At 39.3% G+C, this 121,896-nt stretch overlaps 2 protein-coding genes and 1 pseudogene across 3 annotated transcripts; 2 read left to right on the top strand and 1 right to left on the bottom strand.

Annotated features, from left to right (window-relative positions):
- Positions 1–854: 854 nt before the first annotated feature.
- On the top strand, positions 855–19,604 carry Znf345 (zinc finger protein 345). Of its 2 annotated transcripts, none has more exons than XM_074058371.1 (2): positions 855–1,475; positions 12,353–19,604. In XM_074058371.1, the coding sequence occupies exon 2, from the start codon at positions 12,416–12,418 to the stop codon at positions 13,727–13,729; it is 1,314 nt and encodes a 437-aa protein (XP_073914472.1). In that variant the 5' UTR covers positions 855–1,475; positions 12,353–12,415; the 3' UTR covers positions 13,730–19,604. The 2 variants fall into 2 exon arrangements, with proteins under 2 accessions (XP_073914472.1, XP_073914473.1); XM_074058372.1 differs by lacking the exon at positions 855–1,475 and adding an exon at positions 1,507–2,275.
- A 19,271-nt stretch (positions 19,605–38,875) lies between these two features.
- LOC109702945 (uncharacterized) lies at positions 38,876–62,445 on the bottom strand. Its single transcript, XM_074058288.1, has 5 exons — positions 62,314–62,445; positions 59,809–60,002; positions 43,357–43,483; positions 42,989–43,081; positions 38,876–41,739 (listed from the first exon to the last, which is right to left on the bottom strand). The coding sequence occupies exons 2-5, from the start codon at positions 59,911–59,913 to the stop codon at positions 39,419–39,421; spliced, it is 2,646 nt and encodes an 881-aa protein (XP_073914389.1). The 5' UTR covers positions 59,914–60,002; positions 62,314–62,445; the 3' UTR covers positions 38,876–39,418.
- A 100-nt stretch (positions 62,446–62,545) lies between these two features.
- LOC141418189 (outer mitochondrial transmembrane helix translocase pseudogene) lies at positions 62,546–66,534 on the top strand (annotated as a pseudogene).
- The last annotated feature ends 55,362 nt before the right edge of the window (positions 66,535–121,896 follow it).

The raw sequence follows: 121,896 nt of genomic DNA, 5'->3' as shown, positions 1-121,896 counted from the left end.
TTGTGGCTGACGATGCAGGTTGAATTGTCGTATCTCTGAAGGTCACCAATGTCTCTAAAGAACAGAGAAGAGAACATGACGTGCAGGCAGGGTCCTGGACATAACTGAAAGCAGGCACCGCTGTAACAAAACACACCGTGTTTAAAAAGTCATACTGATTTTGAATTCTATTCCAGAACAAATGTCTGAATGTTAAATGTTCATATAAAATGCTACAGATTGTTAATTACGTAGCTCCCCTACACACACACACACACACACACACACCTTACAGAAGGTGCTCCAGGAAGACAGACTCTCTAATTACAATTTGCAGAGGAAATGAGACTTAAAGGCGTCAGAGTTCTGCAGTCACACTCTTCTATCCACATTCAGGTGATCACAGAAGCACATCACGCACATGCAAAAGTGCATACACAATCACAATCACGCTTAAACACATAATCACTCTTACACACATTCTTACACAATCACTCACACACAATAACTCACACACGCACCCACCACCCTCCGCCCTCACAAAGCCAAGCGGAATCTTGACCCTCACACAGTGTCCCATTTACTCCCTGCACCATGGTCTCTCACACTGACTCCCGTAGCCCACTTTCACCTACAGCGCCAGGTTCTCCCTCTACCTCCGCCTCCATCAGCTTCAACAGCTTCTTTGCTCCCAGCTTGAAGCTGAAACCTGGGCGGCCCTAGTCAGGCTGATTAGAGGCGGGGCTTCCGCCTCAGAACCGGGATGACGCAACATACTATGACGTCCAGCTCATTGCTGGCCAAACCTACGACTACATTTCCCAGCAGGCCCTGCGGCCATGCCTGTTGCCAGGGGAGTGGCGGAAGCCTAGGGAGCCGCAACCGCTCTGAGGCTGGGCTGTGTCAAAGAAAAATTGCCCTAGAGCAGCTAAACAGACCAGGAAGATTTCGTTAAAGAGTATTGAAAAGAATAAGTCAACTTCGGATACAATAGTTGCTGGAGACTTAGAGCCAACGGGCAGGGCGAGGAGCCAGAGAATGGTAAACCGCCAGGGGAATTTAAGATCAAGGGAGTCTCGCTCACCTGGCTTGGCAGAATTGCTGCTGAAATGGGGTTCACAGGCCAAGAAGGAGGTCTAGCTAAAAAGAAGGCTCCGAGGGGGTCTGGTTAGAGTTTGGTCTAGGGAGTCCTTATCACCTGGGACATCCCTAAATCTCCCACTCATAGCTAGGCTGGAAGCACTTTTGTCCTGTCTGGCATCCGTTACCGCAGGCATCCGAGCGATGAGGCCGTTGCCTTACGCAGCCGGGAGCTCCCTGGACTACATTTCCCAGAAGCCTCTAGGCCCGTGCTCTCTCCCAGAATCCGACCCTCTTCTGAGGGGTGTGAGGGATGCTCCCAGAGGTTTAGCAAAGGACCTCTGGGCGCTGGGAGAGCTCGGTTCACGTTTTCGGACTAGAATGGAGCGGAGCTGACGCCACGTTAGGAGGCGCAGGTGAGGCGGCTCCGATCCTGGTGTCTCTAGAAACTCGGACTTGGGAGGAATGTGGCTGGGGGACGGTGACCGGGAGCCTGTGAGGAGTGCATGGTGTTTCTGTGTCTTTATGGTGGGCGTTTGTCTGTGTGACGTGTACGGAACTGTGAAGCCATAGAGAAGAGGACTTGATTTGCGGTTGTGATTGTTTGTGGCTGGCTGTGTTAGTGTGTTTAGAGTGCGAGATTCCTTGAGTGTGTCCCCATGGCGTGTTTTGTTACCATTTGCCCAGCTATGTTTGGGGAAGAGGGGTGAAGGACGTCGTACCTGTGAGATTTGTGTATTAATGCCATTTTTGGTGTAGGATGCTTGTGAATGTGTTGCTGTCACGGTGTTCCAAGGTGTGTCACTGGGCGTGTGAGAGGTGCCCATGGACCCTGTGGCTGTGACTGTTTAGGTCTGGGTGCCTGTGGGCTTGTGTCCCCTTGCTGTGAATGAGTTTGTGTGACTGTGTGACCCTACAGCCACTACACGCGTGGGGGCGTCCTTGTGCCTTTGTGACTCCAGGCACCTAGGACAGCTAGGGGCAGATCTGTGGAGAATCGCAGTGACCCTGCCCTTGTCTGGTGCCTGGACTGTAGGACTCCCTGGCTCCTCCGACCTCAATTCCATGATGGGGAAGGGGCTGCGCCAGTGACCTGAACCGCACCCAGAAGAACCTGGTGTTTCCTGACTCCCTTTTCCTTCCCCAGCTCTGCCCTCCTGGGGCTTCCAGAAGGGGGTAAAAAATGGCAGTTGAATATCTGCAAGGCATCTGCAAGGTAGCTTGGTATTTCTTATTTCCTGAAATCCCTTTATCTTTGTGAAGGCCTGCTTTCCTTCTCCAGACATTTCTTGTCAATCAGGTGACCTGATTCCTGAAGTTTCCGTTTGAGAAACTGTGGAAGCTCCAAACCCTACCCTCCACTTCTCTCCTACACTTGATTTTCCCTTACCCATTCGTCATGTGGTTTTAATTTTCCTTTTTGCAGTTTTTTTTAAATATGATTTCTCACTGGGCATGGTGGATCACACCAGTAATCCTAGCTACTTGGGAGGCTGAGATCCGGAGGATCACGGTTCAAGCTCAGCCTCGGCAAATAGTTCCAGACCTCCCCCCCCCCAATCTCCAAAATAACCAGAACAAAATGAACTGAAGGTGTGGCTCAAGTGGTAGTGTCTGCTTTACAAGTGAAAAGCCCTGAGTTCAAATTCCAGTCCCCCCCCAAAATGCACTTTCTCTCTGCATATTAAACATGATTATTTAAAATAATTTCGAAGGCACAGACATCCAGTGAAGAAAACTTAAATTCCCATTAAAACCAATGCTAACTTTTTGACATTTTCTTCCCAGTATATTTTATGTGCATATATAAAATAAAACTTTAAAAAATTGAATTCATGCAGTACTCATCATGCAGCATATCATACATTTCACAAAGAATTATATTTAAGTATTTTCCCACATGGTTTAATTTTGAGAGTATTTTTAGAGGTGCATATTTATTTGAAAGCCTGTGGTTTATTTTCTTCCATGTTAGATGCAGAAATAGTATAAAATTGAACCCATTTGGGCAATTTAACAAGTAAGTATAAAGACCCATGTAAGGAGTACCTGGATCAAGAAGTAGAATCAGTCCTCATTGAAGAAACTCCTGCACAAACAGCATTGTTTCCTTGCCTTTTTCAGAGCTTTACTGCTATACATAAAGTCCCAAGCTATATAGGGTTAATTTTTATCTATGTTCCAGCTTTGTGTGAATATTCTTTTCCGTCTTTTCAGAAAAACAACTACAGTTCATTTTTTCTCATTGATATAACGTATATACAATTACATTTACATTCATATTGTAATTATCTCTTCCACTGTTGATGGGCATATGACTTGCTTTTCTTATTTTTAGATATTCCAAGCAATGTGACTATGAACCTTTTAACACATATTTTGGTGCAAGTGTGCTTTCATTTTTTAGAGTGTATACCTAGGGGTTAAATTACTGGTATTGGATAGGACTTAAAGAACTTTAATTTTACTAGGCAATGCAAAACTCTTCTTTATTACTACTGTGCAAATATTTAGTTGTACCAGGGGTTTACAGGGTGTCCTTTTGCTCCATATTCATGACAGCTCTTGGCATTGTCCTATGTTTTAATTCTTGCCAATTTGTGGGGGTGTCTAATATCACAATTAACTGATTTCTCTTTTACTAGTAGTGAAGTTGAGTATTAGGGGTATTTGAATATCCACTTTTCTAAAATGCTTGTTCAAATGTTTTACCAGTTTTTAATTGTGTTTTTCTCTGATTTATAGCACTTGGTATATATCTTCTGCATATTGGTGTTTTGTAGTTATATGTGTGACAGCTGTTTGCTCCTGCTCTGGTTCAGTTTTCACTCTTAATGTCTTTTGTTGAAAATCTGGGTTTCAGTGTAATGAAGTTTTTTCCTATGATTAGGGCTAATTTAAGAAATTTTTCTACCTTGAGATAATGATTTTTTTTTTTTGTTTTTGCTCCTAAAAGTTTAAACGTTTTGGTCTTTAAGATTTAGGTCTTATGAATAAATGAATAAAAAAAAGAAAAAAAAAGATTTAGGTCTTCATACTATCTGGAATTGACTTCTATAAGGAAGGATTCAATTTCATTTTTTCCTCCATATGGCCATCCAGTTGTTCCAGGACATTTATAGAAAAGTGCATCTTTTCTGCAGTGTTATTTGAGTAAGGAACCCATGTGATCAAACTTATCTATGCCTATTTTCGATTTTGTATTCTGTCTCTTGGTCTATTTCTCTCTCCTTGCAGTAATACCTTATACCTTATTCACTATAACTTTATATTTGGAGCAAGAACTCTCACCTTTGATTTCTTCAAGCATGTCCTGGCTGTTTGTGATCCTTTGTATTTCCATGTAAATATTTTAGTTGGCTTGGTTCCACTCAAACATCTTGGGATTTTGATCAAATTGTATTATACCTATATGGGTAAAAATTTCGAGATTCTTCTAATATGAACCACTCAATTGATAGATATCTTCTTAATGTTTCTCAACAAGATTTTGCTTATCTTCTATAAATAGTTCTGGACAATGGGGCATTGTATAAATCACTGTGCAGCGTATCCTTTTTGCAATGATTGCCAGACATCCAAACACTTTGGATAATGATCAACTATAGTAATAATTTTAACCTGGGTTTTTGATATTAAGTAACTAGGAAGACTTTTTTTCTTCTCCTCTTTAAGACTAGCAGGGTTTTTTTTTTTTTGATAGGTTGAAATGACTGTATGCTAATTTGAACAGCTAGAGTGTTGCAGATTTCCCTTCTGCAAAGCATGAATTCCATCTACATGTACCGTGTTCTTTAGCCAGATCACTAAATTTACCCTGGACTTGAGCAGAAACAATGGATTTTCTCATCATTCTTGGGTTCCCGAGTATTGGGCCTTGGGCCAACAAATGGGTGCCCCATAACAGTAGGTGGGGCAAGACATAGTATCCTTGCACTCATGTCTTCTCCAGGACTTTAGGTAGGACTTTAAATTTTTCTTACATTCTCAGCCTCCTCAAAAACATTTTTGGAAGTAGAGGATATGAAAATTAGTTATAGATGCATAAGTAGATATGGACTAATATTTTTATTTTAATAATATTTGGTGCAATTAAGTGTTTTCTAACAAAAGTGTTGATACATAATCACAGTACAATTAATAAAATAAGAAACTTTTAATATATATGTGATACTGTTTATCTGATCCGTAGTTTATATTTGATTTTTTTTCTCTTATCCCAGTAATGTCCTTTACAGAAGTTCACCCAGTTGACTACCCTACATACTGTCCAGGATCTCTTCTAGGATCACACATTGAATTTAATTAATATGTTTCTCTAATCTTCTTTAATCTGAAAGAGTTGCTGTGTCTTTCCTTATCTTTCATGAACTTAACATTTTTTAAAAGGACAATCCAGTTATTTTGTAGAATGTCTCTTACTTTGGGTTTTTCTTATAATTCCTGTGCTTACATTCAGGTTATGAATTTTGTGGCAGGATTAACACAAAAGTGATTGTGTTCCAGAAGGTATGTGATATTGACTTGTCTCATTTTTAGAGATGCTAACTTTGATAAGTGGTTGAGGTGATATCTACCTTGTTTCTCCTCTGTAAAATTGGTCACTGTCTATTTGTAATTTGTAAATAATTTGTGGGTAGATGAAACTTTGCAACTATGTAAATAACTTGTCAGTTAACATCCATTGATAATTATGGTCTGGATCTACTATTATTATAATGTTTTCAAAATGATGGAGTCTTTTTAATAAAACCTCCATTATTTTATCTTTACTAGTTCATTGACATTATACTATAAGGAAGACTATTCTCTTCTCCCTGATTATTTGTTCATTTGCTTGTGTCAATTTGAATTCACAAATTTTTACTCTATGGGTTATAATCTGTTATTATTCATTTCGATACTCAGATTATCTCAGGCTTTGTCCATTGAGGCTCCCATGTCCTTTTAACTTGTTTCCATGATTCTTTGAGCATTCTTACTTTCTGGCATGACAAGACCTTCCAGGCTTATTTCTAAATACTACTCTGGAGTGAACCATTTCTCTGAAGACATCTGTTTCCTTGCAGTAAAGAATTTTCAGAAACTAAGGTCTAGATAATAGGACCACAGAATCCATTTTACTCTTAATCTCTTCTGTATTTGTCTCTCCCTTCTTGCCTTCTTGCCTAACTTGGTGGTACTCAGGAGGCAGAGCAGAAGGATAGCAATTTCCGGGACAGACTGGGCTACATAGCAAGTTCTAGGCCAGGCCAGCCTGGGGCTGCATAATAAAACCCTGTCTCAAGAAAGAAAAAAACCCACAAAGGCTGGAGGCATGGCTCAAGTGGTAGAGTTCTAAAACCCTGAGGTTAATCCCCAGTACTGCCAACAAAACAAAACAAAATAAAAAACCTCCAAAAAACTGATTCCTGTTATTTTCATTATCTTGGCTAATTTGTACAGTTCTAGAATTTACAAAAATATAATTTTATAATGCTAATGCATACTACAATTTTTAAAAACCAAACTAAGTGGATCCTGGTATTTGTATATGTCTTTAGATTGAAGGTACATAGCATAGCAGAAATACTGTGTTCAGATTTACTGAGATTTGTTCTCTACATTTGAAATACATTTAAGTTCCTTTTCTCTCATTCATATCCCATTTGACTTTATTTTTTATTTCCCCATTATTACTGATTTTGTTATGTAAGTATATAAAACATTAGCATGGCTCTAAAAGTTAAAACCATACAAAAAAGAACAGTTACAGCAGTTTCACTCTACTCCCACAAGCCTTGCTTTTGTGCTACGGAATTGTGTCTTGCAAAATTCAGTATTTTGGAGGTTAATCCCAGTATTTTAAAATGACTCTATTTGGAAATACAGCCTTTAGAGAGATGATTACATCAACACAAGGCCACTGGGGTGAACACTTATCCAGTCTGACTGGTATCCTTGTAAGAGATGAAATTTGAACACATGAAGAGACATCAGGTGGCTGGGCATAATGACTCATGAACTTGTACTCAGGAAGCTGTTGCCAGCCTGTGCTACTCAGCAAGACCCTATCTCAAAAAAAAGAAAAGAAAAAGAAAGACACTGGTATGCTCACTCACACATGGAGGAAAGACCATGTGGGCTCACTGCAAGAACGTAGTCATCTGCAAGCTAAGGAGAAAGGCCTGAGAATAAACCAATCCTGACAATACCTTGATCTTGAACTTCTAAACTCTAGAAAAAAGATGAAAACATTTTGTGTTATGTAGGCAACACAGTCTGCAATATGTTGTACGATAGCACTAACATAACAAACTAAGAGAGTAAGTTCTTTTCTCCTGCATCATAATATTTACCTGTCCCTTTGCCTTTTATGAAGCCCTTACTTTAGGGCTGGTAACAACAGAACAATGGTGGTCGGTCTTGAAAAGAATGAGTAAGGAACTACTCCAAGTAATGTTATCATCGGTTTTTCAATCCAAGAAAAACTAGTCTCTCAGCCACTGGATTACAAATTATTTCCGCTAATAAGACAGGCCCAAAGTGACTTTAGTGTTCAACAATGTCAGTTTATTCGGGTCCAAACCAGATATCCCAATTCCAATTTTAAGATCTCATTCTTTACTAAACAGACCCTTAAACTTTACATGAAAACTATGGCAAGACTATAAATTCATCTTGTCTTAATTCAGCAACATGAATTTTTCATTTGATTTTCAGCAATATCATCCCTGTGATGATAAGAAAAATGATTTTCCTGGACATGCTCTGTTTCTTAGACTGTGACTTGAGAATTAACAGAGCTGAGCTTATCAGTTTCCTTTGCTAAGTGCTCAAATCCATCTCACACTCAGGCCTCATACGTCATTAATGCCATAACTGTTGAGTGTAACACTATTTGGTTCATAAGGCACATACGTTTGTAGGTACTTCATCACAGTCAACCACAGCCTAATTCACTGTAATGTCATACATGGCATGGGTGTCTAGTATAATAAATCCATCGGGTGGAGCTCTGCACTGTAATCATCCCAAAGAATAGAGCAGCTCAATGCAACAAAGATTCGAGAGATATCTAAAAGCATGAACAAACTAATCCCTAAATCCCATGTTTACAAGCTTGTCTCCTAGGACCACTCCAGGTATCAGCTCTTCTGCAGCCTGTATCTAACTAAGAGACAGAAAACACATAGTAATTTGAAATGGGAAAGTTTAGTATAAAAATGGCTAATGATAATGGGACTGGAATAACAGGATTGGCCTTACTAAGAAAACTGTAAAGACTGTAGGAACAGCAGATGGAAAGGGCAGCCATTACTAATGACTGAGGTAGAGCACTGAGGAAAGTAGCCCTTCTTGCCAGAGTGTTTGTGGCACTGGGGGGATAATAAGCCTAAGATGCACTGCTCTTAGTGAGGGTCTTTACTGTGGAAAGTTCTGACTGACAGTAGCTCTGAGGACTGTATTTTAAAAAAGAAAAATCCTCCTTGCAGATGACAAAATTTTATTTTATTTAGCAATTTATTTCTTACTTTGTTTTTAATTTATAAAGCAAATATAAATATTGCTGTATAAATTTTATTACACTTAAAAATAATCTCTTAAAACATTCTTGTTTTGTATATATTCCTATTCATTAAACCATACAGTAATAATTTATAGAAATATTTCAATAAAATTATTGAAAGGAACAAATAAAAAAGAAAGAGGGCCAGGTGCTGGTGGCTCACGCCTATAATCCTAGCTACTCAAGAGGCAGAGATCAGGAGGATGGCAGGTCAAAGCCAGCCTGGGCAAATAGTTCTTGAGACCCTGTCTTGAAAAACCCCGCACAAAGGACTTGTGGTGTGGCTTAGGGTGTAGGCCCTGAGTTCAAACCCCAGTACTGTAAAAAAAGAATGAAAGGAAGAGAGGACAGGAGGGAGGGAGAAAGGAAGGAAGGAAGGAAAGGAGGGAGGGAGGGAAGGAGGGTCCATTCTAGGGTCATGATCCAGACTTTTTTGGAGTTTATAACTGTGGCTCACTGATAGCAGAGTAATTTCTTCGGTGAAGGGGTAGGACTTAGGAGAGACAAGACACCTAGTGTGCAAAACTTAAAGAAGCGCTTACTCTCAGATGTCAGCTCTATGCTTGTATAACCTTGAGAGTGAATTCCTCAAATTTTGCACCCTAGGTTATTCATTCTTAAGAAGGTTCTTGTGCCAGGCACTGGTGGCTCATGCCTGTAGTCCTAGCTACTCAGGAGGCAGAGATGAGGAGGATCACAGTTCAAAGCCATCCTTGAGCATATAGTTCACAAGACCCTATCTCAAAAAGTAGCCAACAGAAAATAGGGCTGGTAGAGTGGCTCAAGTAGTAGAGCACCTGCCTTGCAAGTGTGAAGCCCTGAGTTCAAACCCCATCACTGCCAAAAAACAATTAAGTGTTCACTCAGACTAGGTGTGGTGATGCATGCCTATAATCCCATCTACTTGGGAGGTGAAAGTAGAAGGATCACAGCTCAAGAACGTCTAAAGTATGGGACCCTAGCAAGAAAAAACTAAACCTAAAGGACTGGGAGCATGGCTCAAGTGATAGAACACTTGCCTAACAAGTGCCAGGCTTTGAGTTCAAGCCTCGTACTCTAAAAAAGAAGAAAAAGGACAAGGGAAGAGAAGGAGGCACTGATTCTTAAGGCCCTAGTGCAAGGTTAGCATCCGAGAGTAACAGTTGGTGCCTATATAAGTGCTGCATCCTAGGTGCCTCCCATGGCTCACCTAAGTCCTGTACCTGCTGAGGTGCTATACCAGTGGAACTTGATAGGAATATGCTTTCTAGAATCACCCAGAAATCCTCCGACTTAGGTAGAGACAGGTGTCTTACCAGAAGCATTTACTATAAAACCACCAGAAGAAGCTTCTAGGTGGGGTGCTGCTGTCATAGTGAACTTTTAAATAAAACATCATTGCAAGTGCCTCAAGGCCTCTGCCTGCTCACACCAGTTAACCTTCACTTCCTCTGAAGTAAACCGGGAAGAGGGCTTTTGTAAAAGTCAGTCATCAGATCTTACAAATTCCTTTGCATCAACTTTGTATGACCGCTTCCAAAAATGTTTTATAGTTTTGCCTGGTTTTAAACTTTACATAAATTTAATTGTATGGTATGTGTTCTTTTGTTACTTTTTGTTTGGTGTTGACTTTAAAATTCATGTTGACTAGATGAATAATGTTTATTTTCACTACTGTGTGCTATTTGGTTTCATAAACTATGTGATTATATCAGTGTATTTTATCCAGTGTATTTTATGAATAATTGGGTTTCTAGCTTTTTGCTTTTAATAAAAACTGTTGATGTGAATATTTTAGTACATTTTCCTCTTGCAGTGTAATTGCTGGGTCCGTACCTAGAAAATGCCAAACTTTTTCAAAATGGTTGTGAGAGTTTCTACTTCTAACAGTCCGTTGCTCTACACTTTTGCAAGTATTAGGAATCATCATACTTTTTACTTACCTTGTATACTTACTGATATTTTATCATGCTGCAGTTTACATGATTACAATTGCCAGTGAAGCTGAACATCTCTTCCTTTGAGTTTACCTTTTGGTTTCCCTTCTTGTTTTTCAAATTTGTTTTATTTAGGCGTGGTTCACATATGGTATAACTGACGAGTGGCGTGTAGTGTAGTCATGATGTGCGTCCCCCACTAGCTTTTTAGTTTTTCATCAGCCCCAAATAATATGTACCATTTGAAGCATAAAACTTTTAACCTTAATCAATCAATTCAAATGTTTATAGTTTTTCATTGTTTGTGCTTTGTTGTCAAATCTGAGAATTCATTGCCAAACACAAGGTTATGAAGATTTAGAAATCCTCCTATTTAGCTTTTCTGTTAGTTTAGGTTGCTATTCATTTTGAATTGTTTATATGGTAGTGTCCTGAAATTCAATTCTGGAACTAACCACCCAGAGGTAGTGTTAGATTTCACAGGTCTAAGAGTATACGTGGTTCCCATGAATGCCCTCAAGTTTAGTAATTTACTAGAGTGACTCATAGAACTTACTGGAAGTATGGCTCAAGTGGTAGAATGCTTGGCTAGCAAGCACAAGGCTCAAGTTCAAACCCTAATACCGCCAAAAAAAAAAAAACTCTAAAGAAAGCACTACATTTAAATTTATGATTTTATTATGACTTGTATAATGATACAAGTCAGGAACAGCTAAATGAACAGATATGTTGAACAAGGTCTAGAAATGACCCAAACACAGAGATTTCACACCCTTTCCTTGTGGCATTAGTGCATGTCACCCTTTAGCCAGGTCTGAACATTTTCATACTTTTGAAGAACTGAAAAGACCAGCATTATTATACCTTATTGCTGGGAGGAGAGAAATACTCAGGTTGCAGGAACAGGCAGGAAGCACATCACTGAGCCTTTCCAAAACCAAGTTGAGTATGGGTCTTATCTTAAGGATAGTTGGAAACGAACAAAACATTTTGAGCAGAACAGTGCCAGGCTAAATCTATGGCTGCTAAAAGCAGAAAAGTGGAAATGCAGCCAGCTATATAAAATGCTGCTTCGGTGTCCAAATAAAAGATGATTTGGGCTTGGATTAACCAGGGACAGTTGAGATTGAAAGAATAACTTTATGACGTATTTAGTCCTGGTCTTATTAAGTTCACAATATGAGTGTTGTAAGAAGAGACTGGAAGAGATCTTCGGAGCATAAGGTAGCTCAGTGTCCTAACTGATGTATTTAAATCTGTTCTCTTTCCTAGTCTTTATTTTTACGGCAAGTAAGTCTTCCAAAGTAATAATTGCCAAGCACTGCACAGCTGTACCTTAAAATCACTCCATAATTCTCATGAGTGTCCTGAGCTGGCGTTCAGAATATTTATCCTCACTGGAACTTTCCAATTGTAGCACATCGATTCTCATTCTCTTTGCCTCCTAACTTTAAAATTAGATTTTTAGTGATGAAAGTTCACTCTTGCTGTGTCATCTCTTTTGTTCTCCAAAGGTTAACTATCTGTGTAGTTAAATATAGGTATATTTGTCAAGCTCCCAAATCTGCAGGGAATTTTTATCTAAACCAGTATTTTGGAACAACTGACTTAATCTGTTTTCCTAAATACCTCCTTTACCTTCAGTTTGACTTCTTCTCATTCTCTCTGTTTATCTGTTTTTCAAATTGCCCAATCATATTTGAGGACTGTATAAGGTATTCGCTTTTGATAAAAGTTAATTTCAGTTAAGTCTTTAATATCTATTATAAAAGTTTCACTTCTTCCAGAACACAAAAAAGTGAATGTTTGCTTTTATATTTTCTTTCAGACTGTGAATCAAGGTTGAGACCAAGAAACTATTTATGGAATAGAATCATCCTGCTGGGAGATAATGGAAAGACTTACAAAACACAGCATTGGGTGTCCAAGTTTCAGAGGTGATTGGGAATATGAAAGCCAGTTTGAAAGAAATCAGGGATCTCGGGAAGGACTCTTCAGTCAAATGATATTTACCTCTGAAGACATGCCCACTTTTAATACACAGCATCAGACAATGCACACTACTGAGAAACTCCTTGAATGTCAGGAATGTGGGAAGGATTTTAGTTTTGTATCAGTCCTTGTACGACATCAGCGAATTCATTCTGGTGAGAAACCTTACGAGTGTAAAGAATGTGGCAAGGCCTTTGGCAGTGGTGCAAACCTTGCATACCATCAGAGAATTCACACTGGGGAGAAACCTTACGAGTGTAAGGAATGTGGAAAGGCCTTTGGCAGTGGCTCAAACCTCACCCACCATCAGAGAATTCACACTGGGGAGAAACCCTTTGAGTGTAAGGAGTGTGGGAAGGCCTTTAGTTTTGGCTCAGGCCTCATTCGACATCAGATAACTCACAGTGGTGAAAAGCCTTATGAGTGTAAGGAGTGTGGGAAGTCCTTCAGTTTTGAATCAGCCCTTACTCGCCATCACAGGGTTCACACAGGTGAGAAACCTTACGAGTGTAAGGATTGTGGAAAAGCCTTTGGCAGTGGTTCAAACCTCACTCAACATCGACGGACTCACACTGGTGAGAGACCTTATGGGTGTAAGACATGTGGAATGGCATTTAGTAGTGGGTCAGCCCTTACTCGGCATCAGAGGACTCACACAGGTGAGAAACCTTATATATGCAATGACTGTGGGAAGACCTTTGGTTTTGGATCAGCCCTTACTCGACATCAAAGAATCCACACTGGTGAGAAACCCTATGTGTGTGAGGAGTGTGGGAAAGCTTTTCACAGTGGCTCAGATCTCACCCAACATCAGAGAATTCACACAGGTGAGAAGCCCTATGAGTGTAAGGAGTGTGCAAAAGCCTTTAGAAGTGGTTCAAAACTTATTCAGCATCAAAGAGTGCACACTGGGGAGAAACCCTATGAGTGTAAGGCATGTGGAAAGGCCTTTAGCAGTGGTTCAGACCTCACCCAACATCAGCGAATTCACACTGGTGAAAAACCATATGAATGTAAGAAGTGTGGGAAGGCCTTTGGTAGTGGTTCAAAACTCATCCAACACCAGCTGATTCATACAGGTGAAAAGCCCTATGAATGTAAAAAATGTGGAAAGTCCTTTAGTAGTGGTTCAGCTCTTAATCGGCACCAGAGGATACACCGGGATGAGAAACCTTCTGAATGTCAGGCTTGTGGACAGGGTGCAGAGTTTTAGCAACATAAGAAAAGTCATAATAGTGGGAAGCTCTGTGAATTAGAAATTCTATGAATTGAACTTATGTGGTAAAGGAAGGACTTTTAATATGTGTTATAAGGAAATTCATACTGGTGAAAATCTCTACAAATGTAATTAAGGCACAAATGCCTTATTTATACTTCATGGGTTAGTCAGCTTAAGAAAATTCATCCAGGGGAAAAAATCACTCTGAATAAAATAAGTATTTGAAGATCTTCATATCACTCCTCTATTACTTTCAGAAACCCATACTTACAAATATTAAAAAAGAAAATTATATTGTATTTTGTCTTTATTTTAAATGTTGAAAAATTCATTTGGGTTAACTCTACTGCTTTTATTTTTAATTGTATTTTTTGTGTGTGCATTATACAGACTTACAGATCCATCTCAAAATTATTTTATTTATTGAGAGTCTAATTTTATACTTTTGTCCCTCTCTTGATTTTTATCTGAACACCATCTATTCAATAACTCTATATTCATATTGTTTTTGACTATTTGATGGTAAGTTATATTTTTATTGATATAAAGCATGGATATGAGGTCAGACTTTGTTCTTTAAAATTTTCACATATATGTGTGTGTCACTCTGTTTCTGTTATCTCAAAATCTGATGTGTTTGTACATTTTGTTTTGGAGGATTGTTTTTATTTTTCTCATAATGTTTATATCCTCATTTTGCAAAACAACTTTTCCTCATAAAAATGTAGATAAGAACAACAACAGCAACCAAATTAATGTGGTTATCTGTAATCTTACCAATCATAGAAAAGCACTATCAGACTTGGAATGAACCCTGTAAGATTCTATATTATAGTTTTTTTTAAAGATTATGCTATACTACAACCAGTCTTTAACATTCTGTCTGTAAGTATTTTGTTACTATTTTATTGGTTTTAGAAATAGGAATATGTCTTTATCAAGCTCTAATTTTGTCAAATTTTGAATTTTTTGCCTTTATAAACTGTTCCCTTGATAACCCCTCTTGAACATGTCTACGTTACTCTTTAGCATCCATTTCCAAAATGTGTGGATCTCTTCTGCTTGTAATAGAATTATTCCTGAAGACAAAGCTGTGCTTCCTCTGACCTTTATCCCTGACCTCAGTTCATTCCTAGTGTTCAGCAGCGCACTCTTGAAGATCTTTGCTGTGCATATATAATACACACATGGTCATGCAGACATGATCAGAGCACTTCAGAGGCTTGTGTGGGTTCTCTAGTTGTGCCCAGTATGCTATAAACGCTTGGCTAATATTAGTCATTGTAAGTTTTAGCTCCTGAAGCTTCATTCTTACTATTTATGGAAAAACTTTCTACTGTGATTCATGCCTTACTCAACAAATATCTCATGATGGAGATATGAGATATTACCACTTACTCCTCTTTGAATAAGAATAATTCACGCTAAGAAAAAAATACAAAAAGTGTAAAGAGGCAGATGCAACAAAAATTCACATGAGGGTGGAAAAAAGATGTAATTGGTAGACTCTCCAAAAGTACTTTAATACTAATTTAGTCCCCATTGGATCATTGTTTGTTTAAAAATGGAACCAAACCTAAATTATATTTTTGATTGATATAAATGTCAGTGAGTAGAATACACAACAAAATATGTGAGGGCTTGTATCATATGCTGAGGAAATTTTGTACCCCTACCTGGGTTAATACATTAAAATATGAAAGAGATTGTGAGTAAAGAAACTAATCATGTAATTCCAGAAGTAGGGAAAAGAATACAGCAGCAACAAAAAAAACCCTTAAAGATAATGAAAGGGAAAATGATTTAAATTGCTAGATTAATCATCACAACCTGCCTCTTTGGAAAAAAATCAAAATATGATTGTAATTCTAATAAAGATAAATTAACACGATGAATAAGAAAAGGATATTATTCCAGGTTTCAGAATAAATATTCCATTATATCTAACTTTCCTATTTTGAAAATTAAAATGCATATTATAGAAAAGGGTTTTAATCGCAATTGACTCAAAAGAGGCATTGGGATGGCTAAACTATAAGGAATGTGATAGAAAAATTCTCATTTCCAAGAAGTCTGGGAAAATATCCTCTGACCAAAGTAATCATAAGTTTCTTTTCTACCCAACCTCCCAGTCAAATCCCTTAAACAAATGTTCTGGCATCCAATCACATTTTCATACAAAAAGGAAACAAAAGATGAAAATATATTCATATATTTTATAATTGGAGAAAATTGGATCATTTTTTTCTAGATTTTTAAGAGGCACATACAGCTAGAATGGTTGAAACCAAGCTAGATTACCTTATAAGGTACACCATTTAAAATATGCTACTATTTTTTAAATTATGTAGATTACACTATAATAAATAATTGATTGTAATTTAATCCCAATGTCAGACATTAAAACCTTCCATAAAAAAGTGCATTTTACAACCAATAAACTTATTTTTTATTTTCTCTATATTTTCCAATTTGAGGATATAGGGAAATTAATTGTATTGGTTTTCAGACTCTGCATGTATTATTACCTTTAGTCATAATTCTATTTAAGCCATGATTCCCCTAAATTTATTTGGAGGATATATGTTCCTTTTAATTGCTGTTTCAAAAATTCTTTCTTGGTTTTCTTCATGCTTTCAATTATTTTTGCTAGTTCTTTTTCATTATTAATTACTTTTCATGTTTTTTTCTGTTTTCTTGAATGTGGGTGCTTAGAAGCAGTATTTTCAGTTTCTTAAATTGAACATACTTACAGGTCTTCAGGATTTCCTTTGAATATTGTTGTACCTGTGAACATAGGTTTTTATGAGCAGTTAGGTAATTTTCATTTTACTTTGAATGCCTTTTTGTTCACTAGTTACCAAGGGTTTTCACATGTGTGTGTGTTTGCACATGAAATTATAATGTGTGTGTGATCTGTAAAAACATCATTGAAAAGTTAGAACATGGTAAAGAATGTAGCTCAGTGGTACAGTGCTTGCCTAGCATACACAGGCCCTGGGTTTGATCCCCAGCACCACAAAAAGTTAAAACATTAATATATTCTTTGTGGCTAAATCCTAATTTGGTTTTTGTATATATTTCATAGACATGTGCTTTGAAATAACATATTCTCTGTAATACACAGTTTTATATAATTGCATTAAGCTTGTTAATATAATACTGCATATTCGCTGGCTAATTGATTTGATTCCAAAGAATATGTACAAACCACCCAATTATATTTTTCAGTGTTTCCTGTTAATAGAGGCACTTCTACTTTAATGTTTAGTTGCTATATTTTTCATTGCTTAAGCTTAACATACAGTAATTTTTTATCATGATATATAATGATGTTAAATTCTAGTTTTTCCAATAATTAAAACTGAAAATCCTGCTTAGGCTGATAGAGCTGTTCTGTGTCAGTTCTGTAATGGTATTATTTTAATCCTTTTACTTTGTGGTGTCTGCTAAAGATTTTTTGCTTTGTGGCTACAATGAGGCTTATGTAGAATGTCTTATAATAGTCTGTTTGACCAAGCTGCTAACAACTTAGATTGCCTACAACAACCTTGCATTTTACTGCCCTGCCCCACATTGTATGTTTTTAATGTTAAAATTTACGCCATTTTATAATCTGTATCCCTTGATAATTTATCCTAGTTATAATTATTAATAGCTTTTCATCCTTGCACCACAGACAAAATTTTATACACCATTTTACAATCCTAGAGTATTTTGAATATGAATCTGTTTTACTTCTACTGTAGTTTTTTCTTTCATATGTTACATGTTATTAATTAGTGACCTTTTGTTTCAATTGCTCCCTTAGCAATTCCTGCAAATGATCTATTGACAGTTTTTGTTTCCCTTGGAAAGTCCATGTTTTTCCATAATTTCTGAACGGTATTTTGCTGCTGTGTTTCATATTTAAACCATAGAAATTGGGTGCAGTATTTTTGGTCAGCAAGGTTGTTTTTTCCTTCAGTATTTTGAACATATCATCCTACTCTCTCCTACTCTATTGGGTTTTTACTGAGCAATCTATTGGTGCGTGTATTTCACATCTCTGTATATGATGTGATTTTTATATTGCTGCTCTGAGAATTTTTCCTTTTTCTTAATTTTTAATGGTTCAGGTATTATGTTTCTTGATAAGCAATTTGGGTTGAATTTGATTGGTAATCTCTACACTTCCTGTACATTGTTTACTTAAGTAAGCTTTATGACATTTTATCTCTTTGTTCTCCTTCTGTAAATTTCTATTATGCATAAATTTGATCCATTGATGTTGCCTTGTAATGCCCGTAATTTTTCTTCATTCCTTATCCTTTTGTCTTTTTGCTCCTCTGACAAATATCACATGGTCTGTCTTTGAGTTCACCGAGTCTTTCTTCTGCATGATTGAGTCTGCTATTGAAGTTTTATGAATTTTTGAATTTTTCATTTCTGTCACTATTCCTCATCTCTAGAATTTCTAGCTGGTTCATTTTTATTGCTTCTATTTTTCAAATTTTTTGCTTTTTTTCATGTATTGTTTTCCTAATATCATATAATTTTCCTATCTGTGTATTCTTATAGTTTAATGAACTTGTTAAAGAGGGTTATTCTAAGAGTTAGCTAAGTGGTGGAGGCTCAAGTGATAGAGTGCCTGCCTAGCAAGGATGAGGCCCTTAGTTCAAACCCCAGTATCACCAAAAAAGAGGGTTATTCTGAATTCTTTGTTAATCAGGTCAAAGATCTCCTCTTTGTTGGGGTTCATTGTTGGATCACTTAATTTCTCTCACAGGTGGCATGATTCCCCGATTCTTCCTAATCCTTATGGTCTTGCATTTTTTATGTGCAGTTGATGAGATAGCCCCCATCTTCTGACCTTTATGGGCCTTCTTTGATAGGGAGAGATGTTCACTATTTAGTCCAAAGTGTGGTTCTAGAAGGGCCAGCTAGTGACAACTATGGCAGGCAGAACTTCTTGGAGGTTTTCTAGTTAGGTATGCGACTACCATTGCTCTGGTGTCAGGTAGGTCTGCCAACTGGGCTCTATTGTCTGGATAGAGCCCACTTGGCTCTATTCTGGACCACTGAATAGACTTTGCTATTGGATGGTGCCGCTGGCTGGGTGCTGTGGTGGCTTCTGTTCAGGCTTATCACAGGATGTATTTCCTTTCTGGGCAGTTCTGCTATTGTAGTTTTTTGGGGCTTCAGGTTAGATGGAACTACTGCTCAGGAAGGGCAAGACCAGAGGCTATGCCATGTGCCACAGAAATGCATGACTGAGGATTGGCTCCACGTTGTGGTGGAAACCATAGGGCAAGTATTATCTGAGTTGTGCAGATGTTTGGCCTCCTTGGTCATGCACGTCTACCACCTTTGTTTCTCTGAAATTCAAAGAGATGGGAGTCTTCTTGCTTGTGTAGGGTTGTTGGGGAGGCTTTTTGGCCAAGTGGAGTCACTGTTGACTTCCTAGAACAAGCAAGTTCATCCCCCTACACTTTTCTAAAGTGGGTAGAGACAGGCATCTCCCTGCCTGTGCAGGGTCACTCGGGCAGGCTATGAGGCTATATGCAGACTAACCATTTAGGAGCTCAAGCTAGCTTAAATGTCCCACTGTGTTTCTAAAGACAACCAGCTCAGCTTTGCAGGTGGACATGAAGTTGGCTGGCATCTTCCAGAAGATACCTCAGCTGGCAGGAACACAAAGATATCACCAAGGTCTATGTGTTAGCCAGTATAACTTCTGCCACCTTTTGTTGTTTTGCTTGACCCCAGATGGTCTGACCATGCCATTATTTCCAGTGTTTCCTATGAGGTGAGACTGGAGTGGGCTTCCTGAGAAATGTCTCAGAATGCTAGGGAAGCTGCATGACTGCTTGTCATTCTTCTTCCTCTGTATAAATGATGATGATGCCTCCATCATCTCTCCCCTTCAACCTCCTCCCCACCTAAAAAAATCAAGAAGATCTCAGTTTGAGGACTGCCTATGCAGAAAGATGGCAAGACTCCCATCTCAACCAATAAGGCTGGGTGTAGTGGCAAGTGCCTGTCATCCCAGCTACATGGGAAGTGTACATAGGAGGATTGTGGTCCAGACTGGCTGGACTGAGAAAAACAAAAAACTTTTCCTCACTTGGATTTTGGGATCCACACTCATTTTTCTCCTTCCTCATTGCTACTTCTTAGTTTCTAGTGCTGGTTCCTTCCCATCTACCTCACTTCTAAATGTTGATGTGCCCTAAGACACAATCCACAAACTTCCTTTCCTTCTATATCTGAAGATACTCCCTGGGTGATCCATAACTTCAAATATCAACTGTTATTGATAACTCCCAAGTTTATACACCAGCCCAGGTATTCCCCAAGAATCACACGTATGTGTGTGTTTGTGTGTATTTAATGTTTATATTTTAAAGTGTATATTTTTATTTGTTTATTTTTGTATTAGGATATATTCATTATACTGGGGGGGACTCGTGACAATTCGTATTAGACTTACATTGTACATTATTTACATTGCCTCCATCATCTCTCCCCTTCAACCTCCTCCCCACCCTATTTAAAGCAATTCCATGTAGTTTTGCCTTTCCAAGAATGTCATATAAATGGAATGAAAATATGTAGCTTTTGGGGTCTGGCCCTTTTCACTTAGCAAAATATATTTAAGATTTATTATATTGTTTGTTACATGAATCAATAATTTATTTCTACTTCTGAATAGTGTTCCATTATATGCAAGTACCAATATTTGTTGATAATTCAACTTTTGAAAAACTTCTGAGATGTTTCCAGTTTGAGACAATTATGAATAAAAAAATCTACAGTGCTAGGTGTGGTGTACATAACTTTAACCCCAGTTACTTCAGAAACAGAGATAGAAGCATCACAAGTTCAATGCTATCCTGGGCAAAAGTTAGCTCCAGACCTTATCTGAAAAAGGGCTGAAGGCATAGTTCAGGTGGTACAGTACAAGCCCAAGTCCTTATACTGCAAAAAAAGGGCTAAAATTACAGTATTTCATGTACAGATATTTGTTTGAACATAAGTGTAAATACCTGTGACTGTGACTTCTGGATCATATGCTAAATATATGTTTTACTTTATGAGTAACTATCAAGCTATTTTTCACTATGGAAGTTCCATTTCACATCCCAGTGGGAGTTTATGAGACTTTTGGTACTCTATTTATTGATCTGTATTTCCATCATAATCTTTTCATAAATGACATTCCTGAAATCTCTGTCACTTCAGACTCCTTCCATCATTTCAGATAATTTCTTTTTTCCCTTTCTAAGATCTTCAACATTCCATCAATTAGAGAGTTCTTTCATTGTGTCTTAGCATGATGTGAGGTAAGTCACTGTGAATCTGTAATGTGCCTGGGAAATGATATTCTGGGATGAAAACATAAAGTTGGGCCTGGATAGATGAGTAAATGGGACAAGATATGAGACAAGGCATGAACAGTGAAATAAATGAAAGCAACTTAATGTCTTATTTGAAAAGAATAGGGAGAACTAAAGATTCCAGAATGGGAAGCAGTATCCAAGAGACAAGGTGATTGGAGAGGTATATGTGATGATAGGTTGACTACAGATGTGATTTGATTTCCATACATAAGGAAGTGATGGGGAAGTCACAGTTAGGTGTCCATCCCTAGGTGACGCATTTCAATATTATTCACTATCATTTTCGCTCTGTGTTCATCAAGGAAAATGGTCTACAGTTTTCTTTTTTTGTTGTGTCCTTACTGGATTTTGGTATCAGGGTGATATTGGCTTCATAGAATGTAGTGTTCCTTCCCTTTATATGTTATGGAATAGTTTGAGGAGCATTGATATTAGTTCTTCCATAAAGGTCAGGTAGAATTCAGTGTGAACTTATCCTATCATGGGCTCTTGTTATTCTTTTTTCTTCCTCTTTTTCCTTTTTAGTAAAAATAACAGTAAAGTTTATTAGGAGAGGAACAGTGGGGAGAAAAGAGAGAGAAAAGTATTTCCTGTTCCCCACACAGGAAATGGGAGCAAAGACTCAAAATGGTGGTCCCAAACTCCTAGTTTTATACTGAAGAGCTTGAGGGATACATGTGGTCAAAGATAATGGGTCTGGATGGCTGGGATGGCTGACAGGGAGGAGTCACCCTTCCACATCACACCCCATCAAGCCCTCATCCCACCCAAGTCACAGAGATAATAGGTTTACTTTAGAACTTCCCTTTCATTCCTCTCTATCCATCCAAGGATCCTGGCAGCTTGTTAACATCTCAAAGAGGAAAGCAGAAGCAAGTTGCTCCTTTTTGTCTCCATGTTCCTGTAACTTTAGATGCTAAAGAGCTAAAGAGCTCTGGCTCTCCTTGTTCCAATGTCAGACTCTGGCCCTTTAAACATTTATTAAAATAATATTAATTCCCTGTCTCCTTTTATGGCCACCTCTTATGTCTAACTGCTACCTATCATTCCTTACTCTAGGACTAGAGACCCTGAAATCTTTCAGGGAAAAGGGGAGTCATAATCTGTCCTTAGCTGATTCCTGCAGGCATGGGACCTGGTCATAAGTTGGGAGTCTCTGGTCCATGCTCTCTTTGGGTGGCCAGGGAGGACAAGTTGCCTTTCAGTATTCAGGACTGTTCAGCAGTCTGTGATGGTGGGAGCTGCAGTCACAGGGCACAGTAACTAGTGGGAATTGCCCATTAGAGTGTGGTCATAGATAGAAACATTTTCTGGGAACTTGATTGTAAATGCCTTAGAGAAGAATACAAATTCTAGATGACAAAAACTTAAAACAGTTAGTTAGAATGTTTTAAATGTTCAGCCATTGACAAAGCAATTTTTGTTGCATATAACATTTTAGGAAAATAATTATGATGGACAGCATTAATTTATACCATTACGCTCTTTTTATCTCTTAAATATATTTTTTAAACTCCTATTTTAGTGTTAAAATGACATACACCTTACTAATACAATAAGTCCCCCTTTTAATTTTGCCTTTAGAGTACATGAATTTTCAATAAGTTACAAAATGGTTTTTATTACAGAAGTACTTTGAGTGACCAATGTCCACTCCTTAGTTAAATGGCACGGATTTCAATTCTAGAAAACCAATAGAGATGAAAACAGATCAAGATTACTATCCGTAAAATGCCTGTATTTTAGTTAGGCCTAGTGGACATAAATACTTGAAAAACTGGTTTTTCTGAGAAAATAGTAGCTAAAGAGTTGGGGAAGAGAAAGAGAACAGAAGTTGCAATTCCTTTACATTAATTCTATAAGCATGCATAGATTTAAGAGCTCAAGAACATGCAAAAATTAAGTAGGTGGGCACAAGTACATTGGTCAGTTGTTTCTGCAATTCAAGAGGCAAAAGACATTTTTGCTCAATGCTTGATAGACTAATGTACACATTTATATAGTTATATTAACTTTAGAATGCCCTTAGATTGTTTAGCCAGATTACAATCCTCCCTAGGGCATACCAAGATAGTGCAGGCTATACATTTCTGCGGGAATAGATAACATGTTTCCCATCTGGAAGAAATGAAGAGAGAGCTAACTGTCATCCTGGCAGGGCTGTAAGAAAAACGATCTTTTCTATCAAAGTATATGTCACCCTCTTAGATTACTTAAAATTCCTCAGGTCGCCAAATTAGGTGACTTGCATTGTTTAAAGGGTTCCTGTTTCTTCTGGATTCTTGTACAGTCCCATTGCCCATGAAAATTGCCCACCAAATTATGTGCCCTAATCCATCCCTTAAGCCTTTTAGCCAATCAAGAAAGACCTGGACAAATCCCAGGTAAGGGGCAGGTACAACTGCATCAGTTATATAAGGAAGAGCCACTGTCTGACATTTTGTGCTCACATGCTTGCTCCCTTTTGATCAAAAGAAATTGCCTTGTCAAGATTTTCTGTCTCTTGTGTGTGTGTTTTCAGCACTGGAGGGTCTTTAATTCCAACAGGGCATCCCTTCCTGGAGTGACAGCCTTGTGACTAGGTCAAAGCCTTGAGCCTAGGTTGAACCCCTGAGCCTGGGAGAAGCATCCTCCATCCCATGATCTAGGTAAACCTGTGTGGTCACTTTCAAAGCATCCTTCTAGTGGCTAGGAAATAAGAGTGGCCTGCGTACCTAATTTTCTCCCATTGGCACCTCTTTTCCTTCCAGTGCCTTTATTTTTAAATTGAGCTTCTTGGAGCAGCCAGCATTTGAGGTCAAAGGAATCCCAGTTTTTTCATTTGGAGCATAGACTAGGAAAATACAAAGTATCCAAGTGCCATTTTCCTACCACCTGGACCCCAAATACCTAGATTTTGGAAATGATGCTCAAAATCTGGCTCGGGTCTGCAGGAGAAGGAATAGTCCTGATTTACTATTTCTCATGGCCTACGCCATTCTTGATAGCACAAAAAATTGGAGAATACCCTAACAACAAGGAAATGCCTTCATAACCATAGAAAAACCATACTTGGAATAAGTTTCTGTCAGGTGGTGGTCTAAAAGGAAGAAGCCCAGACCCAGAGAAGGAAGGGAAAATAAAGGCTGAAGCTCTGGAAAAGGAGGCTAGAGATCTACGTAAGCACTCAGTAGAAAAAAGAAGCTGTTGGCAGTTAGTGACTAGGTAAGAAGGCAGAGGCAGCACGGAGAGGATAGCCATGTCCTCAACTGGAGAGAGACAGGGAGGTTGGTTCTTACCTCTCAAACAAACAGAGGTGAGATCTGGTATCTGAGTCACAGCACCAAGTATGTTGTGAGAAAAAATTATCCTGAAAATTACCTTGGTTCTTGCCTCCAGCAAGAGAAGAACTCAAGCAAGCAAGACATAAAGGTTTAGTAAAAGTAACAGTAAAGTTTGTTAGGAGAGGAATAAGGGGGGAGAAAAGAGAAAGAAGCATTTCCTTTTCCCAATGCAGGAAATGGTAGCAGAGACTCCCCATGCTGGGCTCTTCTTGTTGGGAGACTATTGTTTCTTCAATTTTATTACTTGTTAAGTGATTTATATCCCCTTGGATCAATTTAGATAGGTCAAATATATCTAGATTTAATCATTTCTTCTAAATCTTCTAGCTTATTAGAATTTTATAAGTATTCAGAGTATTCCATACTGATTTTCTGAATTTCATTAGTATTTTTTTGTGATTCCTCCATTTTCATCTTTAAATTTATTAATTTGAATCTTCTTCTTTTGGATAGTCTGCCTAAGTATTTATCAAAACCTCTCTATCTTTTCAATGAACCAATTTTTTTTATTGATTCTTTATATTATTTTTTAGTCTCTATTAATTTCTGCCCTAATTATTATTATTTCCACCTACTACTTTTGCGTTTGTTTTATTCTTGCTTTTCTAGAAGCTTAAGGTATATTGTTAGGTTATTTATTTGCCATCTCCTTTTCTCTTTGATGTAGGCACTCACAAACTTTTCTTATTACTTTTGATGTATCTCCAACTTCTAAGTTCATTTTCATTAGATTCTAACATTTAAAAAAAAATCCCCTTATTTTTTTGATGATTGTTCAACACTGTATTGTTCAGTCTTTATGTACTTGAATATTTTCTGTAGTTTCTTTTGCTGTTTATTTCTAGTTTTATCACATTGTGATCTGATAGGACACAGAATTATTTCAATTTTCTTGTATTTGTTAAGACTTACTTTATATCCCAAAACATGATATACTTTGGAGAAAATTCTGTGGGCTGCCGAGAAGAATGTGTATTGAGCAGCTACTGGGTGAAATATTCTGTAGATGTCTGTTAAGTCCATTTGTCTATAGGGTCATTTTAAATCTGAAGTTCTTTATTGATTTTTTTTTTGGTCTGGATGACTTCACTTTTCTATTGTTGAGAGTGGAGTATTGAAGTCTCCTACTATTATTGTGTTGGCAACTATCATACATGCTTGTAAGTAGCATTTGTTTTTTGAAGTTGGATGTGACAACATTTGGTATGTGTATGTTAGCAAATGATACCTCCACTTGATGGACTTTTCCCTTCATTAAAATTAATTGACCTCTTTTTCTCCTCTAATTTTGGTTTAAAGTCTGTTTTATCTAAGTACCCCTGCCTATTTTCAAAAAAGTCCATTCACTATTTTAAAAAAAATTTCTTTTATTCATATGTGCAGACAATGTTTGGGTCATTTCTCCCCCTTTCCCCCTGCCTCCTCCTGATCCCCCTGCCCTCTCCCTCTCCCCCCTCCCACTCCCTCGCTACCAGGCAGAAACTATTTTGCCCTTATCTCTAATTTTGTTGAAGAGAGAGTATAAGCAATAATAGGAAGGCCCAATGTTTTTGCTAGTTGAGATAAGGAGAGCTATACAGGAAGTTTACTCACATTGCTTTCCTGTACATATGTGTTATATCCTAAATTAATTCTTCTCAAACTAACCTTTTCTCTAGCTCCTGGCCCCCTTCTCCTATTGGCCTCTGTCACTTTAAATGTTCTGCATTAGTTTCCCTGCATTTAGGGCAACAAATGCTGTCTAGTTTTTTGGGTGTCTTACCTATCCTCATACCTCCCTTGTGTGCTCTCACTTTATCATGTGATCAAAGTCCAATCTCCTTGATGTCTTTACCCTTGATCTAATGTCTGCATATGAGGGAGAACATATGATTTTTGGTTTTTGGGCCAGGCTAACCTCGCTCAGAATGATGTTCTACAGTTCCATCCATTTACTTGTGAATAATAAGATTTCATTCTTCTTCATGGCTGCATAAAATTCCATTGTGTATAAATACCACATTTTCTTAACCATTTGTCAGCAGTGGAGCATCTTGACTGTTTCCATAACTTAGCTATTGTGAATAGTGCTGCAATAAACATGGGTGTGCAAGTGCCTCTGGAGTAACCTGTATCACATACTTTTGGGTATATCCCCAAGAGTGGTATTTCTGGATCATATGGCAGATCAATGTTTAGATTTTTAAGAAGCCACCAGATTTTTTTCCAGAGTGGTTGTACTAGTTTGCATTCCCACCAGCAGTGTAAAAGGGTTCCTTTTTCCCTGCATCCTCACCAACAACTGTTGTTAGTGGTGTTGCTAATGATGGTTATTCTAAAAGGGGTGAGATGGAACCTTAGTGTGGTTTTAATTTGCATTTCCTTTATGAATAGAGATGGTGAGCATTTTTTCATGTGGTTTTTGGCCATCCGAATTTCTTCTTTTCAAAAAGTTCTCTTTAGTTCACTTGCCCATTTCTTTATTGGTTCATTAATTTTGGGAGAGTTTAGTTTTTTGAGTTTCCTATATCTTCTGGTTATTGGTCCTTTGTCTGATGTGTAGCTGGCAAATATTTTCTCCCGCTTTGTGGGTGGTCTCTTTAGTTTAGAGACCATTTCTTTTGTTGAGCAGAAGCTTTTTAGTTTTATGAAGTCCCATTTGTCTATGCTATCTCTTAGTTGCTGAGCTGCTGGGGTTCCATTGAGAAAGTCCTTGCCTATACCTATTAATTCCAAAGTATTTCCTACTCTTTCCTGTTCCAACTTTAGAGTTTCAGGTCTGATATTAAGATCCTTGATCCATTTTGAGTTAATATTGTTATAGGGTGATAAACATGGATCTAGTTTCAGTTTTTTTGCAGACTGCTAACCAGTTTTCCCAGCAGTTTTTGTTAAAGAGGCTGTCTTTTCTCCATTGTACATTTTTAGTGCCTTTGTCAAAGACAAGTTGGTTGTAGTTGTGTGGCTTCATATCCGGGTCCTCTATTCTGTTCCACTGGTATTCATGTCAGTTTTTGTGCCAGTACCATGCTGTTTTTATTGCTATTGCTTTGTAATATAGTTTGAAGTCAGGTATTGTGATACCTCCAGAATTGTTCTTTTTGCTGAGTGTTGCCTTGGCTATTCATGGTCTCTTGTGTTTCCAAATAAATTTAACGATAGATGTTTCAATCTCTTTGATGAATGTCATTGGGATTTTGATGGGAATTGCATTAAACATGTAGATTGCTTTTCAGAGTATAGACATTTTTACTATGTTGATTCTACCAATCCATGAAGATGGGAGATCTCTCCAATTTCTAAGGTCCTCCTCAATCTCTTTCTTCAGGAGTTTACAGTCTTCCTTGTAGAGGTCATTCACATCCATTGTTAAGTTTACTCCTAGGTATTTGATTTTTTTTGAGGCCATTGTAAATGGGATTGTTTTCATATATTCTTTCTTAGTTTGCTCATTATATTTCTACATGGTATAGAAATGCTAATGATTTTTCTATGTTGATTTTATATCCTGCTACCTTGCTATAGCTGTTGATGGTGTCTAGGAGCTTTTGAGTAGAGTTTTTTGGATCTTTAAGGTATTGGATCATATCACCTGCAAATAGGGATATTTTGACAGTTTCTTTACCTATTTGTATTCCTTTTATTCCTTCTTCTTCCCTAATTGCTCTGGCTAGGAATTCCAGTACTATGTTGAATAGAGGTGGGGATAGTGGGCATCTTTGTCTGGTTCCTGATTTTAGAAGGAATGGTTTCAGTTTTTCTCCATTAAGTATAATGCTGGCTGTAAGTTTGTCATATATAGCTTTTATAATGTTGAGGTACTTTCCTTCTATTCCTACTTTTCTTAGAGCTTTTATCATGAAATGGTTTTGGATCTTATTAAAGGCTTTTTCTGCATCTATTGAGATGATCAAGTGGTTTTTGTCTTTGCTTCTGTTAATGTGGTTTATTACATTTATTGATTTTCATATGTTGAACCACCCCTGCATTCCTGGGATGAAGACTATTTGGTCATGGTGATCTTTTTGATGTGTTATTGAATTCAGTTTGCCATTATTTTGTTGAGGATTTTTGCATTAATGTTCATTAAGGAGATTGGCCTATAGTTCTCCTTTTGGAGGTGTCTTTGCCTGGTTTTGGGATAAGTGTAACACTGGCTTCATAAAATGTGTTAGGCAGTTTTCCTTCCCTTTCTATTTTGTGGAACAGTTTAAGGAGGGTTGGTATTAGTTCTTCTTTAAAGGTCTGATAGAAGTCAGCTGAGAATCCATCAGGTCCTGGACTTTTCTTTTTGGGAAGACTCTTGATTGCTGCTTCAATTTCATTTTGTGTTATAGATCTATTCTGGTGACTAATGTCCTCTTGGTTCAGTTTTGGATGATCATAAGTATCTAGTAATCTGTCCATTTCTTCAAGATTTTCAAATTTATTTGAATTCAGGTTCTCAAAGTAGTCTCTGATGATTTCCTGGACTTCCATGGTGTTTGTTGTTCTCTCCTGTTTTGCATTCCTGATTTTACTCATTTGGGTTTTTTTCTCTCCTCATTTTAGTCAGGTTTGCCAGGGGTCTATCGATCTTGTTTATATTTTCAAAGGACCAACTTTTTGTTTCATTAATTCTTTGTATGGCTTTTTTTGTTTCCATTTCATTGATTTCAGCTCTTATTTTTATTATTTCTCTACTTCTATTTGTTTTGGGATTTGGTTCTTGTTTTTCTAGGAGTTTGAGATGTATCATTAGGTCATTGATTTAGGCTCTTTCAGTCTTTTTAATATATGCACTCATGGCTATAAACTTTCCTCTCAGGACTGCCTTTGCTGTGTCCAGTAGGCTCCAGTAGGTTGTGTTTTCATTTTAATTGACTTCCAGGAACGTTTTAATTTCCTCCTTTATTTCATCAATGATCCATTGTTCATTAAGCAATGAGTTTTTCAGTTTCCAGCTGTTTGCATGTTTTTTGTCTTTATTTTTGTTGTTGAGTTCTAGTTTTAATGCATTGTGATCAGATAGAATGCATGGTATAATTTCTATTTTTTTATATTTGCTGAGGCTTGCTTTGTGCCCTAGGATTTGATCTATTTTGGAGAAGGTTCCTTGGGCTGCTGAGAAGAATGTATATTGTGTAGAAGTTGGATGAAATGTTCTGTAGACATCAACTAGGTCCATTTGATCTATGGCATGTTTTGGATCTAGGATTTCTTTATTGATTTTTTGTTTGGATGAGCTATCTATTGATGTGGGGTGTTAAAGTCTTCCACGACCACTGTGTTGGAGTTAATATATGCTTTTAGGTCCTTCAGGGTATGTTTGATGAAATTAGGTGCATTGACATTGGGTGCATATAGGTTGATAATCATTATTTCCTTTTGGTCTATTTCCCCTTTTATTAGTATGGAATGTCCTTCTTTATCTCATTTGATCAATGTAGGTTTGAAGTCTACTTTGTCCAAGATAAGTATTGCTAGTCCTACCTGGTTTTGGGTAAATCTTCTTCCAGCCTTTCATCCTAGGCCTATGCTTATTTCTATCCATGAGATCCATCTCCTGTAAGCAACAAATTGTTGGATCTTCCTTTTTAATCCAGTTTGTCAAGCAGTGCCTTTTTATGGGGGAATTAAGTCTGTTAACCTTAAGTGTTAGTATTGATAGGTATGTGGTGATTCCTATCATTTAGTTGTCTTAGTTGCTTGAGGGTTTGATTGTGTGGAGCTAAACTGATGTTACTCTCTACTTTCTTGCCTTTTCTTCTACTGTGGTTTGGTACTGCCTCCCCTTTCATGGTTATTTTGGGTTTCACTTTCTGTGTGCAGAATCCCTCAAAGAATCTTTTGTAGTTGTGGCTTTGTGGTCATATATTGTTTTTGTTTCTGCTTATCATGGAAGACTTTTACTGCTTCATCTATTTTGAATGATAGTTTTGCTGGGTAGAGTATCCTAGGGTTGAAGATTTTTTCATTCAGTGCCCTGAAGACCTCACCCCAAGCTCTTGTTTTTAATGTTTCTGTTGAGAAGCCTGCTGTGATTTTGATGTGTTTACCTTTGTATGTTAATTTGTTTTTTCTCTCTTACAGCCTTCAATATTCTTTCTCTAGTTTCTATACTTGTTGTTTTAATGATGATATGTCATGGGGTTGTTCTATTTTGGTCAGGTCTGTTTGGTGTTCTGGAGCCTCCTGTACCTGTATGGGCATAGTTGTCTCTAGATTTGGGAAATTTCCTATTATTATTTTGTTGAATATATTACACATTCCCTTTGCTTGCACCTCTTCTCCTTCAATGCCCATGATTCTCAGGTTTGGTCTTTTGATGGAGTCAGTAAGTTCTTGCATTTTCTTTTCATAGGTCTTCAGTTGTTTAACTAATAGTTTTGTGGTTTTTCTTTTAACTACCATTTCATCTTCGAGTTCTGAGATTCTGTCTTCTCCTTGTTCTAGTCTGCTGGGTTGGTCTTCCATATTTTTTGCATTTCTGTTTCATTCTTTTTTCTGAGGTTTTCCATACCCTGAGTCACTTCCTCTTTAATATTATCTATTTTTGTCCTGAGTTCATTTATCTCTTTATCATGTTCTTTGTTTCACTTTGGTGTTTATACAGTGCTTCTATAGTTTCTTTTATTTGTTCTTGTGCTTTCTCAAATTCTCTATTTTTGTTGTCTTAGAACTTCTTGAGTGTCTCCTGTACATTTTGGTTTACCATATCCAGTATCATCTCTATAAAATTCTCATTGATTACTTGCAGGATTTCTTCTTTCCTATTGTTCTTGTGAGCTTCATTGTGTTCTTTGGCATAGTTTATGTTCGTTTTGTTGGAGTCTGGATCTGGGTATCTGTTTTCTTTGTTTCCCTCTGGTTCCTGTACTGTAGGTCTGCCAGGCAGGTTGGGAGCTGGTGTCTGGTGGTGCAGGAGCCCTCCTGGTTTCTCGGGTTAACATGGAGTGAGGAAGCTATGTGCGGGCTGGGGGTGTGGAGGTGTCAGAGTTTTGCCTCCTCTTGGTGGTTTTTCCTGCCAGGTGTATCTCCAGCATCTCTCCAAGATTTTACTTTAGGAAGCACACTTTCTGCTTCCTTCTTCTAGTTGCAATTTTCCATTCACTTTTTTGAAAAGTCTTTTTCCATCCTTTCACCATAAGCCACAATACTTACTTTGTCAATGAGATGCATTTCTCAACGGCAACAAATTAGGGTTTGAACTCAGGCTGTATGATGTGAGCCACTCCAACAGCCCTTTTGTGTTATTTTCAAGATAGGGTCTCATGTATTATTTTCCTGGGCTGGCTTTGAATCATGATCCTGATCTCTGCCTCCTGAGTAGGTAGGATTACAGATATGAATCAATGACACCTGGCCGGGTTGTGTTTTTTTAACCCAACTTTTGAGTGAAGTAAGACCATTATCATTCAGTGTTATTATTGAAGAGTATGTAGTATTTTCTGTCATTTTGTTGTTTTGTGATGTTTTCCTTTTTCTTGATCCTCATTTGCTAATCTACTGGTATAATGAGATCTATTCTTTCCTCTATTCTTCCTTAATTGCTTCTCTTACCTTTGCAGTTGAGTTTCATAGTTCTCTGAGTTCTCAGTTGCTCTTTTTACATTTCAATATATGAGATCATTCTAATTTAATATTTTCAAACTGTGTTGATATTATAACAACATCAATATATATCACTTTAGTGAATTTTGACTGTGATAGAAAAATAGAATAGAAATTTATAGAATAAAATAAAATATAAAACAATATTTTTATGAAGCTATATAAGTATGTAGCAGGCTTTGATGTAAAAGCTAGATATCATAATGAACAATAATTGAACATACTGATAGAAGCCTGTCATTTATTATGGGTGTGACTTTCCTATTTGCTTTTTCTGCTATATAACTTCTATTTCTTTTAAATTATCATATAATGTCATATCTTCCAGACTTTCAAGGCATGCAAATAAGGACTTATTTCCCCCAAAAAAGTACACTGATGAAAAAATTTTGAAAACTGTGAACTTGTGAAGACTAATTCCATAGAATATTTGGAAGTCAAAGGCAAATTGGAAACGTAACCAGAAAATCAGAAGAAATATTTCAGACAAAGGATGATCCCATGTGATAAAATGCCCAATTTTCAGCCAGCATACCTACTTATCTCAACATCCAAGGTGTCATTCTATTGACAACCCCTATAAATATAGGGGTTCAGATGAGCCTCACACCTAACTCAACACCAGAGTATTCATACTAGTGAGAAATATTATGCATACAAAAAAGGAATGTGGGAAGGCCTTTAGTCAAAGCTCACAACTTATTTTTCATCACAGAATTCATACTGGTGAAAGACTTTATTTGTAGCTCACAACTCACCTGACATCAGAACGTCCACACTGGTGAGCAGCCTTATGATTGTAAAGAATGCTGGAAGGCCTTTACCCAGAACTTCCAACTTCCTTTGCACCAGAGACTTCAAAATGGTGAGAAAGCCTTCATACTGGTTGAGTATACAGAAAGGTCTTCATTCGGGCTTCAAATCTTATGCAACATCAAATGATTCATAGTTATTAAAAAAATCTATAAATGTGACAAATGGTGGAAGCATTTATCCATGGTTTACAACTTACTCAACACCAGAGCATTCATACTAATGAAAAGTCCCACTTATGTAAGAAATGTGCAAAGACTTTTAGTCATCACTCATAACTTACTAGCATCAAAGAAGTTATACTGGTGAAAAACATTTACCAGGTGTGGCAGCTCATGCCTGTAATCCTAGCTACTAGAGAGGGTGGGGATCAAGGTTGGAGGAGAGCCTGAACAAAAATTTCACAAGACCCCCATCTCAACCAATAAAAAGCTGGGAATGGTGGTGTGTGCCTGTTATTCTAGCCACATGGGAAGCACAGATAGGGTCATGGTACAGGGGTTTCAGCCCCAGGCAAAAACTTAAGACCCTATTCAAAAAATAACTAAAGTGAAAAGAGGTGGGGGTGTGGCTCAAGTGGAAGAGTGCATGTCTAGCAAGCACAAGGCTCTGTTTACAAACTCAAACTCCAGTACTGAGAGGGGGGAAAGGGAGAGAGAGAGAGAGAGAAACCCTTGTTATAGTTTGGGTCTGAAATGACCCCTAAAGGTCTATGTGTTAGAGGATTGCTTCCCAGCCTGTGGTACTATTGGGATGTGGAGGAATCATTAAGGGGTGGAGCTTTTTTATTTGTGGTACCAGGGCTTGAATTCAGGGTCTACATCTTGAGCCATTCCACCAGCCCTTTTTTGTGATGGGTATTTTTGAGATAGGGTCTCGCAAATTATTTGCCAGGGATGGCTTTGAACCATGTTCCTCACAATCTCTGCCTCCTGAGTAGCTAGGATTATAAGCATGAGCCACCAGTGCCTGGCAGGTGTGGAACTTTACAGGAGAAAGTTGGGTCATTGGGGACATTCCTTTGAGGAAATGCCTTTCAGTGGCCTCCTTAGTTGCCTAGGGATGTTCCTGAGGACTTTGGGTGCAGGACCCGTTTTTGGCATCATAGAGGGTTTATGCTCAGCCTGTTATCTCTTGTGGGTCAATCCAAAGATCTGGATCACTGAGAAGCTGAGGAAGCCTGACAGGGCTGCAAAAGTTACACCAGAAGCCAGGGGTGCACAACCACTCCTGCATCAGGTATGTTTTGTGACTGTGCCTGTGATGAAGTCTTCCTTGAAGACATTTGTCAGAATCAAAGGGACTGTGGGGGTTTGTTGAAGCCAAGATAGGGTCTGCTAGGCCCAGTTCAAAGGAGGAAAATGGACTCAAAGGTCAGAGAGTTTTCCATTGCCCCTTCATTGGAAATTAGTGTCTTCTCCCCCAGCAGCCGATCCTTGACTCTCATCATTACATCACTTCCCTGACTGACCCATTCCTACCTAGGTGATATTTAGATATGAAGTGTCACCACTCCCCCCCCCCAAAAAAAAGTTCATTAGTTGAAGCCTTGTTCCCCAATGCCACATTCACCAATGTGGCATTGGGGAAGTAACTGGATCATGAGAAGGCTCTGACATAATCAAGGGTTAATCCCCTGATGGATTCATAATTGAATGGACTATTGGGAGATATGGAAACTGGAAGTTGGGGCCTGATGGGAGGAAGTGAGTTGCTGGGTTATATCTTGTCTTCAGCCTCTTTCTCTGTTTCTTTCTGCATCCTGGCTGCCATGAGGTAAGCAGTTTCCTCTGCCATGATGTTTCTGCCTTGCCACAGGATGAAAAGTAATGGAGCCAGCTGACCATGGTCTGAAACCATGAGCCAAAAATAAACATTTCCTCCCTTAAGTTCTTTTGTCAGGTATTTCTTATAGTGATGAAAAACTGACAACATAGTGATCCACAAAGGAATCTAATGGGCCCCTCCTCATACCATGAAATGGTTACCATGAGGGCATTGGAAGAGACCCATAGTTTTTATAAATTGGTTCCCAAGGGAAGAGTAGAAGCTGGTTCTCTGAACCTTGCTAACCCCCCTCCTCCCTCCTGTCACCATAGCTTGGCTTTCAAGAGTTTAGCCCTGAAAATGCACACACATGTGCCACAAGCCTGGAGTTCATGTCACAGTATATTAGTGCCCAAATATCTGATGTAACAGTTTGAGAGGAGGAAATTTTTATTTTGGTTTCAGAGATGTAAGTCCATCATGATAGGGTGTGTGTGGCACAACAAAGAAGTTCACATCATGGCAGCCAGGAAGCAGAGAAAAGGGAATACAAAGGGAGGCCATGGCAAGAGATAGCTCCAGGTACATGCCCCCATAACCTACTTCCTCCAACTAGGCCCCACTCCTGTCTTTCACTACTTCCCAATAATATCACATGTGTACGTCAAACACTTAATCCGTGATCTAATTGTCTCTGGAATTACCACCAATCTCTGAGGCATCTCTCAATCCAGTTATGTTGTCAACAAAGATTTACCATCATACACAATGACTTCCCCATATGATTGTCTAGGCTTCTGGCAGCAGGAAATCTCTCCAGTAGTGGAAAGAGATTGGGCTCTGGATTGTTCCTTCCGAAAGTTCAATGAGATGGTTTGGGGATCTAAGGATTTGCAGAGGGTTGTGTTAGCTTTCTGTCACTGTGACAAAATATCTGAAATATTCAACTTAGAAGGAGGAAAGAATTATTTTGGTTCACAGTGCTTAGGGATGCAAGTCTGTGGTCAGTTGATTCCATTACTTCTGCACCTTGGCAGGGCAGAATATAATAGAGTGTGATAGAGGAAAGCACTCAGCTCATGGCAGCTATGAGAGAAAAAAAAGGGGAAAAGGGCTGGGATCCCTTTCAGTGGAGGTGCATGAGCAGGCACATGCTCAGTTGAAGAGCTAATCTGAACTCCTGAAAGGCAGGCTGGGAAGTGAAATGAGGGGGCTGAAGTTCTCTGAAGGAGAGGACTAGGAAGGTCAGAAGAGGCAGATGAAACTAGCTGAGTGGGTGGTGAGGCAGAGTGAGTGAAGATCTCTGAGTCTTTTAAGTGGAGGTGTCAGGACTGAATCAAGCAGAACCTCCTTTGTCCTGTATTCAAAGTCAGCTGTGAGGGGTCAATCTGGTTTCAGGAGAAACTCATTGCATTCTCAACAAAACAGGCTCTATACCAAGGTCTTAACATTTCCTTCCGGGGAAGAAAATTCTTATAAATACAGAAAGCTGGGAAAGATCTGTCAAATGAATGTTCAAACCAGAGGGTGAGAAAGAAGTACTGTGCAGGGTCTTCCACTGTGCAAACCCATCCAAAACTGTCAGTGGTCATTGCTTTGCACAGCAAGGAGCAAAATGGAGTCTGCAAAACCAGAAGAAATGCACTCACTCTATGTCTCTCCTGTACCCTCTACTAGAAAAGCTTCACATTGCACCTGATGCCAAAAGAAATACAGGTGTAAGTATATTATTGGAATGGTGATGGATTTGAAGTCAAGAGATAGTAAATTCTCTATGCAAGCCTTTCTTCTCATAGGATCCAGATAAGGTTCCCTCATGGTTCTCTTTTTTCTAGTACCACTTGCCTTTTCTGCAAAGGAAAAAAAAAATCAAGTTGTACCTTTTAAAGTAAAATTTTTAGGTAGGGGATGTAGCTCAATGGTAGTGTGCTCATTTACCAGGTGCAAGGCCCTGGGTCTGATCCCCAGCACCACACACACACAAATCTCCTCTTCAGTACATTTTTGGTCCTTTAATTGATCAGTGTCCTCTGGTATTGAACTAATATAGTCTTTATCCACAGCACTAGCTCCATAGCATCTACTAGGTCTTGTTTGTATCAGTTCCACCAAATTTTCCCATCTCTGATACCATGTCCCTGACTCAAGTGTGAGCTCTCAACAAAGCAGTGATTGTGTCTATACCATCATGATTCTCCTATAGCAATGATGGCACAGGGTGATGACCCCACTCAGAAAGGACAGAGAACTATTACACGTGGTTCTATGGGAGTCCAATAGAGGACTTTGTACAAAGGATGACATGCATAGTACTGAAATAAGGTAAAATGAGAAAAATGGAGGATGTCAGGACATTACTTTGGGATAGGTTAAGATGGGGGAGAATGTGATCTTCACTCTTCTGAGGATCAGCAGACACTGTCCTAAGTTGGGGAAGTGATAAGTGGGTCACAAGACGTCCTGAATTGAGGGAGTAATGGTGAGTCCTTAAGATTCAGTGCTGGCAGAGGGAAAGGTTGGGGGAGGGGGACAACAGATCATCAGATACTGTGAAGACTGGGGAAGGACAGCTCAACATGGACCAGTAGATAGGGACTTAAGCTAGGATAATGGAATATGTCACTAAGCATGGCCCAATTAGGGGCTAGAGGGTTAAAGGGAAATCTCCATCCCTGCCCACTCAGCCAAGTTGTCCCTTGGCCTACAGCCTCACTTCTTCATGTCACAAAGACCATCTCTGCACAATCCATCTCGTTCCCATTCCCAGCATTGCCAAGACACAATCGTTCTGCTGCTCCTGTTGGGCATCCCAGAACCTGACATTCAACTGGAACATGCAATACCATCTCTGAGCATCACCACCTATGCTGGGTTGGTAAGCTAACTTTCAAGGAAGCTCCAGTCAGCTGCTCTTGGCCCTTCCATTCTACTGACTTCAGGCACACCTGTCAAGGAAGGATAAACAGGTCTGTAGTTCTAGTGGATAGGACCCTGTCCACATGCAGCTTTGGTGGGATAGAGATGTGCAAAGTAGTTTGTGGGCTTTTCTTCAATCACTTTGGGGCTGATACTTTGGGATTTCAGAATCACAGCAGAGAATCCTAGAATCATCCACATGGAATTTCCTATACCAGTTCCCCCTTTTCCAAAAGGGTTAGTAAGGGTCATTTTAAGGCCGGAAAGTGAAAAAGTAAAGACTGGAACTGAAAAAGCCTGGTGTGTTTCAGACATGTTGGCTCTTGCTATTGGAGGTTCATATCCTGCAATATAGAAGTGATGGGAGAGAACACATAGTATAAGAACTGACACTTCAGTGTGCACTTACGACACTCCTGAAGTACGAGAGGCATGGATCGAGCCTCACAGTGATGAACAAAACAGAGAAAAACATTCTAATTTGTGATCCATGGACAAATAAGTAAAATACACAAGGCATCATGACAGTCAATGCTATGGAGAATGAAAGAAAAAGGGAAAGGAGCTGGCATTTTAAACAAGCTAAGCAAGGAGAGGCAGAGAAGGGGTGAGGAAATGTCGGAGAAAATACATAAGGAGCAAGTTCCATAGATACAATGACAAGCTGGGCTCTTTGCAGAGGTACTGAAAATGCAAAGTCCCTGAGGAAGGAACTAATGTGTTTTGAGACACATGGGAGAGAAGATCCTTGTGGAGAGCATGTTGTAAAGATGGACACAGAGCAGACTGAACATATATTCTTTGTTTTAGTGATACTGATTTTATGAAAATCATTAAGAAGGCAAAATGAATGTGAAGAACTGTAACACAGGATGATTTTTTTTGGTGATATTGAAGTTTGAACTCAAGGGTTAGGGTCTATACCACTTGAGCGACACTCCTAACCCCCACGCCCTTTGTATTTTTTCTAATAGCGTCTCTCATTTTTGCATGGGCAGGCCTGAAATTCCTGCCATGTAGCTGGGATGACATGTTGGCACGTTACTGGTTGAGATGAGGGTCTCACTAACTTTTTCCCTAGACTGGTCTCCATGATCCTCCCAATCTCGGCTTCCTAAGTACTGGGTTTACAGAAATGAACCACAGCACCTAGCCCAAAGCGAGATTTAAATTGACACAGATGACGTGAAAATTCTTACTTCAAGAAACTTTCTTGAAGGCAATGGGAGCTCAAGAGACAGTATACTGGGGATCAGAAGACAATGTGCTGATGACTTGAGGCGTAAAGACACTGTTAGTGCTAATGAAGTGGGTTACAAGCCACATCATTAGCAGATGACAAATGGGGATTTCACATACACTGTATGTGTAAGTATACATTGGGAACATCTTTTATTGTGGTATCTCTTTCTTGATAGTACTCAATGAGATTGGATATGCACAAATGTGTTAGATTCCACTGAAGAGTGCAAACACACAATAGACAATGTATTCTGCAACAAATAAATTACATAATGAGGAACTATTGCTCATATAATGTAGTTCTACCATTCAGTTTGCTGGTACTGTATCTATTACACCAACAGGGTTCTCATTAACATGACTTAACCTTTCCTATGATGAATTTAGTAACAGCATTCCATCGTATTTTTCACAAAAAGCCTTCTTCTAATGCATCAAATTGACTCAGTTTCTTCTCAGCATGTATGCCCCCAGGGGTTATTGATGCTGATGACAATGTAAAAAGTCCCCACCCCACTTGTGTCTTTTCAGAGATCCTCTTCTGAACAGTAATGTGTGACATTCTGATGTGGGCATTTCTACTTACAAGACTATACATATTGTGCTGTTGTGTGGATTCAATAATTCACAATGAGACATGTCCTCAGTATTTCCTCACACTGTTGCTTTTAAGTGTGAATGCTCTGATGCACACTGAGCACTGATTTCTGAACAAAGCCTTTCCCACAGACTGCACACTTATAGGGTTTGTCTCCAGTGTGTGTTGTTTGGTGCTTATTCAAATTTGATCTGTCAGTGAAGGCCTTCCCACACTCAGCACACACATAAGGCTTCTCTCCTGTATGAATTCGCTGATGCACTTGGAGCTGTGATTTCTTCGTGAAAGATTTCCCACAATCCCTGCATTCATAAGGCTTCTCCCCAGTGTGAATTCTATGATGTGTTATCAACTCTGACTTTTGTCTGAAGGTCTTCCCACACTCAGAACAGATGTAAGGTTTCTCTCCAGTATGAGTCTTTTGGTGTTTACTGAGGTTTGACCTGCCACTGAAAGCCTTTCCACACTCTGCACACACATAGGGTTTCTCACCTGTGTGAATTGGCTGATGTACTAGGAGCTGAGACTTGGAGGTAAAGGATTTCCCACAATCACTGCATTCGTAAGGTTTCTCTCCAGTATGAATTCTTTGATGTGTAATGAAATTTGACTTTCGGATGAAGGCTCTTCCACAGTCAGTGCATACATAGGGTTTTTCTCCTGTATGAATTTTCTGATGTACAATGAGTATTGATTTCTGGTTGAAGGCTTTCCCACATTCATGACATTCATACTGTCTCTCTCCAGTATGAATTTTCTGGTGTATATTGAGGTGTGACTTCTGGGTGAAGGCTTTCCCACAGATACTGCATTTGTAAGGTTTCTCTCCAGTATGAATTCTCTGATGTGTAATCAAGTCTGACCTCTGAGTGAAGGCCTTTCCACATTTAGAGCATATATAGGATTTTTCTCCTGTATGAGTTTTCTGATGTGTGATGAGATTTGATCTGTTGGTAAATGCCTTCCCACATTTATTGCAAATATAGGGCTTTTCTCCTGTGTGAATTCGTTTATGCACATGGAGTTGTGACTTGGAGGTAAAAAATTTTCCACAGTGAGCACATTTATAAGGTTTCTCTCCAGTATGAATTATTTGATGTGCAATCAAGTGTGCCTTTTGGATGAAGGCTAGCCCACACTTTACACACACATATGATTTTTCTCCTGTATGGATCCTCTGGTGCACTGTGAGTGCTGACTTCTGAGTGAAGGCTTTTCCACAGTCACTGCACTCATAAGGTTTCTCTCCAGTGTGAATTCTCTGATGTATAATTAACTCTGACCTGTAGGTAAAGGCCTTCCCACATTCAGTACATATGGAAGATTTCTCTCTAATCTGAACTTTCTTGTGTGTACTGAGGTTGGAAGCATTACTGAATACCTTCCCATATTCAGTACATACATAGGGCCTCACTCTTGTATGAATTCGTTGATGTACCTGGAGTTGAGATTTGGAAATAAAGGATTTCCCACAGTTATTGCATTTGTATGGCTTTTCTCCAGTGTGAATTCTTCGGTGTGCTACCAAGTGTGTCTTCTGGATGAAGGCCTGTCCACATTCAATACATACGTAGGATCTCTCACCCGTATGAATTTTCTGGTGCATCTTGAGTGTGGACTTTTGTGTGAATGCTTTGCCACAGTCACTGCATTCATGGTGTCTCTCTCCCGTATGAATTTTCTGATGTATACTGAGATCAGAGTTATAGGAGAAACCTTTACCACATTCACTGCATTCATAGAGTTTTTCTCCAGTGTGAATTCGCTGATGTCTAAAAAGAGAAGATACTTGGAAAAAGGACTTTCCACAATCGTTGCATTTATAGGGCTTCTCTCTAGTGTGAGTTTTTTGATGTGTAATGAATTCTAGCTTCTGTACAAAAGCCTTCCCACATTCAACACATACATAGAGCTTTTCTCCTGTATGAATGTTCAGATGTACCTTGACCTGTGACTTCTGAGTGAAGATCTTTCCAAATTCAGCAAAGTCATAGGATTTCTCCCCAGTATGAATTTTCTGATATTGATAAGGTACTTGTTTATGGCTGAGGAATTTTCCACGTTGATTATGATCCCACAATTTCTCTCCTGTTAGACTGTAGGAAGAAATTTTACCACATTCAGCAATCTTTTTAATGCTCTCTGATGCATTATTCCTAATATGACTTTGTAAGTCTAAATTGTATTTCAAGCCATTCCCAAATGAATCACATTGGTGGGATCTTTGGGGAGGAGGAATAATCTTTGGGTACACAGGAATTATTTTTCTAATGTCTTTATACTCATAATGACTCCTTGTACTCAAGCTGTTCTTGATGAAAGCAATGTTACTTAATGGTTTATTTTCTGTGTGCTGGTAGATCTCTTTCTGGTAACCAATATGTCGCAACTCTAAAATGAGATACAAGAAAACATCACTTGTAAAATCTTCTTGTTCAATGTGGAAAGAAGCTTTTTCAGAGTTCTTTGCTAAGATCTGAAACCCAACCTCCCCTTCTCAAAGGAGAAAAAAGTGATAGCAGAGGCTAAGAGGGCAGGGTGAAAATGGCTCATTTAGGTTGAACACAGAAAAGGGTAAGGGTGAAAAGGGTGGTGAGAGGAAACATGTAGGTTTACAATTGTTAGTGGAAATAACTAGGTACACATATTACACTAGGGGTAGATGTGAAAAAAGTAAGGCAAAGAACAACATATACAGGGCAAAATGACATATAACAAATGACACACATCCCAAATTTACTTTAAATTTGATAACATGCATGAATTTGAAAATGTTTCCAACATATAAAACATTGACCTAAGGAAGGAAGGGAGAAGGATATGGGGAAAAGACAGAAACATGAATGAATCAAAAAATAGAAGGGAACACTTATTGAGACTCATGATGATCAGACTTAAATTAAGGGTTATGATTAAACTCAAACCTTATCAGAAATAAAGCAACAACAACAACAACAAAAAAAATCAACCAGGCAGAGACCCTCTAGTCGAGGTAGAATCACTCCAACAGCATTAGAAGGAAGCTTAAGGAAGGGTGATTAATAATGTCAAACACAGTACATAGGCACTCCCAAAGTTTAAGTGACAATGACCCCAGAGTTATCAGTTGAATGAAAGGCATGGGAAATTCAGAAGTGAAAAATCTCATGAAGTGCCCACGGAGAAAACAGGCAGTCAGCTGGGTTAGAGATAATGTTCTAAGGCATCTCAAAGTGAGGAAGAAAGGAGTAGAAGATGTTTGTGTCACATAGTAATTTTGAAAGAAAGAAGAGCTGTAAGTGCCCAGGATGTATAAAGAAACATACTAGGAACATAAACATAAAGGAAAGGTAGAAAAAAGAGCAAAAGAACAAAATCAAGACAGAATGATATTTAATGAAACAGATTAGCATATGATCTTAAATCTACAACTCCAAGGAAGAAGACAGATATTACAAAGATCATCTAGGTAGAAGGTATTTCATTATCTGAGTGGTCAATGTTAAGGGTAATCAAACAGTACAGAAAATTTAGAACCTTCCAGAAGAATCATCTTAACAGCATTTCAAAGATGGCAGGCTTTCTCCAGACAGATGAGAAATGTTCTCTTGCTTTGCTGAGATTCCCTTGTCTCCCATCTGCCAAGATCTTACTCACTCACCTGGACAGCTCTGACGTAGGCTCTCACCCTGCAATGCCCATGGCTCCTTTTCTTGTTCTGGCATGAAAACATCTGGCTTGGGAACTTGGTACCCTGTTCATGGGAAATAATAAAGGATGGGTCCAGCTAGTCATGTTGCAGGACCCAGTCAATAACATCTTATTGCTCAATGAGGGTTTGTTCTTTAGAAAGGTACCCCATATCTCCATGAACTAAGCATTACTAAGAGTACCCAAAGGAGATAAAGAATCCTGAACAAAGCAAGGACAAAACCATCACATACTGAAGGTGCCTCACAGCAGTCATCCACTTGAGAATGGAAACACTCAGCCAGGCCTCTTTTTAGATACCAAGGAGACAGTACTTACCTACTGAGAGTAGGTGGCTGTAGGTCTCTTGCATCACATCCCGGTAGAGGTTTCTCTGAGCAGGGTCCAGGTGCTGCCATTCCTCTCTGCTGAAATCTATAGTCACATCCCTGAATGACACTGATTCCTATACGGACAAATTTCTGTTTAATGTGAATTGTTAGCTTTGGGAGATAGAAAAACCATATATAGGAATATGGAACATGGGACTTGCTGTTTTTAACTTAACTCCTCTTTTTAAAGCTCACCCCTGGAGTGTGAGGCCAGCAAGATGGATGAATAGAAACCATAGCACTCATCCCACCAGCAAAGATAGTCAAAACAACTATATTTTGAAGACAATAACTAAAGAAGAGTCCTGGAGTACATCCTAGTAACAGGAACCCTACAGAGCACAAAAACGCATGATGGCCACATAAAGATCAAAGGCAATGCCTCACCTCTGCCCAGCCCATAGTAGCATTCAGCTCAGAACTCAAAGTGATATGTGGGGAGAAGGTAAGCAAGAGGACCCCAGTAACCATCTGCACCCTCAAACCTATAGTCCTCACTATTGGGGATGTTGCCATAGCTGCTAAATGTGGCTAACAGGGTTGATGAGAGTCTACACAGTTACACTCACCCCCAAAAAGGAGCTGACACTGTGACCTGCTCTCTATGGTCCACGTGGACACTGTACTACACCATGTCGCTCCAAGTATGAGCAGCCACAGCACCCTTCCATCTCTTAGGCCTAGCTGCCACTAAACTACTACATCTGCCTGGTGGCCCACCATCCCTGAAACAAGTTACTACTACCTCTCACCCTGTAGGACCAAACTATCATGGCATCATTCCAGCTGTTGTTGTGCCCTCCCCCCTCAAAGGCCTGAGCTGAAGTAATACCCAAGCTGCCTTCCAAGGGAAACAGTTTTTTGGCCACCAAGAACAGTCATACTTCTTGTGCCTGAGCTGAAGCGGGACATCACTTCCCAAGAAATTGGTTCCTTGGCAAGTACACAGGGATGCATCCAAGCTAAGCTGACATGGTATCCCATGTCCCAGGGAAGCAGCATCGGCTAGGCTGAGATACTGTCCTTCCCTGCTTCTCTGGAATTGGATGAGTCTGAGCTGGTGAGACACAACTATGACCAAAGAGTGCAGTCATCACTCTGCTTCTACAAGGCCCAAGCATTGTACCCTACCATTCCAGTGCTTGCTGCAGTTGCACTTGGCCCACCACCCCAGGGTCCAGTCACCACTATGCAATGGATCATCCCTGGGGGCCCAAGTTGTCTGTGCACTATTAGCTCTAGTTCCTAAATTGCAACTGTACCCTGCTCCTCAAGTCCAACCCTTGGGTAGGGCCAGTGCTGTGGCTTGCTCTAAGGTCACAGTCATAGCCATAACCCCAACCCTGGGCCCATACTGCTGGAGGTGCCTCACAGTTTCAGGCCCCAGCTTCATGAGCAAACTGCATCCAACTCTGCCTTGAAAGTGAACCTATACCTCCAAACTCAGGTATCCTGAGCCCAAGAGCCCCTGAGCCCAGGTACATACCTTGGGGACATACGTCATGGAACCCAGTGCTGTTTTAGATGCTTGTGGACTATGTTGGACCTGATGCAGATAGAACATCTCAGCTAAGATTCATCACTATGAGGATAATGAGAAAGGAAGATCCCCAAAGCCCTTGTTACTGAGGATCCTAACAACCTATGCTGCTGTCACCACTGAAACAAACTCCAACAGCCTAGGTCACTGAGGCACCCAAAGACATCGCGATGTTGATCAGAGCCTATACTACTGCATCTATTTGAACCAGAGCTGCCATACCTTTATCAACCAAAACACTAAGACTCATCTGTAGGCAAAAGTCACTCCCTAAAAGAGCCACTCTGTAAAGTGTAGAAGAGGTAATCTTTGTATCAGATATGCAGACATCAACACAGGGACATGAGAAAAATGAAAAGGCAAGAAAAAAGACACTATCGAAAAATTATATATTATCTGAACTCAGAAAGTGAAAATTGCCTGAAAAGGAATTAAATATAATTATCTGAAGGAACAGTAAGATATGAGAGAATACAGATAGAATATGCAATAAAATGAAGAAAACCATTTATGATCTGAATGAGAAATTCAATAAAGACATAGATATCATAAAAAGGAAACAAACAGAAAATTCATACCTGAATAATTCAATAAATGAAATTAAAAACACAATGGAAAGCTTCAAAACCAGAGTAGATCACAAGAAGAATTTTTGAACCTGAGGATAAAGTCTTTTGAAATTATCCAGAGAGGGGAAAAGAAAAGAGAACGAACAAGAGTGAAGACTGCCTATAGAACTTATGGGACACCATAAAGCAAGCAAATATTCATATTACCTGAGTGGCAGAAAGAGACAAAACATAGAGACAGTATGTTTATTTGATGAAATTGTTGCTAAAATTTCCCCAAGTCTTGGAATAGACAAGGACATCCAGATTCATGAAGCTCCCAAGTTTCCAAACAGACGCAACTCAAAAGAGGTCCTCTTTGAAGCACATGTGAAGTCAAAGGCAAAGAGAAAATTTTGAAAGCAGAAAGTGAAAAGCATTAATTACAAATATGGGAATCCCCATTAGATGATCAGAGAATTTCTCAGTAGAAACCTTGTAGGTTAGGAGAGAATAGGATGATACATTCAAAATGGCTGAAGAAAAAGCCATAAATTCTATACCCAGGAAAGATGTTCTTAAGAAATGAGGGGAAAATGAAGTCTTTCCATACAAGCAAAAGTTGAAAAACTCATCAGCACTAGACGCCCTACAAGAAATACTGCAGGGAGTTCTTGAAGTGGAAAGAAAGGATACTAATTACCAATAGGAAAATATACAATTCACCAGTAAACGTAAACACACAGTCAAGTATTCTAATACTGTTACAGTGCTGTGTAAGTGATATGTATCTGTAGTATGAAAATTAAAAGTAAAAGATGATCATTACTACTAGTTTGGTTTTTTTTTGGTGGAACTGGGTTTTGAACTCAGGGCTTCACACTTGCAAAGCAGGTGCTCTACCACTTGAGCCATGCCTTCAGTCCGATCATTACTGCTATGGCTTAGGTATAATTTGAGTGCCCTAAAGGGCCATACGTTAACAGCTTGGTTCCTAGGTGACAACTATTGGGAGGTGGTGGAACCTTTAAGGCCTTTTGATAGGTCCTTGGGTTATAGGGGACATGTCCTTAAAAGAGATTGTGGGACACCACCCTTTTTCTTTTAGTCCTTCCTATGATGTGACCATTTGTTCGGATACATGCTCCTGCCATTACCATCTCTGCCATGAGGTGATGCAGTAAAGGGATAGTCCACAACAAGCCTGTATACTTTGTTGTTTGGATTTTCAACTTCCAAAATTGTGCTAAATAATTACCCTTTTATCATTATAAAATTAATTGCTTTGGGCATTTCATTGTAGGAATGTGAAGCTAAATGATACAACTGCAGTACATTATTAAGAAATATATATTATAAAATAATGTAAATTAAGATACCAAAAATATTAAATTGTGGAAAGACAGGTAAAAGTCTAGAGTTTTTGTATGTTACTGAAGTTATCATTGTAAGATAGTCTATTATAAATATAGACTTTCTGCAGAGTGTTTGTCTAGCATGTACAAGGACTCATTTTGATCCTTAGCACTATAAAATAATTAAATAATGGGGAGTTGTATCCAAACTTCATGATAACCACAAAGCAAAAAGTCATAGCAGATATACAAACAACAGAAAGTAAGGAATCAAAACTTATACTATAGAAACTCACCAAACACAAAGATCAACAACAAAAGTTGTAAAAAGGAGCAAAAGATCTTTAAACAAGGGCCAGATGTGGTGGTGCATGCCTCTAATTCTAGCTACTCAAGAGGCAGAGACAAGAGAACAATGGTTTGAGGCTAACCTGGGCACTAGCATAAGACCTTATCTGAAAAAGAAACTGAAAGCAAACGGACTGGGGTCTGGCTCAAGTGGTAGAACACTGGCAAGCACAAGGCCCTGAGTTCAATACCCAGTGCTTCCCCCAAAAAAAGAAAACTAGAAAACAACAAAATGGTAATAGTCTTTATCAGTAATTACTTTTAATATAAACAGACTAAATTCCAATCAAAAGAGACCAAGGAGCTAAATGAAATTTTTAAAAGATCCAACTGAACACTGCCTATAAGAGACCAACTTTGCCCTTAAAGACACGCATCAGCTAAAAATGAAGAGATGAAAGAATATCCTATGCAAATGGTAAACAAAAGAAAGCAATACTTATATTAGTATAGATTTCAAGTTAAAAACACTTTCAAGAGACAAAGAAGTCAGTATTTTAAAAAGGACTTGATGCATCAAGAGGACATAAAAGTGTACATATATATGCACCCAACATCAGAGCACCAAAATAGATAAAGCAAAGGTAAATGGACATGATGAGAGAAACAGATTGTAACACTGTAACAGTAGTTATGACTTTAATGCCACATTTTCAATAATGGAAAAATCACTAGGCAGAAAACAAGAATACACTAGAATTGAACTTCAGAAAAAATGGGCCCGAAAGATACACAAAACTTTCTATCCAACACAGCAGAATACACGTTCTTTTCAATTATATATAGAATATTATCTATAAGGTAGGTCACAGAACAAGTCTTAATAAAGGTAAGACCGAAATCATACCAAGTACTGTTTTTGACCACAATGGTATGCAACTAGAAATCAGTAACAGGAGGAATTTGAGGAAAATTCACAAATATGTGGAAATTAAACAACACCTTCTGGAACAACCAAAAATTTAAAAAATCTAGAGACAAACAACAATGGAAACATGACATACCAAATCCTCTGGGATTCAGCTATAAACATAAAGTTTATAGCTATAAATGCTTACACTAAAAAAGAAAGATCCTAAATAAAGAGCCTAACATTGTGCCTTAAGAAATTGGGAAAAGATCTAACTAAACCCAAAGTTACCACAAGGAGAGAAATAGTAAAGATCAGAGCAAAAATTAAATCAAACACAGAAAGAATAATCATACAAAAGATAAATGAAACTGTTAAAACCTTAGCTACACTAAAAAAGGGAGAGAGAAAAGACTCAAATATATATAATCAGAAACGAAAGTAGAGACATTATAACAGACATCTAAGAAATAAAAAGGCTCTTAAGGGACTAGTATGAATAATTAAATGCCATCAAATTTGACAACATGGATAATAATGGACAAATTGCTACAAAAATACAACCTTCCAAGGCTGAATCAGAAGTAGCAAGTCTGAGCTGGGTATTGGTGGCTCATGCCTATAATCCTAGCTACTCAGGAGGCAGAAATCAGGAGAACTATAGTTCAAAGCTAGCCCTGGGCAAATAGTTCAAGAGACCCTATTTCAAAAAACTCCATCACAAAAAATGGGCTGCCAGAATGGTTCAATCTGTAAGAGCACTTGCCTAGCAAGCATGAAGCTGAGTTCAAATCCCAGTGCAGCAAAAAAAAAAAGTAGCAAGCCTGAACAGACCAATAACATAGAAACTGTATAAGCAAAAAAAGTATCCCTTCAAAGAAAAGCCCAAGCTGGTGAAGTGGCTCAAGTGGTACAGTGCTTACCTAGCAAGCATAAGGACCTGAGCTCAAACCCCAGTACTCACTCCCCCTACCCCCAAAAAAGAAAAGCCCAAGACTAGATGACATTATAATTGAATTCCACCTAGCTTTCAGAGAATAACAATACTTCTTAAACTCTTCCAAAATACAGAGCTGGAAGAAATATTTCCCAACATTTTATAAGACCAGCATCACCTTTATACCTAAGCCAGACAAAGATACCACAGGAAAAAGACCTACAGGCAATGGCTCTGATGAACATGATACAAAACTCCTCAATAAAATACTGAAAGGTCAAATTGAACACACATTAAAAATTACATAATGCTATCAAGTGAGATTTACATGTGGTATGCAAGGCTAGTTTAACAGCAAATCAATCAATGCAAAACATTACATTAACAGAGAAAAAAACCACAGGATCACATCAATTGACACAGAAAAAGCATTTCAATCTCCCTTCCTACTTCCTTTCCTTTCTTCCTTTTTCAAGAGAGGATATCACTATACAGCCCAGGCTACATAATGAAATTGAGATCCTCCTGAGTGCTGGGATAATATGCATGTAAATCACATCCAGCTCCAACATCTAAAAACTCTTTAAGAGTTTATATATAGAAGGAAAGTTCTTTGACATAACAAAGGCCATTTATTAAAAAACAAAAACGCACAGCTAACATAATCAATAGGAAGAAACTGAATGCTTTTCCTCTAAGATCTGGTATAAGGGAAGGATGCCCACTCTTACTGCTCTATTCAATATAGTACTGGAAGTACTATCAAGAGCAATTAGACAAGAAATGGAAATAAATAGTATTCAAATGGGAAAGGAAAAAAGTAAAATTATTTCTATTTGCAGATGACATAAGCTAATATATGGAAAACCCCAAAGACTACCAAAAATACCCTCATATCTATATTAATAAAGTTGCAGGATATACAGTATACAAAAATCCATGGAGGAACCAGGTGTGGTGGTGCACACCTGTAATCCCAGCACTCAGGAGGCTGAGGCAAGAGGATCATGAGCTTAAGGCCAGTTTGAACTACATAATGAGCTTCTGTCTCAAAAAAAAATCCATAGCATTTCTGTAAACAAACAATGACCTAAAAGAAATCATGAAAAGAATTTCATGGTAACATACACAATACTTAGGAATAACCTTAAGCAAGGAGGTAAGATTTGTGTCCTAAAATCTATAAAACATTGATGAAAGAAACTAAAGGGCTGAGTATGGTGGCTCAAGCCTGTAATCCCAGCTATTCAGGAGTCAGAAATAGGGAATACTGAGGTTCCAGCTAGCCCTGCAAAAAGTTCACAAGACCCCACCTGGTCTTGTGAATGGCTGGGCATGGTGGCACATGCCTGTAATCCCAGATATGTGGGAAAGCACAAATAGCAGGATTGTTTTCCATGCTAGACCAGGCATAAAGCAAGATCGTATCTCAAAAATTAACACAAAAAGGGCTGGCAGAGTGTTCTGCCTATTCAGCTCGAGGCCTTGAATTCAACTCCCCAGTACTGCCAAAACAAAAGAAGAAAGAAAGAAAGAAACTGAAGAGGACAAAAATAAGTGGAAAGAACTTCCATGTTCATGGATCAGAAGAATTATTACTGCCTAAAAGCAATATAGATTTAATACAATCCCTATCAAAATGTCAATCGTATTGTCACAGAAACAGAAAAACAAGCCTAAATTTCATATGGAACTACAAAACACACCAAATAGCTAAAGCAAATTCTGAGGAAAAAACAACAAAGTTGGAGGCATCCCACTTCTTGCTTTTAAAACTATATTACAAAGGTACAGTAATCAAAACAGAACGGCACTGCCATAAAAACAGTCACACAGACCAGAGGAACAGAATGGGGAGCACAGAAATGAATCCAAATATGAATGGTCAACTGTTGACAAAACCATCAAAAAAACAAAATGGGAAAAGTAAAAGTCTCTTCAATTCACACCTTTGGAAGGAATACCTGTAGTTCCCAGAGGACACATTAGTTCCCACAAGGGGGGTTTATTATAAAAGACAAAGACTGGCCCTTCCTCAGTTTCTGCCTTTTCTTTTGCTTTCATTATGACATATATTCCTGTCATGATGTAGCACAGCTAACAGGGCCCTCACCAAAGCCAGTACCATGCCATGTGGACTTTCAGTCTCCTCTAAAACTGTGAATTAAATAAACCTCTTTTCTTCATATATTACCTAGGCTCAGTCATTTTGTTATAGAAAAGACCTGAAAAATAACACCCGAAACCATAAAACTAGAAGAAAACAGTGCAAAGCTCATTGACATTGGCCTTGGTAATTATTTCACATCAAAAGGTCAAGGTATAAAAACAAAAATAAAATAATGGTACTACACAAACAAAAGGTCTTCTGCACAAGAAACAAGCAACAAAATATAAAGGCAAATATAAGTGGTTAATGTCCAAAGTTTATAAGTACCCATTCAACTCAAAAGCAAAAAGGCACATCCCCTGATTAAAAACTGGATAAAGACATTAATAGACATTTCTCCAAATCGTCAAATATAAGCAGGGCACCGATGGCTCACTCCTATAATCCTAGCTAGTTAGAAGGCTGAGGTTGGGAGGATAGCAGCTGAAGGATAGCCCATGCAAATAGTTCATAAGACCCCCATTTCCAAAATATAACCAGAGCAAGGGCTGGTGGAGTGGTTCATGTGGTAGAGTGCCTGCCTAGCAAATGTGAGATCCTGAATTCAAATCCCAGTCCCACCAAAAATTAACCAGAGCAAAATGGACTGGAGGTGTGGATCAAGCTGCAGAGCACCTGCTTTGCAAGTATGAAGCCCTGAGTTCAACCCCAGTCCCACAAAAAAGGCCAAATATAAAAGAAAAGATGCTAAACGTTTCTAGTCAGGCAACTGTCAGTCAAAACCATCTCACCCTTGCTAAGATTTTATAAAAAAGATAAGACAGTAAGTGTTGGCAAGGGTATGGGGGGAAAAAAGAACCTTTGTGCACATTTGTACACAGGTGCACTCCTTATGGAAAACAGTGTGGAAGTTCCTTAAGAAATTCAAATAGAGGGCTGGGGATGCAGTTCAGTGGTAGAGTACCTGCCTACCATGTGCAAAGCTCTGGGTTCAATTTCTAGCACCACATATAAAGAAACTCAATTAGAACTACTGTATTGACCCAGCAACCCCTCTTGTATATAGCCAAAGGAAAAGAAATCACCACCTCACCACCACATAAAGATATCTGCACTCCTATGTTCAGTGCAGTATTATTCACAATAACGAAGATACGAAAGCAACACAGGTGTCCACCAATGGATATTTGCCACAGTTTATATTTAACATATATAGCTCAGTTTCCCTTATGCATGGGAGTAGGGCTGGAATGGAGGCTAATGTGGTACAGCCCTGGCTTAGCAAGTATAATTTTAGCAGTAGAGCCTCCTTAACCCAAAACTCTATAAAGTCCAAATTTAAGGATGCTCAATCTGTACAACAGAGTATTAGTCAGTCTTAAAAACAGAGATCCTACCATTTTCCACAATGTGAATGGTATGGAGGATATTACACTAAATGAAATAAGCCAGATGCAGAAAGAAAAATATTGCATGAGCTCATTCAGGTAGAAGGTGGAATATATAGAGGAAAAAAACAGTGGTTACCATAGTTGGGAAGGAAGTGAGGAAATGGAAGAAGTAGGTCAAATGATACAAACCAGTAAATACACAGGATGAACAAGTCTAAATATCTAATGGGGGCGTGACTCAAGCATTATGAGAATCTGGGTTCTATGCCCAGTACAGAAAAAAAACCTAATGTATAACATAACTGTAATAGTGTATTGTATTTCTGCTAAATGAGGAAATTGTAACTGTAAAACATGAAACTAAGTGAGATGATGCACGTATTAATTTGTTCCAGTGTACCATCATACTATACATATGTATCTTATATTCTTGTTATATACCTCAAATATATAGAATAAAATTTAAAAGCAAAAACTAAAACTCATTATGATTTCCCTAATATTTTATTATGAAAGTTATCAGTTACACAAAAAATTTTAAACTGTACAATGAAAACTCATACACCCATCATCTAGGATCTGTCATGAACAGTTACTTTGCTTTACCAAATGTCTACCCATGCTTTTATCCACCGTCATTCTTTCTTACATTTTTGTGCAGTTCAAAGTAAAATGAAGACATCCGTACACTTCTTCCTGAACACTTTAGAATGCAAATGATTGACTAGAGTATATTTTAATACTTTTAGATAAGATTAACATTTTTAACCCAGCACTTGGGTTTGAATACAGGGCCCTGTACTTGCTAGGCAAGTGTTCTATCATGAGCCAACTCTCTCTCCCAATCCTTTTTGCTTTAGTTTATTTTTCAAATGGGGTCTTGTTTTTGTCAAAGACAGGCCTCAAACCATGATCTTCCTACTTCTGCATCCTATAGCTGGGATTATAAGCATGCACCACCACACCTTCTTAGGTTTTAAAGATAAGTTCTCACTATTTTCTGTCCCCCTGGGCTGGCCTGAAACTGAAAATTCTACCATTTCCACCTCCCATGTGGCTGTTCTGTCATCTATTCTACACTTCAGTCAATCAATTACCCATATTTCAAGGCTTTTAACTGAAATATGCTTTCTTATAGTGTCCTAGCAGTTGGTTGAACAACATGATATAGAGTTTTTGAGTAATTTAGGATGAATCCTGGCAACACAAAAATGAGTGATTTATGTTTCTAATCTCCTAGCAACTTAAAAGCTTAAAAATAAACAGGATTTAAGTTTGAAAAAAAAAAGTTTATTAAATAGCTGACAAATAGATGCTATGTGGGGCACACTGAGTGCACAAAAGAAAAAGTACATTCTACACAGGAATTAAGCTTACATTACAGAGGGAAAATTTTAAGTTGGAAGAGAAGTGATACAGGGATAGGAAAATGGGAACTGGGCATGGTGACACAAGCACTTAGAAGGCTGAGGCAGGAGGATTTTGAGTTCTTGGAAAACCTGGACTATCTATTGAGACCCTGACTAAAAAACACACAACAAGCAAAAGAAAAAAAAAACCCTATAGACCAATATCTCATAAACTTAGACGCAAACATCCTCAACAAAATAGCAAGTTGAATCCAGCAACGAGTAATAAGAATCATACACCTCAGTAAACTGGAAGAATTTATGGAGAATTTTCCATATTATGTTGTGCTAACTCCCTGGGAATCTATAGTAATTTCAAAATTCTCAAAACATAAAGACTATCTCAGAATTGGCAAGACTGGAAGATCAGTCACAAGAGGCACCACGTGAGTCAGGAGGACATGACTGACCTACCTGAAGAATGGCTGAAGCATTAACGGGAGCGGAAGGAACCTGGCAGTGGACACTAAGGCCATGAATGATGATGAGTGTGTCAGTGAGAAAAGGACTCAGAAATAATTCCTAGTTATGAGTTTTGTGTAACTGTGTAGACTCCGGGGCCACAGATGGATTTAAGGACATGAGGAGGGGGCTGGAGAAAGAAAACAAGAAAAAAAATAGATGTAAATTCTAACCACAGTGAGATTTGGGTAACAGAACACATACAAAGTGGAGCTAGAAAGTCAGAAATTATATGCACAGTCATTGCATCCAGAGTTCATAATGAACACACAGGAAGGATGTAGAGTGCGAAAGGATTAGTTAGTTGCTGTTTTAAATGCCTAAAATTATGATTTTTGGAAGCCGCCTTTTTTATTTCTTCACTTGAAACTACAATTTTCTTTGTTATGTGTGGATTCTGGTTATGGGGCTTAGAACACTCATTTCTTTGAAAATGTTCTCAGTATATCTGAAAATAAACATGCTGTAATTTTTCTTTTTATCAGAGACCTGTGTATTCACACCTTAGAAACACTGAATCCCCAGCTCCCAAACCCTATGTCATTAAGAATTTCCTGGGGAATCAAGATGTCAGGTGAATGTGGAGCATACCTTTGACACCTCACCAAAGAGCTTCTTACAGTTTGTTCAGGAAGAAATCTCCTCATTCAAAGATAACAATAAGCATATACTAATGTAAAATGATACTATAAGCAAAAGAGAATGAAAGAAAGTATGAGGAGATTATATGGAACATACCAGAAATAAATTGCCATAGAAGAATAGAAGAAACGATATCCACCATGAATTTAAGGTATTTGAGAATTCACTGAAATAATTAATTACTTAAAATGAGGACTTAAGAGTCCAAAGAAAAAAATAATGGAGAAAAAAGGAAAAAAAAGGGGATGGGAGGGAAGGAAGGAAGAACACTTTTTTTTTCTCATTCTGTATCCTGGGTTGTCCTTCAACATATGATCCTCCTGCCTCAGCCTCCCAAGTGCTGGGATTACAGATGTGCACTACTATGTCTGGTTAGTTATGCAAAGTTTTAAAACATAAATTGGTAGAATTAAGTAAATTGAAGAGGGGGCTGAGGGCATGTATGAGAACCTGCGTTTTACCTCTAGCACTACCAAAAAAAAAAAAAAAAAAAAGCCTGGAGATGTAGCTCAGTAGTAAAGCACTTGTCTACCACATGTGAGGTCCTAGTTTGATCCCAAGAACTAAAAGAAAAGAAAATGACAATGTGTCCCTGAAAACAAAGAAAAGACCCTGTGAAAACATAAAGGGTGGCAAAGAATAAATCCAAGCAAACAACATGAAATGGAAATAAAAACTCTTAAAGGAAAGCAGATTTTAAAAAAACCAAAAACCTAAAGTAACATCCAAAAAAAAAATTTCTTAAAGTGGCAGTAGAGAACTTTCATCATTATTCCTGGGACAAACTTAATGATACTGTCTAAATGGAATAGAAGACTATTTCAAGAAGCTAATGTTATACAGGTGATATAAAAGAACAGAACAGAATATAAACCTCCCAAATTATGAGAAGGGACAGGACACAGAGCAAAACAAAAACAGAGATAATATGCATAAAAGCAGCATCGACCTCAGAAGCATTACACACCATAAATCTTTCTACTGCTATGCAGCAGAAACTCGCAGGACTCTTGACAGCTGACAGTAAAAGGATAAGCAAAGTATGGAAATGCCAACAGGAAGGAAGCACGTGGCTCTGCCTTAGTATTAGAGAGAGCTGAATTCTAGGGAAAAGTATAAAATGTGACAAGGATGTCATCCAAAATGAATTTCCAGTGTTGTTACTACAACATCATAGCATCGAATTACACAGCACCAAAATTCATGATGTGAGCTGGCACCAGTGGCTCATGCCTGTAATCCTAGCTATTCAGGAGTCAGAGATCAGGAGGATCACAGTTTGAACCCAGCTTAGATAAATAGTTCTGCAAGACCCTATCTCGAAAACACCCTTCGCAAAAAAGGGCTGGTGGAGTTGCTCAAGGTGTAGACTCTGAGTTCAAGTCCCAGTACCTCAAAATAATAAAAAAATTATGGTGTAGACCTGTACTCCCAGATACTCAGGAGATTGCTTGAGTCATAAATTCAAGGCCACCCTGGGCAACATAACAAAATCCTGTCAAAAGAAAAAAAATGGGGTCAAGTGCAGTGCTCACACCTGTAATCCTAGCTACTTAGGAGGCAGAGATGGGGAAGATAGTGGTAAGAAGCCACCCCAAACAAAAAAGTCAGCAAGACCCCCATCTCAACAAAAAAGACAGGTGTGTGGTACATGCCTGCAATCCCAGCAGTTAGTAGGATGGTCTTGGTCCAGGCCAAACTGAAACAAAAAATATGAAGCTCTATCTGAAAAATAACTAAAAGCAAAAAGGGATGGGGGCATGGGTCAAGTGTACAGTGAACCCAAAGCCCCGAGTTTAAACCCCAGATGTTTTAATAGAAATTAGAAAAAAACGCAGATAGAAGTACATTTCCAGTGAGAAATTTTCAGTATCTTTCTCCTCCCTTAAATAAAGTGGAAAAAATACTATAAAACCTTCTAACTATTTAAGATATTTTATTAAGACATCAAATCTGTGTTCTGGAAACAGATTTCTTTTTAAGTGCCTACGAAACATTTAGAAATACTAAATGTAAAATCCTTCGATGACATTCCACAAAGCAAATAAATCTTTCCAATGCTGCAATCCTAATGTTGATAAAACTACAATTTTTAAACAAAAATTTTGACATGCTAAAACGAAAACATAAGCCAGGCATCCATGGCTCACACCTGTAATCCTAGCTACTTGGGAGGCTGAAATCAGGAGGATCGCAGCTCCAGACCAGTCCTGGCTATGGAAAAAGCTGGTCATGGTGGTGTGCCTGTCATCCCAGCTACAGTGGGAAGCCTAAAACAGAAGAGTCATGGTCCAGGATAGCCCAGAAACTGAGATCCTATTTCCAAAATACCCAGAGCAAAAAGGGCTGAAAGCATGGCTCAAGGAACAGAGGGCCTGCCTGGCAAGCCTGAAGCCAAGTTCAAGTCCCAGTACTGCCCACCCCCACCCCCACAAAAAAAAAATGAAAATGTACTAAGTGATAATTAAAGAACTAGTAGGAAATTCAGTGTTTCTATACTGAAATACATCCAGATTTTTTAACTTATTTGCATGAGCCAGATACAATGGCACAAGTCTGTAGTTTCATCTACTAGGGAGGCTGGAGCAGGACGACTGCTTGAGTCCAGAAGTTTGAGGCCATCCTGAATGATAAGACCCCATCCCAAAAAAGAAAATATTCGCAGGTAATATTTTTCTAATTTTTTTCCAGTACTGGAGATTGAACTCAGAGTACTTAAGCTATGCCCCAAGCCTTTTATGCTAAAGTTTGTTTTTCAGATATGTCTGCCTCCTGAGAAGCTGGGACCACAGGAATGTGTCACCATACCACATTACTTTTTATTTCTAATTTCATGCTGTTGGTCAGAGAATAGAATTTTATATCAAGTGATTATATTTTTCATCTACTTTGATCAATGTGTTTTTGAGAGTGGTTGATAAAAAGGAGAATGTATATTTAATGAATTCTGTTCATTGTTTCATAAATGTTGGTAATTTTTTTATATTATTCCTTTTGTAAGTATGAATCATCCTTCTTCCTCCCTTTAGGTGGTTTTCATCTTAAGTTACTTTTAATCTGTTCCTAAAATTATAGCTGTGGGTTTTATTTGGTTCTTATTTCTGAGTCAATTTTTTCCACTTCTTTATTTTAAAATTTATTTTGGTGGTATTGGGGTTTGTACTCAGCACCTCTCATTTGCTGGGCGGGCGCAACACCTCTTGAGCCATGCCCTCCAGTGCACTACTTATTTTTAAATGAGGAGAAAAGCAGCGCTGACAGCCTAGAGCAGTCAGGTCCTATCAGTTAGGCGTCAGAGTTGCTAGGAGCTGGACTGGCAGGATTGGCTGGCACCATGGTATTCTACTAGGGTTACATGAAAACAATCTTACAGAGCATCATGTCAAACAAACTCACTCTCGGAACATCACAGTGCAAGACAAAAACCAAGAAACACTTGGCAATAATGTATGAGCACAGACAAAAGTCAGAACATTATTCAAACCACAAAAGTCAGCAAATATGCCCTTGTCCTGGCTCAGACAAGTGACTCCTACTTCTTTTTCCTAGTTTTAGCTTTACTCCATTTCCCCTAACTTCTACATAAAAATTATTGATACCCAAATATAAAACTGTCACCCAATAGCAACAGAAGTGGAGGTTCACCAAAATTCAGCTGAGATTGTTATTACATTTGATTAACCGCTATATCCAAAAGGAAGGCATTTTTAAGATATAAATGTCCACTGCAATATTGTTCATAATATACTTTGTATTTCACTTAAGCAATGTGCAAAAGTGTGTCTAGTATACCAACTTTTGTGGAAACACAAGAAAAAAATCATAGCTATTTTTACTTGTGTATGAAATAAAGCAATCAAGGAAAGTTAATAAAACTGGTCATCTATATTAGGAGATGTGGGAACAAAGGAAACAGAAGTGGTGCTCAAATTTAATCCCCAAATATATTAATATGCAAATTAACATAGAAAATATATTAAATATATTTTAGAAGAATGTATTTGTACAACATTGTGATGGGCTGGGAGGGAAATTCTACTGAACTAGTAGAACTTTAATTTCAAAAAATGAGGATGGGAACAACAGTCCCATCTTTTCCCTGAGTTTCTTTCCCCACAATACTTTTCAGTTTGCTGCTTTTTGTATTTTTCTGTATTCAAACTAAGTATATGTATTGCCTCTTCAAAAAATTAAATTATTCCTAATAAACTATTACAGTATCACAAAGGAGTAAGAAATATTACATCCATGAAATAAAAACAGTATGCTAATAAAATAAGTATGTAGAAAACAAACTTGAGGTTTTGAAAATTAAAACTTTGAATTAAATGTTGACAGTAGTAATGAGAAGCTCAATAAAACAGCTACAAGACAAAGTTGACAGTTTCCCAGAAAAGAGAACAGGAACAGAATACAGAAGATAAAAAATGGAGAAACATCTGAAAAGCAGAAATTTCAAAAACAGAATAGAGAAAATAGTTGTGTTTGAGAATAAATGGAGAAATACCTTCAAAATCCCTCCTGAAAGTGATTTCTAAACAGGAATTTTATCCACAGCCAAAAGGTCTCTGTGATGACTATGGCCCACCTCCTCACACACACCTGCCCTCTAGAAATAGAGACATCACCCTTGTGTTGCTGAGTCTTGACAAGATCAAGATTTGTTTCCAGAGCAGCAACTTCAAGAGTCTGGCTACTTCCTGTTACTCATCTGCCTGACTCATCCCTGAGGCTCTAGTAACAGATCAAGAATATCAAAACCAACCCCCCCAACAGAATTCCCAACCCAAGGATTCCTTCGTCTTACCTCACATGACCTCCCATGATCCTTTGTACCCAAGGTTGTAGATTTCTGAGATGAGGTCCAATTAGTTGGCATGGTCACACTGGGTCTCAAGTCTTGTTCTCTCATGACCCCAAAGCTTAGTGGTTCTCTGTGAATTCAAGCAGACCTGGATTCTGGCAGATCTGGTCCAGAGCCCCCCAGAGATACCAAGAAACCTGGAAAGATCAAGTCCACATAGTCACTCAACATGTACCACTTAAACACTTTCTAGGTACCTCAAGGTACAGGTCCCTAGCTAGAAATTGCAAAGCAGTGTTTTTCAAATTTATCCACATTTAAGTCATCTGCAGGGCTTGTTAAAACACAGTTAAGGGCAGGTGGAGTGGCTCAAGAGGTAGAGAGCCTGCCTCACAAGTTTGAGGTTCTAAGTTCAAACCCCAGTACTGCCAAGAAAAAGGGGGAAAAAGTTTCACCTGCACAATTTCTGATTGAGTGGTCTAAATTATGGCCCAAGAATCTGCACTTCAAACTAGTGCTCAGATTATGATGAAGGGACCACACTCTAGAAACAGTGCTGTGGGGACTATAAAGTTTAACAACAACAACAACAAAATCTGTGATAGGCATTAATGATGGTAAAATAATGGGGAAAAACATGAGATCTGGAGTAACGACAGTACTAGACTTGAGTTGTAGCTCTGCCACTTTTCAGCTATAAGAAAATAAAGTTTATTCAGTTTTAGTTTCAAAAAATGATGAAAATGCCTATCTTTTTATTTTTTGTTTTTTTAAGGGTCTCACTGTGGAGTTCAAGCTGGCCTTGAACTTGCTATGTAGGCCAGGTTGCTATGCTCTGCCTCTGCTCCCTGGCACATAAAAATCATGCAATAAAAATCAGCAATCACCATGCACTGTCAAATATTAAAACAATATAAAACCAATATAATCAAAACAAATCAGTAAAAATACCAGAAAATATTGATCTACATTATGTGGTAAAAGATTATTTAACTGAGTGTGCACAGACACCATGGCATAAATGGTGCTGATAACTGGCCATTCAGTTGGAACAAAACAATCTGGATGGCCATCACACACTATTCAATGGACAAATTCCAGCAGGACTGAATGCTTAAAAATATACACTCTTTAAACCTCTCAAGATATTAAAATATATTTTAGGAGTATATTGTTGTATAACGTTGTGATGGGCCAGGAGAACTCTGATCACATCTAAGAGGAAACTCAGAAACTATAGAAGAAAAATGCTATTTTTGATTAGCTGATATTTACTTATGTTAACATATGCCATAAAAATTGAGATGAAGATAAAAAAATTTCATTATGTAAAACAGATTATGTCTAATGTGTAAAAAAATCTAAGGCCAGGTGTGACAGCTCATGTCTACAATCCCAGCTACTTGGGAGGCAGAAGAGGATTGAAGTTTGAGGCCAGCCCAGTCCCCCTTACCCAAAAAAAAGTTAGCAAGATTCTATCTCAAAGAATCTTGTGTGGTGATGCACATCTGTAATCCCAGCTACATGGGAAGTATAGGTAGGAGGATCACAGTCCCATGCCTGCCAGGGTAAATAATGTGAAACCCTATCTGAAAAGTAATAAAGCAAAAAGGACCAGAGGCATGGCTCAAGTGGTAGAGTGATTGTCTAGCAAGCAAAAGGCCCTGAGTTCAAAATCCAGTACTCATTATAGCAACCAAATATAATTTCCCTGAGAATTTTTAATACTTAAAAAAAGTAACAATATCCAGTGCTGGAAGGCATTTGAGAAAATGAGTTCATTTATAAATTGATGGTGGAAGCTAGAATTGCTATTTAGTCATATCTATTATTAAAACACACACACAAGTGTTCCTAGTAATACGGTTTCAAACACATAAAGCAGAAACAGACAGAAGGACAGATGGACAAATCACCTTCCCAATGTAATTTCCCTTACTTTGAAATTAAAGAGACCAGATAATTTATAAGTATACATGAGATACCTATGCGAAGTACATGCTTAATCACTATATATCAATATAATTGATTAGAAAACATTTTTACGTAACTGATGTGACATTTATGAAAAGTGGCCATGACATAGGCCGTAAAGCATTTTTTCAACTCAGGCAGTACCCAGAGACATTATTTGAAATAGAAATGTATTTCAAATAATTCAGTAGTCAAAGAAAAAAAAAAGACTAAAAATTTAAAAACGAAAACCACTTGGATTTGAATAAAGAAAACGCTACAGACCAAAGTCTGTGAATCCTTAAAGGCTGGAAATTAGTGAGCTGAGCTTTCAGCTCCTAGTAGAACGCAAACTGACCCAGACCCTGCGACCCCACGACGGCGCCCGCCATCGATCACTACCCACCGACCCCGCCCTTGACCCCCCACGCAGGAGCCCCATCACAGACAGGAGACACCCCCGTTACTGAACCCCAAACCCATCGCTAGCTCCGCCATCCCCCACACGCACTACTGACTCCACAGATCCCTAATCGCGACCAATCAAAATCATACCAGAGAACTCTTGCCGTTAAAACAGGGAAATACTCCTCAAAGCAGAGGCGGAAACGCCTTCGAGGACCACTCCCACTTCCGGTCCGACGTCTAACGCTTCCGCTTGGGCCTGTTTGTACTACGCGTGCTCCGAGTGAGCGCGGAAGCCACGTTAAGCCAACAGTCAGCGTGACGCGATACGTCTTCAGAACCGAAAGCGACGCCGTCGCGCCGAGAAACATGGCCGCGCCCGATGTGCCTTTTCACACGCGCCGCCATCTTTGATGTTTTTCCGTTTCGTACGGCAGAGATAACAGAGAAAGAACTAACGGATCGCCGCAGAACGCAGGACGGTGGCCCTTGTTTGAGTGGGTTTCTGGCACGGAGAAGGAAGGTTCGGAACATGGGGTCCGAAGCTTTATGTTATTACCTAGAAATGTCACTCAAGATACTATGCTGTAGCACAATGAACAATCACCTGCTGGAAGATACCATAGGGAACAGAAAAAGCCATTGAAAAGAAGGGATTATGAGAAAATCAGGAAAATGGAGAAATCATGATGGCACATCCGTTTCATGGAGGGTGTAGAGGCCAGGATGGGACTCGCTTCTGGGTGAAATCCCAAGCAACACTGAGAGACATCACAATGGTATCCACAGCCAGAAGGGTGGTAAGACTTTGAACCATCCTTGGAAATACGGTGGAAGTGAAAGGGGGGAGACATAAGGTGTCCCTTCTGACGGGCTGGTGGAGGGAATGGAGGCTTGAATCCCCATCAGTTCCCTTAGCCTTCACCCCAACGACCTCAATAAAATAGTAGGCAGCAATAATACTACTAATCGTATGTTTAATAGGGTCAACGTGACCCTATCTAAAGAAAACTTTGCTGTTTTTCTGTGCTTGGAAACTAAAATGTAATTGATAATGATGTCCTTACTATGTAAATGAAGCCTTAAATCCACATTCTGACTCTTCTATTAGTTTCTATATGGAAATTCTGAAGCAGTGAGAGCCCCCTTGACTTCCTCCTACTCCCTTTCTTAGAGTAGGGATGGGGTGTACAGAAAAACTTTTCCATCTGCCCGTGAACGTCTTCACGTCTGCCCGTGAGATACTGCTTCTAGCAGGAAGTTCTATCTGACTGTTGTGGGAGAGTCTGTGCTCCACCAGTTCCAGCAGGTGAGGAAAGTGTTTTGAGGGAACTCAACCTATGCTCTGATGAGGGTATGCTGACCTTCAGGCAAATTATGTACCTCGTTTGAACTCATTTTAAAAATACGGCCAATTGCTGTTTGTGTAGCTCAGTAGTAGAGTGCTTGATTAGCAGGCTCAAGGCCCTGGGCTTGACACCTGCAGTTGAAAAAAACAGGGCCATTAAAGGAATGGATTTTGTTTATCTTAGGTAATAATTCTTCCTCCAGAAGATGGTCCATGAAAAAACTCTTGAAAGTCCATCATGAACACAAATTTATGCTAATTTTGGTAGTAATCTGGTAATTTTAAATTACTTTTTTTGTGGTACTGCGGCTTGAACTCAGAGCTTTCACTTTGAGCCACTCTGCCAGCCCTTTCTGTGATGGGTGTTTTCGAGATAGGGGCTTGCAAACTATTTGTCTGGGCTGTCTTCGAACCACGATCCTCCTGCTGTCTGCCTCCTGAGTAGCTAGGATTACAGGTGTGACAGGCACCCAGCTGGTTATGTTTTTGTTTTTTTTAAAGGCAGCTTATCTTTTAATTTATATGAAAATATTTATGATATTAACTTTTAAGACTCCACGAAGGAAGGGCAGAGTTGAATGAAGTAAGAATAAAAAATGTTGATAAATGTTGAAGCAGGATAAGGTGTACATAAGAGTTCATTATTATGTACTATCTTTTTTAGTATGTATGAACATTTCATAGTAAAAATTTAACTTCAAAAGTAAGGATTAAAAAAGATGTACAAGGAATACTTTTAAAAAGACATCAAGTGTGGTGGCAAAATTATTCAAATACAGATGTCGATGCAAAGAATACCAGCAGGCTATGCTCACATATATGAAAGGATAGATAGAACTATACTTTTTTTTTTGCAGTACTGGTGCTTGAACTCAGGGCCTTCACCTTGAGTCACTCCACCAGCCCTTTTTTGTGATGGGCTTTGCAAGATAGGATCTCATGAACTATTTGCCCTGGCTGGCTTCAAACTGTGATCCTCCTGAGTAGCTAGGATTACAGGCGTGAGCCATCAGCACCTGGTGATGGAAATATTTCATAAGCAGTATACCAAAAAAGAATTAAATGTAAAAGTCTGATTGTTTTTACTATGTTGAACAGGGCTGGGGTGTAGCTTAGTAGTGGAATGCTTGCCTGGCATGTGGAAGGTTGTGGTTACAATCACTTTGGCAAATAGTGCTTCAGTATCTTATAAAGTTGCCATTTCCATAAGCCTATACTACTGTGAGTCCACTCCTGAGTGTGTATCATAAACTCTTGCACATGTTGTCCAGAGCACATGTACAAGGACATTTATGTCAGCAGTTTACAGAGCAAAAACTTAAAAACAACCCAAATGTCCATCAACAGAGTAAAATGAGTGAGCACTAGTCACATATACCAATAAGAAAATTTGGAGGGGATAGTGTCCCTTAAAAAATTCATGACGACCCAGGACTTCAGAATGTGACTTTATTTGGAAATGGGGTATTTGCAGTTGAAATAAGTTTATTGAAAATGAGGTTATAAGATTAGGGCAGACCCTAAATCCAATGGTTTGTGTCCTTGTAAGAAAAGATAGTAGGGCCCAGCCATATTTGCAGCATTTCCTACATGTGCAAGGCCAGTGAGGGTTCTTGCTGAGGCTGTTCTACCTCTGGGCAGAAAAACTATTGAAGCAAATTAGTGTGAAATTCTGAAGTTCTTGGAATATGAAATGAGTATTGCTGCTTATTTTAGCATGCATGATATAGCAGGGTTATGTGACATCATTAGGATCTGAAAGACACAGGTTACCTTACCTATTAAAAAAGAAGCATTCTTTGGAAAATTTCAAGCCTCTGCAGCCTCTGAAAGGTATTCTTTGTGGCTCTGGAGGCTGTTGACTGCCACAGAAGCAGGCTGTTGGTTTATTAACCTTCAGCCTTTAGCACTGACTGGGAAGTCACATGGAGAATTCTCAGAAATTGGCTTCTGCTTCTCCCTTGCCATAAAGCTATAGCCTTCCACCATCGCTACAGATGGAATAGATGCCTTTCTATGAAACCATTTGAGTTTGAACCATAGCTCTACAGTCATGAGGAGAGCTCAGTTTATGAGTCTCTGGGATGGGGTGGACACTGATCACAGCTGCCAGGTCACAGTGGTGGGAGCTATTCATGGTCCTCAGGACTTTGACTTGGCTTTGATGAGAAGAAGGCCTACATGATTTCCTATCAACCACCCTGATGCGAGAAGCAATGTTGAGGCTCCTCTTGAAAAATAAAAGTGTGGATAAGCATGCAGACGTGCTAGTTGCCCAGGAAACTCAGGGGCTTTCAGAAAGTGACCAAGAAGAGATGTGTCATGATGTTGTCCTTCTCTGTGTCAGAGTGTTAATTCTCCGTAGAGAGGAAGTCACGAAGATGAAACAGCTAAGACCTCCACCGGGCAATTGAAAAGATGCCAAAATCAAAGCAGCAGTGTTTCCGAATATTTTAACATGTCTCGTTACATCAAGAGGGCTGGAGATGTGGCTTAGTGAAAGAGTGCTTGTCTAGCACACACAAGGCGCTATGTTTGATCCCCAACACAGCAAGAAAAAACAAAAAAAAGTAGAGATCATTTGTACAGTTCAGTGATCTAGTTTGCTGTGCCTTTTTATCAGAAAAATGGAAACAGAGTGAAACGTGCTCTTAAAACAGTGAAGGAGTTCCGTGTTTGTGGGTTTTGTACTCTGAATTCTAAGTTATTGAAGTATAGCGGATATATAAATAGTATTACTACTTGCCAAGAATCACGAGGAGGAAAAATTTAAGCCAGCCTGCGTGTGGGCGCATGTACCTGATCTCTTTGGTCATGATTTATGTAGCCTTATAGCCTCTAAGCTGGTCTCAAACTAATGAATGGTTCCTTGGGTCATAAGTGGGAAACAGGGATGTGGTTAGGTGCTTGTTCCTAGACATGTGTGTGTGTGTGTGTTAGATTTTTGACATTCTGTAGACATTTTTGAATACAGAAATTTTTTTACCCCCTACTGAATCCAAAAGTACCAAAACTAAGATTTAAGGTTGTGTCTCACAAGTACTGTTATTCAGCCATTTCTAGTTGTCTTTTGTTTTAGCTTTTTCAAAATTGAGCATTTCTCTCTCTCTCTCTCTCTGTGGTTGATTAGATGAGACATCTGATACACACTTGTGGCTCAGTTATAATGGTTGTCAAGATAATCAAATAAAAATACCACTCAGTGATCATGGTTGAATGGTTGGTAGGCAGACGTGTGACCAACAATGACTTCACCTCTTTCTGCTAGCACATTGTGTAGACTTTTTTTTGTTTCAAATGACTCACATTAAAGATGAATTGAAAGACTTTCAAAAGAACAGGTTTGAGAAACCTCAGTTCAATACATGTACATGACCTTCTTATAATGCAACAGTTCTGTTGTAATCATGTATTTTATATGGTATTTAGAAGTTATATTTTTTATTACAGTCAAATATAATTTGGTCTCCAAAAAAGAAATGAGTAGCCATTACTGAATGTGCTAAAATACTCATCTTGTATTTTAATTTTTAAAAATTTCTCAACATATTATAAATTCTGGTCTCATGAAGTACAAAAGTGCACATCAAAATTCCTATATCATATCTATAGTCATTTGACGGCATGTAAAGCTGCATATGGAAATTTTTTGTTCCTAAGTCCACCAAGCAAAACTCTGTTCCAAACACCTAGACATGCACCATGAGAAAAGCAGTGTACCATAATCTTAAGATGTCTTCTGACTCACCAGAGATCAACTTATGCTTCAGATGATTTTGTTCTATTTCTTTGAAACTCTACCTCTCTTCATGAATCAGATTAGTTTCTGACAATGTCTCTTGCAAGAACATCGTGGATAATATATTTATTCATTTGTACTTTGAGTAGAGGTTGCAGAACACCTTGGAAAACAAAAAGCAAATTATGAAAGATTGTGAAGATGATGGAAAAAATGAATACAAAATACAAATTCCCAGCCAGGTGCTGGTGACTCACGCCAGCAATTCTAGCTACTCAGGAGGCAGAGATCAGAAGGGTCACAGCTGGAAGCCAGCCTAGGCAAATAGTTCAAGAGACCCTATCTCAAAAAACCCTTCACAAAAATAGGGCTGGTGGAGTGGCTCAAGGTGAAGGACCTGAGTTCAAGCCCCAGTACCACAAAGAATTACAAGATACCGAAGTAAGTGTCTCATATTCAATAGCCAGATTATGCTGTTATTTTACAATGTATAATAAAGGGGTCTCTACTGATTTTTCACCACTTGTAAAATAAAAGGCTGAGGTGTGGCTCAATGGGAGAGTGCTAGACTAGCATGTGCAAGTCCCTGGGTTCCATCCCTAGCAACACAAAACAAGAACAAAAAAAGAAAAGATGCCCAGAGATAAGTATCAATGGATGTTCTGAGGTTTAAATGTTTTCCTATTGCAAATGATGCTTCTATAAACAAACACTCTTAACCATGTCGTTGGTGACATGTCTGTTAGGATATAACATAGGACTTTCACATCTTCATTTTTTCTAGAAAATGACACAATATTTCTAGAACAGCACACAGAGTTTCACTTCTCCAGGATTAAACAAAAAATCTAGCATTGTAATAACTGCTCATCAGACATTTTAGCATTTGTCAACCTGAGGAGCATAAAATTAAATTTCCTTGTGGTTTTAACCTGCATCTCCCTGATTACCAATGAGTTCATTATGTGTTTATTGACATTCAAGTTCCCTCTTTGATGAAATCTCTTACTTCCATGCTCTTCTTTTTCTTTTTTTCTTTTTTTGGCAGTACTGGGGTTTGAACTCAGAGCCTCATGCTTGCTAGACAGGCACTCTACCACTTAAGGCACTCTGCCAGGCTGTTCTTTTTTTCTATTCAGCTATTTTTTCTTATTAACTAGGAATTATTCCTATATTTGGGATATAAGTCTGTTAATTGTGTGCTTAGAAATGTCTTCTCAAAGCTTTTGGCTTGTCTTTTCGCTTTCTCAGTGGTATCCTCTCATAAACAGAAATTTTGCTTCCTGTAGGTAGATTTATCCATCTTCTGTTTAACCTTTACCTTTTCTGTTTTGTATAATAAATACTTCCCAGAATCAGGGCACCCTCTCGTGGGACCTTCACCCCCCAGACTCTGAGGGCTCTACTCTCCCACTTTACACTTTTCTATCTCAATAAACTCTCCTGTGTTACTTGCAAAAAAAGAAATACTAACCAGAATCAAAGTCAGCATACAACAGAGACACCTGCACATCCATGTTTATTGTGACACTATCTACAACAGCCAGAGTATGGAATCAGCCCAGGTACCCATGAAAGGATGAATAGATAAAACATGGTATATAAATTATTCAGCAATAAAGAAGAAAAACTCATGTCATTTGCAGGAAAATGGATGGAACTGGAGATCGTAGTAAGTGAAGTAAGACAAATTTTTCATGTTTTCTCACATGCAGAATCTAGATTTTTTTAAAACAGACATGAAAGTAGAAGAGAGAAGAGGAAGGGGAGCAAGGGGAGGTAGAGCAAGAGAAGGTAAAGGGGTGGGGTTTAATATGGTCAAAGTACACTATATACATGTATGAAAATGTCATAATGAATGCTATTATTTTGTACAATATACACTAATAAAAAAGAATATTAAATCCTTTCCTATGATGGAATATATGAGCCTGATTTAATCATTCCATATTATGTGTGTAGATACAGATATAGATATATAGATCATAATATCACTTTATACACCATAAATACAATTATAATTTGTCAATACCTAATATGTTTTTGGGGGCGGTACTGGGATTTGAACTCAGGGCCTCACATTTGCTAAGCAGGTGCTCTACCACTTGAGCCACTCCACCAGCCCTTTTTCGTATTGGGTATTTTTAAGATAGGGTGTCGCGAACTATTTGCCCTGGCTGGCTTTGAACCATGATCCTCGTGATCTTTGCCTCCTGGGTAGCTAGGATTACAGGTGTGAGCCACGGGTGCCAGGGAATATATAATAAATACATTTTGAATGTATGCAACCATTAGACTGCTCCAGGAAGGAAAACTGCTGATGCTGGGCACAGGCAGGGTGGCTGGCACAGCCAATGGCAGGCACTCAGTGGTATGACTGGGATCTCTGACTTGCAGCTCTTGGATGCTGAAAGCCTCTTTAAATCTCACAAGATTCAGTTCCACATGGCCTCTCCCGCCACCAGGTGGAAATGCTCTGTGTGGAAGCACAGGGTTGGATGTGCCCCAAGACATGAGGATTTTTCAAAAAACGAATTACTTCCTGGGGACAGGGAAAATTATACTTCCCATGAAAGACAAAGCTGGGACACAGATGACGTGGTGGTCCTGATGCATCAGCCTGGGGTAGCTATCTTCCTCCACGTTTTTGTTATATGAGAAAAGTCATCTGATTTACAGTTGGTAGTATATAAATCATCTTTAGTTGATTACTGACTGAGAGAAGGAATTCTGATGATGTGAGAAGAGACCAGAGACCTGATTAATGTGAAGGGCCAACATGAATACACTGTGAATGAGAAATGTACTCAGTAAAGGTTCCTTCACCAAGGGTGAATGAACAAGAAACTGCAGTGCAAAAGGAAATGAAAGAAACCATGAATAACGTGCAAAAAATAGTAAGCACAAAAATTAGCAAAATGTTTTAAGGTTAACAACTGACTATAAAATGTCTATTTGCATGGATTTTTGTTTTGTTTTGTAGTACTGGGATTTGAATTCAGGGTCCTGCACTTGCTACACAGGTGCTCTACTACTTCAGCCACATCCATAGATTGTCTTTGCTTTAGTTATTTTTTAGATAAAATCTCGCAGATGTTTCTGTTTGTTTTTTGGTACTGGAGTTTGAACTCAAGACCTTGCACTTGCTAGGGAGGTGCTCTACTACCTAAACCATGCCTCCAGCCCCAGGTCATGTGTTTTTACCCAGGGCCAGCCTCAGACCATGATTTTCTTACATACAGCCTTCTGAGCAGCTAGGATTACAGAAGTGCCTCACCATGACTGACTTATTTGTTGAGATGTGGACTTGCTAACTTTTTGCCTTGGTTGGTCTCAAATTAAGATACTCCCGATCTCCACTTCCTGATTACATGCCTGGCCAGCATTTATTTTAAGTAGAACATTTTAGTCCTATGCTGTTCAATACAGTAACCACAATATAACAATATATGACTAGCGAGCACTTGAAACACACCTAGTCAAAAGTGAATGTCCTATAAATATCTAACCCTTACTAGACTTTGAAGATTTAGTATGAAAATATCATACATCTAATTAATTTTATAATAATCATATATTGAAATGGAATTTGAGTACATTATATTAAGTTATATTAGTAAAATTACCTGTTTAATTTTCTAATGTGACAAAAGTCTTAAAATCACCTGTGTAGCTCACATTACACTTCCATTGGCCAACACGGTTACAGCCACGATTAATTGGGGAGGGTGTTCAGAAGGTAAAGTTTTCTCAAGTGCTTGATTCTTTTTTGGGAGGATGAAGGAGGTACTGAGTATCTTTAGCCACAGTTAGAATGTTCCATATTTAAATTTACACATCAGAAATGCAAGGGCCCTCTTTAAAACTCAGTGGGGATCATGCTGCTCCCTATGTGGTATTTTAGAAATTTGTAAGGTGTTTCTGGTTGCAACACTGAAATTGGAGATGCTCTTGGCATTTAGTGGATAAAGACTGGCCAGCATAGAAGTCAGTTAAATACACAATAATTGTCCCGAGTCCTGCATGGCTTCTGAATGCTCTCCAGAACGTTCCTGAGGTCAATCCTCAACCTCTACCCTCTCAATGGGTGTGACACCACTCCATGCTGTAGGGAGTTGGGCATGTGTGAGACAGCTGTTGGCACTAAGTGACTGGGGACCAAGAATGCTGGTACCTTACAATGCAAACACCAGCCCTACAATGAAGAACTGTCCCATGCCACCACAACTTCCTCTGTCCTGCAGCTTGGGTGAGAAAGGTGCTAATAAGTAACTGAGCCATTCGCCTATTTTATATGTAAATGCAAAGTATGTTTTATATGATTTTTGAATATTTATTTTTGAGAGACAGCCTCACTAAGTAGTCCATCCAGGTTGGCCTTGAATTGAGATCCTTCTGCTTCAGCCCCCTGAGTGCTAGGATTACAGATGTGTACCACTATGCCCAGCTCACATGATTTTAATACATACCGAAACTTGCAGCCTTGCAACTACCATGGAAATTAGGAACCAACTTACTTTATTATGTTCAGAACATTATAATGAGTCTTGTCATTTGGGAAGATCAAATCACCAGTGGCAATACTTATGGTGTTTGCATCATCAACACGACACACGTGTAGAGTTATGCGTTTGTAGCTCCCAGGTTTGTGGTGACAGTTTATGTAGTATAAAAAGTAAGATAGTTGTTTCAGGCATTTCATACTGAAATGCTTTTTAAATTGCAATTTTTATTTTAATCTTCATTATACTAAGTTTTAAAATTTATGCATGTTAAGGAATTATAATTAGCTGTGAGTATAAATTTTGGAAACAAAAGAGATGTAATAAAATAATCACTGTAAAAAATGAGACAATGTAACAGATACGACTGAAAATATCTGCACGAAAAAGTAATACAGAGCCTGCAAATGAATACAATATAAAAGGGCACAAAAATAAAAAATAAATAAAAGGGTACAAAATGAAATATTATTAAATCATAGAATTCTAGTCAAGAAAAAGAAGAAGCTTCAAAGGGAAAATACAAAAGAGCATGAGAGAAATAAATTCAAAGATCAGTAACTACAGTAAATACAAGAAGATTAATCTCATTTATTAAAGACAGAATTTACAACATGAATAACAAATGATCTCTAGGTATCTGGTACTTATAAAAGGTAAACCTTCAGAAGGGATTGAGGGAGGCATTGGGAGTATAGTGTGAGCATAGCTACCTTCCTTCAGAAGGAATGGAGGCCAAGAGTGCAGGCCCATGCAGGCTAGGCTATAGAGCCAGACCCTGTCTCACAAAGCCAGGGGTGGTGGTGGTAAAAATAAAGTGAAGAAAGAATGTTACTATGTAAATCACAAAAAAAGTATGACAATATTAAATATCACTCAAGATGGCACTTATGACCAAAAATAATTATAGGGGTAAAAATGTATGCTAACTAATAATAAAGGAAATAATCCACCAAGAAGATTCAATTTGCCAGCACTTAGAGGCTAAGGCAGGGGGAATGCAAGTTCAAGACCAGCCTGGGCTACATAGCAAGAGAGAGAGAGAAAAGAAAGGGAAGGGAAGGAAAAGGAAAGACTCAACTAAAAATAACCTCAAATACATAAGGTTCAATTTGAACAAATTATAAGGAAAATGGACTGATCAACAATCAAAGATTAAAAAAAAATAGCCCTACCAAACACTAGTAAAATATTTTAAAATTAAGCAATAATCTTGATTTGCAACTATCTTTTGAAAACTCCACCCAAAATATAGAGGATAAACTTTCTGACCAGCAAATACAGAATAATTACCAGAACTTGATCATATTTCAAAGATTCCGTATCCTACAGTCCCACCTGCCTGACTGTAAGGTAGCTAAACTGGAAGCCAGCAGCAGCAACAACAAAAGTTAAAGCTCATACATTTGGAAATAGAAAACACAATGCTAAATTATTTGTGGATTGAAAAGAAGAATCATAATCATGGTTTTCATGATAGAAACTAGAAAACATTTGAAAGTAAAAAATTAAGGAACTTGACATCAAATTCAGATCTAATTTTAATAGCTTTACATGTATAAACTACAAAACAAGAAAAGTTGAAAATAAAACAGTTAAGTTTCTACTCAAGAAATTAAAAAGGGAGAACTCAAAGAAAGTAGAAGAAATGAAATAATAAACAAGACTTTAATGAGATAATTAGCAAGCAAACAAAGTTATTTATAACATATGAAAACTGTTCTTAGAAAAAATAAAATAGACAAGCCTTATAACCAATCAAGGAAAAAGTATAAAACAGTAATATAAGATATAAACTATAGATACAACAGGAATTTAAAATATTTAAGTAAATGGATTTAGTGCCATTGTTTTTATACATAGATTAAATGATCAATTGTTTGTTCATTTGTTTTTTGAGACAGATGAACCAAGCTGGCCTAGAACTATGTAGTCTGGGTTGACCTCAAACTTGTGATCAGTCTGCCTCTGACTTCCAAGTGCAGGAATTATGGATGTGCACGACCGTGCCTGGCTCAGCTTCTTGAAAAGTACCAAAATTTTCTTAAGAAAGTTAAGAAAACCTTACTGCACCATTAGCCACTTAAGGAAATTAACAGTGGTCAAAGAACTCCCCATCCAAAGACAGATGGTTGCCCAAATGGTTGTAAGTTTCAGCAAGACTTCAAGAAAAAGATAGTCTGTATCTTATAAAAAACTGTTTTCCTGACTATTAAAATAGTCAATGCACTGAAGAGAAAAGAGAGAACAAAAAATTATCTACATACATGCATATGCAAAAACCCTGTGTAAAATAGGAACAGATGACTGACAGCTGTGAGTTAAAGGAACTAAGTGGTGCTTTTCTCAGAAATGCAGATGGTTTATAACATGGTTTACATCTTAGATGTCCCCCAAAGGTCCATATGCTAAGTGTGGGTAGCTACACTATGGTGCTGTTGGGAGGTGGTGGGTGGAGCCTTTAGGAGGCAAAGTCAGGTCATTGGGGGTGTGTGGTTGAAGGTGATATTGTGACCTTGGTCCCTTCCCCTCTGTCTCTGTTTCCCAGTCGCCATGAGATGACCAGGCTTGTTTCACCATGCACTCTCCACCATGTTTTGCCTCTCCACAGGCCCCAAAACAATCGAACCTACTGACCAAGGACTACAACCTTGAGGAAAAATAAGTATTTCCTCCTTTTAAGTTGATTTTCTCAGGTTTTTTGTCACAGACACAGAAAGCTGATTAGGAGTTGAGGAGTGGCTCAAGCTGGTAGAGTGCCTGTGTGGCAAGTACGAGGCCTTGAGTTCAAATCTCAGTACTGCCAAAAGAATGGGAGGGAGGGAAGGAGAGAGAAAGAGGGGGGGAGGAGGAAGAGTGAGAGAAAGAAGGAAGGAAGAAAGAAAGCTGACTAACAGTTTAATATCAGGAAACAGATCAGCTTAATTACGTACACTAGGCTATCTGATAAAAACAAACTATCTCCTCAACAAAGGTAGAAAAACAGTTGATAGAATTCAAAATCCTTTCATAAGTAGAGGAAGAAAAATCCTCTTTGATATCCAGGAATAGAGAAGAACTTCTAAATCTGATCAAAGCTACTTATAAAACCCATAAACATCATTCTTAATAAGGAAATGCCCTGAAGGCTCATCAGTAAACACAGAAAAAGCATTTGTTAAAGTAAATAGAGCCGTGCAGAATGGCTCACTCCTGTAATCCCAGCTACTCAGGAGATGGAAATAGGGGGATCACAGTTCAAGGCCAACCAGGGTAAAAAGTTAGTAGTACCTCATCTCGACCAGTAAGTCAGGCATGGTGGCTTTTGCCTAGGGTCCCAGCTTCTCAGGAGGTCATAGATCACAACCCAGGCTGGGGGACCAAAACACAAGCCCTTATCTAAAAAATAACCTCGAGCAAAAAGGGCTGGAGGCATGGCTCAAGGCAAGTACAATGCCCTGACCTCAAACTCCAGTTCCTCAAAAAAAAAAAGGTAAATACTGCTTTCTGATTTGAACATACACCCACAACCTGGAAAATTTTACAGTATGTTTGGTGCGCAACATATGTCAGGTTGAAACACTGAAAGTATTTGTATTAAGTCTGGAACAAGACAAGGATGGCTCTTGTCACAGCCCACTTTCAACTGGAGGCCCTGGGACCAGTAGATGAGGCTAACTGAAGACATTAGGACATTAAATTCTTTTAGACTAAATGAAAACATGGATCACTCCCAATTAATTTTATTAAAATAACCTTCGTTTTTGTCTTAAACTGCAATAAAACTAGTCCTATGAAAGGGGGAATGAAATAAACCAATTTTACTTATGTATAAAGCTGCAAAAATTCTAAAAGATAGTATCAAATGATGAGCAGTTTACTAAAATGCATATTCATGTATGTGCAGACAGAAAGTAACAATCACACATCTCCTTTTTATCTTATGCGTGCGTGTGTGGTGCTGGGATTGATCCCAGGGCCTCATACATGCTAAGCAAAAGCTGTGGGAGCGGCGCCCTCTCACACTCACAACCCCATACAGTTTCTTAATGTAGACTCTGATCATCATTTTCCTTCTTTCTTGGTTTCTTGCTCTGTTGCATGTATGTGTATATGTTATACAAACATGCCATCTGTACATACAGCAAATATACATATGTATTAAATACACAAATGAGGTTTTGGTTTCATTGTTGGGTATACTAAACTGTGAGCTTTTAAATAATCTTAGTGCAGTCAGCAACAAGATTCTGAACAGGGTTGCAATTTATGAATATTTTTTGCTAAATCTACTGCCTAAAAAATAACAAGACACTGGATTAGAAATAGAAGTCCGTAACAGGAACAAAAGGACTCAAGTATTCAGTTTTGTAAATGTAATAGCCTTCTATAAACCTCTTGGTCTACTTTGTGTGTGTGTGTGTGTGTGTGTGTGTGTGGAACTGGGATTTGAACTCAGGGACTCATGCTTGCTAGTCAGGCGCCCTACCACTTGAGCCACCCTTTAATGACAATATTTTAGAGTATTTTGGTAAAGATGTTCTTGTACACATCTTGTCTCTAAAACCTCAGTGTGATCTGAGCAAGGCAGCCATCAATATCAAGGCTTACTAACTAACTCTCTTCTGAAATGAACTAGCCAATCCATGCAGACAGCTGAATTGTCTCAGATATATAGAAAGGTTTCCAGTTCATTATATCCACAAGTTTGCTTTTTGGACAAAATGCTAAAAATCAACTAACTCTAGGAGTCTTTGTCTTAAACTGAACATATAGGAAATTCTTCTTTCATAATATGGAAAAATAAAATTGCTACTATAATAAAGTATACTTTAGTATCCATAAATAACTTATTATATCAAAAACTTACAGAAGACAATTGTTTGATTGCCCTAACATAAGCCAAAGGCACTTAAAAACTTCAGTAGTCATTTCTAATATAATGAAATAATGAGAGAAAGGCCAATCTGTAATAAGATCAAGCTAGAGAACAGATGAGGGGTATATGCTCTTATCACCATGATTCAGCACGGCTTTAGAAGTGTAAACCAAAATAACAAGGAAAGAAAATAACTGCTGTAAACATTGGAAAGGAAGAGTCAAAGTAACCTTTATTTAAGTCAAACATTTATATATCTGGATAACCAAGACATTCTAGAACATGCTACTAAGAATGATGACTGAATATAAGATAGAGACAAAAACATCAATGTCAATTTCTACACTAGCTATAATTATAAATAAAAATTTAAATACATCCTACTCCCAAAGTCATAAAAGACAAGTGTGAATCTCAATGGAAAAGCAACAGGTTTCATATGAGAAACTATAAAATTTTAATGAAGGGAATACAATATGACCTGAGATCAATCTGGGCATCATAACCCTAGCTACTCAGGAGGCAGAGATCAGGAAGATCATGGTTCAAAACCAGCCTGGGAAAACAGTTTACAAGATCCTATCTCAAAAAAACCCTTCACAAAAAAGGGCTGACGGAGTGGTTCAAAGTATAGGCCCTGAGTTCAAACCCCAGTACTGGAAAAAAAACGATCTGAAAATCAGAGTGAAAGACCATGTCCTTTATATGGGATGATTTAGTAAAATGTTTTAATTAATACAATATAAACTTTTAATATTCTTCAAATAAAACATTCATTTAGAAGAATACATCCTAAAATTAAGGGGAAAATGTGATGGAAGGCTTGATTTAACCACAGACAAAATATTGTAGCTGGGCTACAAACAATATTGTCAAAATATGCCAAAGTTTTAATTTAACTTGTGCAAACAAACATTAAAGATTGTGACCCTCTAGACTATGTAAACATTCACTAGATGTATGTAAAAGTTAGAACTGGGTCATGTCTTTTGGAAATTATTGTTTCCTTGGGTTTGGGATATACAGATGTTTAAAATATCAATAACTGGAATCTGGATAAATTGTCTTATATGGTATAAATATTCTAATACAGCCCTGCTTTTGAGTCCTTCCTTCCATTTTTGTGTGTGAACCTAGGGCTTTGTACATGATAAGTAATACTTCCACTGAGCTACACAACCTTGATTTAATATTCAATTTGGAATTTTTACATCTCTCTTTATATTGGCTTTTAATTTTAATTTTCTACTCTTTGTCCCATTTAAGTATCAGGGTTTTGTTGGTCAATTACATAAGTTTAGTAAGCATTCTATTTCTTTACTAGGCTCTGGAAATTTTACATGTGAATCATTTATTACTTGAATGAATTTTGTATATGAACTGATCCTTGGCGATTTTTACCTTGGAATACCTTAAACTTTCTCCCATGGCTATGCTTTATTCAAGTTTTTTTTTTACTGCTATCTCTTCCTGCATAAACTTAGAATATTTTCCTAGAAAATTCTTAATTTCATCTAGATTAAAGTTTTCAACTGTGGATAATTTTGTCCCCTAGGGGATATTTGATAATGTCTTATGACAATCAAGAATATCTTGCTTATCACCATTTTGGATAGACTGGAAATGGCATCCAGTGCATAGAGGTCAAGGATGCTGCTGAAGATCCTACAATGTACAGGACAATAAAATGTCAGCAGTGCCAAGGTCAAAGAAATTTGCTCTTGTTTTTCAGTTACTAGCATGAAATAATATCAAGCTTAAGAAGAATTCCATTCATAGTGATGTAAAATCCCTCATTCAGAATGTTCACTGGGACTTTAGTTCTTCATTCTTGTCTTGACTATACCCATATTCTAAATTCCGTATTGCGAGTTTTTCTGGATTATTGACTAAGTCTATGCTTGTTTTGACTCCATTTAACTTCTACTTTCATCTTCTCTTGTTTGGGGAAATATTTTATCTGCTTTCTACCTTCCTGCATTTTCTGCATAGTTCACTCTATTTTATTAATGTATACATATGTGTCAAACAATATACAGTTTCCCTCGGTTCAACTTGATCATATTATATAGCATTTGATAAGTAGCACTCTCAATATCAGATTTTGTATTTTTTCCTTTTCATTTCCTCATTAAATTACCAATTGAATAGAGTGGTATTTTGTTTTAGTTCATTTTTTTGCTTGACTTGTCATTTTATTCCCCTTCTGTCAAAAGGTGTTTTCTCTGATGTTCAGTAAGGAGTAAGTGGTCATCAATGACTTTCCTCATTTTAAAAAATGTCCTAAATGTTAAGAAAAGCCTAGGTAATTGTTTCTTATGTTTAGTATACTCAATAATAAAGTCTGTCTCTAATATAAATTAAACTAATGTAGAATGAGGTACATACTTAAGCTAAGTCTGTTATTTATATAAATAAAGTTTTATGATAAGCTATTGACATGATAAGGAATTAATGGGAAAAAGTATCATATAATACATTTATATAGCCTATTTCCTGAAGGAATTCTCCACCATAAATTGTAGAGTGGAATGAAAGGTCTTCCTTTATTTGCCACATTAACAGAATTCTCCTCTAGTAATCCTTTCATGGTCCACAAAGGATGTCATGGAAGCAAAGGATTGTCTACATTCATTATGATACTAGAGTTTTTCTTTGTCTAGCATGAATTTTCTCATGTCAAATGAGAAATGAACTACAAATAAAGGTTTTTGCACATTCCTTACATTCATAAAATTTCTCACCAGTATGAATTCATTGATGTTGTGTGAGTTCTCTACCATGACAAAAAGACTGTCCACATTCCTTACATTCAAAAACTTTTGTTCTGGAATGAATTTTCTGACATCCAATGAGATCTGAGGGGTAGTGGAAGACTTTCCTACAATTATTACAGGGACTTTCTCCAGTAGGAATTCTCTCATGTTGAATAAGGACTGAGGGGTGATGGAAGGCTTCCCCACACTCATGATATTTGTAGGGTCTTTCTCCACTGTGAACTCTCTGATGTCCCTTAATAATTGAGCTGTTGCTATAAGCATTCCCACGTCCTGATGTTCATAGTGTTTTTCTTTGGTATGTTTCCCTATGTTCTCTATGTTCATAAGGCTTCTCTCCAGTATGAATTCTCAGATGTAGAGCAATGTGAGAGTCACAACTAAAGGAATTGCCACATTGCTTACATTCATAGGGTTTTTTTCCAATATGAATTCTCTCATGTTGAATATGGCTTGAGGGGTGCTGGAAGGTTTTCCAACACTTGTTGCATTCATAGAGTCTTTCTCTATTATGAATTCTCTGATGACCAGTAAGCTTTGAGTGATTGCTGAAACCCTTTCCACAGTCCTTACAGTCCTAGTATTTTTCGTTACTGTTGTATCTCCCATGATGAACATCAATGAATGGTAATTAAATACTTTCCCACATTCTCTTTATTCAGAGGGTTTGGGTTTTTTTTTTTTTTTTTTTTGCCTACTCTGATTTCTTTGATGTAGAGTATAGACTGCTCATTAAGACTACATTTTTTCATGGGTGATTGTTAAAGGTTTGAAATTCTGTCTGAAAAGCTGGTTATAATTTTAATCATCTTGAAAAATGGAACATTCAAAGCCATGACTCGTAAATCTTTCCATTATCTTCCACTGAGGTGACTGATAAGAACTCCCTTGATAAGAACTCCTTTGTCTTACATTGGGACTTCACATCTGAAAAATAAGGGGAATGCAAACTTCTAAAATATGAATGTGAACACAATGCCTATAATAAATGAATGGCTTGAAGAGTTCTAAAATAAAATCAAAGAAGATAAGAGTAGACACAGAAAGTGGTTCGAGAAGTAGGTGAACTCAGTGTTTCTAAAATGCTGCTGCAGATAGGAGTAAAGGAAGGCTTATTAAAAAATACAGATGGAGGTGTGGCTAAAGTCTAGCAAGCAAGAATCCCTGAGCTCAAACCCCTGTACCATGAAAAAAAAAGCAAAACAGATGGAACTTCAGATAAAAATACCACTTCTGATGAAAGCGAGTCTTGGCTTTAAGAAAAACCTCTAAGGACTCTGATGCAGTCTGAAGACAGATTTTCCCTGTGCACTGAGGGTAAGTTTTGAGTAACTTCTCATTGACTATAAGGTAAAGTCATCATCCAGTCCTAGCTAACATGTCACCAAACCATGCTCCCTCCCAAGTTCTGTTCCAACAGCAGATATAGCACCTCTCTACATTGGTGTGATTTACACTGCCATTCTTCCTATCATGTGTTGTCTGTCTTTGTATGGCTGGCCTCTTCTCATCCTTCTGGTCTCTCTAATATAATTTGTGACATAAAATAATGAGGAAATGCTGCTTCCAAGCAGTGCCAGACAACACCCACTCATTCTAGTGCCCAGACGGCTAATCATTACCCTTACTTATCTCATATTTATACTCTGTCACTCTCTGTGTGTTTCTCTCTCTCTCTCTCTCTCTCTCTCTCATGCTGGGGATGAAAACAGAGCCTTGCACATGCTCAGCAAGCACTGTAGCACTATGCTACATCTTCTTTTTCTCTATACTAGAGTGACAGTTTCCTATTGCAAGGCACCATGTCTGCTTAAATCTTTACTGTTTAATCAGATTGTACCACACAAATATTCAATAAAATACTATTGAGGAGTAAAAAGTTAAGAAAAAGAAATTAAAATAGGGCTACAAGAAAATATCATGGAGTTAAAAAATAGGGAAGCTAGGCTGAGTGCAGTGACTCAAGTCTGTAATCCTAGCTACCTGGGAGGCCAAGGTCTAGAGGATCACCATTCTAGGCCAGCCTAGGGAAAAAAAGCTACAAGACTCCATCTCAATAGAAAAAGACTGGGCTTGGTGGTACACACCTGTCATCCCAGCTATGATGGAAAGCTTAAAATAGGAGGATCAATGTCCAGGCCAACCTAGGCAAAAAAGTGAGTCCCTATCTCCAAAATAACAGAGGAAAAGGGTTGGAGGTGTGGCACCCCTTTCAAGTGTGAAGCCCTAAGTTAAAACTACAGTACTGCCCCCAATATAGGGAAACTAATTAAGTATCATAATCGTTATTATTTTTAGGGAATACTTTTGATGTCCATGTATTATGTCAAGATTATAGAACCAAGATTCACATAAGTCTGTGGGTGGGTTGATTAGAGGATAACCTCTAATGAGGCAAAGGGAGTGTCAGGTGACCAGTGAACCACAAACACTATAATAAAAAGAATACCAGAGGTCAGGCATGGAGAGGCACACCAGTAATCCCAGGTAGAGAGAGGTCGAGGGAGGAAGGTGTTGAGTCCAGGGCTAGCCTGGACAACAACGGGAGAACCTGTTTCAAAAACACAGAACATATGATGGTTGGTGTTATCTGATAGGAACAAGAACATGGCATTCTGAAGTGGGAAATACTCTGGGGAAAGTTCAAGTGGCTGAAGGAGTCTCATATGAACAGATGGGAAGTATTTTTCTATCTAAAGTAGAGACTGCATGAAATATCATTTGCATAGAATATTTTGATGATAGGCAAGGATAAGAAAAAAGTAGACTCATCAAAAATGACAGCCATTGACAATGTGTAACAAAAGCAGCCTTCAGATAGCATGGCCAAATAAAATGCAAAGTGGTAAAGTGAGAAGATCCAGTGACCTTATTCCAAGTGTCAGCTCTGCTAATTTTGAGGTTTGTGCCCTTGGAAAAATTACACAAAATCATCAAGTCCCATTTCCTCCTCTGCAAAATGATTTGTAATACCTACTTTACAGGTTAATTGCTTGAACAGAGAATATTTTAGGCTGAGTGCCGTTTTACACACCTGTAATCTCAGCACTCAGGAGGTTAAGGGAGGAAGGTCACAAGTTCCAGGCCAGCCTAGGTTAGGTATCAAGACCCTGTCTCAAAAAGAAAAAAGGAAAAACAGAATAATTTCAGATAAGCTTTACAAAATGTTGATGACTGTTGAAGTTAGGTTATAAGTACAATTTGAATTCATTATATTATTCTCTCTGTTGTGAGTGTTTGAAAATTTTTACAGTAAGAGGAAAAGACAATAATTTGAATAAAGTGGTCATTGTTATAAAGACAAAAATAACTTCACAAAAATGATGAAAGTAAAATTGTTAATGATTTTGAAGTGATCAAAATAGAGTAAGGTAGCTGAGCAAGTGGTAGACATCTGTAGTTCCAGTTACTCAGGAGGATGAGACAGGAAGATTGCTTGAATCCAGGAGTCTGAGACAAACCCGGGCAACATATTAAGACCTGGTCTCAAAAAAAAGTAAGGCTGGGTATGGTTATATACACCTGTAATCACTGCAACTCAGGAGGCAGAGATAGGAGTATTGAAATTGGAGGCCACCCCAGGCAAAAGTGAGCAAGACCCTATCTCAAAAACAAGCCAGGCATGGATGGTAGTACATGCCCATAATCCCAGGTACTTGGGAGGTGGAGGTAGGAAGATTTTGGTCTGAGACTGGCCCAGGCAAAAGCACAAGACCCTATCTGAAAAACATACTAAAAAAGAAAAAGAGCTGGGGCAGGGGAGTATAGCTCAAGTTGTAGAATACTTGCCTAGCAAGTGGGAAACTCTGACTTTCAATACCCAGTACCACACACAGGCTTGGGCTAGACAGGGGCCTAGTGGAAAAGTGCCAGGAAGGTCACTAAGGAATACCATTGCTAGGCAACCAAGAAAGAGAAGCTGTGGTTGGGCCACCGTCTGTTCAACTATCCTTGGCTCCCATCTGGAGATAAAAGTTAACAACTGTCCCTTTGTCAGTCTCTGGGGTTGGGTGGGGAGTTTCCAGTCATCCACTTGTAAGGGGGGAGGAGGTCTGGTCCTAACATGGTTGACCTCACTGTTAACCCCTTTTGATAGACAGTAGGAAAAAAGACAATGAAATTTTATTTAGCTACTTTTTGCTAAGGTGGGGTGTTGAGGGCTCTTAAGGAGAGGGATTATTAACAGGGTCTTCTTGCTATAGCAGGCCTGTTGGAGGAACAAGATTGAGTTGATCTGGGTAGTGTCCTGGATGAAAGTCTGGAGGCCTTAGCCCAGGAAGACCACTGTCCCCAGCTTGTTATCAGAGGTTAAGAGCACCTTTTGAAGTCTCTTAGGTATCATGAACAATCTCAGACTAGTTGGCATAAAAGCAGCATTTTTCCTGTAGAAATGGCATGGTTTTGAGTGGTGACTTGTATAAAGGAATGTAGGCTTTGGGAAATAAGGTGACACATGTAGTTAAATACACATGGCCAATGGTTATCAGCATGAAAAGAAAATGAAGGGATCTTGGGGTACAGACATCAGCTACAGGGCCTAGGTAGACAAAAAAACTGGGGGTAGGGGACAAAGACATATACAGTAAACAGTCCCAATGACAGTTGAGACTGGGTTGGTCACCATCTCAGTTCTGGTTTTGGGAGAGGTTCTGGAGTTGTTATCTGGAGGTGTTCCATTCTGAGCAGGGTTTGTTGTTGGGGGTAGTTTTAGTTCTTTGTCACAAAGATGTCATTGATCATTTCTGTCCTTTCTTGACTTCAAGTTGGCTGCAGAATAGAATGGCTCAGAGCAAAGGACAATAGACAAAATGGAGAGATGTCATGTTTTTCTGTTTTTAGTTAATCTGTGGGCCCAAGTAGGGAGTCAGTGCCTTTTAATACAAGGAGTCCAAGTGCCTGTGGAACCAATAACTAGGGTCTTTTGGCCAGTGACAAAAACAGGAGAAGAGGACGAATAACTGACAGCTAAATCAAAAGTACTTGTTATTTAAGGCTAAAACTGGAAACATTTTTATAAAGTAGAATACAGAGTAAGTAAAAGTTAGAAAACTCCCGGTTAAATAGTCTGCCCAGGGGAAATAACTCCATGAGCATGGACTACTAAAAAGATAAGTTTGGAGCCAGCAAAAATAATTTTTCTTTACTTAAATAGAAGGCCTTTGCCTAAAATATGCATTTGCCTTCTGTCAGAGGTGACTGCAAGGGCTTGTACGTTTATTAGCCCTGTGTAAGATCACTTCTTTAAAATCTTTTGGCTTTAGTAAATTTTGTGAGGTCTGGCACAGGTGACTCTATCTGGATTGTGACAGCTTTTCCCCTCTTGTTTCCAAACTGTCTCTGAAGAGTCTCCTCTGAAGATTTTGTCAGTCAACCATTTTGGTTAATGAAATTTCTTTGGTGCCAGAAGAGCTTTTCCAGTGTTTTTGATGTTGGAGGGAAAGGACCAGACAGGTCAGGTGAGAATCAGTGCCAATTAATACCCATTTGACCAAATTATAAGCAACAAAAGAGGTTTAGAAGAAGTGGGCTTTCCTGGCATCCATTTTTAGTTTTGCCTGGACTATGGATGATATCCTGACAACTTAAAAATGCTGCAGAATGTCAACAGACAACAGTTAAAGGTTTTCCAAATGGCCAACAAAAGCAAATATTTAGAAGGCTGACTCAAATGAAAAATAGGTACTTGTTAGAATCATTTTGGGGGGTATGATTTTAAATGCTCCAGAGAACTCAGACTGCTAATGACAAGACTTAGAATAGCCAGGGTTAAAATACTGAAAAGAAGTTTAGGAATTGTCAGAACATTTATTATTTTTATTGTAGACAACATTTTGACTGACAACATTAAAGAGGCAACACTAAGTGCTCCTTGTTACAATTAGGAACACATGGACACAATATACCTGCATGGTGAAGTTATTTTTTTTTGGAGTAAAATTTAGAATTTTGGCTAGTAAGATAGTAGGTATACAGCACTGACAAAAGTCAAAACTTTAGATTTCTTACAAGTTAGGGGGACAGTGCCTATAATTTTAAATAGTCTTATTTTTTATAATGTACATGTTATATATACATTACCACTTATTTGGAAATACAAATACAGGTCAGGTTTTAAGTAGCTGGATTGCCCAAATGGCAGGTTGTTTCTGAATGTTACTGGTTACACTGTCAAAAGTTTCATTAACCATTTTACATGTCAAAGGTTTAGATGGAATGTTTTTGCATGAAAGAGAACTTTAACTGGTCAATTTACATATATTAAGCTGACACATTTTTAACTTTGCAAATGTTTGTACAGTATTTAGATCAAGTCTAGACACACAGCTTTACATACTTTTAGTCACAAATCTTTAGTGTAGCAATTATGCCAGAATTACTCAAAGCAAGTTGTTTTATCACCCAGATATAAGAAAAAGTCATTTAAGAGACTTTTACATGAGCAAATACTTAAATGAACTCAGATTTAATTAAGGTTTAGTTTAAGTGTTTGAAAGTTTGACAATAGCAACAGAAAACACAAGTAATTATTTTTATAAAATCTTTAAGACAGTTTTTTACAGATCTTACTTAGAGCAGAACAATGTTTAGATAGCCTTGTTATTTTATAGACAGAGAGAATCAGGTTCTAGTCTAACATGACCCTATAAAATCTTTTAGGTAACTCTTAGATTATAGTCACCTTTAACTTTATCACACACCAAAACTTTTATTTTACATTTTAAGACTTACTTAGAATCTTTATATAACATTTTGAACATTCTGATGGTTTGTCCTTACCCCTCTTTTCCATATTTGGAACAATCTTTAGGACAAATCTTTCTATAAAATCCTTTTTTATTTAATAGCACTTTTTTATTTCCTTTAATTTTTTTCTAAAAACTATTCCTAGTACCTATTTATATCCTTTTTAAACCCATGAAGAAAAGCATTCTTAAACTGTTTTTATACAATAAGTAACTTATAAAGACACCATTTGTTAATAGATCTAATTATAAAAGAATTGAATGAAAATTAAACTTACACAGGATGAAACAGATTAAGATTACTGACCATAAAATAATGCCTGTATTCTAGTCAGACCTGATTGGAATAAAACATTAAAAAAAACTGGTTTGTCTTAAAAGTAGCAGCAGAAGAGGTGGGGGAGACAAGAGAACAGAAGCCTTTTATTATTTTTTTTACATTAACTATAAGAAGATGTTTAAATATATGCATATGTACAAAGTTTTAAATTAGGCTTGCCATAAATGTCAATTTAAGCATGCATAGATTCAAGAACTCAAGAACATGTGAAAATTAACTGAGTGGCCATAAATACATTGATCGGTTATTTTTAATTTTTAGGAGCAGATTGAGGTGTGTCCCATTCTGTTCTTTTAGGACTCATTTTGGGCGGCTTGATAGCTGAAGTAAGAATCAGTTTTAGGAAGATGTTCTGAGTCAGTCAGTTTTTAATAAGACTGTTGTCATAGCATTAGATTTTTGTCTCTAGTAAGTTAATCATGCAATAGACATACACAAAACTTACACAATGACACATAAAACAATTACATTAATTTTAAGTGTACTCTTAGGTATTGAAGGCTTTAGATTCACCTCTAGAGGGTGTTTTTATTAAAATAATCTCTAATAATAATTTACCTTGGGCTACATGAGCTTTGTTATTAGCCAAATCTTTAAGGTAAATTGAGGGATCCTAGTCTTGGGATGGTGTTGTTATCCCCTATCCTCATCTGGACAAAGGATATGGGATGTATGAGGGGGTGTACAAGTTTATTCTCTTATTTTATATTAAAATTTTGTTTTTAAATTAGAATTTGTATGACAGGCTGGGAAAAGGGTCAACTGTTGTGGTAAAAATGATTATATCTCCCTTGAAACTGGTGATAGTAAGCATGGAAAAGGTAGAATGAATTAGCCCCTTAAGACTTAATTTTAGGTAAGGGGGTCTAATGAAAAAAATCTAAATGTCTTACGGAATCCATACCAGAACTCAGGAAGGCTGTCTTTTTGTCTTTTAGCTAATGTCATAACCTGGAAAACTGAAATTTTAATTCTAAAACCATGGGGCATTTTAGACAGAGGATTGAACTTTTGTCTTTGGTTCCTTAAGCCTGTGCACACGTGAGGCTGAGGGTATGGATCCATAATTCCAACTGCATGGTGCCTTGGCCAGGACAGTGAATGGGCCAACCCAGCGTCATGACCTGCAGTGACCTGGATATGACCTGATCCCCCTCCTGGACTTGACATGTCCACAATGGGAAAACCACCCATCTCAATAGCAAGACTTAAAGGAGAAAACTGTTAGTAGAGTGTTTAGGCAGACTTAGAGGCTTAGCATTAGGTAGAAAAAAATCCAGGAGGTTGAGACAGAAAAGTATCTCAAATCCTCAGCCATATGTCATTTAGATTTTTAATTGATTTTATGTTTGTAGTCCTTGGATTGTATGAGTCACTCAGGAGGCTAAGAAAATTGACAATGTAATTTGAATAGTACTTTTTTCCCTGTCTATCTCTGTCTCCATTGTCCTCACTCAGATGGCCAGTCCAGGAGAGGAGACAGGAGCAGGATATGGAGTAGGAGGGGTGAAAGAAACTTCCATGATGGCTGAGACATATTCAGAGGGAAGAGTTTTAAAGATAAAGCTTTTTTATATATTGTGAGATAAGGGAAGAGAAAAGGATGACATAGAGTGGGGTACAGTCAGAGGAAGAGGGTTTTTTTAATGGAAGACAGAGGAACCCCAGAGGGATTTTTGTTTAGGAGGAGATATGATGAGGTGAACAAGATTAACAGACTGGGAATCTAGAGGGGAGATAAACAAAAGCCTAGATATAGGGGTACCTCAGACCATGTCCCACAGCACTGGAGGAAGTCTTTGCGATCATGCTGAATTGAAAGTGTCCTGTTTTTGTCAATAGTTATTATTGTCTAATATATATTGGTGTCAGACTGTGTTACAGTAGAAAATCAGTGTAGGCTTAAGATTTCTGTGAGACCCAAGGTCTAGAGGTTTTATGGAGATATCCCAGTGGACTGTCCCTCAGGGGTGTCTGGCCCATTTTTGTGGAAAAAGGTGGTGAGTAATCCCCCATAGTGGTCCTACCTGGTAAAACAGACATATCAGAGAGCAGGAATGATTTTACTACCTACTGATAGTCCATGATATGCCTCTGAGGCGTGTACCTGCATATTTTCTAGGCATCCCCAGAAAGTAATAGGTGAGTCCACCCAGTTGGTGGATGAAGGGAGTCTCTTGCCCGGCTGGTGCTTTCGTGGTTCACAGGAGGATGTACGCAGTAGGACTAGAGAGAAACCCAGATGAAGGGGAAAACTCACCAAAATTGAAGACCAGTGTTGGATGGAGGGTTCAGCAATGGGGAGTGGTCCTTGATGGAGTTGTCAAAGAAAGGAAAGAAAGGAAAAGGTGGGAGAGACAGAGCAGTGAAAAGGGAGGGAAAGGCAGCAGGGAATGGGGAAGGAAGACTCCAGCCTCTGTTTAGGGCCCGAGAGTGAACCTAGGAAGAGCTGTGTCTGTCCACTGCTTTTTAGGCTGTGACAGCAGAGAGCTGGAGTTAAATGTCTGCCCCAACAGTTTGAACAAAGGGAGGGTCGGGATCTGAGGTAGAAGAAAGCCTGGAGATAGGGAGCCTCTTACCATTTGCCATTTCTCACGATAAAGTTGTTAAGGTCTTGGAGGACATTGGGATTAAAAGTTTTGAATTTGGGCCGTTTAGAGGAATAATCCAATTTGTATTGAGGCCAAATTTCTGTAGACAAATGGATGAGGTTTTTTAGTTTTAGATCACCCTTTAGGCCCATTTAGTAAGGCTGTGTAAAAGACACCCACAGGGGTGAGGCAGCGGGAACCTTTGAGTGGGTATTGTCCCTGGCTGGGGTTTTTCCTAGGGCATCACTGGAGAAAGCTTGCAAAGCCAGAAGAACAAACCTGGGGCAACAGGTAACCTATGTAACCAGGGGCCAGACTCACCAGGGGCCAAATGGCCGGCGAGTGAGAGGGAGGGGGACAGATAGGAACACCAAAGGCAAGAATGGCCAGAGACCGACACACCGAGGCACCACGGAGCGCTGAACAGAAAGGCCAGGTCTTACTCATCCCTGTAGAAATCAGAGCCAGTGTTGATGTGCAGAGTGGAATCGGTGAAGGGCCCTGCAGAAGGTCGCAGAGGAATGAGAACTACAGTAGTGTTAGAGTCATATAGAGGGTACTGAGGAGGGAAAGAAGGAAGAGAGAGAGAGAGAGAGATTCAGAGAGAGGTCCTGTGGTTTGGGAATGAAAGGTGTTCCTCCCCACTTGAAACTCTCTCCTGGGTTTCAGCACCAAATGGCACGGAAGAGGCAGAGAGAAGGTTCGAACACCAGCACAGGATTTATTATTCAGTCAGGAGCCCTGTGGGGGGGACCCCAGCAAGAAAGCTAAAGCCCATTGCCATACACACAGGCTTGGGCTAGATATAGGGGGCTGGTGGAAAAGTGCCAGGAAGGTCACTAAGGGATACCATTGCCGGGCAACCAAGAAAGATAAGTTGTGCTGAGGTCACTGTCTGCTCAACTGTCCTTGGCACCCATCTGGAGATAAAAGGTTAACAACTGTCCCTTTGTCAGTCTTTGGGGTTGGATGGGGGTTTCTAGTAAGGGGGAGGGAGTCTGGTCCTAACACAGCTGTCCTCACTGTTAACCCCAACAGGGAGGGTTTACTGGGAATTGAAAGTGGGTCCCTGCTAAGCACAATACCACTTAAGCCATGCCCCTGTCCTTTGTTTTTAGTTTGTTTCTCACAAAGGGTCTTGTGAGCTAACTTTGCTTGGGCTGACTTCAAACTAAGATCTTACCTCTACCTCTCAAGTAGCTGTGACCATAGGCATGTGCCACTCTACCCATCTATGAACTCTTAAAAATTCAGACTTTTGGGGGAAAATGGTTCTAGATTAAGAGGAATTAGATAGATACACCACCCAAATGATTAAAGTTCTGGTTCTCTGGCTCTCTATCACTACTTCCAACCTACCTGCCACCAAAAAACCAAAACAAAACATTTTAAGCAGGTGCAGTAGGTAAAGCCTGGAGTCCTAGCTACTCGAAAGGCAGAGACAGGGAGGACCTTGGTTCAAGTCTAGCCAGGACAAAAATTCATGAGACCCCATCTCAAAAAAAAAAAAAAAAAAAGCTGGGCATGGTGGCTTGTGCCTGTCATCCCAGCTACATAAGAAGCATAAATAAGAGGATTATGGTCCAAGCTGACCTGGGCAAAAATTGAGACCCTGTCTCCAATATAACCAAAAGCAAAAATGGCTGAGGATGTCACTCAAGTGATCAAGCACTTACCTAGAGAGCACAAGACCCTGAGTTCAAGCCCCAACACCACCAAAACTTTTTAAGAAAACATTATTTTGAGGACAAAATAAAGTGGGAAAATACTAACATAGATTGAATATTATATTTCAGAACTGTACTTGTTTTTATTACAGGAGATGATATTGTGGTTATATAGGAAAATATCCTTGTCTTTAACAGATGAATAAGGGGGAAAGAAAGCTGGTGTCTGCAGTTATTCAGATCAGTCAGGACACATCACAGGCAATATGCTAAAATTTCCTAGGATTAGAATTCTTCTTGATTTTTTAATACCAAAACTTCATAGAACATTTATTTCCAAATACACTTTCTAGTTATCACAAAATAATGTGTGGGAAAAGTTGCTAAGGTATACTTCAAATACAAATAGTAAGCCATCAGAATGATGTGTATATGTTTTTAAAGGTTTGCTGAGGATCAACAAAGCAGAGACACCCAAGTTAATTGGGTAGTAAACACCTTAAACCTTAATGTGAGGGAGGGGGTGGGGGGCGGAGGGAAGAGGGGAGAAATGATCCAAACATTGTATGCACATATGAATAAAAGAAAAAAAATCCTAATGTGACAACTTGTTACTTTTTAGTAATTTACTTCATGTCAGGTGTGCTTCAGGAAGTTACTTGGATAGTACAGCATCTTCATTTATTTCAGTTAAACTAAAAGAGAATGCACTTGTTTGATGATGTTCCAGAGGATCTTAAACACACTGAAACAGTTACAGGGAAGTTAAGATTTGTTGCTTTTAGGAGGTTAGTATGTAATTCAAAAGACTACTCATTTGAGTTTCCTTATTTCAACTTTTCAAAATAAAAAGATGGAAAAAAGTATAATAGTAAAAAATAATGTAAAATAATGCTTATGTTTATGATGAAAGGAAGGCAATTTAAAATAATATAAGCTCAATTTCCAATACATGTAGGACAAGAGACATTATAAAGTTAAGCACCTAAAAAGTAGAAAACTATTATAGAGAGAGAGAGAGAAATTTGAAAGCACTCATATCCAGGATACAAGAGGAATGTTAATTTGATAAGAAAAACAAAGCCCACAAAACCTATATAGTTATAGGAAAAGACATGATCATAAAATGAATAAAGGAGAAAAGACAAATCTCTCATAAAGTTTAGCTGTGTCATTAAAAAGCTTGAATGCTGTCACTCCCATCCTTATAAGAAAGGCTAAGTAAACTGACAAGTTTTCCTGAGTCCACCAGAGAACTGAGTTTGGGCAAATGACCACCCCAAAATCTCGCAAGCAAGCCAGTCAATCTTGAGAGTCACAGTTGAGATCTGCTTCCCTACACAAAGCTGCTGAAGGTGTGAACTGTTCAGAACATTTACACTGACAATTTTAACAAACTGCTGGATGCTGAGTGTAGACAAGTGAGTGAATGAAAAATTCCTAAGGGCAGTCGTTTTAGCACATTCATGAGTTTTACTTGCAGGAACCCATCAGGTTCTCATCTATGGGGATAAGAGAAAAATAGATCCCTTCAAGTCTGGCAGAGATAGGGGAAGAGATACCATTGTAGAATATACCTAGAGAGCTCTCCATAACACAGAGCCTTCCCCAGGGAAAAGACATTGACAGAGCCTTAGGCCAGCAGTGGCTCCCACTCTGGCCTTCCTGTTTCATGAAAGGGAGAAAAAACTATACTCCTGTAGAAATATTGTGAAGGTCACTGGTTAGAGATACAAGCAAATAAACAGACTGAGATTTGACTGGGAAATTATAGAACACTCTCCTTCATCCACACCTGACCATCACACTCACAGGCCTCCAGTATAAGAATGATAGACTACAGTTGAAAGAACTATAACCTTGACTCTCTCAGAGGAGGAATGAGGGAAACCCAACAAGAACAAGAACACTGGAAGAATTTTAAGCGTCTGGAACCTATAACTATAACATGAAACACAGTCAACTCTTAGCCCTCAGTTCCCATTATTCAATATAACATGTCTTGTTTTCAATCAAAAAAATTTACACAACACAAAAAGGCAAGAAAAACACAGTCTCAAGAGACAGAGTATCAGAACCGGATTTAGATATGACAGGTGTTGGAATTGTGATGGACATGTTAAGGAATGTCTAATGGAAAAAGGAGACAACGTGCAGTAATAGTAGATAATGTTAGCAGAGAGAAGAAAACTCTTTTTTTCTGGTAGGACTGGGGTTTGAACTCAGGGCTTCACACTTACAAAGCAGGTGCTCTTCTGCTTGAGCCATGCCTCCAGTCCAAGAGATGAAAACTCTTAAGAAACAACTTAAAGGAAATTTTAGAAATAAAATAATCACTGTAACAGAAATGAAGATGTCTTTGATAATGGGATCATTAAGATTGGCCAAGGATAGAATCAGTTGAGCTTGAAAATGGGCCAACAGAAACTTCCTCAAAAAAAAAAACCCTGTTACGTAGGCATATCGAATAGCTGGTAAACACAAAAAGATGATGAAATTCTTAAAGAAATACAAATGAGCCGGGCACAGGTAGCTCACATCTGTAATCCTAGTTACTTCGGAGGCTGAGATCAGGAGGATCATGGTTCATGGCCACCCTGGGCAAATAGTTCAGAGACCCCCATTTCCAAAATAATTGGAGCAAAATGGACTGGAAGTATGGCTCAAGAGGTAGAGTGCCTGCTTTCCAAGTGAGAAGCCCTGACTTCAAACCCCAGTTCCACCAAAAAAAAAAAAAGAAAGAAAGGGAAGAGTAAAGGGAGAGAAGGGGGCAGGAGGAGAAGAAGAAAATGAGATCTATTAGTTAAAGTTGAGAAAAATATATGTCATCTGTTAGGGAGGCTATGGATTACAGGATACTTTCATATCCTGATGAAATGAATGAAAATTACTTTGGCAACTCCACAGAAAATGTAGCAATCAATTAAAAATTTTCAAAGGTGTATCCCAGCCATTGCCACTGGACTTCTGGTCTTACCTAGTCTCAGAAGTAGTCAGAGAAGCAAAAGTGACCTTCAGAAAGTGGTTGACAGCAAAACAACAAAAAGTTATACATACACATTACAGGGATGATGGCTAATGAGCACATTACCTTGTGTAGCAGGCAGAAAGAATGAGATCTGTGTATTTGCACATACTCAAGAATGAAATTCTCCAGGAAACTACCGAAGGAAAAGGCAAACAACACAATGGTTCTTATATCATCAGACACACACACACACACACACACACACACACACAGACCAAAAATCAAGGATTTTTCTCAAACATGTATATGTACCCAGATCATAAAAAAAAGTTTGTGGAAAGACACACAGCCAATTGTCAAGAGTAATTACTTCTATATTTGGTTAATAGTTAATAGGACATAAGCACCCCTAACTGAAGTTCATTGACAAAGTAACTGATTATAAATAGAAATCTCTCATTTAAAAAAAAAAAGAGCAATTGCTTCTACAAAAGTGATTTGCTTCTAAAAAAGTGATTGGGATTGTTACTGTAAGTCAAAGAACTTTTGTGTTTCATGTAAAAGTCTGTTTTGACAAAGATGAATTTATGTATATACTCCTTTTTTAATAAAAAATAATTTGAAAACTCAAAGAATGGTACAAATATTTATCCCAGAGAAAAATAATGGCAACTGTGTTGGGGTTTGTGGTAGTTGTTACTGTTTTTGTGGTGCTGGGGATGGAATCCAGGGCCCAGTGCAGTGCATGTGAGCCAAGTTCGCTACCACTGAAGCAGAATTACGCCCCCATTACACTGTCTTTTTCTTTTTAGCATCTTTATTGAGATTTTATTCACATGCTATACAATTTTACTCATTTAAAGAAAATAACCCAATGGATGCTGGTATATTCACAGATTTGTATAAACATCACCATAATCAATTTTAGAATATTTTCATTTTTCACCCCAAAAAGAAACCTTGTACTCTTCAGCAGAATTTCCCATTTTCCCCCACTCCACCAGTTCTAGGCAACTACTAAGCCATTTTCTGTTTCTATAGATTGCCTCTTCTGGAAATTTCATCAAAATGGCACCATACAATATATAGTCTTCTATAACTGAGTTCCTTCACTTAGTATGTTTTTAAGAATCATTCATATTGTAATATGTTTCAGTAATTCATTGCTTTTTAATGACAAATAATATTTGATTATATTGATATACAACATTTTTATCTATCAGTTGATGGGCACTTGTTTCTGCTTTTGGGCTACTGTGAATAATGCTTCAAATAAAGAGTTGAATGAGTTTTTATGTAGACACTCAATTTTCTTGGGTAAATACCTAGGAATGTAACAGTTCAAATTGGTGAGTCCTTTGTGGGAACTCTGGAAGATATGCTTATGGCCTGTTACAAAATATACTAGCCCTGGGAACAAAGCTTCTAAGCCAAAAGAACCCCACAAGACCAATATGAATCTTGTTTCTTGGCAGCTGAGATTTCACTTGAGGGGGAAAAACAGCTAAGATACTTATATACACTGCAATAGGCAGAATTTCTAAGATACTCCCCAACCAAATGAATTTCATTTCAATCACCAGGAACTATGAATATGATGAGAAATCAATCTTTTGATTATGTTTTGATACAAGGCACATGTGACCTAACAACAGAGAGGATATCTCAGGACACATCATCTAATCACATCAGCCTTTAAAAGGAAAACATTTCCAGCTGGTAACAGATGAGAGCAGCCAGAGATATTTAAAACATGAGGAGGAGTCAACATGCTGTTGCTTGGAACATGGCAACAAGCCATGTGAGAATGAATGTAGGTGGCCTCTAGGTAAAGAGAGAAGACACCCACTGATGGCTGGCAAGAAGTGGATTCTGCCAATAATCTGAAAGAAATAACATGTAAGAAGGTTCTTTGTCCAACCCTGTGGTCAAGAACTCTGCCTAGCCAACAACTTGGTTTTCAGCCTTGCAAAACCATGAGCAGAGAGCCTAGTCAAGTTCATCAAGATTCATAATCTAAACAAATATGAGCTAATAAATTGGATTTTTTTAAAGCTAGATCTGTGGTTGTGTTACATAGCAACAGAAACTAATGCAAAATTGGGCTGCTGCAAGGACTCTGGTTGAGAGGAACCTGGCATTGCCCCTGGCAAGCTGAGTTCCTATACTGCACCATCTAAGTGGACCTGGCCAAGTACAGCCTTTAGCAATCTCAAAAGTTTGAATGTTGAGGACTGGAGGTGTGGATCAAGGGGTAGAGTGCTTTCCTAGCAAGCATGAGGCCATAAATTCAAACCCCAGTACCACAAAAAAAAGTTTGAATGTTTACTTAAAGCTTAGAAGACCTTACTCACCCCTGTGCCACAGAAAAGCAAGGCAGCTATACTGTTAGATCTAGTGTGGTCAACCATCAAACCACATCAACCATCTGGGGATGGGGAAGTTTTCCAGAGACTGAGGGGTGTCTTGGGGCATGAGGTTTTCAGTTTTAAACTGAGAAAGTCCTGTGGAAATGGGATAAGTTACCCTATGTGAGCTTCATTTCTCTAGTTTAGTCACAAAGTCTTGATCGTAAGCTAATGACTATTCACAGTCCAAGATTAAGTCAGCACCCCAAAACAATTAGGCTATTGGCTACTTAATCCCTTTCCATGGGAACTCAGAGATTTAAAAAACAAACTGAACACATTCTTTTGGCTTTCATATCAATATTCAAAAGACTTCAATATTTCTAAGAACTTCGTCTGTTCTCATCACACACAGCACTGAGGAAGAAATCACTAAGATATCAGCAGTGCTTTCACCTGGGACAAGAGGGCCACACCAGAGATGTAAACCTCCTGAAATATTTTGGTATGACCCTGATTGAATTTGAATGCTTAGCATTTCTCTCTTTCACTCTTGTTAGAAAATACAGAGGTACCAGCCTGGCATTTATTAACCCCCATCCTTGGACTGTTCCTGACAGTGGTGCTACCTTGTTACTGGGAATATTGCACAATAGAATGTCACTTTGTTTCTGGAGTAAGTCTGAAATTTTTCCTTCTGAAAATGGGATCACCTCATTATCTTGTGAGAGCACATCAAGCATGATTCTGAATTTCCTTCTTACATCCTACAGGCTCAGTCTTGGAGACTCCATCCTGATGGCCAAGGGTCTACACACCCTTTACACAGCATGAGACACAGCAGGACAGTTTTGGAGAAACCCTCTTTCCTGCCTCCAATTCTAGTATATTTTTAACCTCATTTGCCCTGATTTCCTCCTTTGTCTTTTGAAATTCAAGTCTATTTCTCTGAAACTCTTGACACTCTCTAGAACCCTTTCAAGGGTCATACACTCAAGGTGAACATAATAGGCAGACTTTAGAGGCTAGAGATACTTAAATGGGACCACCTGTTCCCAAACCCAATGGCCAAGAGAATGGAAGAAGCCTAGAAACAGAAACTGGCCTCTAAGAACCAGATCTTGTCATTAAAAAAAAAATGCAATACCCCACATTGTTTTGGATGAATTGATGACAAATGTTGGAATGCTGAAAACAATGCAAATATGGCTACCCCAGAAGAATGAGTGAGAGAAAACAACACTTAAAACTGCCCAGCCCCAATAGCCTTCCTGCCAATGTCCAGCCCCTCCTCCAATTATCCTCCCTTCCAGCCACACTACCTAACGCCCACCCCTCCCAACCTCCCCCTTCCCTGCCACACAATGCTTAAAAACCCCAGCCTGTGAGAAAAACGTGTTCTCATCCCATTCAGAGTGCTAATCTGATGGCCAAGGGTCCCTCTCAGGTCTTTCTTCCTGAATAAAGGCTGCTGCTTGTGAAGGTTGCAGATTCTTTCCCAGAGTGTCTCTCCTTTTCTTTCTTTCCTGAAGTGCCTCACTTTTCCCTCATTTTTCTTTTTATTTGGTGCCAAAACCTGGGAGAGAGTTTTGAGAGGGGGAACGCCTTTCTTGGGCTGCAGCAAATCCATGCCAATCCTCATATGGTCCATGGTACACCCCATTGGGGTTTCTGGTCTGGGCTTCATTCAGATGCACTATGGCTAAGAGGCGCCTAAGTTCCTACAAGGGATATGGCTGATGCCACCTTCATCCCCAAACTGCCCCACCTCTCTCTCTCTCTCTCTCTCTCTCTCTCTCTCTCTCTCTCCACTGTTTTCTTCATGACCCTGGAACTATTATATTTTCTGCTAAGCCTCCCCATTAATACTGATAATTGTTTTGGATGTGGGATTGGGCTCAACTGCTCCTTCTGATTTGACTCAGTCCCAAAAGACATTATAGGTAGACTTCTAATAGCCACACTTCTTGGGGCCTGACTTTCCGGTCATACCTACACCCCTGACAAAAAATAAAAAAATAAATAATAAATATAATAATACATAATCCTAACAAACCTCCTGCCTTCCCAACTTCCTCTTTCCTCTGTGACCTCCTGCAGGGCCCTTCACCAATTCCACTTTGCACACTCAACACTGGCTCCAGTTTCTAAAGGATGGGTAAGACCCGGTCTCTCTCTCCTGCACTCCGCGGTGCCTCAGTGTACCGGACTCTGCCCATTTCTCACCTTCAGTATCCCTATTTCTCTCTCTCTTTCCCCCCCACATCCCAGACATTTGGCCTAGGCAAGTCTGGCCCCTGGATACATAGGTCAGATACGTCTGCCTACCTCCCCAGGTTCGTTCTCTAGTTTTGCAAGTTTTCTCTGAGGGATGTCTAAGGGAAAACTTCCTAACTTCGACCATGGGTAATACCCACTCAAAAATTTCCTCTGACTCATCCCCAGGTGCAGTTCAAACTGCTGCCCCTTTCAAATCCTCCTTCTTGACTCTCATCCTTCTCTATCAGAACCCAACCCCCTTCTGTTGTCCTTAGACTCAGACCCTGCTGATGATCCTCCCCCTTACTGGTCACCCCCTCCCCCCAGCCTGAATTCTTCAGACTCCCCCTTCTTCCCAGAAGGTCCTTCCCCTTCCTCCTGGAAGGTCCCTCCTCCTCCTCCCTAGAAGGTCCCTCCCCTTCCTACCTGGAAGGCTCCCCCTCCTCCTCCCTGGAGGGCCCCTCCCCTCCCTTCACAGAGGATTCCTCCCCAGGCCCAGTCTCTTCTCTTCCCCTGTCCCCTCCCCACACCCAGTCACAATCACACACACCTGCATATCCACTCACATCTGCATATGCCTACCCACTCCTGCCTGATTCCCATTCTTCCCCTACAAGAGGTGGCGGGAGTGGAAGGGACAATTAGGGTCCATGTCCCTTTTTCTATGATAGACATGTCCCAAACTGAACAACAATTAGGCTCCTTTTCAGATAATCCAACAAGGTATCATAAGGAATTCCTCCCTTTGTCTTGGGCCTATGCCCTTACATGGGGTGACACTTATAATATCATAAATGACACCCTCATAGAGGATGAAAAGGAGAGAATATGGAAGGCAGCAGAACAGCACACTGACCAACTCCATGAACAACATCCTAATAGACTCCCCCCACTTACATCTGCACTTCATCAGCCAGTCAGTCCCAGACATCCGAAAAAAAACTGCAAAAACTTGAGGAGGACCCACGTATGCTCCAACAAATCTTGGTTAATATAGCCTTTAAGGTCTTCAACAATAGGGACAAGGAGGCTAAACAGCTAAAGGATAAAAATATCTGCATAAAACATCAAATGCTGGCCTCAATCCTTCAAAGTCAAATGTCCCATACCAGCCAAAAAGAAACCACTCAAAAGATCCAGCAAATAACCCTCCAGAGCCTGCTTCCAATGTGGAGACCCAGGGCATTGGGCAAAAGCTTGCCCTAACCCAGGTCCACTGACAAGGCCCTGACCACAGTGTGGATAATGGGGACACTGGAAAATGGACTTTCCACAGTGGAAACAGTCTTTTCCTCACGAACAGACTCAAACACCTGATAGTGCCCCAGCTGAGGATCCATCACCGATGTTTCCACTGGATGACTGATGAGGCCTGGAGCATAAAGTCCCCACTGGCAAGTCAGCTGACCCATGGGTAATAGGGATGGTATTGGGAAAACATATTTCCTTTTCCCCCCATACTTGGGCAGCAAAATCAGTTCTAACCAAATATGCAGGTCCTTTCAGAAAGGCCTCTTTCCTACTGTGGGGGTAAATGGCATACCAAAACACCTGGTGTAATCCCCCTCTCTACTGCAGTTTTGGATCTAAATTCTTCACTCACCTTTTCCTGTCATTCCAACTTGTCCTGTTCCAGTACTGGGAAGAGACATACTCCATATTCTTGGGACCACCACTTTAGTCTGTCCATTAATCCCTGCCAGCCCATATAATTTATCCTCCCTATCCAGGACCTTCCACTTCCCAAACCCTCTCCCCTCCTCCTACAGGAGGTCATCTCCCAGGTTTGGGACACATCCCATACCTCCTAGCTTCACATCATACCCCTGTTAAAATCATTCTAAAAGACGCCTCTGTCCCCATCTTCGTTTCACAATATCCCTGTGTCGAGAGGGACATATGGGACTAAACTAATTATAGATTAACTAAAATCTCTCACCTCCTAGTCCCTATTAACTCCCCCTACAACACTCCCATCCTTCCTGTAAAGAAACCTAATGTCTCTTTTAGATGAGTCCAAGACATCAGGAAAATTAATGCTGCTGTCAATCCAATTCATCCTATGCTCCCTAACCCATATACTCTCCTCTCCCAGATTTCTCCCCAAACCTCTTTCTTTTCAGTCCTGTATCTCAAGGATGCCTCCTTAAGATCCTCCACACCCCTCCTCCCAACCCTATTTGCCTTCACGTGGACAGATCCCATCACCCATCACACCCAGCAATTAGCTTGGTTGGTCCTTCCCCAGGGATTCAGAGACTCCCCCCACCTTTCTGGCCAGGCTCTACAGCAGGATCTCAATTCCCTCGATCTTTCCCCAAGCAAGCTCATCCAGTATGTGGGTGATTTTCTCCTATGCAGCCCCTCTAAATCTTTATGCGAGACCCACACCATCCTTCTTCTTCATTTGCTAGCATATTGGATATTGGGTATCAAGAAGTAAGGCCCAACTTATTTCAACCTCAGACTCATACATGGGACTTTTATTTACTCCAGGATATTGCCAAATACCTCAAAACAGAAAAACTGCCACACTCCAAATTCCCTTTCCAAAAACAAAAAGGGACATTTTCTTTTCTGGGATTAACCCAGTATTTTAGAATTTGGATCCCCAATGACTCTATAGTATCCAAACCACTGTACAAGGCTGCTAAAGGAGACCTAGATGAGCCTTTACCTCGCCCCCAGATCCTCAAAACCCGTTTTAACCTCCTCAAGCAAGCCCTATCAAGAGCCCCTGCACTTTCCATCCCAAATCCCAACGAGATCATTCGCCTATACCTATACTCGGATAAAGGCCAAGCCTTGGGCCTGGTGGCTCAGAGTGCAGGAGACTCGGTGGCTCCTGCAGCTTACCTCTCAAAACAACTAGGCCCCATTTACAGCGGCTGGCCTGCCTGTCTGAAAGTACCGGCCACAGCAACTCTCTTAATACCGGAAGCCCAAAGAATAACCTTTAACTTACCTATGACAGTCTGGTCATCTCACAATATTCAGGACTTAATCAGCCATAGAGCCCTTAACTCATTTCCCCATCCCTTGTTTAAATCTTACACTCTTTTCTCTTACAACACGACCTAACTTTTCAATGATGTTGGAGGCTAAACCTTGCTACCCTCAAACACCACATCCCACTCAGAACCTCTAACCCATGACTGTATTCAGATACTTGATGACCCCCTCATGACCTTTCATCATATCCTAGACACTCCCGTACCCAATGCTCCACCTGGTTTATAGATGGTAACTCTATAAAAGCCTCCACTACCACCCTGACTAGGACAGGATACACAACATTGAGGGGCATCCAAACAGCACAACAAACACAGTCATAGAGACAGATAGCCTTCCTCCCACTACTACTTCCCAACAGGCAGAACTATATGGTCCGACATGAGCATTACGAAGTGCAAAAACCCAGACAGTTAACATTTATATGGATTCAAAGTACACCCACGTCATTCATTCCAACAGCCAGATCTGGAAGGAATGAGGTTTCTTAACAACCAAGGGATCCCCAGTAACGAATGCAAAGTACATTATGGCCCTTTTACAAGTGGCTAGGCTCCCTCACAAGGCTGCCATCCTCCACTGTAAGGGACATCAAAAGGATGACATTTTCATATCCATCAGCCATAACTTAGTGGATACCACTGCTAAACAGGCATCCCAAGAAATGCCTCTCCAGGCCATTCTGCCAATTCACTACAGTTGCACAGAGAAGGAGACAGAACTGTTAAAAACTCAGGGAGCTAGCAAACACCAAAGACACTGGTTTCTTAATAACACCCTCATTCTACTGGAACAACAAATTAAACCCATACTGACTGCCCTTCAAGTCTTTCATTCTAACCCTCTGTCTTACTTCATTTTATTAAAACCTGTATCGCCCCTAACCCCAGCTTCCACAAAACGCTAAAGAAAATCTCAACTTCTTATCCCATATGCTCCAAAATCAACAATTATCAAATATCCAGCCCCCCTCTTTTCCCACCCACCAGGCAAGAGGTCACTTGCCCAGGTCAGTCTGGCAAGTGGACTTTACTAACATGCCCGCTGTTAAGCACACCAGGTGTCTCCTTGTTTTCATTGACACTCTAACAGGATGGATCGAAGCTTTCCCCACTACTAACAAAAGAGCTTGCACAGTAACCACCATACTTTTCAGGGAAATCATCCCCCCTTTTGGCCTCTCTGCATCACTGCAATCAGACAATGCGCCAGAATTTACTTCTTCCATCGTTCAAAAACTAATCGCTTATATGGGATCAAAATGGCACTTCCATGTTCCATGCCATCCACAATCCTCTGGAAAAGTGGAAAAGGCCAATCACACCCTAAAAACCACACTCACCAAACTTTCTCAGGAACTCCAAATGGACTGGATCAAACGACTACCTTTAGTTCTCCTCAGAACCCAAGCTGTCCCTCTAAATCCTCTGCTAATTAGCCCCTTTGAGGCCATGTATGGCCGCCCCCTTGTCACACTGGGTCTTCCTACATCACCCTCTAACATTCCACCTCCCCTGCTTTCTTCTTTACTGCCATATACGAGGACAACACTCTGGGCACACCTGGACACCGACTCCCAAAACCCACCTCTCCTTCTCCTTCAAACCCTGACCTGGTTCAGACTGGGGAATGGGTTTATTACAAGGGACCAGAATCCCCTCTCCCCTTTCAACCTCTTGGATGGGCCCCTATGGGTTATTTTCACTACACCCCACTGTGGTTAGACTGCAGGGATATAAACCCTGGGTACATGTCTCTTCCATAAAGCGAGCCTCATCTCTCCTCGATGTGCCACTCTCTCATGTTCTAGGACAGGACCCACCAAGATCGGTAAAACCCATCTGCCCTCCATCCAGGAAGCTGATGAACGAACTCCTCCAACTCTACCAGAGCTTCCTTCAAATACTTCAAGACCAACTTTAGCATTTTCATCACAAGATGACCTCCAGGAGATCGTCTCAGACCTCTGGCTATAGGGAGACCTCACCGACTTCACGCCTGTCCAAATACTCCTCTTCTTTGGGCTTTTCTTCACACTCAGTCCTCGCCATTCCTCTCACAATGACTCTCTTTGCACAGGCAGTCCTCATCCTACCCCTCTGATCAGTAGTGATGGCCCCACCCCCTCTCACTGCATACTCACCCTTGATTGACACCTCTGCTCAACTACTCTTAGCTGTCAATCATAATCTCTCCTCTTGCTGGATCTCCACTCGATCCTCTGAAAAGGGATGGACGGCACACCCTGCCACTTAAGTAAACTGGACCACCACGTTGGGGATCCCTGCACCAAAGCACAATTTGCCTAAGCACAATGTTCTTTGCCTGCCACTCACAGAGCAATAATGCCAAATCCACTTCTCAGGCTTTATTTGACTTAAAACTCCAACTAAAACCCCTATTGGGAAATCCTCAGTATTCCACTCTTCCAAAAGCACCTCCCCTACAGGAGATACAGGCTCTATCTTTCAGACCAATCTCTATGGGACAGCCCCTTTATTCATACAAAGTCCCCACTTTCTGGATTCTTGGCCCATAGTCTCCCTTAATATCTCCCTTTGTGCATACACTCTTCTTCTCCCACCCCCATCATTGGCAATGCAAACTCTTTAACCAAAAGGGAAGCAGGTACAGACACCTCAAAGTGGCCTACTACCTGACCCTCAACCTATCCATTTTGTCACACCACCATTTCCCCCTCCAGGACACTTCACTGCAGCCACTTCAGACTTTTGTAATGGGAGACATCACCCTAGTGCCATTCCAGTATACTGGGACTCTACCCAAACCCCTTCTCCAAGAGTAACTGCAGACTGCTCTTCACACCTCACTCCCGGCTCTTTCTCTATCCACCAACCCACCTATTCATTATGGAATTTCCCATGCCCACCGATGCCTGTTCCCCCATCTAACAACCCCTCCTAATGGCCTCCCTCTCCATCTCTTTCTGATCTTAGAGAACAAAATGCAGATCGAGTAGAGCCCCTCCTCTCCTTTGAACTAATGGGATGTCTCTCCTCCTCCATAGGAATCGTCTTTCTATGTGGGTCTCAAATATATACATGTTTGCCTACTAACTGGATGGGAGCTTGTACACTCCCCTTCGTAATCCCCCCAGTCTCATACACCACCAACTCAGAAATCTTCCCTATCCCTGTTGTTAACTTCATAGGTACAAAAACAGATGTCGGTCTCACCCCTGTGGTGGTGGGACTGAGCCTTCTTACCGGAATTGGGACAGGTTCAGCCAGACTAGGAGTGTAGATTAGCCAGTTCCAAAAGCTGTCAGAAGCTCTAAAAGAAACCTTAATGATACTGCTTTACATATCTCTGCAATCCAGGACCAGATCACTCTCTAGCAGCCAGTGGTTTTGCAAAACAGCTGAAAAATGGTAGTTTATGCCTTTTTCTGGGAGAAGACTGTTGTTTTTTCACTAACAAGTCTGGCATAGTCAAGGAAGGGGTAAAAAGACTCAAGGAAAGGGCACAACAGCTGACATCCACACAACCTACTAATATTCTTTCCTTTATATCCATGGTTCATCCCGTTGGCGTTCCTCTCATCCTTGTCTGGCCATAATGTTCCTACCATGCCTTATTAATATTTTTCAAAAATTTTTACAGGAACGCATTGCCACCATCTCCTGGGCTACCTCAAGGAAGCGACTCAAGGCCATCACACTTCTACAAACTCTCCAGGCTCAGTGACCCCCCCCCATGTTGTCCCCAGCCAGCCAGAAGTAGCCAGAAGACAAATGGTGCCCTAACTCCCTATCAAAGAACCTATATCAAAGAACCTATATCAAAGGTCCTATATCAAAGAACCTAAAATGTTGGCATGCTAAAAAACACTGAAAACAATACAATATGGCTACCCTGGATGAAACAGTGAGAGAATACAACACGCAAAATTTCCCAGCCATGATGGCCTTCCTGCCAATGTCCTGTACCTCCCCCATCCTCCCTTCCAGCCATGTGACATAACCAATCCTCCCAACCTCCCCCTTTCCCAGCACACAATGCTTAAAAACTCAAGCCTGTGAGAAAAACGTGCTCTCGTCCCTCTCAGAGTGCTACTCTGATGGCCAAGGGTCCCTCTCAGGTCCTTCTTCCCAACAAAGGCCTGCTGCTTGTGAAGGTCGCAGATTCTTCCTCCGAGTTTCTCTCCTTTTCTTTCCTTCAGTGCTTCAGTTTTCCCCTCATTTTTCCTTTCAACAAATCAGTCTTCTGGTCATTCATTGGTATCTGTAAATATACACAATTAACCTTACTAAGGGCTAATTAGTTCAACTAAGGCATGAGCTAATACCACCTGTCTCTTGACATGGGGCTCTGAGAAGGGCCCAGTATGTCATATTCCTTCCATAAATGCACAATGTGAACACAGTCACAAGCATTCTTCAGACAAACCTTGAGAATTCTATCTCAATTTTTAAAACATACACTAAAGAGCATTCTACAAAATATGTAGTCTGAATTTTTCAAAAATATCAAGGCCATGAGAGTCAAAAGCTAAGGAACTCTTCCAGAGTAGAGCATACTAAAGACATGTGCCAAAAATATCTGACATGTGATATCAGATTGGATTCTGTACAGAAAAAAATAACTACACAGGACACTATTGGGAAAAAATATAATATATATAAATAATAAAATTTTAATATGGACTGCTGGATTTGATAATACTGTATAAATGCAAATTTTCCTTATTTTAATAATTGTTTATGGTTATGAAGGATAATTATTATCACTCTTGGAAAATATACAGTGAAGTATTTAAGGGCAAAGGGGCACAATGTCCACAATTTACTCTAAAATGCTTCAAAAATTATATATATATGCACATATCACATATATGACACATGTATGTTATCATTACATGGGTGTATATTACACGCACATATATGCACAGGGAGACAGATAAAAAGAGATTGAAAAAATGAGAGACAAAATGACAGAGCAAATGTGGCAAAGGAGACCTAAGTAAAGAATTTATAGAAGGCCAGGCCTGATGGTTCACACCTGTAATCCCAGTACTGGAGGCAGAGGCAGGAGGATCACAAACTCAAGGCCAATCTGGACTACTCTAAAAAAAAAGTTTACAGGAGTTTTTGTACTATTAGAACTTTTATGTAATAAAATAAAAAGTAATAAGAAAATAAAGGAGAAAGAAATGCAAAAAGTCTATAATTGTGGAAAGAAGGCAGAGGAATGAAAAAAATGTGTGTCTCATAAATGGACAGTGTTGAGCCAGGCATGGTGGCACACACCTGTAATCCAGCTGCTTTGGAGGCAGAGGCAGGAGGGTCACAAGTTTGAGTCCAGCCCAGGCAAAGTTAGTAAGAGCCTATCTCAGAAGCAACAAACACAAAAACAAGCAAACAAAAAACAGAACAAAAGGGCTAGGGACATGGCTCAAGTGGCAGAATGCATGCATAACACCCTGGGTTCAATCCCCAGCAAAAATAAACAAACAAACAAGTAAAAGAACAAATGGACCATGTTCAAGAGTCACAAATGTTTGGAGAGAGATGGGGTTAAGAGAGAAGGGTTCTGTAATGGTGGTTATGACTCATGACTCAGAGTGTGCTGTTCATATACATTTCCTAAATGAGTATCTGCATGAGGAAAAGCTGTTGTAATCCTAAAAGCAAGAGAAAAGCACTGCACTTGCATTTTCACTATATTTCATTGACTATAATAGACACTTTTTTTCATTTTAATGTTTCTGAGATTGGGATGCATTTTATCAATAGCTTATTATAGCTTAATTGGAGTGGTTTTTCCAATTTTTAGCAGTACATAAGTGTTTATCTTACAATCAGTGCTGTCTAAGATACAATGAAATATGGTATAATATTTGTGTTTTGCCTAGGCAAGTGTTGCTGCAGTCACACTTAGTGGCATAAACGAAAAAATTGACCATTTTGTAGCTCTGTACATCAGAAGTCCAACAAAGGTCACACACCTGCAATCCCAGCCCCCAGGAGATGGAGGCAGAAGGATAATGAGTTTGAGGCTAACCTCATATAGTGAGATCCTGCCTCAAAAAAAAGATTCCTGGAGAGATTCTGCTTCTTTGTTCTAGACACTGTGCTTGGTTCCATCTTCAAAGTTGAAAATTATGAGGCCCTTCTTCTAGAATCATATCTCCCTCTGATCCCAACCAGAAAAATTCTATGCTTTTAAGGTCTCATGTAAGATTGGACCCAGTTTAGCCAGATGCCAGGGCCTCACACCTGTAATTCTATCTACTTGGGAAGCTGATACTGGGAGAAATTGCAGTTCAAGGCCACAACAGGCAAATAGTTTATGAGACTCCCATCTCCAAAATAACCAGAGCAAAATGGACTGGAGGTGTGGAGTAGAGCTCCTGCTTTGCAAATGTGAAGCCCTGGGTTCAAACCCTAGTACCACATAAAAAAATCGGACCCACTGGATAATTGAGCACCTCAAGGTCACTTGATTAGTAACCTTGAGTCCCTGCCATGTTACATGATATATGCACAGGAACTAGGAATGGACATCTGGTGGTGGGGGGCATTAGTTTTACTACCACAGCCAGATTGTTTTATGGTTTAGTCCCCACATAATAGTAAGGCTTATAATAAGCATTGCCTGAGTTTTAGTCCTAAAGGAGGCATTATGAAGATCTCATCTGTATACTGCATAAGATAATCATTCTGCTGGGCATGGTAGTATATGCCTTTAATCCCAGCACTCTGAAGGGTGAGGCAGGAGGATCATGAGTTCAAGGGTAGCCAGGACTACTCTCAAAAAAAAAAAGACCATCTGAAAAATAAGAGATATGTTTCAAATCTGAAATATAAGTTTCCTTAAACAACATTGCATGTTCCCTATTCCTTTTTAAAAAAAGAAAATCCTCTTCTGCTTCTCTTCCTCTCATATGTTTTGAGTTTTTCCTCCTTTTGCCTGTGTTTGCCAATGGAATCAAAGTTTTTGGCCCCGAAAACCTGTAGACCTTTGCAAATGTTGGTGAAAGGACGCTAGCGAGAAAAGGGAAGATGATCCCGCTTTCTATAGCTGCAAAGACAAGGAGTCAGAATCCTGCATCATACAACTGACTTGAAAAGATTTTGAAGATGTTTACTTATAAATAAGGAGTCTTCAAAGACATTCAACTTCAAATCCTGACTATCTCCTGAGAAAGTAATCCTTAATCTCACTATTGTGTATAGTTCTGATTATTTTATCTGGCAATGTTTAAATTAACATCTCTCTCGGATGTATAAAAGCTTGTGGAATTTCTTTTTTTTTATTCATATGTGCATGCAGTGTTTGGGTCATTTCTCCCCCCTTCCCCCACCCCCTCCTTTACTCCCCTGCCCCCTCCCTCTCCTCCCCACCCCCTCGATACCCAGCAGAAACTATTCTGCCCTTATTTCTAGTTTTGTTGAAGTTAGAATATAAGCAATAATAGGAAGGACCAAGGGTTTTTGCTGGTTGAGATAAGGATAGCTATACAGGGAGTTGACTCACATTGATTTCCTGTGCGTGTGTGTTACCTTCTATGTTAATTTTTTTTGATCTAACCTTTTCTCTAGTTCCTGGTCCACTTCTCCTATTGGCCTCAGTTGCTTTAAGGTATCTGCTTTAGTTTCTCTACGTTGAGGGCAACAAATGCTAGCTAATTTTTTAGGTGTCTTACCTATCCTCACCCCTCCCTTGTGTGCTCTTGCTTTATCATGCGATCAAAGTTCAATCCCCTTGTGTTTGCCCTTGATCTAATGTCCGCATATGAGGGAGAACATACGATTTTTGGTCTTTTGGGCCAGGCTAACCTCACTCAGAATGATGTTCATCCATTTACCAGCAAATGATAACATTTCGTTCTTCTTCATGCTGCATAAAATTCCATTGTGTATAGATACCACATTATCTTGATCTATTCGTCAGCAGTGGGGCATCTTGGCTGTTTCCATAACTTGGCTATTGTGAATAGTGCCACAATAAACATGGGTGTGCAGGTGCCTCTGGAGTAACCTGTGTCACAGTGTTTTGGGTATATCCCCAAGAGTGGTATTGCTGGATCAAATGGTAGATCCATGTTTAGATTTTTAAGTAGCCTCTAAATTTTTTTGTACAGTGGTTGTACTAGTTTACATTCCCACCAGCAGTGTAAGAGGGTTCCTTTTTCCCTGAATCCTCGCCAACACCTGTTGTTGGTGGTGTTGCTGATGATGGCTACTCTAACAGGGGTGAGGTGGAATCTTAGCGTGGTTTTAATTTGCATTTCCTTTATTGCTAGAGATGGTGAGCATTTTTTCATGTGTTTTTTGGCCATTTGAATTTCTTCCTTTGAGAAAGTTCTGTTTAGTTCACTTGCCCATTTCTTTATTGGTTCATTAGTTTTGGGAGAATTTAGTTTTTTAAGTTCCCTATATATTCTGGTTACAAGTCCTTTGTCTGATGTGTAGCTGGCAAATATTTTCTCCCACTCTGTGGGTGTTATCTTTAGTTTAGAGACCATTTCTTTTGTTGAGCAGAAGCTTTTTGGTTTTATTAAGTCCCATTTATCTATGCTATCTCTTAGTTGCTGTGCTGCTGAGGTTCCATTGAGAAAGTTCTTACCTATACCTACTAACTCCAGAGTATTTCCTACTATTTCCTGTACCAACTTTAGAATTTGGGGTCTGATATTAAGATCCTTGACCCATTTTGAGTTAATCTTGGTATAGGGTGATATACATGGATCTAGTTTCAGTTTTTTGCAGACTGCTAACCAGTTTTCCCAGCAGTTTTTGTTGAAGAGGCTGTCTTTTCTCCATCGTATATTTTTAGCACCGTTGTCAAAGGCAAGTTGTTTGTAGTTGTGTGGCTTCATATCTGGGTCCTCTATTCGGTTCCACTGGTCTTCATGTCTGTTTTTGTGCCAGTACCATGCTGTTTTTATTGTTATTGTTTTGTAATATAGTTTGAAGTCGGGTATTGTGATACTTCCAGCATTGTTCTTTTGAATGAGTATTGCCTTGGCTATTCGTGGCCTCTTGTGTTTCCATATAAATTTAACGGCAAATTTTTCAATCTCTTTAATGAATGTCACTGGAATTTTGATGGGAATTGCATTAAACATGTAGATTGCTTTTGTGAGTATAGACATTTTTACTATGTTGATTCTAGCAATCCATGAGCATGGGAGATCTCTCCACTTTCTATAGTCTTCCTCAATCTCTTTCTTCAGAAGTGTATAGTTTTCCTTGCAGAGGTCATTCACATCCTTTGTTAGGTTTACACCTAGGTATTTGATTTTTTTTGAGGCTATTGTAAATGGAATTGTTTTCATATATTCTTTCTCAGTTTGTTCATTATTAGTGTATGGAAATGCTAATGATTTTTCTATGTTGATTTTATATCCTACTACCTTGCTATAGCTATTGATGGTGCCTAGGAGATTCTGAATAGAGTTTTTTGGGTCTTTAAGGAATAGAATCATGTCATCTGCAAATAGGGATATTTTGACAGTTTCTTTACCAATTTGTATTCCTTTTATTCCTTCTTCTTGCCTAATTGCTCTGGCTAGGAATTCCAGTACTATGTTGAATAGGAGTGGAGATAGTGGGCAACCTTGTCTAGTTCCTGATTTTAGAGGGAATGGTTTCAGTTTTTCTCCATTAAGTATAATGCTGGCTGTAGGTTTGTCATATATAGCTTTTATAATGTTGAGGTACTTTCCTTCTATTCCTAGTTTCCTTAGAGCTTTTATCATGAAATGGTGTTGGATCTTATCAAAGGCTTTTTCTGCATCTATTGAGATGATCAAGTGGTTTTTGTTTTTGCTTCTGTTAATGTGGTTTATTACATTTATTGATTTTCATATGTTGAACCACCCCTGCATCCCTGGGATGAAGCCTACTTGGTCGTGGTGAAAGATCTTTTTGATGTGTTGTTGAATTCGGTTTGCCATTATTTTGTTGAGGATTTTTGCATCAATGTTCATCAAGGAGATTGGCCTATAGTTCTCCTTTTTGGAGGTGTCTTTGCCTGGTTTTTGGATAAGTGTAATACTAGCTTCATAAAATGTGTTAGGCAGTTTTCCTTCCCTTTCTATTTTGTGGAACAGTTTAAGGATGGTTGGTATCAGTTCTTCTTTAAAGGTCTGATAGAATTCAGCAGAGAATCCATCAGGTCCTGAACTTTTCTTTTTGGGGAGACTCTTGATAGCTGCTTCAATTTCATTTTGTGTTATACATCTATTCAGGTGATTAATTTCCTCTTGGTTCAGTTTTGGATGATCATATATATCTAGAAATCTGTCCATTTCTTTAAGATTTTCAAATTTATTTGAATATAGGTTCTCGAAGTAGTCTCTGATGAATTCCTGGACTTCCATGGTGTTTGTTGTTATCTCCCCTTTTGCATTCCTGATTCTACTAATTTGGGTTTTTTCTCTCCTCATTTTAGTCAGGTTTGCCAGGGGTCTGTCAATCTCATTTATTTTTTTCAAAGAACCAACTTTTTGTTTCATTAATTCTTTGTATGGTGTTTTTGGTTTCTATTTCATTGATTTCAGCTCTTATTTTTATTATTTCTCTACTTCTATTTGTTTTGGGATTTGCTTGTTCTTGTTTTTCTAGGAGTTTGAGATGTATCATTAGGTCATTGATTTGGGATCTTCCAGTCTTTTTAATATATGCACTCATGGCTATAAACTTTCCTCTCAGCACTGCCTTTGCTGTGTCCCATAGGTTCCTGTAGGTTGTGTTTTCATTTTCATTGACTTTCAGGAACTTTATAATTTCCTCTTTTATTTCATCAATGACCCATTGTTCATTAAGCAATGAGTTATTCAGTTTCCAGCTGTTTGCATGTTTTTTGTCTTTACTTTTGTTGTTGAGTTCTAGTTTTATTGCATTGTGATCAGATAGTATGCATGGTATAATTTGTACTTTCTTACATTTGCTGAGGCTTGCTTTGTGCCCTAGGAAATGATCTATTTTGGAGAAGGTTCCATGGGATGCTGAGAAGAATGTATATTGTGTAGAGGTTGGATGAAATGTTCTGTAGACATCAACTAGGTCCATTTGATCTATTGTATATTTTAGATCTAGGATTTCTTTATTGATTTTTTGTTTGGATGAGCTATCTATTGATGATAATGGGGTGTTAAAGTCTCCCAAACCACTGTGTTGGAGTTAATATATGCTTTTAGGTCTTTCAGGGTATGTTTGATGAAATTGGGTGTGTTGACATTGGGTGCATATAGGTTGATAATCACTATTTCCTTTTGGTCTATTTCCCCTTTTATTAGTATGGAATGTCCTTCTTTGTCTCATTTGATCAATGTAGGTTTGAAGTCTACTTTGTCAGAGATAAGTATTGCTACTCCTGCCTGTCTTCAGGGGCCATTGGCTTGGTAAATCTTCCAGCCTTTCATCCTAAGCCTATGCTTATTTCTGTCAGTGAGATGAGTCTCCTGTAAGCAACAAATTGTTGGATCTTCCTTTTTAATCCATTTTGTCGAGCGGTGCCTTTGATGGGGGAATTAAGTCCATTAACATTAAGGTTAGTACTGATAGGTATGTGGTGTTTCTGTCATTTAGTTGTCTTAGTTGTTTGAAGGTTTGATTGTGTGTATCTAAGTTGAGGTTACTCTCTACTTTCTTGCTTTTTCTTTTCCTGTAGTTTGGTGTGGCCTGCCCTTTCATGGTTATGTTGGGTTTCACTTTCTGTGTGCAGAATCCCTTCAAGAATCTTTTGCAGTGGTGGCTTTGTTGTCACATATTGTTTAGTTTCTGCTTATCGTGGAATACTTTTATTACTCCATCTATTTTGAATGATAGTTTTGCTGGGTAGAGTATCCTGGAGTTGAAGTTATTTTCATTCAGTGCCCGGAAGATCTCACCCCATGCTCTTCTTGCTTTTAATGTTTCTGTTGAGAAGTCTGCTGTGATTTTGATGGGTTTACCTTTATATGTTGTTTGTTTCTTTCTCTCTTACAGCCTTCAATGTTCTTTCTCTAGTTTCTGTACTTGTTGTTTTAATGATGATATGCCATGGGGTAGTTCTATTTTGATCTGGTCTGTTTGGTGTTCTGGAGGCCTCTTGCATCTGTATGGGAATAACTTTCTCTAGATTTGGGAAATCTTCTATTATTATTTTTTGAATATATTATGCACTCCCTTTGCTTGCACCTCTTCTCCTTCTTCAATTTCCATGATTCTCAGGTTTGGTCTTTTGATGAAGTCAGTAAGTTCTTGCATTTTCTTTACACAGGTCTTGAGTTGTTTAACTAATAGTTCTGTGGTTTTTCCTTTAATTACCATTTCATCTTCGAGTTCTGAGATTCTGCCTTCTGTTTGTTGTACTCTGCTGGATTGGCCTTCCATTTTGTTTTGCAATTCTGTTTCATTCTTTTTTCTGAGGTTTTCCATATCCTGAGTCTCTTCCTCTTTAATGTTGTCTATTTGTGTCCTGAGTTCATTTATCTCTTTATTAATCATGTTCTTTGTTTCACTTTGGTGTTTATACAGTGCTTCTATGGTTTCTTTTATTTCTTCTTGTACTTCTTCAAATTCTCTATTTTTGTTGTCTTGGAATTTCTTGAGTGTCTCCTGTACATTTTGGTTGACCATATCCAGTATCATCTCTATAAAATTCTCATTGAGTACCTGTTCTATTTCTTCTTTTAGATTATTCTTGTGGGCTTCATTGGGTTCTTTGGCATAGTTTATCTTCATTTTGTTGGAGTCTGGATCTGAGTATCTGTTTTCTTCATTTCCCTCTGCTTCCTGTGCTAATTTTTTGCTGTGGGGAACCGGGTTTCCCTATTTTTTCTGTCGTGCTGTCATTGCCCTTGGTGTTGTTAGTGTCCTGGTACTGTGTGCAATTAAGCATTTTCTAGTTTGTAATAATAACAATGGTGATATTTAAAATGGAAGAGTGAGAGGAGATGGAAAACAAAGAAGTTAAAGAAAAAGGGAAAAACAAATAAACAAATAAGTAGAAAAAACAAAACAAACAAACAAAAAAGTTTCAAAGGTATAAACAGGGAGAGATAGTGTAGTAATCAACAGTAAGCCAAACAGGCATTAGAGAGACAGAGAGAGGATTGAAAATAAAAAAATTAAATTAAATTAAATTAAAATAAAAAAATAAATAAATGAAAAAAAAATCTCCAAGTTCAAATGCAATAAAGTTTCAGTCTTAATAATTTTGGTGTCAGTTCCTCAGCCTCCAATCCTGGAGATGGTGTCTCAGAAGTAGTTCTGTCATTGTCTCATCAAAGGGGAAAAAAACTAAAAACAAAACAAAACAACACAAAAGAAAAAAAAAACTCCACAAAGTGTCCCAAGTTCAAATGCAATACAGTTTCAGTAGGTTTTTCAGCATGAAGGTGTAGTTCAGTTGTTGTCTCATCAAAGGAAGAGAGAAAAAAAGAGTCTGGAGACAGTTCTGTGAATGGCTATCTGCAGCTGTGGCTCACCTGCCCACTGCTGTCAGCCTGCTGTTGCTGGAGGGGTGAGCTTAACACTCACCTGGCCCCTCAGGCTTTGTTTACTTAGAGTTCTCCTGGGTGAGACCACCACTGCTACAAGCTTTCCCCTTTCCAAGCACCCTGGGGGAGGTGACACTGCACCCACTTTCTCAGGCCAGCATGTTTATTTACAGTTCACGTGGAAAGTGGGTCTTCCCCCCTCTCCTGTGGAGTTTTCCTCCCACAGCCACTTTTACAAGCTTTCCCACTCCTGATTGCTGGGCGTGTGCAGCTGCTCCTGCCTTCTCCAGCTGGCTTGTTGTGAGGGATTTCGCCTCGCCCTCTTTGCTATGTGTCTTTTTTGTTGTTATTGCTTATTATTCAGTTTTTTTTCTTTTTTCCCTGTGTGGGGGTCGGTCTGTCCAGGGAGCTATGCTCCCAGGGTTGTCTGTGGGAGTACCACGTGCCGCTTAGCTCACCTGGTGGTCTGCGTCTTCCCAAGCGGTCTGGGAGCTGGCGTCTGGTGGCATGGGAGCCCTCCTGGTTTCCCCGTTTAATGTGAAGTGGAGATGCTATGTGCAGGCTGGAGGTGTGGAGGAGTCAAATTTTGCCTCTTCTCTGTGGTTTTTCCTGTAAGGTGTATCTCCAGCATCTCTCCAAGATTTTACTTTAGGAGGCACGCTTTCTGCTTCCTTCCTCTAGCCACCATCTTGGAATCTCCATGGCTACTTTTGTGGATTTTCTTTAAGGGAGGAAAATGTCACTAGTATTCCCTTCATATACTACATGCATAAAGGTTACACAATGGCTGTTCAATGTCCTATTTAAGCAAATATGTCCTTCACAATACAAAATGTTATGATTAGAATAATTTAAGATCTCAGAATTGCATTTCTACTACTGATCTTTTTTTTGGTGGTACTTTGGTTTGAAGTCCTGGTGCTTGCTAGGTAGGCACTCTACCACTTGAGCCATGACCCTAATCCTTTCTTTTTCCTTTTTTTTTTTCTTTAGTTTGTTTTTCAGATAGAGTCTTATATTTTTGCCTGGGCCACTGAGCCAGCCACAGACTTCATTCCTCCTACCTTTGCCTCCTGAGTAGCTGGATTACATGTATGACCCACCACACATGGCCTGTTTTTGCAATAGAGTCTCAGTAATTTTCTGGCCTGACTGGCCTCAAACCATGATTTTTTTATCTCCACCTCCTGAGTAGCTGAGGTTACATCAAAACCACAGTAAGATAATACCTTATGCCCATTAAGAGGGCATTATCACAAAAAAGCAGAAAATAATAGATGTTCACAAGAATTTAGAGTAGTTAAAACCACTGTGCACTGTTGGAACATAAAAAGGTATAGCTACTATTGCAAACGGTATGACAGTTCCTCAAAAAATTAAAAATAAACTACCATATGATCCAGCAATCTTGCTTCTGAATTTATATCCAAAAGAATTGAAGGACTAGAGATGGAGCTCTGTGGTCAGTGGTAGAGTATTTTCATATCATGTGTGAGGTGCAGGGTTTGATCCTCAGTACCATTTAAAAACAAGTATTAAAGCTTGGTGCTGATGGCTCATGCTTATAACCCTATCTACTTAGGAGGCTGAGATGGGGAAGATTGTGGTTAGAGGCCAACCCAGGCAGATAGTTCTCAAGACTCCCATCATCTCCAGAATAACCAGAGCAAAATAGACTAGAGGTGTGGCTCAAGCAGTAGAGCACCTGCTGTGCAAACAAGAAGCCAAGTTCAAAAACCCTAGTCTCATTTAAAAAGGATAAAAGAAAGAATTGAAAATAGGACCAATCACTGCAGCATTATTCCATGATAACCAAGAAGTAGAAGCAACTTAACATTCATTAATGGGATGAATGGATACAGAAAATGTGGGAGGTGTGTTATGCAGTGATCCCTCAGTATCACTGGTTCTAGGAACACTCTCCCCCCAGATCCAAAATCTGGGGGTGCTCAAGCCCCAATACAAAATGGTAGAGTCTTTGCATGTACTTTACAAGCACCTCAGATGTGCTTAAACTAGTACAATGTAAATGCTATGCAAATAGTTGCTATGTTTTATCTTCTAGGGAATAATAACAGAAAAAAATTTCTGAACATGTTCTGTTCAGATGCAATTTTTTTTCAAATATTTTTAGTCTACAGCTGGTTGAATCTATGGAAGTCAAACCTAGAGATACAGAAGGCTGAGCCCCCACCCCTGCTCTACACACGCACGCGCACACACACACACACACACACACACACACACACACACTGGAACACTGAGACTTAAAAAGAAGGAAATCTGGATGGAGGTGTGGCTTAAGTGGTATAGTAGACTGTCTGCCTAGCAGCACAAGGCCCTAAGTTCAAACCCCAGTACCACACCAAAAAACGGAAATCTGTCATATGCTACAACATGGATGAACACTGAACACATTTATGAGAAGTAGAATAAGCCAGTCACAAAGAGACAAATAGTGAATGATTCCGGTTATATAAGATATTTAAAAGAAGCAAACTCTTAGAAATAGAAAGCAGAATAGTGGTTGCTAGAAGACAGGGGAGGGAGAAAAGGAGAGTTGTGGATATAGAGCATCACTTTTGCAGGATGGGGAAGCGCTAGAGATCCGTTGAAAAGCAGTGTGTGTATAGTTAAATTTACTATATTGTACACTTAAAACCTTAAGGTGGGGGAGTTTGTGTGATATTTTTGCCATAACAAAAATCTTTTGTATGATTTGATAAATTCAGAAAAAGAATAAATGGGCTTTGGATGGAAACTAGTAAAGAAATAGGAACAGATTATCAGAAAGTGGCTAAAATAAGAGTGGTTTTTGAGAAAGAGAACACATACATTAAGAGTTGGAGATACTACTAAAGCAAGAGGAGCACAGAAACAATTGGATGTTAATTACAAGTAAGATCCTTATCAAAGACAAAAAACAAGGACACTGGGCTGGTGGAGTGGCTCAAGTGGTAGAGCATCTGCCTAGTAAGCATGAGGCCCTAAGTTCAAACCCCAGTAACAATAAAAAAAAAAAGCAGAAAAAAAGAATTTAAAAAACAAGGACACCTCCTTTGAATATTCTGAACAGTTCCACCTAAGGGCTACTGTCTCACTGAGCAGCTGATCTGCTTATGAAGCAGTGCTCACTCCTCTCTGAAAAGCCCTCACCCACCTGAGTACAGGCCTTTTGATGTTTCTTTCTCAACAATTCAGTTCTCACAATCTTGTTCCAAAAAGGAGAGTGTTGAGGTGAACAGTAAGGGTACCCACATTAGGACCAGACCCTTTCCTCCCTGCAGGTGGCTTACACCTGACCCCACCCTACCCCTAAGAAGAATAAACATCAGCCTTTAGCCATTATCACTGGGGACAAGAACAGTTGAGCAGATAAGTGACCAGCTGAGCAGTGTATCTTCCTTAGTAGCACACCAACAGAATTCCTTAGCAACTACAAGAAAAATTTCCCACCCAACAACTTTCCTGGTAGAGTTCCACCAACTTCTCTTATATTTATCCCTAGTCTTTAAGAGGCAGTGGACTCCACCTTCCACAAGAGACCCACCTCCACAGGCTTTCTTTCCTGAATAAAGTCTGTGCTGATGTTGAGCTATCTCCTCACCTATCTCTCCATGCCTTTTCAGTCTAACAGAGATCAAAGTTGGCTTAGGAAGAGACAGTTCTGTTAACAAATGGAGAGAAAGGAAAGAAGGAAGAAAGGAAGGAGGAAGGGAGGAAAGAAGGAATTGTTATTGGCACTGGTGCAGTCTGTGATCACAAGACTTCCAAATTCTGTGTCCCTCAGGAAGAGTCCATTGCAGGACATGTGGGTGTAAATAGACTTTACTAAAAGTTAGGGAAGGGAAATACAAAGGGGAGCATGGTGGGCGCAAGTGGAATCTGGAGGCCAAGATAGCATGGCTCCCTTCCCCAGGAACTTTTAAAACCTACACTAACCTGTGGCAAGGAAGGGACTGTTGCAGGATATTCAAGCAGGAATGGGACCCCAAGGCTTTTCAGGAAGCAATATTTATTAGCATGCCGGCAGCAGCTCAGTGGATTCACATCCAAAGTCTGAGCCCCAGAACAAAGGGTCTCACCTTATATACCCTTGCAAGCAGGTTACAGAGCAAGAAGTAAGGTTTCACCCATGTATGGTTGCATGCATCTCCATTGGCTACTTCACCCCCAGAGCTGTGACCTTCCTCACATTCATATTCTCTAAGCTTTGTCTCCCTGCAATGTTATCCCCCTCCTCCCTGCTACATTGTTCCCCCCTCCCCCGCTTTGATGTTTGGGTCCACCTAGGGTCAAAGAGCTTCATCTTGATTTAGGGGTCTATATTCCCACAGCATCATTACATGGGCAGTTGCCATGTAATGATGAATTCTATAGGTGCCTCTATAATGGTCCTGATTGACTGTAATACCAAGGGAACCAAGTAGGGCACTATGAAACATACTCCCGGGACAAGAATAATTGCCTCTAACAGGGTCTTGAATCCACGCAAGGCAGAGAACCAACCTCCAAACAGGTCATTGGGATTCCATCCTTTCCAAGTCTGGATGGGGATATGGGCAATTTTTCTCATTCTGTTTGTGATTTCTTCTATGACCTTTCCTTCCACCCATCCAGGGAAGGTGGAGATGAACACCAATAGACATTTGTATCCTCAAGTTTGTGACATTTCAGTGAAGTCCATGATCAAGTTTTTAAGAGGAGTTCCACCAATGCTTTGCACCAGGGGAGGTGCCCTTGGCCCTTGCTGGGGATTGTTTTTGTCACATACACTACATCTTTCACATACTGCCTTACTTATGCTGGAGAGCTTGGGGACATAAAAGTGCTGGGCCAGGGTGGACTGGAGGGCTGTTCACACTGAATGAGTTCCTTCGTGGAACTGCTTGACAAATGTAGGAGCCCGTGACTCAGGGATGGCAATGTGGCCATCAGCAAACTTCCAGCATCCATCCAGTAGAAAATTTCCCTCCTTAGTCTTAAACCAAGTCTGTTCTGTGGTGTGTAACATGGGTCCCATCCAGCTAAGGGGCATGGGATCAAGGCAGCTGTCAGAACTGTTGGGGTTTAAACTGCTTGTTTAGCCTCCCTATCAGCTTTCTGGTTTCCCTGAGCAATTGTCCTATCTCCCTTTTGGTGCCCTTGGCAGTGTACAACTGACACCCATTTAGGGGCCTATACAGAGTCTAGCAGTTCAAGGATTTCCTGCCCATACTTGATAATTTTTCCTCCCAAATTAATGAGGCCCCTTCCTTTATGTAAGGTCTCACGGACATGAATGGTTGTGAAGGCATATTTAGAGTCAGTGTAGACGTTTACTGGCACTCCTGCAGCAAGCTGGAGTGCCCACATGAGGGTGACAAGTTAGTGTTCTGAGCAGAAGTTCCAACCAGCAGTGGGAAGGCCTTGATGATGAGTCCAGAGTTACTATGCATACCCAGCAAAGTGTGTGCCATCCTGGATAAAGCTGCTGCCATCTGTGAAATATTCACTATCTGGATGGCCTAAAGGCTGATTGGTTAGATCTGGCTGGCTCGAGAAAACCTCATCCATAACTTCTAAGTAGTCAGGCTCTGGGAGCCTGAGTCAACTGGCAATACGGTGGCTGGGTTTAGAGTCTTCACAACCTGTAGCCAGTGTATGGGTTTTCACATAGCATACTCTGGCATTTGATCGCCTGAGAGTTGGTCAGCCAATAATGTCCCTTGTATTTCTCTCAATAAATTCCCTTGAGAGTTAGGATGAAGTGGGGAACTCGGACAGTGAGTTCTTGTCCCAGGGCAAGCTTATCTGCCTCTGCCACCAGGGCAGCAGTGGCTGTTAGGGCATACAAGCATCAAGCTGTTTGGACAAGTCAGCCACAAGACAATGCTAGGAGCCTAATAGCTGAGTCAGGACCCCAATAGCTGTCTCCTTTTGCTCATGGACATACAGGAAAAAGGGCTTCATCACATCCTGCTGACCTGGAGCAGGGGCATTTGTGATGCCCTCTTGATTTCTCTAAAGGCTTTTTCTTGTTTCTATTTCCACACTAAGGGCTTCTGTTCTCCCCACTTTGTGGCTTTATAGAGGGGTTTGGCCAAGAGTGAGTAGTTAGGGATCCAGATTTGGCAGAAACCCATGGATCCCCAAAACTCTCTGATTTGCAGGTGGGTCTTGGGGGCTGGAATGGAACAGATAACCTGCTCCCTCTCAGGACCAAGGCTGCACTGTCCCTGCAACAGGTAAAAGCCAAGGTATTTGATGGTATTTTGGTAAATCTGGGCCTTTTTCCAAAAGACTTTGTATCCTGCCTCCCATAAAAAAGAAAGAGGTGAGTCTCTTCTATATAGTCCTCCCAGGAGTCCAGCCAGCAGGAGGTCATCTATGTACTGGAAGAGTGTGTGGCCATGCAGGTCAACTGAGAAAGCTTTGAGGTTGGATGCCAAGGCAGTTCCAAAAATAGTGGGGGAGTTTTTGAAACCTTGTGGCAACTGGGTCCAGGTTAGTTGCCCTTTTCTCCAGTATTGGGGTTTTCCCATTGGGAGGCAAAAATAGGCTGGCTCTGTGGGGCTAGGTGGATGCAGAAAAGTGTGTCCTTAAGATCTAGGCAGGTAAAAAACTTTGCCTCAGCTGGGACAAGGCCTAAAAGCATATAGGGATTTGGGACCATAGGGTGCAGAGTAATGGTTGCTGAATTTTCTGCCTGTAGGTCCTGAACTGGCCTGAAATCCTCAGTCCCTGGTTTCTGGACTGGTAATAAGGGGTTGTTCCAGGATGACTGGCAAGGTCGGAGGATCCCGTATTTTAGGAGTCTGTCAAGTATTTCTGAATTCCAACCTGGGCCTTGCAGCGAATGAAGTACTGTTTTTGGCTGACGGGAGTGGCTCTGGATTCAGTTCCACCACTTCTGGGGGCACATTTTGGGCCAGACCTGGAGGGTTATCTTCAGCCCATACACCTGGAATCTTGAAGGGAAGCTCAGGAGGCCTTCCCTCAGAGGCATAAAGCTGCCACTCCTCCTCTTGTGCAACCATGAGGATTAGTCTTTGCCTCAGGTCCTCTTAACTTTAAGACTTCCCCATCTGATGTCAGAGGCAAGGGTGTGGAACTGGGTGCCAGTGGCAGAGGTGGATAAAGTGG

This window comes from Castor canadensis, chromosome 16 (genome assembly GCF_047511655.1).
Source record: "Castor canadensis chromosome 16, mCasCan1.hap1v2, whole genome shotgun sequence".
In the NCBI taxonomy this organism is placed as follows: domain Eukaryota; kingdom Metazoa; phylum Chordata; class Mammalia; order Rodentia; family Castoridae; genus Castor; species Castor canadensis.
The sequence above is the reverse complement of the archived record's forward strand: the minus strand, read 5'-3'. Positions and strand labels throughout refer to the sequence as shown.

Bases quoted from the DNA above. Each gene is read 5' to 3' on its own strand.
- Znf345 (XM_074058371.1), top strand. From the start codon at position 12,416: ATGGAAAGACTTACAAAACACAGCATTGGGTGTCCAAGTTTCAGAGGT.
- LOC109702945 (XM_074058288.1), bottom strand. From the start codon at position 59,913: ATGAGAGAACAAGACTTGAGACCCAGTGTGACCATGCCAACTAATTGG. The intron at 43,484-59,808 runs GTAAGACGAAGG...TTGTCCGTATAG, and splicing joins ATCATGGGAGGTCATGTGAG to GAATCAGTGTCATTCAGGGA. The intron at 41,740-42,988 runs GTGAGTGAGTAA...ATCTCATTTTAG, and splicing joins CCTACGTCAGAGCTGTCCAG to AGTTGCGACATATTGGTTAC.